Source organism: Pseudopodoces humilis, chromosome 2 (assembly GCF_049639895.1).
Source record: "Pseudopodoces humilis isolate 2021_Gansu_Grassland_sample_001 chromosome 2, ASM4963989v1, whole genome shotgun sequence".
NCBI classification, from domain to species: Eukaryota; Metazoa; Chordata; class Aves; order Passeriformes; family Paridae; genus Pseudopodoces; species Pseudopodoces humilis.
This window is the reverse complement of record NC_142201.1, coordinates 64,882,687-65,009,300: the sequence shown is the minus strand read 5'-3', so window position 1 is coordinate 65,009,300 and position 126,614 is coordinate 64,882,687. Positions and strand designations below refer to the sequence as shown.

The 126,614-nt window shown below is 38.6% G+C and overlaps 3 protein-coding genes across 16 annotated transcripts; 1 reads left to right on the top strand and 2 right to left on the bottom strand.

Moving 5' to 3' along the window:
• Window positions 1-9,852: 9,852 nt before the first annotated feature.
• ALG5 (ALG5 dolichyl-phosphate beta-glucosyltransferase) lies at window positions 9,853-30,012 on the bottom strand. The gene is made up of 10 exons (XM_005516318.3): window positions 29,896-30,012; window positions 28,722-28,863; window positions 27,821-27,867; window positions 27,086-27,154; window positions 25,971-26,063; window positions 24,282-24,395; window positions 22,933-22,992; window positions 20,167-20,318; window positions 12,284-12,369; window positions 9,853-11,103 (listed from the first exon to the last, which is right to left on the bottom strand). Exons 2-10 carry the CDS (start codon window positions 28,828-28,830, stop codon window positions 10,991-10,993), a joined length of 843 nt encoding a protein of 280 aa, XP_005516375.2. The 5' UTR covers window positions 28,831-28,863; window positions 29,896-30,012; the 3' UTR covers window positions 9,853-10,990.
• A 163-nt stretch (window positions 30,013-30,175) lies between these two features.
• On the top strand, window positions 30,176-39,398 carry EXOSC8 (exosome component 8). The gene is made up of 11 exons (XM_005516320.2): window positions 30,176-30,234; window positions 31,964-32,000; window positions 33,012-33,075; window positions 33,623-33,696; window positions 34,268-34,313; window positions 35,316-35,421; window positions 35,505-35,550; window positions 35,816-35,912; window positions 36,962-37,082; window positions 38,669-38,775; window positions 39,184-39,398. Exons 1-11 carry the CDS (start codon window positions 30,218-30,220, stop codon window positions 39,297-39,299), a joined length of 831 nt encoding a protein of 276 aa, XP_005516377.1. The 5' UTR covers window positions 30,176-30,217; the 3' UTR covers window positions 39,300-39,398.
• On the bottom strand, window positions 39,325-69,384 carry SUPT20H (SPT20 homolog, SAGA complex component). Of its 14 annotated transcripts, XM_088052128.1 has the most exons (25): window positions 69,274-69,384; window positions 68,481-68,575; window positions 66,486-66,521; window positions 65,310-65,368; window positions 65,160-65,226; window positions 63,674-63,803; window positions 62,958-63,061; window positions 62,340-62,456; window positions 62,154-62,207; window positions 61,809-61,948; window positions 60,388-60,544; window positions 60,245-60,301; window positions 58,595-58,666; window positions 57,443-57,600; window positions 55,265-55,297; window positions 53,226-53,337; window positions 50,955-51,063; window positions 50,490-50,648; window positions 48,432-48,744; window positions 47,247-47,401; window positions 44,930-44,985; window positions 43,531-43,644; window positions 41,341-41,446; window positions 40,694-40,815; window positions 39,325-39,851 (listed from the first exon to the last, which is right to left on the bottom strand). In XM_088052128.1, exons 2-25 carry the CDS (start codon window positions 68,496-68,498, stop codon window positions 39,714-39,716), a joined length of 2,586 nt encoding a protein of 861 aa, XP_087908254.1. In that variant the 5' UTR covers window positions 68,499-68,575; window positions 69,274-69,384; the 3' UTR covers window positions 39,325-39,713. The 14 variants fall into 14 exon arrangements, with proteins under 14 accessions (XP_087908254.1, XP_014104605.2, XP_087908247.1 ...); XM_014249130.2 differs by lacking the exon at window positions 40,694-40,815; XM_088052121.1 differs by lacking the exon at window positions 40,694-40,815 and having other exon boundaries at window positions 39,325-39,848.
• Window positions 69,385-126,614: the final 57,230 nt, after the last annotated feature.

Sequence of the window (126,614 nt, the reverse complement as noted above, 5' to 3'; positions counted from 1 at the left end):
TTGAATTACAGAGATGATGTATAGTACATGATGCATATACTGTTGTCATTTCATGATGTCTCTTCATCTCTTTCCATGCTCCAGACCATATTCCAGAAAAAATTCATAATTCCTTTCACAGAAACATCTGTCCAACTGTAAATGTAAATGTAAAATGGACCCTTTTTTTTTTTGTTGTTTTGTGGCTTCCATCACAAGACTTAAAGGCACCATATTTTACAATCTAACACATTTAGATTCAGTGAAACTCTGTGTTACTGCACACTAATGTAATAATGAGAAATGTAATTAAAGTCACTGCTATAATAACATCTTATTGGAATGCACAATGAAGATAAACTTGCTTGTTCCAGAGACTGAGGGCTTATTGCATAGGAAGCAGTTTGTTCTTTGATCTACAACCAGTATCTCTGTTAACTAGAGGGGTGAGGAAGGGCTCAGTATATATTGCCACTTTTTCCTTTGGCTGCCAAAGGGAGGATAATTAAAATAAAGGGGGCTTCAGGATCAAAGAAATGGAAAAAGTTACGCTGCCTAGTCAACAGGCTGAGGGAAAAAGTTTTTAAAAAGATCTTCATTAGTAAATATTTAGAAGGCACAGATGCTGAATAAACACCTCATTTAGCTACAGAGTTCAGCAGAACAATTACTGTATGAAAAAAAAATCAAAAGACTCAAAAGAAAAATAAAACTAGGTTGGTGGCTAGTATGTAAACTGTATGTAGAAATACCACAACTATGCACAAGGTATCAGGCTTTCTTCATAAAGAACGAGAAATCACTCTGACTCACATCTCCATATTGTGTACACAAATGAGACTGGATGGCAACTGAAAGCCTCAGAGAAAGCTCAGAAGTCAATCCCTGGGAACTGGGTGAGATAGTTTCAGCAAACTGGCCCTTGGCACTGTGTATCTCAAACTGGGATGTCTCACTAGCTCCAGTCTCTTGCAGAGGAGGCACTAACAAGCACAAGGAAAGAGAGAAGAACAGGAGTGATTTCTTTATTCTGCACAAGGCTTGCGAAAGCTGGAGCACATCAACTGTTTATTCCAAATACTTAAACACTCAGTGCAAGGGTCCATGTTTGCAGAGGCCAAGTGGAAATGACTCAGCAGGCTCAAAAGAAAAGGAGCAGGCTGTCCTGTTGTAATTCACATAATTAAAATATTCTGCCTAAATGCATTACATCTCCCCACACATATCAAAGGCTTGTGTTTCCTCAAACTCTCCATTCACATTTAGGGAAGCCAGAGTTCTTAAACTCTTATGAGCAAGAAAATATGATGTGGTCTGGGCATCTCTGCCTTGGTGTGCATAAGAAATCACAATACTGTGTAAAATACCAGGTCCCAGGCAAAGATGTCTGATTTTCAATACATACTGCAGCACCACCACTGCTCTGTTACCATTCGCTGTATTAAGGGCCATGTGTCTAATTCAGTTTGTAGATCAGCCTGTATCGACAGGAGCCTGCACGTGCTGCCCACCACCAGTGCTGGAAAACTAGGTTGCAGGTCTTAAGGACTCAGCAAGAATTTATATCCTAGCTGGCATATTTTTAAAGGTTTTTTAGGCTTACTTGGTTTTTGAAGGTTGTGTGGGGAAATCTTGGGAAACAGTGGTCTGCCTAGAGGAATGGCACTTATAATGTGAATGGGCAAAGGCCTGCTGTGCCACTGTTGGCATTTGGATAGGGTTGCCCTTCTCCTCTGTGGCTTTAGATAACATTGATGAAGGGTTCAGCAGCATATGTGAGGTATTTGCTCTCTGACCTGGCAGCCTCCAGGTGATGGAAAATGCAGGTGGAGAGGCAGCAGTTTAGGGAAATAAGGACTCATCTATCCCCATGTGGAAAGAGCAGCAGCTATGGGCTTTGGGTCAGTATTAAAAATGACAATCATTGCAGAGGTGTCCCGAAGGCGAGGAGGAGCCAGCAGTAATGTTCATGTGGGCTGCTTGCACTGGGCCTGACTGGACTGTGGGTGCAGCCTTGTGGGGCTTTGCTAGGAAGAGACATTGACAGGGAAGATGAGGTGCAGACACTTAGTGCTTGTTGTACCCTCTTGTATTATGCCCTGGAGACAAGTGATGTAAATTGAATGATCAAAAGTTTTAGATGAAAAGGTAGTTAAATCAATTTTCCCTTTATAGCCCAGCTGGGCCTACAGGTGGGATGGTTTTAGCTCAAGGATGATAATGTGAAGAGAGTGAGGGTAGGGGCCGGGGTGTGGTGGTGTTACACCCCAGTCTCTGGATGTCAGGTCAGATCTTTTCTTTGGCTTAGGGGGCTGTGCTCTGGCTGGGTATGTGATGGACAGTGTCAGGACTCTTCTGGTGGGGCAGCCACTCCAAAAGCTGGAGCCTGTCACCTGGCCCACATTCTTGGCTGAAGCAACATCTCCCTTCAGGTTTCTTTAATGCAATTCGGTATTTCCAGTGGGTTGGTGCTATTTACTGGAGTATTGTACTGTGTATCTTGTGAAGACAAAACTTAGGACTGACCATTATAAACAACTACCACATAGTTCAGGGGATGAAGAAATGAGCATATTTTAGAAAAATTTTCTTGTTCAGTGTTTTCCCATGATACTCCCAATCTAGTTTTCTCTAGCAGCAGTAACCAATCATTCTGTGGCATTTGGTCTTATGCTACAAAACATCAGTTTCCCAATTAATTTTCCCTCTAAGTGATGCATTGGGGAACAGATCTCATTTCCCCAGCATAGGTGTATAATCCCTTTTTTCACAGCTTTGATGAATTAGAACAGTTTCCTACCTTAGCCCCTCAGCTGAAAGCTGTTGGGCAATAAGAGGAGGTGCTTGCTACTTGTAGGAAAGTGAGCATCAGACCATCATCCGAGGAAGATAGGAAGTAGGGGGTGTGTCACCACAGCAACATAATGACTACAACAAAATGGAGGAGACAGGTTTTGGATCCTGCTTAGCTTAAAGGAATTTAATCTGTGGTACCTCCTTTCTGAAACAGTCACTGAGCTATGGAAAGGTCCAGCATGAGGCCACTGAAATTTATTGGACCACTGTTCAGCAAGGAGTGCTGAGGACACAGACAAAGTGGAGAGGTACACACCCTCCCTTTTAACAGAAAAATGTGTTTGAGAATGGGAAGTCTTGGTTCTTGTCCATGTGCTGGAAACTGCTTCTCAACACTTGCCTGACAAGCAATTGAATAAAATGCCTCTGCAGCACTGGAAACAAGACAGAAGACTCCTTTCCCAAGGGGATATTTAAAATTTTCATTGGAAAAGATTTAAACTTGTCATTCGACATATTTTGTCAGCAATGATTATATTACTCAGTGGCTATTAATCATGGGCCTTACTGTGGCATTCATATTTCAAGTCATTAGCCTTTTATTTTCTGGCAAAAATGTAGTAGATCTGTAAGAGTGACTGTTCCCTGCTGTTGAGAAAGCCATGGCATCATAAAACTTGAGAAGCCTTGCACTAATGTAATCAATCTACTAAATGACAGCCATATTTGAAATACAGTGTGCATGTATAATGCCTCACAACGGAAAGCAAAATACTGGTAGCGCTGCCGTGTTGTGGCTCCTCACCAGCATTTTGGTGAGTTTCTTGTGTGAAACTACTTCCATGCCGCAAACCCTCCTTCTTCTTGAAGGTCTGTTCCCTCAGACTTGGTGGTGCTTATCAAACACCAAATGGTGTGTTGGCCACATAGCATTTGATGTCAGGTTTGCATCCTAGCAAAATGACAACCACATTTTTTTTGTTCATTTTAATTACATTATCTCTCAGATATGAAATGTTTGCCACTGACTTTACAGCCAGTGAATGTTTCCTGTAAGTTTTTTCGCTGTGTTAAGCAAAGACCTGTGAAACCTGACACAATTTATTTTGAAGTTCTTTACGATGATACTCACTACAAAGACAACAGCCATCTTAGCAGCATTGCATACTTTCATTTGTTCTCTTTGAGAATGAAGAATTAATCTCTACAGGACACAGTCCCCTATTTCCTGTACTACTACCCCTGAATGAATAGAAATGCAGATTAAATTGGGGGAAGAATGTTGACAAGACTGCAGCAGCAACATGGAAAGAACCTTTTGTAGAGCTACGAATTTCCTAAGAAACTTTTAAGGTCCTTGTAAATAATTATCTAGGCACAGCTGAGAACATCAGTCTGCATTCCTGCTGAATTTTCCTAACTCTTAAATATCGGACTGAGTGCAGCAGTGGCTTTATGAATGACCATTCTGCAATTTTTTTTCCCCAAACATCAAACATCTTGCTTGATGGAAAAATAAAAGCTCTTGCACATTGCTCGAACTTGTGCAGTGATATTATCCATTAGATTTGCACTTAGCAGCAAAGACAATATTCTCCCCAAAGTAATCACAGTGCATAATAAAGCTTCTTTAAAGTGGGGAGTGTAATTGCCTGCTGTTGACTGCACACCTACAGAACTATAAGACTAATGCTTCCATTGATAGAGGACATCTCAGGAGGACAGGAGCTAAAACCCCAGGATTTTTAGTGCAGCCTTCAGGCAGGGTAATTTGGGTTCCAGGTAATTGACAAAATGACTTCATATTCCCTGTGAATGTTTGCTGTTCACAGCGAGAAGCTTCTATTCCAACATATTAAAATCTTTTGTCCTACCACTGGAAAATTCAGTAGAGGTTTTTTGAGGGTAATTAAATTATCATGCCCATCTTTGAGATTAGGGCTAGACTGATTCACTGTATAATCTTGAGTAAATAAGGAGTAGCCAGGAATAGAAAGAATGCTTCATTATTTTACAACCCAGAGAAATCATTACATGTGGAATTAGATTCCTGTAACCACACAGGCCTGTTCAAGGCACTCCTGAAATTCCTTTGTGATGGGAAAGGGTGCACACGGCAAGATCACTCTTCCCTTACAGATTTCTCCAAAACCTTTCTCCAAAAACTTTTCATGAAGGCAGAGCATCCATGGTTTCAGGGAATGGAGTGGGCCTTACACTGAATTTTCCTTCCTTCAGTCTTCTTAGTTAAGATAAAACCCCATCCTCTTACCTCTGAATGATTGTTCAGGGGTACCTGAGCAGTGACCCTGCATTTGGGACTTTATCATGATCCTCTTCTACTTTCTGGAAAAGGCAATGTCCAGGGTATGAAGTTAGCTCTTCCCTGGTTCTCATGAGGCTTAGGAATGCACTGGCAAGTATGTGAAAGATAAACATCACACATGTAGACAGAATGGTGAGTATACAGTATACTCTGCAGTATTTCTGTAGGAGCTGAGAAATCACAGCATTCCTTATTCTTTGTTTAATACTTAAAGATGAATGGCTCTATTAAGTTGTCTAGCTCTATTTATCCATTTTGGTAAACAGATTTTTCAGTAAATAATTCATTTGATAACTGAATGGAAAAGGTCCAAATTTCTTCTGCCATGGGATTACTATATGCAGATATGAATGTGGGTGCAAGAATTTCAGAGGTGTCATGGAAATTGAGGCAATACATGAAAACATGAGTAGTGCATGCAGAAGTTGCTTAAATCTAATATATTCTTGTGCAGTCAACCATTCTTTTTTCCTAGCTTTCTAGCAAATACTAGAATGTGCTTGCTATCTCCTTTATAATTTTTGTATTTGTCCTTTTTGTAGTCCCCTTGCAGTACTCCTGCAGAAAATGGGCTATTTTTCATTCTGTTCCTGTTGTTATAAAGCATTTTATTGAGAAAATAAATTGTCAAGAATGGTAAAATTAGACATAACATCAGAAAACATTTTTGTGAGACCAGAATTCTACTGTTTGACTGAAAACCAGTAAAGGTTGTTCTAACCTCATGTGTGTTTCATCTTTCATTATCACAAAACCTTCTACCAGGCCAGAACCTAGCCAGGCTTGTAGAACAACCAAAGGGTTGATTGCACAGTTGATTACCACTTCCAAAACATATGACTTGGCTTAAAAACTGGAAGATGACTATAGATATGGTCTTGGTTTTTCGGCAACAAGATATGAAGTTATCAGCTCCGTTGTTGAGACCTTATATGGCAGACCTAGTCAGCCAAAAAGAAATTCCTTGTGGTTTTGACCTTTTTCCTAGTTTGACAGCAGATGATTGAGAGTATGCAGTGGGTAGTTTATGACAGCCTGTGCAACTAAGGCTGTAGTGTGGCTACAGTGTGAAGCCTGTTCTTGACATAATTAGCTAAACCTACTCTACAAAGATAGGAAGATAAGAATTAGTCCCACATGTGGAAGGGTGCTTTCCAGAGACTAGGCAAAGTGCATTTGCCAAAACTGTTTTCAGAACTCCATGATTCTTCAACATCCTGTGGTTCAAGTACCTCTTGTGATCTCCAGCCAAAAGCCGACACTCAATATTTCCCTTTGTTTTGTAATGGGATCTTTATACAGCTCCAGAATAGCCCCAGATGAAACACCAAAACATGGCAAAAACCAGATGGGAATGCCAGAGTTCATGTCACCTCATTCTTCAAGAATATTACATAGAATGTGCCAGCAACAAAGGCTTGGATTCAGTCTAGATATTGAAGTTTATTCTGCTAAATCAACAAATTGATGAAAATCTGATGGAGGAAAGTGATCTTGATAGCAGAGCATGAAGAACCAAGCATGAAGAACATATGCACCTGAGAGGGGAGTCAAGGTCACGTAGGTAAGAAGGATCACCTGTTGCTAAGCCATTTTGGAAGGATGTTTTTTTTTCGGTTTGCAGCTGCTTCTTGAAGACCGAAGGGTGTTCTGGCACTTGGAAGACTAAGCCCAGCATGTGGGACTGGAGAGGTTTTGTTTGTTCCTTTTTTACACCAGGGAAATATCTAATTATGCAGCCAGGGCAGTTGAACAGATCCATGAACGAAAAGTTAAGTAGATTAGAAAACATCGAGGGAATGGAAACTAGTTAGCCCTTTCTTTTCTGATGGATCTCTTAAATGAAATCATATTCTAGTACACCCCTCTCAGCTATGATCTCACAGCTATTACTAATGCTTGGTCATATGAAAATATAATTTCCTTCCCAGTAAGAAACAAAGGTTTGTCTATAGCTTCTCCCCTGAGCCTTGACGACCCCTTGGGCTTGTATGCTCAAGACTCCCTTATGTGCTGTTGGATAACGCAATAGGCACAGCTTGGTAGCAGCCCATTCTTAACCTCTGGATCTCTATCCCAAAGAGGTAGATAACTTATGGTCCAGCTGGCAGGGAGCAGCCTCCAGCAGTGCTGGAACACTACTTAAATTTGTGCCCCTTGAGCTACTACAGACATGCCACTGCATCCCTAAGAAACACACACGGATCATAAATAAGGTTAGATGTTATTTTAAGTAATAAACACTAAGATACAGAAATTTCATTGCAGCCTTCTGTCTTTGCCTGTATCTTCATTTCAACTATTTTTAGTTTGCAGTCAGCATTATGACTGTGAACTCCAGGAACACTTGGACAATAGGTACATAAATAATTATGGATAGGTCTCCAGAGCATTAAACATTAGCAGAGAATTCAAGTTAAATACTGGCTGGTACTATTCCATGGCTTGAAATACAAGCTGTACTTATACATATTGCTGTAATTTTATTTCCCATGGTGAAAATGTAACCTGGATATTGGTGGTGGTCGAAGGGTCTACACAGAAGCTTTGAGAATTGCAAATTGATGTATTACTGAACAGAATTCTGCAGAACGAGCTGGTGCCATCTTCTATATTTGTCTGTTTATACTTCACAGCAGTGAACTCTGAGTACTTTACACGGACTAAAATGGATTAAACCTCTATGATTACTCATAAGAGTAATCATCCTGCCTTGTGATAATGCTGCAGTGTTGCTGAAACCTGTTAGAGATATTAGCTGCTAGAGCTGTCACAGAAAACATACTGCACATCTACAGACATGCCTGAGAGTAAAAAGAAAGATTTTTGCTGTTTTTCCAATTGATATTTAAAATGTGAGTTAAAAAATAGCTTTTAAGGATAAAAGCTAAGTGAGTATCAAGAGATACTGCATGGCTATAGCTTTGGGTTGTGATAAAAATAGTAACAGTACAGAAAACTTGTGTAAACTACTGAACATTTTCTAGTAACTTGATTTTTTTTTTTTTTGCATGTGATTTTCAAAGAGGACTTTTAAATATTGCCTTCTGACAAAATCTCTTGTGAAGTATTAGTGAAGTGGTGCAGAAAAGTCAGGTTTTTATACAGAGATATAAATTTATTTTTTTTTTAAATGAAATCTATTTTTATAAAAGCACTGCCTATTCAGACATTGATGCTGGTAAGAATGTTGCAGATTTAGCATGCAGATCTTGTCTATTGTTTTTATTTTCTTTTCACAGTCTGTGAGAATGTTTTGTTTTGAATCAAATAAAAAAACGCTGGGTCAGGACAGTGAGTAATATAGAAGACTTTCACCTCCTGCAGGTCACCACTGCAAATACAAGGCTAGGAAGAAATAGTAAAAGTTAAGACCCCACTGAAATACAAATAAATGTATGTCTGCAACTCTACAAAGAGAAGCATGAGGACAAGTTAGGCAGAACATGGGTCTGAATGACAGCCTTGGTGATCAGGGAGGTTCTTTGTTTATATCAGAGCCACTTAGTTCTCTATACAATCTCTGCAATTAAGCAGGCCTGCATCAAATGTGAATCAATCAGCTTTTTTCCTACGAGGAATGACTGAAACATTCTCCTCAAACCTCCCATTTCATGTTGTATCACTTTGTAAAATCAAGTGGGATCTCTGGAATATGGCAGGAGCCAGAGCCAGATCTTGTTGGAGCTCAGTAATTCAAGGTCTCATTTTGAGAGGGCAAGAACACCTGAGCTCTTGTATATGCTTAAAAAAAGAGGAATTTTAATTTATTTTTCCTGCCCCTGGAAAGTGTACTAGCCTTCAGGTGAGAAGTCAGTCTACAAACTTGTGTTAAATTCACAACTAGAAAAGGGGAAGCTCTCCTTTTGCTGCTGCACCCTCTGCCTGCTGGACCATGCAGGGAGTCATTTTAGATGACTGAAATGGTAGAAAACTATCACTATCTCAGAAGAAAGAAAAAAAAAGAAAGTAAAGAATGTAGAAGATGGCATCCTGCCATTTTAGTGAGCTGAACTGGCTGGAGGGAGACTCTAAGCAGCCTCAGAACAGGTGTAGAGAGGCAGTAGGAATACTCCTCTTTATGGCTCTGTGCAATTAAACAAGTACGTCTACTTCTGAAATGGAACCCAGAAGAATCTTTCCCTAGCTCTGGGATTGCTGTGCAAAAAATGATGTGTGCTAGGCCTGAAGGAACACACAGGAGAGCAGAGCAAACATCTAAACCCAAGTGTGAGTCTAAAACAAGCATGTGTGTGATGAGTCCTGGTCTCCTGTTACTGCCTGTGTGTCTTGTATTTCATAATCTGCAAATAACTGCATAGGAGCTGAGTATGCTACCCAGAAGACTTCTGACTGCTACATGAGTGACAGAAGGCAAAGCTAACCATCTTTCTCAGCTGAAGTAAACCTTCCATTTCACTCTGGCTTTCAGTCTCAGCCCCAAATAATTTTCCTTTTCTATTTCTCCCCATTCTCCTTCCATCCCAGTTGAATCATTCTTTTATTCCAGTTCAGCTTTTATCCCCACTGCAAGGGAATGCATCAGGCTACATCTATAGAAGTAACCATTGTAGGTCCCTTCCAACTCAGAATGTTCTCTGATTCCGTGAATCCACACTATAGCAGGTGTCCTGAAGAGCTGATATTTTATTCTAGTAATGGCAATGAGGAGTTGTGATTGATTCTGCGGAACTGACAGACATGGATCTGGACAAGGTAAGAGAATAAAGCCTATGAAGTCAGACTGAATGTATTTTTTGAGAATTTATTCCAGCACTTTATAGAAAACTGAGGTAACCCTAACAGAAGCAAAACTTAAGTCAGTATTACAGAAAGAGTAAGAAAAATCACCAGTGAATTCACATGTGAAAGTACAACCATACACTGTTCATTCTTTAAAGCTCTTCAAATTTGTACATATTACAGAAAGACAGACTGGCTTAGTTTGTTGGCAATTCACAGCTGCTTTGAAAGCACAAATGAAACTGTTACTGTACTGTAATGCAGTGTGACATTAGTATGAAGGAGTCAAGACCCCTCCCTCTGTCTCTGATCTCATTTGAAGCATGACAACATCAGACTGGCATTACTAATGCACAGGTCCCCAGTGTACACTGGGTCTCACTTTTGCATGCTCTAAGCTTTCCATACCCTTTTCACTACAGATCTGTAACTGTCAAGGACTCCCAGCCTTGAGCATACCGTAGTATGTATGAGCAAAACACATTTAAGAAAGACATCTTAAAATTAAATGTGCTTTCTCTTGGACCTTCTAGAGTTTGGAAAAAATCTGCAGTTTGATCTCAGGAAAACTATTTCAGCTTCAGACAAAACATTTGGAATGTCAAGGGACTTCTGGAAGTCCTGAGAATGACTTTATGAACATTACTGTTATAACTCAATAAAATCCATTAATGTTTCCCATAACAGTGAATCTAAACATGCATCAATGTAAACCATGAATGATAATTCCAAGTTGCAATACGGCCTAAGTTTCCAGATATAACAGAAACAGAAATGGCTGTGGTCATTCACAACAGGACATCGCACAATGTAGAACAGAGTGCCTCTTTTTAATATGCAGGAGATTCCAGATGTATGATGTGACAAAGGCAGATATATTTATTTGAATGAATTTATAAGACATGTTAAAGCTACTATTTAATAAAATAAAAACCTGATTACCACATAAGAAAATTTTTGGAAATGCTTTCTTTTTTCAAAATGTAGAAATTCTCTGCTGACAATCTTATACAACACATGCTGCAAAAATGAAACATACAAGAGGAGCAATGAAGAATTACCTCAGCTTTCACCACCACTTCACTTGATTGAAACTGTTCTTGTGTTCCATTAAGCATAATAATATATTTGGAAAATGTAAATAACCTAATTACATTTTTTTGCTCCAAGCTTCCAGGCACCAGTCATATATCGCAGTCGTATAAAAAGAAGATCCCTGCCCATCTGCAGCCAGCTCCAAAAGGGAACTAACTTAGAACCTGTGATTAATGAAGAAGAAAATCAGAACGACATTGTTAGAAAAAAACCAACCACCGGCAAGATGCACATTTAAGCAGTCACGAACCTCTGCATTGTCAGGACACTCAGCCCCACAACCTAGATCTTAATATTAATAAAAAGTTTATATTTTGAAAGCAATCGTTTTACAGTAATTACATTATGCCATAGGTGGGACACTCTAGTTTGCAAGCGTCCCATGCATGTGACAAGATGTGCAGTGCTCTCTGTGACAAGGCTTTGTTCAAGTAAACAGGAACCTAAGCACCAATAATTAAGCAAATGATTTATCTAGAAGCTTTGGAGAAGACCACCACCAGCTTGTCTTACAACTATAATCTGAAGATGCCAATCTTCAGACAAGGCAAGGAACCCACACCACAAAATCAAGCCTTCTACCATCTCTGCTAATATTTGTGTTAGGTAGGTGCAATGTACACATGGATCTGCATTGAAAGGAAACATTTCTAGTAAAGCTGGCTCAGGACATTCTCTACTTAACACCTTCCATCATTACTACAGTTTATTATAATTTCCGAGGTTCAGGGGTTGTGCTGAGATTAAAAAAAAGATAAAAAAACATGAAAAGAGCAAAAAAATAGAGGAACTGCATTTGATGTGGGGGGTGGGGAGAAGTGAGCAAAAGCAAGCAGCACCTCTTGAGCTGGCTCACCTAAGAAATATGCATGGAGCTATACTTCCCAGTAACTCAGTGGCAGAGACCTCCCTACAGGTCTGAAACAATATCACATCTTGAGATGGTGCTCTAAAGGAAGCCTTATTAGCTGAGAATTTTGGAAGGCAAGATGCAGTGAAATGGAGTTGAATCACTAAGTGATCATGGTCAGACTCCCCTCACAGTGTTCTACAATTGCACTAATTTATTAACACATCACAGCAAGAGGACATGCCAAAGTAGTGTTTTGTCCTAGCAGTGTAATTCCTTACTTTTTCATCCTGAGTTTCTCTGCCATGCTACCCTTTCACCTACTCTTTCTGTTCCAAGCCATGGCAGTAGGCTAGCAAGGACATGAAGTTCAAAGTTTGTACAGAAAGAGGGCTGTGTGCTATCAAAACCGGCTAAATAGGGCAATAACCTTGGATCTGTTGCTCTGGATTGACATGTCAGGAATCTTATAAGAACATGAACTATCTCCCTACCTTCTATTTCAGTCCAGTTGACAGCAACTTCTGCTATAGGTATTTTCAAGCGCTGGGCTATGTAAAGAAGTTCCACATCAAACGCCCTGAAAAAGAACAGGAAATACCAAAAATAATCATACTCCCAGAAGAAAGACACTGGAAATGTTAATTAAATGACTATTCAGTTATGCAGTTGATGGCAGTGCTCTATGGGTGGGAAACTGACATGGATGGGAAATTAACACATGGATGGGAAATTAATTTTTCTGACTAAACATCTCAGAACACAGCCAAAATATGGACAATAACAATACTTCACTGTGTCCTGTTTTTGAAGGCACAGATCACTCTGTGTTCAGCCCACTGCTTGCTTTTTATTCTGTCACAGTCACAACTTAGATTTTTGAAGACCATGAAGACCAAGCAGTCAAATGTACAGTGTCACTCCACATCTCTAGTAGTTTCATCAAAGAGGACATCTACCTGCTGCGGCTTTATGCTGATCTGATGGGTGCTCCTTTTACTTTCTCAGTCAAGGAACTCAAGGCGGCAGCATAGAAGTGAGAAATTATTTATGTTACCGTGCACAACAGAATACAAACAGCAGTTTAGTGACCACTTAATGCCCAACACAAAATCCTCCTGAGACTTGTCTTTTTGTTGGCTCAATTTTTTGCAGGTTGTATGGCAAAATGAATTGGGGCAGTGATCCTGCTCTGTGAGGTGCTCCTTCCTGCTCACTTTGTCCAGAATACACCTTAATCCTCTCAGTTCTCTGCACAGAGAATTGTCTGTGTGTTTCATTCCTGTAAATGCATTCTCAAGTGGGCCTTCTGGCTCTGAAACACCGGACTTTTGATATTCAACAACTAGTTTGGCAGCTTTTAATGCTCATTTAGAAATCAGCATATGAAACTGCCAGTAGCTACTATTAGCTACTTAAACACAAATCACAGTTATGAAGATTCTGGTGATTTGCCTTAAATTCTCATTGCTAAGTCCAAGACAATTTTATTTTTAAATGAAAGAAAATCTTTTGCCACTGAAGTAAATGTATGCAGTTATAAAAAATAAAATTATTCATTCATGCTTAAAGGGTTGGTGGGTTGAATTCATGTCTTCCGTAATTCCATTCAACACTAGATAAAAGATGGATAGAAAGGAACAGACAGGGTGATCAAGAGCAGGAAGAAGACACACTTTAGCAGGTTGCTTGCCAAGTTCAGATGTTATTTCCTTCTACTTCAAGCCACCTTCCCCTTTCAAGCAGTGCATTTCTGTAAAACTATTAATAAATGCAACAACAACAGCAGTCCACTTTGAAAAGTGCATGTAGGCGTGACACACACAGGTAGGCTCCCACTGAAGTACAGACCACAGCAGGCTGGCTTGCTGGTGAAATCACAGGCACACACACGCACAGACCTGAACTCGCGCTCTCTGTGTACATGACAGGAGAGCCAGGACAGCATTCAAACAAGCAAAGGCAGCACAGACAGATGTTATCTACAGAGACTACAGCTATTGTGTATAGGGAGTTCAGAGCTACTCTGCAAATCTGATTTTGATTAGGACACAGGCATTTTCATTGTCACTGAAAAAGTTACAAGAATAAATTATTTTTTTACCTCAGTGACCTAGATCTGCTCCAAGCAGCCTTGTCATTTCACCGCCTTCTTTACATGAGGGTTGAATATTATTTTATTAATCACTCCATGGTCTCTTCTACTGAAGAGGTATTATTTATTTTCAGCTGACATTTTACATTTGTAAGCCAAAAACCCAGTGTATTCACCTTTGAATGTTTATGAACCATGTGTATTAAGACTAAATCTAATTTTGTAATACTTACTACTTAAATGACTAAAAATCTTAAGAGACACAGAATAATTGTCTGATGAATTAGACCGTATGAGCTGCTCTAAAAATATTACATAAACTATTAGCCTAGTGAACTAATACTCATTTGCAGTAATTCCTGTGGACAACTGATTACTGGAATGTCATCACATACATTACAGAACAGCAGCATTAAATAGTTCTGTGAACTACTGGGCTCAAAGTAAGAGATTAAAAGCACAGGAATTAATCAGGTTGAACACTAATATTGTTACATGTGGTTGCCATTTGGATAGCAGTGAACATATCCTGAAATTAAAAAATCAAAACTATTCAAAGCTGAAAGGATAATGACTTTGGTAGAATACCACCAGGTTATTGTTTTTCATCCCTTTTCCCCACTACCTTTCCATATACCAGAATGGTTGGTCAGGGAATATGGACTGCAGTGTGCTCAATACACTGACAGCAGTACAGCCATACTACAGACCACCAGATCCAGATGGTACAGGAGGCCCATACAGAAGCTCCCACAGCCAGGATTAAGTTTGGATTAAGGGTGTGTTAGATGGAGCCTACCCTAAAGGAGACCAAAGCCACACCAGTGGATGAGCTGTTAAATGCAATTCATGTGATTTGCCACAAAACCAATTGTGAGCAGTTAACCTGACAGAACCACTGTGAAGTATTCACACCATGTACTTCATTCTGCTGCCTCTTGGGAGGGGGACACACAGCTCAGAATACCCAAATTTGGCTCCAGCCTGAAAGAATTCGGGTCCCAATCTAAGTACCTAGAGTTAGCTAGCCAAAAATCTATGGTGTGAACAATTTCCCCATCTATTTCTAATAGTGGCTCCATGATGTGCTAATTACCACAAACATGTAATGTAAAGTAAAGAAAAAATTCTCCATGTGGTTGTGTTTCGGTTAAGTTAATTTAAGACAATGCTGGCTAAAATTCATTTGAAAACCAATTTGATAGGTGTTTAATTGAATTCAATCTTTTTAAACTGAATCCTTAAAATGCTTGAGCATCCTTAAAAAATATTCTCTATTTTAAAATTGCAGTAGGACTCTTTCTTTTTCTGGTCCAATATGATGTGTCCCAAAAAACAAAATCAGGCCTTTAGTTATAATGTTTTAACTGGAATTTACAAGTTTTGTACATCCAAGATACGTTTTTTCCAGTAAACTCTTTAAGGCAAAGAAAATGGCCAATGGTCAAAGAGATCTAACAGTGAAACAGGATGCCAAGTGGGCTAGACTGCCAGAACTGCCCTAGCTGAACTTGGGCTTTTGAAATTCCAAGTCAGCCAAGAGCAGGACTTGTTACAAGACAAAACAGACACAGTTAAACAGTAAAAATAATTTTGTGTTGACTAGACACTCATAAACAATTCTACTTGCCATGCACAAAACCAGGAAAAAACCAATTCATTCCAATGCTTGTGCTGGTCTACAACGGCACAAAAGTGGGGAAAAATCCCTGTAACAATAGGAATGCTTATTTTTCTGTACTTTTTATATAGCAACTCCTATTTAGAGATTAGTGACAAACTGGAGAAACAGACATTATCTTTTTATATTGATTTTTCCCAGTTTTAAATGTGAAACAGCATGCCTTGTTCAGTGCACAAGGTGATTTTTATAGATAAAAGTAATAGCAACAATTTGATCTCTTCATTGATCTGCTGGCTTGTACAATGCCATCATAAATTGACACTTCACAAAAATATGTCAATCAAACCAGGACTGGAACTACATTTTGAATTTCCCCTCCTTTTATCATAAAGGTAGAACTGTAATTGCTGTGTCTAGTTTTCCTAGGGATAGACATTTTTTGGCTGGAAGAAAATTTATCTTTTTTTTTTGTTGTCAGAAGAAATCAATGATCAAATTTAGGATAGGAAAACTCGGCCAGCAAGTCCATTTAATTTTCCAGTATTTCTCCTGTGCATCAAAATTTAACACAAACAGTTACATTTTTCAGGCCAAGACTGTAGATGCAGAATTAGACCTTCTTTTGTAGCCCGAAGTGAGTAATTTCAACTGTCTCTGTTATGTTTTTATAATATCTCTTTTAATTTTAAGTTTTAAATTAAAAATCTGCTCCATCCATTTCTGAAAAACAGATTAGCTGTATAATCAAATTCAGAATCTAAAATACAAAGCATATGCTCTCTGTTCAAAAGGTTGCTTTCATTTCAAACTAATGTCAAAACTTTGCTATTTAGAAAGTAAATTTCAAGAATGTTTCATTTATATCCATATATACACAGCCAAAGGATAGTTAAACAAAAAAGACAATGAGAACACTCACCAAAAAAAGCCGGTTTAGGATGCAAGCATTATTACTTAGTCCTGAATATATAAACAGTTTGTAGAACCTATTAATTTTCAAATGCCTTCTAAAATTTAGGGTTAGATTAAAAAAATATTCTAGGAAATATCTCGGTCTCTCTTTAAAAAGTGTTATGTGATCCTTATTGCCATGATGATAAAACTGTATTTTTGCTTGTATGCTTCAGTTTCAAGATTTCCCAAATATAAGCATCTATAAATCAAATTCAGCACAGCAAGAAGAAAAAGTCTGTTTCTAGTATTTTTAATATTAAGGAGGTGATATTCATATAAATGTCCACTGGAACGGAAAAAGCATGGGGAAAGCATAAAGAAGTCAGGGTCTAAGCAGGTGGGAATTATTATATAGTTGATTTCATAGAAATTTTACATTAGCTTCATGAGTAAACATGTTATGCATCAATTTTAATCCGTTTTTTATAAGCATTCACCCAGCACTGTAGTACCCCCACCAATCCAAGCCTGACTAAGCTTGGGCACACAGGACAGATGATTTGGTTGGTGCAGAAGCCCGGTGTCCATTCCCTTTAGCAGCTCCCCACGTGCTCCCTTGCAGCAGCTGGGGAGCCCTCGGCAGGCTCAAGGACCGGGGTACTGCACTCAGACGGCTTTTATCCCGTTCAATCCAGCACTCTCCTCCCTATTCCCAGAACATCTGAGCACTGACCACACAGAACCGAGCACTTCAAGTACCTAACAGATCTGCACCCCACTTGTGGGATTTTAAGATTCAAAGAGAATCAAATAATTTCCTTGGAAGTCAAGTAGCCCCAGTGCAGTGACACAGAAGCAGAAATAAATCCAGATTTCAGAAATAAATCCAGATTTCAGAGCCTCTTATCCAGTACCAAGATAGTGGTTTCTCTGCTACCCCTTGCTGATGGTTTCAGTATGAACGAGTTGCTTTGTAACCCAGCTGGGGACTCCACGTTGTTCCAGATCAGCAGAAGTACAATGCCGAGTACTATTTCTTACCCTTCTGTCTCCATACTCATGATATGTACAGAACCTCTATGGCACAATGTTTAACCAGTTTGTATTTTCCTTTTTACAGATGTTATGCAATGCAAAGATATCAGGGGCCAGATTTGCCTAAAATAATTCCAGCATTGAGCTGTTTCAGATTCTTACACAATTATATACAATGAAATTTAATGCCATGGGATGAATGATGTCCCTATATAATTTCCAATTGCAATTATCCCAGCTGTTTGTACAACACTGACATTTCACTTAGGACTATCATTTCCCTGAATGTATGCACTCTCCCCACATACTTATACCACCCCATCTCCCAGTTTATTTCCAGATCTTATGAATTTTAACTGGGAAAGGGACAATACTTGATTTGTGCACTGACATGCTATCTTCCAGGTACACATGCTAAATGACTAGCTGTGGAGCAGAAAAGTACCTTTTGAGACCTTACTTAGGGTTTTTTTCTTCAGCACTGGCAATAATCTGAGTTTCTCTCCTCTAAGAGGGTCTAATTTTCCACAAACCTTGCCAAAGCTTTTGATCTTGAAATTTCTGCTTTTCTGTCTGATTTGGTTTAAATTAGCCAACAAATATAAAAAAGAAAGTGGGTAAACACAGAGACTGTTGTTTGACAGATGAGCATAAAACCAGACAATACACTGCCGGTTTGAGCAGAATTAAACCCAATTTTAAAACACCCAAAAAACCTATAGCTGTTTTAGGCAAATTTGTGACTTGGAATTATCTGAGGAAGAGCTTTTTTCTTGAAAGAATTTGAGTTGTTCTTTTCTTGACACACAAAACAAGCATTCTTCATCACTTCACCGGTACATTTCAGATAAATAAGAAAACACACAGGGGATTAGTTTATGGATTACTGTAGATAAAAGAACAAGAATAGCAGGCTCATTTTCTGGTGGCACATACAAGGCACAAGGAACTAAGACATAAAGATCTGGTATGTTCCATACCAATGATATAATTACTATAAAATGTTAGTAATATCCCTTTTTCATTGCTTCTGTTCCTGGATAATGGGGTACAACACAATTGTTTTTACTCTTTCATTCCTTCGGTACTAGATAATTGAAGTGGCAGAACAAAGCTTGTTTTTATCTAGAAAACACTTTATATAACCCATAAGTCCAATTAGAAAAAAATCCTTCAGTTTAAAAAATAATAAAATTTAAGATTGCATTTTTACAGCTGAAATTGATTGTCCTCATTTATTTCTTTCAGTTTTCTTCTTGAAGTGCTCAGTTTATAATGTGAAGTTATATAAGGCAATTTTGAGATACTCCTGGGCCTTTCATATGAGTTTAACCACGTATTTAGAAAATCCCTGTATGGGAAATTTACAGAGCTTTACAGATCAAGACTGGGTTTGGAGGTAGCAGCACAAATCATACTTGTGGCTCAGCTATAGTCTCCTTTAGGGCAGTAAGCAAACCACTCGGGTGGGAATTTTCTGACTGTTGACTGCTCAGTTATAGATTCAGTGCAACAATAGCTCTACATTCCACACGAGATGCATGTGCCCAAACACAAACTTTGCAACTGCAGTCTGGAGGGGCAGTATTAGCTTTCAAAGCTCAGCCTAAAACTGTGCACATTTGAATAGACTAGGACTGTAGGATTGCACACATTTGTGTATGGGAACACTGTTCAGCAGTTCTGCTCCCTTTCAAGCAAGTGGAGGCCCATGAGAGATTTTCTTGAATTAAGACAATACTTTGAAGAGGTTTGATTATACCTAACTAAACTATCCTTTTCAGCAAAAATTGTGGCATAGAAAATTTACAGAAATTATGGTATTTGTGTGAAAACAGTGCTTCAGTCATAGTAGTCATGGCTGTATCATGCACATATAGGAACTGTTCTAGCTAAATTACAACTGAAGGAGCTCTGAAGTAATTAAAATACAACACATAACTTTCTATTGTCTTAAATTAATGATATCTGTCAGTGGTCCTCATATAAAATAATTCATCAAGAAAATAAGTAAAGAATAATATTTGCTTTCACTTCAGAGTCTCCAGCAATTACAAACATCTTATCAGATACTGATTTTACATAAAATACTTTGGCTAAGCTGTACTGAATTGTAATGTGTAAAAAATAACACATAAGATAAGAGTTTTGAATATGATTAGTAACTCTTAACTTTCCTTATCATAATAACACCTTCCCTCCATTTCTTACTCTGCTGTAAAAGGAGAGATGACTCTCAGGAACTGGGAGTGAAATACAGCACCATGAAAAATTGTTTGTTTGAAATTTCTTCTGGAAGTAAGGAAAGAAGTTATTGGGATTTTCAGTTTGAGGCCTTTTTTCTTTTTTTCCTCTCCTCTTCCCTAATCAATTACCATTTCCTCTGACAATGCAAAACCAAAATATCCTACATAGGATTATGTACATCTTTTGAGAAAAGAGAATAAAATTTAATAAATAATAAAATTAAACAGCCAACTATTTTCCTAAAATGTATCTCAATAGGAACATAGAATTTCTAGCAATTACCAGGATACTTTAACATAAGCAATCAAAGCTGCCATGCAGGCAATACTATAATTGGTTAAACTGAGCAGCTGGGGTTTATACACAGATATCACATGCTTCATCACAGCTGCAATACTAAAACTGCTTTTTCAAACCCATGTTTAGTGATAAAGAAACACCACCATCAAAAAAAAAAAAAAAAAGAAAAATTAAAAATTTACCAGCGTTCTATGTGAAGGTTGGAGAAAGTCTGCAAGGCAGCTTCTCTGGTTAGCAGTTTAAATCCGCACTGTGTGTCCCGGATCTCTTTGACACAGAGAAACCACACCAGGAAGTGGAACCCATACATGAGGAGAGTTCGAAAGTAAGAGCGCTGTGGATAAAAGGCAAGAAATTAGGTGGATTTATTTGAATGATGAGTGAAGTGCTTGAAGAGAGCTGTCTTACAGGACAGTAACTCTGTTTTCTGATAGTTTTCAAAGTTTGTAAACTGGTTGTATTTTGCACTGGAATGAAAACAGAACTTACCAATTGTTACAGTCAAACAAAATTTTGGCTGAAAGGGAAAGATTTTGATCTAGGGAAAGACTTGCCAGTCGTGTATAGGCTAGGATAAGAGAAATCCAAGCTCCTTTTTCTCCTCTCTCCAGTTCAGAGCAGTTTTTCACTCTGGATTAAGTAAGCAGGAACCTGCACCTGGATTTCGAATAATTAGTGCAACAGCCATAGTATCTTCCACATGATTCTTCGGAAGTATACAATGGACCAAGTGAAAACCAGGTCTAAAGTAAAGACTGCTGTGCAAGATATTTCATTTTATATTTCCAGCAATGTTTTAGTCATCTGTTTTGTTCTTCGGCTTTCACAGATATATTTTATATTCCTGAAAAATGTACACAGCCTTCTCTTTGGTTACACTTGTATTCTTGACACAATAATTATACAGATAGGTTTGCCCATGGACGCCAGAAGCTGGAGTCTGGATTTGCAGAGGTCCCACTTAGTCTTTTATTCAAGACAGTTCCTAAAGAACTAGCACTGTGATCCAAAAATTGCTTCTGAACTCACTGCTGTTCTCAAGCTAAATTTAAGTGATTATATCTATGACTGAAAGCCATTTATCATGTAAAATCTTTAGGAGCCAATGATTCAACTGCTAAGTAGTTCCGGCTGATAAGAGATGCCTTTAAATCCAACAATTTAGAATGTCACTTGAAAAATAGAGAAGATGTTTGGCTTATTATGCATTAGCCTTTGGCTTAAGGAAAACCAAATTCATAGCTTGTGCCTTTTGAAAAGTGCTTCTGCCCCAGCTTAATGGTGGATCTGGTGTGGCTTCTTTAGCTCTGTGACCAAGAACACTAGGCGCCCACCAGAGCCAGAAGGGAAGCACTGGGAGGCTGCATGATTGTCAGTGAAACTGCAATTACTTCACAAAGAGGAGTTCCTGGGTTATACTTACCACTCCTAGGAGTATTTATGCAAGTCTAGTATAGATTCATTAAAGGACATTAACAACGCTGGAGGCAGAGCAGAAGTCTTCATGTATTGAGACTGAACACAAGGGTGAAATTCAATACAGCTGCTTATCACAGCTTCATTCTACTGTTTTAGGTGCCAATAAGTCCAGAGAGAAACTGCAACTTTTTTATACCTATTGCACTATACAACAGTCTTGTTCCACTATAGTAAAGGTAGTCTTTCTATTCCAGTCTAGGGACAACTTGGCGATGAAATGAAATGGGCTACACATTTCAAGCAAACCAGTACTACCTTACCAGTTTCCTCTATTAAAAATTCAGAAATATGGGAAAAGCAGGAAGCAAAGGATGGACATGTCCTAAAAACTGTACTTTTGTATTAAAAGATTAAAGTCCTGTTCCAGTTCCTCTCCCTAATGTAGCAAGACCTTCAAGAAATATGAATGCACTGAAAAAAGTCTGTCCACATTCAGTATTTGACCATGCAATGAAACGTTTTTTCTGGGTTCCACTTTATCAGCTACATAATCTCCCTGTAGTAGTGCCTAGTTTCTGATAATGATTAAGGTTTTTTCTTCATTTCTTTTTTCTTTTTTTGTGAGGATGCTAATAGATATGCAGCAATATTTGCAAGAACTCAACCACTCCAATACTATCTCATAAACCAGAAGTTCTACCAGAAAGATCTACCAGTGGCTGAACATTACCAGTGTAACTTCTTTTGAACTTCTGTAACTATTTTAGTAGTTGTGTATATATTTTAGAATAATTTCAAGTACTAAACATCAGTATAAACAAAGCTTACTCTTGAGAACATTTACCATGATGAGAACATCCAATGACAGTAAAAAATGAGCCCAGCAATGTGTCTGTTGCAATACAAGTTCCATGCCTGTGCTTTGTCAATTGTCTGCCACGAGAGAAAATCAGATGCAAGATAAGGCCATGTGTCTGTGCATCAATGTTCATTACTCAAGAGTCACACATAGAACAGCACTGCCTGTGTGTTCAAAACGCAAAAACTTTTACTATGAGTAATACAGAAGACTTAAACCACTTTCCCATGAATAGAGGTACTCTTCAAACAACTGGCTGCTAATTATCCCTAACTCATTTTAAACAGGTTTCAAGATCTGCAGGCCAAGTTCTTGCACTGGAAGGAAATTAATAATAATGAACTCGTCAGCTGCTTTCCACTCCAGCCCCAGTACTGGTTACTAGCTACCAATTCTGCCAGGGTTTAGAAGCTCTGCTTGTGAAATATTATCAACTATAAAACTTAAATCCATAAACTGGAACACTAACTGAAATGACTTCAAAGTGCCTGAAATCTAGGACACATCCTTTGTATGTGATGGATGACATCCTCCATGTATGACAAGCTTTTCCTTATTTTTAGGTTCCATTCTTTTACAAATATTCATTATCTAATTGTAAAACCTGTAGAGCCGTAACAAATAATGGAAATATTTGGTTATTAGTACACAGCAGGAAATGGAAACAAACCTTTGCTATTGAGTCCTTCTCCAGATGAGCTCTAGAACCACAGGAAATAGCCATCCCATTCTGTACAGGAATATAAATTAAAGAGTTATTACTTAAATGACTATTATTTGAATCAGTGGAATCTTGTGTTCAGAACCATAAAATAAAAAAACTTCAAAGCAGTACACTTTTCTGCTTCCTGTAGCTGCACTTCTACTGTTAGGTTTTAAGCCTAAATCAGTCTTCTACAATTATGAGAAAATCTGAAGTTTATTATGATTTGCATATGGTGCATGCAAATTGCCTCAATTTATTCAGGTCTGGTTTAGCTTTACATTGTTTACTTTATGCATACAGCAAATGTGTTTAGCAGCAAAGATAAGTATGCAGTATTCCTAGGAACTGAATGTTATAATGTACGTTTCCCTTAAATATTGCCCAATGGAAGCAATAGCAGAATAAAGCATTTGTTGCACTGGTGTATCTCCAAATGAATAAAATGCCATGGGGTCAGCCAAAAATATAATCTCAAATTAAATCAACACGATCAAAATAAAAGGTTTAACACTATTCTCACACTACTACTTCTCACATAAAATCTCTCAAATCTACTCTATTTGGGGCCAACGCTGGAGAATCAGCAGCTGCTGCCACCCTGGTAGGGAAGAGTGTTGCGGTCACATGCTGCCCGTTGTGTCCTCTGCTTGTGGCTCTTGTACTTGCAGACCGAGACCCCTTCCACAGGTACATCCCCTGCAGTTCTGTCTGGAAGGCTGCACTTCTCTTCTGGCACTCTGGGAAACCAGCTACAAGTACCTCAATCCTCTGCTTTTTAGCAGAAAATAAACCTCAGTTCTTTCAAGTCATTCCCAAAACAGAATGACTGTGCAGGGAGGTGTTCTTGTTCCACGGGTTCTTGGATTTTTGTTTACAGTAAAAGTTCTTCCAAATACTATCATTAAACTAAGAACCCTGATAAAACAAAACCTGTATAAAAGAGGGTGAAATAAAGATGCACCCTTAAAGGTATACAGGATGACACCAGATAAAATGAAAAAACAGAACAGTTAACAAAGGAAACTAACTAGCCATCACATGGTACTTATACAGAACACAACAACTTCAAACAATTTGAAGGAAGGATAAACTGTAATGCCCTGAAGTAGGCACAATGGATGCAAAGAAGGTAAGAACTCAGTGAAAGCTCCTGATAGCCCATTCTTGAGGCTTCTAGCCTTATTCTTAGGTCTTCAGATTTACAATACATATTCAACTGGATCTCAAAAAATTTGAAGAGAACTACAAAATTCTATCTTGTGTATTAACATATGCATGTGGATTGAAGTAAAAGCATGAGAATTTATACTCACAGGCCATGGCCGGAGATTCTTTAGACCTTCTTCTACTTTTTCAATATCTGCAAATTTTGTAGCTCCATCTGCATCAGCCATAAGAATATTTTTTCCCCGAGAACTAAAGACACCCTGCAATGAAAATAGTCAATAAAAAAATCAACACCTTTGAAATCAATTATTTGTCATAAGCTAGGTACAAGACACTCCAAAAACCTTGTAATAACAAGACAGTGATATCCCAGATTACACATAACAGGTGAGTCTTAATATTCTGCTACTAAGAGTAATTTGCTTATTTATATGGTAATAACATCTACAGACTTCACACTCTGAGTGTCCACAGTGACAGACAATGCATGAACATGAAAGGCTAACAATCCTTCTCAAGAAAACCTAAATCTAAAAGTCAACAAGTTGCTACAGTCACCTCTAGAGGGGGGCATGAAGAAGCAGTGATTAGCAGTTGCCACTGCACTGGATGGCTTTTCTTTGTCATGTGAGCTATGGAAAGGAGGATGCAGTGAGAGTTTTTCCTAACATTGTTTCAAGAAAATTCAAGAGTTATTTCTCAAAACTAATTTAAGGTTAAGTCTCAAGTCACAGTATCACTGCAAAACATTTGTGATGCACAGGTTTCATAGCTTATTTTGCCATATGCTTGGTTAGAAAAAATTTGTAATTTTTGAAGGGGTCCAGACAGGAAAACAATTAGCAGTGGGTGTAACAAAAGTACTGTTGCAACCAAGCATGTGTGCATATGGAAAAGCCCGTCAAGGAAGAAGCTGTACACACATCCACTCTACACGATGCATTGCAAAAGTGTATCACAGAAAATTGTTCTCCTTCTCTTGGAATAACTTCAAAATTGTATCTCTTACAACAGTTCCATATGTTCTAATATAATGTTCTCTCCATTTCCTATAGTTATATATATATACACATATATATAGTATTTTTATTTTTCATAAAAAATAAATTGACAGATTAAAGATAGAGCTGAAAATACAGATAAAGACATATCACTGACAATCCATAGATTACATCACCCTTTTTCAGAAAAGCAGGGTGTCATTCATCATAGGAATACGATGTTCCTCCTAAATGTTTAACAGCTATTTCATTTTTAGAACATGCTCATTTTATGATAATATCTATGTGAAAGCATGAATTGTGCTGTTTTGACTATGGAGTGTGGGTGATAGCAGTGGGCTTCAGTAAACATAAACTTTGCTGGATGAGTTCTTGTTTCTCAGCCATGTTAAAAACCACAACCATGACCTGGAGAGCAAAGTTTGTCAGTCTGGATCTATTTTGTCTACAAAAGCTTAACTTTAATTTGTAACAGTTTTGAGGGTTTTTTTGGCTTTTTTTTTTTTTTTTTTTTTTGTTGGCTTTCATAAATGCAAGCCTATTTCTAAGTAGAACTAACATGAATATGGAATTCAAGTAATTTTTTCCACTATGAATTCTCAGATTAAAAAAAATGTCTTTCATACCGATCTTTCTGGAAAGACAGCACTGCTACCAAGATTTAAAATAAACTTATTTTGAAAAAAACTTTTGCTTTAATTTATAGAATCTGCACTCAGTTTTGTCATATTTTGTGAATGCATTAAATTCAAAATGTCAATCAGCACAGATCTATCTTCTGCACATTTCGGCACAGGTAGCTCAAATAGAAAAGGAGATGAAAGTATTAATTACCGTCCTGACTGCTCCCCCTTTCCCTCGATTTTTTTCCAAAGATATCACTCGCACTTTGTCACTTCCATATTTTTTGCAGTACTCCTTTGCAACCTGACAGATACACAAAAAAACCAGCATAAAACAAATCCACGAACCAAGGGAGAAGTGTACATTTGCTCACCCCTCAAAAGAAAATAAATTAATAGCACAGAGCTATAACCACTTCAGTCAGCACAAATACATTGCCAGTGTTTGCTGGAGTCTGTTTGGGAAAATAAAAAACAGTTCACAGTCAAAACACAAAGACTGAAGAAACTACATAATGTTCAATAAGAACAGGAGACTTCCCTAAGCAATGTCAACCCCCTTCCTCCCACCTCCAAAAAACTCAATCCTAATTTAATTTATATCATACTACTACAGACCTTTTCTATTAACACCTATAGTTAATAAAATAAATACAATTTTCTATGACAGCCACCTGTTGAAAGAGATGGTACATTCAGCAGTCAAAAACATACAGCAGAAATCCTTAAAGTGATATGCATTTTAGTGTCTACCTCAAACATCTTCCAAGCAGTAGGAAAAAATCCCCACAAGCTGGCTATCCTTCTTTGCCAGTGACATACATCAAAGTGGAAGCAGAAGAACTATTTTCAAAATACTACTACTGGCATGTGGATTTTTAAATGAACAACCCACAAAGGGTGTGGGAAAGAACTGTATCAGCTATTCTGTCAATCAAATATGAATGACGTGTTTTAGAAGACTTTTTTGCTTCCTCAAATTCATATTCACATCATCACTATGCACATGTGGAGTACTCAATGTGAAATTTATTGAAGTTAGGATTAGAGTTCTTAGAATCTAAGCTGCAGGAGAATGGTTGTCACAGTTGCCAATGAAGAAATCTAGAATCTGAAAAAGAATTTTGTATGTATTCATGTGCATATGTGCCATCCACGATGCATATAGGACAATGAGAGAAAGCATTCAGAAATGTGAACTTCAGCTGTCAACTGCTTCAAGTACCAAAATATAAATGCAAAACACTATTTTATTCCACAAATATATAAAAAACCAAACAAAATTCCATGCCTCTGATTGCTTGGGAAAACATTTCTTCTTCTTACCTTTGCTGTTTGATCTTTACTACCATCATTAACCACTACCACTTCATAAGTGAATGAAGGATCTTGTTTCTTGAAAATAAAAACAGAAATAATGTATTTCATCCAATTTCTTAAATAGGCAGTAGGTCTTTCAAACATCATTATTCTTTTCTCCCTAGCAGTCATTCATAGTTGCCAACAGACACTAATATGATGCAGTAAATTTGTTAAGACAGCATAATTAAAGAATTTTGCCATATTTGATGCAGGTATCATTACATTGGCTTGTCATGCTACCAGAACTGAAAAATCAATTTAATTGTAGAAGATGGAAGCTAAGAAAAACATCACTTTTAAGAAAATCCAAACAAAACAAAATCCACAAACTTTCACAATGAGCTTCTTACCCAGAGAACAAATCCTAATGAAGAACAGATGCTTATGAAACTTGTTGGAACAAACCAGGACTTAGTTTAGAAAGTGAAATGCATGGTTAATCCTTAGCTCTGGCTTGGACAGATTTCATGCATATGAAGATTTTTTTCATCCTATAGTAGGATATTAAATTTTTACTTAATTTAAAAATCTTTTCTGGCACTCAATCTAAAAATAACTGATAAGAGACAGAAGCATTATTTCTAAGTGGCTAAATACTACTGTTTTAATGTACACTAACATAACAAAGTGACTAAATCACCAACTTGTTATACATAATACGCAGAAAAATAATGAATTTTGAATGCAAAAAGAAAATACCTGTCTTTTTTCTAGATAATCCAAAGCTTCATCCATCATAAGTGGTACTAGAGAAAAGGTGGAGGAGGTCAGGTTAGTAGATTATAACATCAAAAGCACCTGCACAAACAAACTAAAAACAGCCACAAAGCAAGGCTGAGCAAATCAACTATTTCATACAACACTTCGTTCAGTAAACAAGCTCAGCAGCTGCAACTCTAAGTGCTGCCCTTTCTGAATGCAGAAAGAACACTGAAGAAAATCACAACAAAAAGGATAAAACAAAAAGGATAAAACCATTTTCTTCTCAGGAATCAACTTTTCACTTTGAAAAATGTAATTCTCTACACAACATTAAAGAAAAAAAAAAATCATTCTTTATGACTGACCTTGTAAACCAGCACTGACTTTATCTACTAAGGCAAGCTGTCAGCTTGTGTACTGCCACATCACCTTTAGAGCTTGATTATTTCTATCACATCTAAAAGCCTTCACTCAGCATCAGGTACTCCTATCTACGGCCAAGTCAAACACAAACCTGTGAGATCATCCCTTTTTCTGCTTGTCCGAATCTGCTGTTGGTGTTTAAAGAGTAGGAAGCCCTCAAATCAATTTTAGAAGTATTTTACTGCTTCTTGCTTTGCAACATTTGCAAGGGCAATGAACAGCCATTCTTCTGGGGTTCATTAAAATTAAGACAATTCTTACAAGTGCCCCATGCTATTTTTAGCAGTAGAAATAAAGTTACACAATGCCTTAATTTTGAAATTCAATGTACTTGGACTGTTTTCTGGAAACTGTGTCCAAAATCTGATACATAATCTGGCCCACCAGAATCTAATGCTAATCCAACTGACCTCTGCATTATTACAGTAACAACTGATAGATCTCCTTCTTTTCCTCAAAACAAGAAAAATCTTACACCGGTTTTCCTCATTGTATGAAGGCACAACGACAGAGAGTTCTCTTGTAGGAGGATCATGTATATTTGGTGCAGATCCCCTCCTGCATTGAGCATCTTCGTGTGGCATTGTTTTGGCAGTTACATGAGCGATTACACAAATCTGTGATGAAAAAGAATTGAAAACACATTGTCATTGTCACACTATTAGAAGTTTACCTAGCTGTTAAACTTGCTACCAGGGACAACCAAGTATATTCCAGTAATGAGGTGGGTCACTGTTGTGGAATTTCACACAGGACCAAAACCCTCTCGTGCCATTTGGTTGCTCCCACTCTGACCATTGTCATTGGCTTGCTGCTGTTTTTAACTGCAAAGCATGCAGCTGCCTCCAAAGTCGTGGTCCAAGCCCCTTCCCCAAGTAACCCTGGGCACACAAGCAGGTGCCACCTCTGATCCCCCATTAAGCCACTGAAATCAATGGCAAGACTCATGACCAGCCCAGCCGCATATGCTTGCAAAACTGAGGCTCTGACTGCTTTATGCATGGCTGAAGAAAAGCGGTAGAAGTTGGTTTCTGGAGCACTTTTACTTGGTGACGCCACACACAGAATCACTTAGCTTGAAAAAGACCTCTAAGATCACCGATGCCCCAACAAACACCACCGTATCAATCAGACCGCAGCTCTGAGTGCCACGTCCAGTCTTTTCCTTGAACACCTCCAGGGACGGGGCCTCCGCCACCTGCCTGGGCAGGATGCATACGTGGCACTGCGGACAGGCAGCAGAATTTTGCTTTCCAGGGGGTCGAATTTAATATAGCGGGACATTTTGGATACGCAGAAAAGCAGCGACTTCCCAAGTAGTTAACGCGAAGGCGTTACCAGGACATTTCCCAAGGCGTCCTGTAAGGCTGAAATGCTCCGTCTTGGTCCCCTTTGCCAGGCACGGCACCCCACGCCTTGCCGAAACACGTTCCCCACACAACCCCCCGCACAAGCGCAGCCCTGCCGGCTTCTGCCGCCCACCTCGGGCCGGCCCTGCCGCCTGCGGGGCGCGGAGGGACCGCGGGACCCCCGGGCAGGGCCGGGACCCCGGGCAGCGCCCCTGCCCCGCACCGGGGGGCGGGCACAGAGCGGCCTCCCGCACCGCCCCCGCCTCAGAGCCCCCCGGGCCCGCCGTGCGCGGCTCTCACCAGGACGAGGAGGAAGGCGGCGAGGGCCGCCAGCGCCAGCGCGGCTGCGGGCAGGGACAGGGGCAGGGACGGCAGCGGCGGCAGCGCCCTCGCCCGCGGCAGCCGCGGGGCCCCGGCGCGCCGCGACAGCGCCGCGGGAGCGGCCGCGCCGCCAGCCGGGTGCCGCCGGGTGCCGCCGGCGCCCCCCGGCGGTCAGAGCCCGGCAGCGCCGCCGCCGCGACTGCCGCGACTGCCGCCCCCACCGCCGCCGGTCCGCCCGCGGAGGCCGCCGGGGGGGCGGGCCGCCAGGGGGCGCCACAACCGGAGAGGAGACGGCACCGCCATGGCGGCGGCGTTCAAGTAAGTGCTGGGCCCGGCGGCCGCGGTTCCGCCGGTGCCGTCCACCGGCTCCCGCCCGCGCTCCCACCGGTCCGGCCCCACCGCCCCGGCCGCGGCCCCACCGCCCCTGCCCGCACGGGGACCCTTGCGGGCTTTGTCCGGTTACCGCCGCGGCGGCGCGCGCGGAGAGCGGGCTCGGCGCGTCTCGTCGGGATGGAGTTGGGGCTGCGGAGGCTGTGGAGCCCCGACGTGTGAGGGAAAGGCAGAGCGAGTGGGGTTTGGCCAGCCGGGAAAAGGCCCCGCCAAAAGCGGAACTCAATGAGGCCCGGAGCTACCTGGTAGCAGAGTAGCAGAGTACTGCGGGTTGGATCCTTAGCGATCAGCGAGCCCAGCTCCTGGCCCTGTGCAGGACACCTCCGGGACTGACACCATGTGCCTGAGAGCGTTATCCAAGCACTGCTTGGACTCCGGCAGTTTTGGTGCTGTGACCTCTGCCCTGGCGAAGTTCCAGTTCAAGTGCCCAATCACCCTCTAGGTGATAAATCTTTTCCTACTCTCCAACCTAAACCTCCCCTTACACAGCTTGTAGCATTATAAGGAAGTTAAAACTGTCGGGAATTCAATGACTTGCCATTTATAACTACTCGTTTCAGAATAGCAAAATAGTTGGGTCAGAGGGGATCGTCTCAGATGACCCAGTTCCAGTCCCTTTGCCGTGGGCAGGGACACCTTCCGCTGGACCGGGTTGCTCAGAGCCCCGTCCAGCCTGGCCTTTAACACTTCCAGGCATGGGGCATCCACAGCCTCTCTGGGCAGTCTGTCCCAGCATCCTTGATGCTAATGTGTCTATGGCTTAAAAGCGTCAAACAAGCTTTAGCAAGTGCTGTTTCATGAACTGGAAGACAACAGACCTTGTATTGGGTTTATAATCCAGTAGTACAGGACCAACACATGTGGAGCCAACAGTTCATGCTGGCCATTAGATGTTACAGATGCCTCTGTATGTTAGTTTGCATTTGGAAAACTTGCCTATTCCATTTATCTTTTTTCCACCCCTGCCCCAGAAGTACTGTTTTAACAAATCTGTGAATGCTTTGTTTAAATATTTGCAACATTTTTATAAAAGTGTTTTTTTTTTCTTTTTAATTTTAATGATTGATCCCTAATTAAAATACTAATATACAAATACTGTTACTAGTGTACAATTAATAATAAGCATTATTTATTTCTCATCCGAAGCCCTGCATGAAGCACATTTTGTAATTTTGTATTTTCTCAAAGATTCTAAGAAAAATAGAATAATTTAAAATTTTTATACAATTTCCTGCATCTGAATGCAGTCCTTGAACTAACAGATATTTCACACATTCTAGCAAAATTTTCCTTTTTGCATTCCTTGAAAGGCATTCTACACCCTTCTGTCACTAAACACTTCTTTTGATTTAAAGCTGATAGGATTATTGAAGTGAAAGCTAGCAGTTTTTGTTAAGTGTATACACAGACAGGTTCCTTGTATGGAAGAAGCATTTTGGAACTGAATTTAGGAAAACATGGGTTTTTTTTTTTAGATTAATTTAGAGTTTCCTCTTTGTTCTGTAGCTGTATTACTAAGCAGCTTTGTCAGGTATCTTGACTCCCAGATTATTTATTATTGTGGGTTTGTGCTTGGTGATCTTTTTTTTTTTTTTCTTTTGCTGTGTCTTGCCTACTCAGGAACTTGCATTTGAACTTCTCTTTCTATTTGTTCTAGAACTGTGGAACCATTGGAATATTACAGGAGGTTTTTGGTGAGTGAAACATGAGATGCCTGTACAGATTATTCGTAGTGAATTTTTACTTGCTTGCTTCTGCTCTTCTAACTGGTCTGTATGGAAATCTGAAACTATGGAAATGGAAAATGAAAAAAAAAACAAAAAATGTCTGAGCAGGCGAAAAACATTTGTGCTCTTCAGAACATGTTTTTCTTTCCATCTGTGGTGTTGATGCTGTTCATCTTGATAGGTAAATGCTTCTGTTGGTCTTGAAAGGAGTTCAGGTTAAATTTGACCACGATGGTGATGTAGGTTTTTATCTAGTACAAAATTATGTCAAAACAGGCTTTTAGATGCTACAAAAATTAATAATAGAAATTATTGAACCTAACCATGTAGACTGTAACTGTGGAGGAAAAACTCTGACTTCTGTTACCTTAAATGAGTTCATCTATTACTGAAGTTGTATTGACTTAGAAATGGGCCCAGTATTATTGCAGTTTTGGTTCTCATAATTGAACCAAAAGTGTTTGCTTTTAAAAAGCTTGAAACTGTGGTAACAATTCAGATCTAAAATGATGGAATATTGTTTCAGTTTCTAACAGAAGGGTTATGTGTTTTACAGGTTCTGACTGATGGTATTTGAATGTTGGGTTTTCTTTGGGTGCAGGGTTTTTCTTTTGTTTCTTTAGTTCACTTATTTTAAGAGCTCCACTAAACAGTGCAGACAAGTAGAAACTCTCATTTTAAGTTACCAGTGCGTGTTCATTCTTGGATGATATTCTGAATCTAGCCTCCTTTTGTATCTACCCTTGAGACAATCAGTTGTTATATTGTCTAAATAAATTTAAATTTGTTTTAAAAATCAGGGGTTTTCTTTTTTAACCAGAAACTGTGTATCAGTTGATGAAAAGCCAGCTAGAGTGTGACTGAGTTTTCCCCAGAATTTTTGAGAATATTATTTTTTATGAACTTCTGTAGCAAAAATATTATTGTGTTACTTGATAAAGTATGTTTCCTAATTTGAAGTTTTTAATTTTTCTTTAGAAAGAGAACTGTAGGCCTGATGGAAGAGAGTTAGGTGAATTTCGGACAACCACTGTCAACATAGGCAAGTGCTTATGTGGAATAATAATAATGGGGGAGGTATTATTAATACCAGGTTATAGTGGTGACCTTAATGACTTGCTAATGGGTTTTCTTGGTTCTTCCATTTGGAAAGCAGGAAGAGGAAGGATTTTTCTTTACAGTTCCAACAAGCATGAATGAGAATGCATGGTACAATAATATCCTTGAGCATTGTTTTCAGTGCTGTTCCTGGGCTAATGTGCACAGTGTAATTAGTCAGTTCTGCTCCTGTATGTGCAGCACAATTTAGGTGCCCTCACAAGTTTGCAGATGACACCAAACTGGGAGTGGCTGATGTGCCAGAAGTTTGTGCTGCGATCCAGAGGGGCCTCAGCAGGTTGGAGAACCTCAACTATTCTGTGTGATTGACTGTTTAATACAGAGATTCTGTCCCAGTCTGGATTTGAGACTTTGCTTATCCTGTGTTTAGTATAAAATGATGGAAAGTAAACACTTTGTGAAGGTTGGATGTTATTTAATGCCCTTTGAAGGGAAAATAGATTTTATTGAGCAGTACTTTTTCTCTTCAGGTTCAATTACAACTGCAGATGGTTCTGCCCTGGTGAAGTTAGGAAATACCACAGTGATTTGTGGAGTAAAAGCGGTATGGTTGGTTTTTATCTTTGTTTATCTGTTAGCTGACTTTGTGCATTTGGGTTTAGAATTAATTGGCTGTGGAGTTACAATAATGTGCCAGTCAGAAGCAATTACAGTCTTTCATCTGAGTTACCACCAGGCCTGAAAGTTAATATATAATGTGATTGTATAATCCTACCTGTATAGTCTGAGGGCCCACCATTTTTGTGATGCCCATCGTGTATGGGGAAAGATGTGTACAAAACTAAAGTCCCTGTAATTCCTAGATAAAAGCTCTCTAATAGAAAAGTTCCTGAACATCGATCAGTAAGTGCACTGGGGATGAGCTGGCTGGACTACTGAATGCCTTGTAGCCTCAACTCTCCTGCTGGCCTGCCGTGACCTACAAGACAAATGACTGCTCATCCCTTTACTGAGTTCTTTCATAGGAAATTTACAGAGAAGGACTGATTAAAAATGGCTTTTATAAATCTCATTGTAATGATAACTTGGGAAAAAACAACCATTTGTACATAGAACAGCTGTAAAATACTTTGTACAAAATTCTGGTCTTCGTTTTCTCCTTTCTGTTTCTCCAGGAGCTTGCTGCACCTGCAGTGGATTCTGCTAATAAGGGATATATTGGTAAATGTTTTAGTATGGATCTTACTCAGGTTTTGTATTGCTTCAGCTAAAAGGTTGTGAAAATTGTGTTGTGAAGATTTCTTAAAAGAATTAATTTGGATCAAATTTTATAGCATTCCTTCAAGTTAATTTCAAAATTGACATCTAGGCATCTAGAATTCCCTTTGCTCTGCTTGTGAGTTTCCCATATACAGCTGCCTCTTTATTGCTGATTCTAGGCTGGGCATGGAAGGAAACCTGCAGCAGTGTGTATATTAAGAGGGAGAAGGTAGTCTATAAAAGTGGCATGCAAGGTTGTGCAAAGGCATGTTAACTGCTATTTCAAAGTCTCAGTAGGCAAAAAATGTAGCTCTTAAAAACAGTGAAATAAAAACTGTTTATTTCTCAGAGATCTGGAAGTCCCAGTGGTACCTCCTCACTCCTGTTTGGAGTTTCTTTGGAAATAAAGTAGTTTTGTGGAACTGAGAGCTTAGATGAAATCCCCCTTTTCTAAGGCATCTCCCAAGTATCTTGTTTTCAGTGAGCTTGACTATGCTTAGGTTTTTTTATGAATATTTATTCATGTTTTTACTTCAAGTCTAAAGCCTCAGGTTTTAATGGGTGAAGAAAAGCAGACAGCATACCAGTAAAGTCAGGCAGTGGCATGGAAATGCTGCTGTTTCTTGATCTGCTGAAAAGTGCTTAACACTTAAAGAAGAATTTGCATGGGTCATGATAGCCAGACAAAGATTATAAACAGAGAGTGGTAGCTAGGAGTACATGCTTTTCCATGGAATATATTGTTTCTGGGTACAGGGAGTACTACAAGTTCTTTGATACAAACTCATGCACAACTTCATTTTTGAGGGGAGAATTAAGAAGGCTTGACTGAAAAATTCTCGGTCTTGCCTTTCATTAGAAGTATATAAAATGGTATTTAGAGCATCTGTTATTTATTTTTTTATTTTTGATTACCCATTGCCTGCTTTCTTTGGTTTATGACTAATGATTCTTGCTACCTAGTTCCAAATGTAGAGCTGCCATCCCTCTGTGCAGAGAGGTTTCGCTCTGGACCACCTGGTGAAGAGGCTCAAGCAGCGAGCCAGTTCATTGCAGATGTGATTGAAAAGTAAGAACCATCTTAGTGCTGTGAAAATACTAGCAACTGCAAGACAGTTTTCTATTTCCTTGCTTACTCTCATTTTATTTTAGTTCCCAGATGATAGTGAAAGAAGATCTGTGTATTGCCAATGGCAAGGTAAGTTGTATCTCAGAATGAAGAAGATAGTAACAAGATCACAGTAGCTGTACACGAGTACAAATACAAAAGGTATTTAAGATTAATAGGGGGTTTTAGTGTTGTTTTTGCTTTTAAGTCTTCGTAGCTTAGTTTACATCCTAAGTGCAAAAATCAAATGATAGAAATAAGTATCTGTATTTAGTGTGTCAAGAATTTTCTTATATATTGCACATCAGTTGCTTAGCTGATGTAATAACTCACACATGCAAACCTTTTTTGATAGCTTGCTTGGGTGTTATACTGTGATATCATATGTCTGGACTATGATGGAAACCTTCTGGATGCCAGTGTCTTTGCTTTGTTGGCAGCATTAAAAAATGGTAAGTCTTCCTTAGAGTAAGAGACGTTCTGATTAGTGTTGCTTGGAGAAATGCATTAGTTTAGAATCCAGATAAGTAGGTAACTGATTAATGGGATTGTTTGTTTCCTGTCATATGAATGCATTTACAAGGTGGAAATAATGGTGGGATGCCATAGGTGTGTAACACCTGAAAAATAGGGTCTTTTTGTACACTTATTGCTTTCTTAAAAGACTAATGTGTTCTTTGGTGTCAGATACCTGAGTCTTTCAGCAGTGGCCATGAACGAGTTTAACATCTATATCAGGGTATTACTTGGATACTGTATTTTGGATAATGTAGGCAGGATGAGCTGTTGGAGGCTTGGCTTACACAAGTACATTGTCACAACAGAATATTCCTTTCCTAGCTTAATGCATTATGTGTTTCCTAGCTTAATGCATTATAGTTTGTGAAAAAATGTGTGGACTGAGTGTTCGCAGGTGTGTGGCTTATAGATGCATGAAGGCAGCAGTTTAAAGGGAAGCTTTATGGCAAGGCCTCCCTTTCTAACTGTGAATGGCCAGCCTTGGAATTCCCCTAGCTACTTTGCTCTTGTCCTCCTTGTCACCAGCAATGTATGGGTTGTCACAGCAAGAGTTAGATGAAGGTCAGGTTGCACTGTTTCTACAGATATATAAAATTCATGATATGAGGCTATAGTCCCAATTCTTCCTATGTCCAGTAGACTTGGGGAAAAAGTACTTTTGGTTAAATATGAGTCTAAAGTATTTTAATTGTGTGGCATTTTGGAAGTAGAAAGTATTTCTGTGTGAGGAGAAAAGCTTCTGTACCTTGAGTACAAAAATCAAATACTTCCTTGAAAGGGTAGTTCTAAGTTAAATACTTTACACAAATTGAAGAATTTTTTTTGTAGAGAGTACCATTAACGTAGGTAAAACTTTATCCTGATTGTTTTTCAGTGGGTTAAAAGAACAGCTTAAATATTTTAGTAGTTGTCAACATCTCTAGGCCTGCTAAACCCAGCCAATGTTTAATATTAGACCATTGTAATTTTTTCATCTCTTCAGTGCAATTGCCATTGGTTACGATAAATGAAGAAACTGGTTTATCAGAAGTTAATTTAAAACAGAAGAATCCTTTGATTATCAGAAAGCATCCGGTTGCCACATCATTTGCTGTATTCGATGAGTAAGTTCTAAAAGGTTTTGTACTTTATGGAAACAACAGTGTCTGTAAAACAAATGAAAGACAAAGAATGCCACCAGTGATGTTTCTGTACTTCTGCCAGGGACCAGCGTGGAGCCTCAGGCAATGCTGCTCCACCCATCTTAAATCCACAGCCTCTCTCATTGAAGGGGCCTCTAGTTCTGTGATGTAATGAGTGCACACAGCAAAGTGCAGTCTGTACTCTGCAGCTTTTTCCTGTGACTTACAGCAGAAACAGTTCCCAGCCTAAAGACAAGCTCAGAAGTACAGGGATGGGTACTGGTTTAGGTTTTGAAGTATCTTTAAGATGAAAACCAGTGCAATTAATGTTTTAGAAGCCTGTGTAAATAAGTGATAGAAAAGATGGATTTTTGAACAGATTTTGAAATGTGTATTCACAGAAATGATTAGTAGGGCCTTTCATCCACATAACAAATGGGGTGGGGAGAGCAATAATCTCAAAAGTTGACCAGGTGATTACCAAAATGCATCAGAACAGGACATTATTGGTACTTTACAGTGCCTCTGCTTAATTGCTTTAATACCATTTCTGCTGGGTCTGCAGTTTGCTGTACACTGAACATTTGGGTAACATACTAGGCAGATAGTTGTCAGTAGGGTATTACAAACAATCACACATACTTACACATAGACCAGAAAGCTGCCTGGGGAAAAAGGCTTTCCATGAGTGTCTGTTGGGCTTTGTTTCCTTCCCTGAAACCAACTATTGCATCAAACAAACAAGTTACTTAAGTTCCTAAAACTAAGAGTTGAGGGAGTGTGTGCCTGTGTTGTGTGGTTTGCTTTTTTTTTTTTTTTTTTTTTAATTCTGGTTTATTAATTTTTCTAGAGCTGTTGATACAGCCTTTCAATGAAATGCTTTACATACTCTGGCTTCCAGAGACATTTTTCTTCTGCATAAAAGGCCTTCTTGAATAAATGGAATTGGTAGGTTGCTGGTTAGCGTGGCCATGGCTGAGGAGCACTGGTGCAGAGCTGCTCCTGTGGCACTGACCTGTACATCAACAGCCATGCATTGAACTTCTCATATGATGTATGACAGCCAGAATAAGCTGCTTCAAGAAACCCACTATATCTGTTTTTGAACTGTTCCCAGTCTGATGTTAGAGTTCACTGAAAACAAATTGAGAACTGCTTTGGTGAACTTACCATTGGAAATGAGTTTTGCTTTAAAGTGTTTGGTAGAAATTAGCGCAGCCTCCACCTAAAACCTATGTCAGTCTTTGGTGTAACTACAAAATAATGACTGATATATTTCATACTGCATGCTGCAAATGGCAATTTAGTGGTATTTTCCTGCAATACATCACTGTCACAAATTTATGAAATGGCTTTTATGCCTGTTTTCCACAGTCATAAACACATAATTATGTGGAATCTCATTTTTGGTTTTTTTTCTTTCTTTTTAAATTGGTGCGTTTTACAGATAAGCTTGAGTACTAAATCCATCTGCAAGTATTTTTTAAGAGTACAGTAAAAATTGTATTTTGCAATAACATGAATGGAGCAATATAAACCAATGTATCTGCATGCATTTCTTTCACAAGCACGTTACTCATTGTTGATCCAACTGCTGAAGAAGAAGATTTAGCAACTGGAACAGTAACCATTGTGACTGATGAAGAAGGCAGACTGTGTTCTGTCCATAAACCAGGTACTTGTAAATTTACTACAAAGAAACCTATGAAGATGATGATGTTAGGTCAAGAAAAGATTATGTACCTGCTTTGCTTTGTGAGGTGTGGGTACTTTATGGTAACAGAGTGTCTGCTTGAATAGTCGTTAAATTAGCTGCTCTTGAAAGGAGTTTTAAGATGGTGGCATGACTAAAGTTCAAAATGAGATCACAGCAGAGGACAAATTCTGGGCTTGTCTCCTGTTACAGCTCTTGTTTGTTTCCATTATCTTTGCTTGAAGCTAGGGCTGGGAAAGGTGTATGCCCCCCAGGTGAAAGGTGCTGGTAATGACAATTATTGTGTTAATGCTCGCATTTGGGAATCACAGTTAGATACATGTAACCAAAGTATAAATAGAAAATCAAATTGTTCCCTTCAATGTTTAGGTGGAAGTCCTCTTACAGGAGCCAAGCTTCAGGACTGTATCACCAGAGCAATTACAAGACACAAAGAAGTAAAGAAGCTGATAGACAAAGTAATAAAAAGTATAACACCCAAGTGAACAAAAAGAGAGCTCTTTCCAAAAATGGATTTGTAAAAATTGTATTTGTTACAGTGTTCACAAACCTTTTATACTAAATAAACAAATATCAATACTACATTTACAAAGTTCATTTTTTCTAAAATGTTTTTCACCCTTATTCTATGTACAATATTGTTGAGTGGTAAAAAATACAAGATAAAACATTCTGTTAAAAAATTAAGTGACTTGAGGAAACCAGATCCTAGAGTTTTCTAGATGAAATTTCTAAGTTCTGTAAGGTTGGCTTCCAAAATCAGTTCATTTATTTTAGTGTAATGTCAAAAGTTCTTTTTCCCACCAGTAATATAAAACACTAATTTAATTTTAAGCCTTTTCCTTAATAATCTGAAAAAAACCCAAACCCTTTAAATTTTTTTTGGGGGGAGGCAAGTCTCATGATTTTGGAGGGGCTGGTGTGCCTCTCTTCCGTTTACTTTTTGAGTGGCTGCCTGAATGCTGTTGATGATGCAGGTGAGCTGCTTGTGCTGCTGCCGCTGCCATAGCCATTTGATGCTGCAAGAATCGCAACTGCTGCCATGGAGGAGAAGGGAGAAAAAGCTTGTCAGTGTTGACTATAAAGCTTTCACATCAGGAAGAATGAAGGGGTGGGGAGAGAGAAAAAATGAGGAAGCACTGGGTTAACAAAAGGAACACACCATGTACTGGAGTAATAGGTACAGTCAAGCAGCACCAGTGGCACAGAAGCCTGCTGAGGGCACAAGCTAACATTTTACATGTGAATGTGCACAGCTTTGTTTCTTTGCCTTTTCCCTTCATTGCAGTAACTGCAGTAACTCAGCAACTTCACTGAGTGTTTAGGTTACACAGTACCTTTTTTAATTTGGTGTCTTCTCAGTGTATGCATCGTATGAATTTTCTGTATGTATTACGAAGAGGAGACTGTGTGCTAAAAAAATGCTAAAATATTTTCATGAAGCATCTGAATGGTAAAGGAATGCTTCGCAAAACTCTTGCTGCCACGTACTGACTGCAGCAGTGCTACATTTGAACTTCCAGGTGCTTACATCCATGCCATTTTGAAATCTTGGCACCTGGTATATATAGTATTTAGGTATGTGCCACAAGCACCCCTTGAATGTTTGCGAATCAGGAAGGTGGAGGGCTTAAACAAATAAAAATAAATTCAGTGCTCCAAGCTGAGAGAACCACAGATTTCAGGTCTTGCATGATGGTTTGCCAAATACATGTTGGTTGTGTTGTTTTGTTTTTTTTTTTTCCCTTCAATTTGTGAGACCTTAACTGCATTAGTTAAAAAGAGAGCCCAAAAGGGCAAATCTTTGATTTTGGAGCCAAGAATTGTATTTTTAATTTAATTTTTTTTAAACACAGTCAGAGTGAAGTTGCTGGATTACTTGTATCTGTTGCTGCTGCAAGGCTTGTTGTTGCTGCTGTTGCAAGGCAGAAGAGAGCTGGAGTCTCTGCTGAGGAAGGCTTTGCCCAGGTCTGTTCACAGCAGAGCCAAGCTGAGACAACACTGAGAAAGGAGAAGGGGAAAGCAGGCAGGTCAAAGAGGTCAGGTTGAGTTGGTCAGGGGAGGAAGACATAGGAATACAATGTAACAGGAAAGGGGGATCAATAGAATTAGTTTCAGAGTCAAATTGAGAACAGTGCAGAATAAAGTATACATGATATACATACTCTGTTAGTTAGAACATAATTAGATAATGAAGTGCTTGTGGAGATACAAAGGTTTCTCACACTGGATATTAAGCACACAGTTAAAGAAACATTCCTTAATGAAGTCTGGCATTATGTTCCCTTCATTTTAAGTGTAACTTGTTTTATTTGTGATGCTATCAATTGATGGCACTTAACTGCCCAACAAAGCAGAGAAGTGCATGCTTTAGGAGTCAAGTATTTCTCAGAGAATTCATGTCCTGATAATAAACAGTAAATCATTCCAATCTAACATAAGACTTCCTTAAGACCAAACTTCATTTCAGTGTGAATTTACCAACAAAAACACTTAGCTACAAAAAGAAGCTCAGCAAGCACATACCTGTGGCTTGAGGTTGCATAAAATTCCCTACTCCAGTCAGGTTAATTACAGCAGCTTGTTGGGCAGATAATGCCTGATCTTGATTGGATGGACCCTGGTCAGACCCCTAGCAAAAATGAAAAGCTTGATCCTTATTACCAAACTTCTGTTACCAGTGAATAAGCAAATAAAGCCAGTGTGAAGGCAAACTTCTTAAGTGCCATTTAAAAACATTTAATGCTCATCCAGTGCGTGTAGATGCAGGCTATGATGTAGTCACTAACAGATACCGAATACCCCAGAACAGCTTTGTTTTGGCAGAAATGGTATTGTTCCTGTTACCCAGCACAAGTCCCACACTGTAGTTGTCTGTTTTCTGCAGTCTACCAGAGATTGCACTTCATGGTTGTAATCATACGACAATTTCCTGTCCCATTCCCAGCCCCAAAGTCTTCAGGGGACCCCGAGATATCCATGTGCAAAGGTCCTAATCAAAGTGTGCAAAGCCTGACATATTTCCATGTTCATATTGTACCACACACTCCTTAATTCATAAAAATACAGACCCCACTTTTAAAATTATATTTTCAGAACAGAGTAATTTTCACAGTAATCACTTTAATGGAATTAGTAGAGTCTTAGTGTCACCTGAAGTCAAAGGGTGGTGAATGATGATCTCTTCTATAACTTAAATTATGCATTGATTTATAACACGGGGAAATAAAGCATTATATGCACAATTTGAGAAAACTGCATGGATTATCAGTCAGAAAAAAGCTGGTGCTGTCCAGGAGTTGTAATGCTTCTTTAGCATTACATTATAATGGCACTAAGATCTAGGAAAACCAGACCAAAAGATTGCACATCACCTCTACGATGGCTAAGAATCATAGAACCACCATGTGGGGAAAATCCCCAAGTATGCGAGAGAATGCCTGTTTACGTTATATTGGTAGCACAGAAAATTATTGTTATTTTTGGACCTATGTTTTTTCACTAAGCACTATGAGCACATACATTCCTGTCCTTATGAAAGCCAAGGAATCTAGTGTTCATAACAGCTCATTTTAGCCCCTCCTCTATAATGCAACGTATGAGAGAAGTTCCTTTGGACAATTTAACCAATGCAGAGATGGATTTTCTCCAGAAGAACTTTCTGCCACAAGAAGGACTTTGCCTACATCAGCCTTTTTGTAAATGCCCTTGATGTTAAATATCTAGAAAATAAAGCCCAGTACAAGGTCCCATGATTTTTTTTTTAAGTAGTACAACTACTAATTGACATTCAGAGATATAGATGCTGTGTACAAATTGGAAAGTTTCCTATAAAACCATTAAACTGACCCACCATCCAGAACAAGGCCTATGGCACAGGAGGCTATATACCATAAAAAATTTGAAAGAGGCATCTTATTTATGAACAGTTTACAATATCACAGGTGAAATTATAACGAACTTGAGTATCCAGTAGAAAGTATTTGGTGAAGGCTTGCATGTCTGGGAAGATGAGCACAAAAGCAGAGCAGCTGGTTTTCTCAAACTGCTGCATCAATGTTGGTTAGGATTTTTAAGTATTAACCTGGTACCCTCTACCTTAGGATGTTTAAGGTGCAACTGACCACTCAAAACTTGTCATTTTGAGGATGGATCGGTCTCTATCAAGACTTTGGACTTTGTCAGTGATTAAAGCTTTAACACTAATTACAGGCAGCAGTACAGCAAATGTCTTATGATTACAGCTTTAAAAACGAATGATATTTCCTTTGGTGCAAGGAAAATTCTGCTGAACTAGAGCAGTGAGGGTTGTAAGCCGACTCACAGCAGTGTCAGTAACAAGTTTTGGTTACTCTAATAACTCTGCATTTTTTCCCTGTTCATCTGATATATCTGTTAGTTATAAAAACAGCACTAAGCTGATTTCACACCATTCATACAGTGGGGCTGGCTGCCTTCATGACAGAGTTCGACAATGCTCAGCCACTTGTTTTGTTACAGCCTTTCTATACAGGATATAAATAAATAAGTATAACCCAACTCCAGCCATAGCAACAGAGCCACTGCAGTCTGCTGTTTGACAAAGTTTAGGAGGAAGACTTTCCTACCCCTCTGCTTCAGATTTATTGGGTAATGGCTCATTTACTTGTGGAGATGGGGAGAATAGGAGAAGCTGTTTCATCCACACACCCCAGACTGAGGGCTATTAGCACACACCTCTTCTCCCTGTTGCTGAGGTCTACAGGTTGTAGGCTGCTGAGATTGTTGCTGTGGAGAAAACTGTGACAGCTGCTGCTGGGGTGTGTTAAAAATAAGTGAACCACGTGGAAGCTGTTGAAGATTAAAAACAAAAAGCATAATTCAATCAAACTGCTGAGTTTTCTACTGTTCTAGGATGAGCATGGTATTGATCGTGATATACTTCTTAGAGGCTTGATTTTTGTTTTGTAATGGCTTTAAAATTAGTTTACAATTGATGCTGTTTGTGAAAAAGGCTCATGCTTTGAAAACAAACTTGCATGAACTTATAGAAAGATATTTCCATAGGAAAATACATTTTAATTATTTTAATTAAAATGGCAGATACTATACTGATATTGGAAAGATGAATGCCAGTCTTCAACAGCATTGTATATAAATTTCCACTTTCAGAATATTCCACTGAATTTTAACAGATAGTGAAATGGCCTTGATTCCTCTCCCTTGCCTTAGCTTTAATTGCATGTATTTCAGCTGAATTGTTCTTGGTTTATATGAGTGGCAGAGCAAGTTTGAAAGGATGTCCTTCAACACGGAATCACTGAAATATTTAATTCTATAGAAGAGCTCTACTCAGGCATAACTGCCTCCTGTGCCTACCCTTTTCCATGTTTCTGGAGTATACAGGAGTGGGAAGAGGAAGTAGCAAAGCTGGTAGTAATTTTTTGAAGCGTGGGGCAACCTATGTGGAACACTGAAGCTGCAATTCTGCACCTGCATCTGCACCTGGCAGCTGACTTCAAGGTCTGGGAACTCCATTCCACAAACAATCCCTGTTCTGCTTTTAAATGCAACTCTGACATCATAAACATCTGCACATGTTTGTATTTTTATGCTTAGTGTAAAGAAAGCATTTACAGACCTTCTAAAATCCCTATCTTACATGAACTTCCACTTCCATTATCAAAAATTCTTTAAAACTATTACTGCACCTATCTGTGCGTGCTGAGCTTGGCTTTTAGGCATTCTACATGTAACCTCTGAGTGATTCTACTACACTGTTTTGTACAGTATAATTGTAACTTTAGTATAAAGAATGATCTGCAATGAAACCTTAGGCAAATCCTGAAAATTTGTATTGTTTTTTAATCTTTTGAATCCAAATGTCAGCATCTTTATATTGTTACTGAGAATTATCTCTTTTTTTCTGAGCTAGAAATATAACTTCTACCTGGTATCTCTATGGAAGTAGTCTGTTCCCTTATTCTGAGCCTTTTAAATATGAAATTAAGATTTGTAGTAAATGGTCTGGCCAACTGGCTCCAAAGATCTGTGTGGGGCAGTGCAGTAAGCAGCACTAAGTAGGTCTCTACAGAAAGATAAGAAATTATTATTGTGTTCCAAGTATATCAATTACCTGTAGAAGATTTAAGGGCCGAAGATTTGATGTATTTTTCAAACCAAATGGGCTGCCTGTTAAAGAAAACATCTTTTTATTAGTAGTGTGTCTTTCATCAGTTGTATTTGTGTTTTGCAGTATACCTTTCCATTGGGACTATTTCTAAACATCTGGAAGTTGGAAAACTGGCAAGCATAAATTGTGTGTGAACTTAATATTAAGTGTATAATAACACAAGTATAATACAAGTGTAATAGTGACAAGTGCAAATTAAGTGTAAACTTAATACAATGCTGCATTTTCCATAATACAGTTTATAGTTATTCAGACTCCAAGTGCACAAGAACTGACTAAGTGGAAAGCAATCTTGTATCACTACGTAACACTGTGACCTGTAACCTGCTCATGCATTTACATAAAGGTGATTGTGGAGAACACCACAGCAGTTAGTTTTCAGTGATCCTTCTTCTGCCTTTATAAAGTTTGTACAGTAAATCCAAAAAAGTCCAAGGGCTCAATTAAGTAAAACAGTCTTATCAATCTTTAACAGAAAACAGTCCCACCACAAATCTGAGCAATGCTCCAGTAAGACAGCAGCTATCAAACAGAAGCCCTGGAGGTCTGGCACAGACCTAGCTCAGCTCACTACTCGCATCTGTTGTGTGGGTGACAGCACAGCATGTACAAATCTGTGACAACACAGAGGTTGACAGTGCTTGAAAGGACAGAAGTAGACTAAAAGCGATCCTCGTGAATTGAAGAAATGGTCCAAAGCTCAGTAACACTGAATTAAAAAAAGACAAATGACTAAGTACGAAATTTTAACTATCTTTGTGTCTATACAGCAAGAAAGGACATGACAAGTTACAGTAGGTCACAAACATATCCAAATCATCCATATCACAAACTACAGAGCACACAAAAGAAAAGAACCTCTTCACACAGTTTACATTTATAAAATTCACTGTCACAAGATGCTGTAGAGATTCCAAAAATACACATGGTTTCAAAAACCAATTAGATAAATCCACAGACTAGAAATCTATCACAGGATATTAAGCACAAAGATCCATGTGGATAGTCTTCAGCTGAGAAAGTCTCAAAGCTGTAGATTGCCAGAAGAGGTACAGTTGTAGACAAGGGAAATTTCACAGTTTTGCCTCATCTCAAATGCTCTCCTCAGTATCCTCTAATGGCAACTGTCAGAGACAGAATATAGACTGGATGGATTTTTGGCCTAAACCAGTAAAGCCATTCTTATCTTAAGGTAATGCTGTTGCAAAAAATACAGATAAAAAATAAGCAGACCTCACTTGGGGAAATGTTAACAGGAATGTTGTGAAAGAGATGAGATGCATTTATTCTGCTGTGCTCCACAGTGGTAAATCAGCCAAGCTCAAGCTTGTGTCCCGTTTTGGTTATCACATTTTAAGAAGGATGTAAGCAAATTGGACAGTCTAGAAAAGAGTGACAGGATTATGAAAGGTTTGAAAAATACGACCTATCAGAAAGAGAAGACAAATGCGGGACATGACAGCATGTTTGATACTTAGAAGGTAAAGAGAAAGAGTGAACAACTATTTTTCACGTCTGAAAGGTATAGGAGAAAAAAAAATTGCAATTCAGGAGATGCACTGTAATTAGAAGGAAACATTTTGCATGGATAATGAACCACTCCAATCAGGTACTGAGGAAGACTGGAATCTTCTTTAGTGAAGGTATTTAAAAACAGTTTAGATAAACATTGCTTCAGTATGGCTTAGACAGGTTTGACTCTTAGTGTAAGGGATGGATATCTTGAAGTCTACTGTTTTCATTCTATAACCATATGTTAAGACTTTTTTTCTTTATATATTCAGAAAAAAATAAATGGATAATTTAAATTGTGCTTTTAAGATTCATATTGTTGCATTTGAAGGCAATAGGGGACTACTTAATTGTTGTACAAGAGTAAAGTAGTACCAGGGCCAGAATAAAATGCCCCACACATTTAAAAAGTGAGGCCTCTTTCTAAGTTCAATCATGCCTTTTTTCTGGCAGTCATCATTATCAAAACTGCATTTGAATTTGGAGTTTCTCTCAAACTTCTTAGTGAGCACACCAAACAACCCAGGTTTTGACTGTGTATTCCCAGCCTAGCTCACCAAAAAAACAGCTTAAAATAATCTCCAATACAGCCTACACCTTGAATACAAAAACATGTATGTTGTTGATGAGCACCTGCCATTAAATACAAAACCTCTTCACACAATGGCCACTTCAGTCCATTTTTCTCACAAAATGTTTTCACACTGTCCCTGTCTGAAGGGTGGCTTTTCCACTCAGTCACACTGACCTGCTTGAGAGGCAGATTGCATTGCAGCGGGCAGCGCACTTGGTACCAGACCTCCTGGGGGTAAAATGCCACTCAGATTTATACCTGCAGGGGCTATGGCACCAGTGTTGCACCCCAACATAGGGTTTGAACCACTCATCAGTGACTGTGCTCCACTGTAGAAGAGGAAAGACAACACATGAAACCCAAGTGGCACAAGTAAATCTGAATAACTAAATTGTTGCCCTCTGTCTCATGGCAAATAAATCAGTTGCTTGCTGTAAATTATGGGACTATGGCTAAAGCACCAATGCAGCTTAAAAAAAATCATTTTGCCTAGAGTATAACATCTATTTCATTATTATGAGCATATACTGGTTTTTTTCTTCTTTGATATCAACTGATAAAAATAAACCACAAGTGGTCCTTTCATTCTAGAAATACTAAAAGGTCAACAATCTTCAAATGGGTTGTATTATTATAAAAGTAACAGGTTTGCATTTTCTTTTTACCCTATAAAAAAGAGTCCAATTTATCAACAGTGACCAACTGCTGAACACTTTAGATGGATAATTTGAATGTCTGATACCTGCATTGAAGCACATTGTGTCTTACACTGACCATTGTAATTACAGAATTTTCCTCAGTCTAAAAAGCAGTTATACCATACAATGTTATGTTCATATTATACCATACAATCTATTCTTGACAGTACTTATTATTTTCTTTAAATCAGAAAATGAGTTTTAAGAATCAAAGAGTACTTCACCTCAATGCTTTTTTAAATTGATCGAAACAAATCTGTTCTCATTTTTCATTTATACTGATCTGCATATGATATTCTACCTTCTCTGTGATTAATAAAAAAAAGTTTCCAGACTTGCAGAGCAAAACCTCAGAAATCACTTAAGTTGAGATAAAGCCTTAAGGAATGGGCCTATATGACTCCAAAAAGATGAAAGCAATAAAAGCCTTTCTTAGCAGATCTTTTCAATAATGTGATAGTAGGTGACTTCTATTTGAGAAATACAAATAGTTTCTAGTGGCTCTTCAGTTTGTAATTATAAAGTGAGTGATCTCTTTTGTATTGTAGATCCTGAAAAATATTTACTCTAATGGATGGTGGACAGTCCTGGTCCACACCCCCTCCCACCAACCAACCAACCCCCGTGGCAAATTAAGAAACCATCATAATGAAAGACTTACCACACAGAGCCCACTACATTGATGAAGTTAAGTCCTGCAGGGTTTGCCATGACCTGGGTGGAGGTTGTTCCTGTAGTAATGGACGTTACCATGGTGGAAAGAGGAATGGTCATTACAGGCAGTGCCTGGCTCAGAGACATTTGCTGCTGAGCAAATGGGGTTAACAAAGTGGGCTGAGGGGTGAAGCCTGAATCTTGGGAAGTAGGGGTGGCAGAAGGGGTAATAGGAGTAGAACTCTGAGCATCAGGAGGGTGTGGGGTCGATGAAGGGGTGTTGGTTGGAGTAGGAGTAGATGGTTTAGGAGTTCCAGACCCTGCTCATTGAGAAAAATAAAAAGTGCTAGTTTGTTATAAGAGGCCAGTCCTTTTTGTATAATCAGGTTAATGGAATCTTACTTAGCACTGACAATTTCTTCCGTTTTTTAGACTGCAAGTGTTAATTTCTACATGACAAGTGTTGCAGCACACACTCATTGTTAAGGATGCAGTATAATCACAAAGAAAATCCATTCTCCATGCTTCATTCCTTGTGGCATACACCAATTTCTATTTTCCATTAAGGCTATAATCTATCATACATTAAGTCATAATTTTATTCAGGAATACTTAAAATAATATCTTAGTGACCATTTTAACCTAATTAATGCTTGTCCTAAACTGTTAAACAATCAGTATCCATGTACTGCCTGCACAATAGGCTGTGTCAAAAACATATCATAGAAAACAAGAGAGTCAGCAAGATCATGTACAATTTCAGTAATCAATGGGCTGATCTAAATTTCATCAGATAGTCAAATTGCCATTTTCCAAGTATCAACCAAATAAAAAGCAACTATTAATATATTTAAGAACCAGAGGATAATACTGCATCTCTAAAAGCTACTGTGTAATTCCCTCTGTTTAAATGTAGCACATACAGTTGTATTTGTTGTGGATGCAGTAGGCGAAGTCTATCAATAAAAAAAGAAAACAAAACAAAACCCCAAAAAAGCTTGAGCTGGTTTTTTTTGATTTTTTTTTTCCCTAGCTTTCATGTCCTGCAGAAAGAAAGGAAATAAATATGAATGGTGACCAGAGCCTTAAAGTAACAACTGTGTGCAGCAGATTTACACAATTCATATTACTAACATAAAACCAGACTCACTATTTTGGAAGAAAACTTTTCTAAGTTTTCTTTTTTATCTTGTGCAAAACAAGAAGGCAGAAAAGTTACACCTTTTGAGCTACCCAGATTTTAAATTATTTAATGCAAAAAGTGTATTATAATATCATGCAGGATACTGGAATGTGCAGTATACAATTATTCATAAAAAAGCTGAGAAGCTGCAGCTATGAATTCCTCTTTGTACAGATCTGTTCACGAAATGGCTCAAGACGCATACATGTTTAAGAAAATGTTTATGATCTACAGCTATGATTACAATGATCCTGTCAGTGTTAACAAAAATACTTTAACTAGGATGTCACTTCTGACTGAAATTTGCATTTTAACACCTGAGAATACGGTGCTATCATCAGCAGCATCACCACCACACTTGCAATCAGCAATGATTTGTAAAACAGTGTAGGAGTGTTTTTAAAAAATGATCTTATCGTTTATTGTATCATCACCTTGGGACTGATCAGATTATATACATACATAGATACACAACTGCACCAGTTCCTATAACATTTAAAAAACCAGATGCTTAAATTATGTAAAGGCAAATTGATCTAACATACTGTTTTCACACTGGAGGAAAAAAATCTACACTTTGGAATTTTATCTCATCACATCATCTACCAGCCTTTCATATATGAGGAGATCATGCTAATTGCACAAAATGTATTAAAACGTATACACAGAGGGTGCATACATATATATACAGAAAACGAACACAGTTACAATAAACATAAAATACATACAGTGAACAAGAGACCTGCCTAAAGCTGCACAACTTATACAATTTAGGGTACACTGTACACTTAAGTTTCATCATTCCACAGGTTAAGAAGTTTATCTCAGGAAGCATTTATGCAAAAGCCTAAGATTTAATGGAGAATTTAGGTCGTGACTCACTTTGTGAAGAGCTCGCAGGAGACAAGGCAGCTGGAGAGAGCATGCTAACTTGATTAAGATCCATAGATTGTTTCCGAGAAAGACCAGGAGGCTTAGAAGGAGGGGGTGGAGTTGGGGATTTTAGATGGCCACTTGACTGTTGAGAACTAAAAATATTACCTGAAAAAACATCATTAAAATACATTACTATTCTGTATCATTAAAATGCAATACTATCAAAATACATTACTATACATTATCTATATATATTCTAAAATACATTACTATTTATGTTAACATGAATATTAGGATATAATTTTGTGAACAATATAATCAGAAATTTAAGAAAACCCCAAAAAAACCCATGCTCTTCTCACACATAAGATGCTGGTATTCTTTTGTTAAATCTTTACTAAAGGGATATCCTGTCATTTTACAACAGGCAGAACATGTTCAAATGAGATGTTTGAGTCCAAAAATAATTACCTGAAGAGCTACTTCCTGAACTTGAAGGTAATTTGATAGGAGGAGGTCGGTGTTTTACACCTTTCCCCAGTACTGAAGACTGAACAGAGCCTGATACACTTTCTGGCTGCTGGGAGGAAAGAGAAATTAACACAACCACAGCAATGATGAGAGCTTTCATACAATTGACAGAAAAGACAGTTCAATTGATTTGTATTAAGGCTTCTCAGAACTGCGACAAAATTCCTTTTAGACATTTCAGATGCTTATGTATTTATTTAAAAAAAAAAAACTATGATGAATTCTCTTTAGATAAAGTCTTTTACCAGCAAGAAGCAGCACCAAAGTGCTACTACAAATTTAAACTGAACAGAGAAATAAGTAAAATAAAGAGTTTCACTTTTCTCCATAATTCTGGATTTTTTTGTAGTAATTTTTTCAAACAGAAAAGTGACAAACACACTTGAAATAATAAAACTTTCAAGTTTTACTTGAAAAAATACGTAATTCCATTCATTTATTCTGTATATACCTGCCATTTTTAACCAAGACAGACTTAAAGAACAGAATCAGAATTCTTCATCCTGGGAGCAGGATTTCAAATAAATTCAGGAAAATCCTGAATGAAATCAAGATGCATTTCCCCACTGGCTTCAGTGGGACCAGAATTCTTATTCATATTCTTAGAGGGAAGATACAGGCTTTTTGTTTATTCTTATATCCTAATTATCAGGTTTTCTGAACATATATCTACTTCACCTCGAGTCTGTAGTTCTCAACACAACACACCCTAAATCCATAATTCCAATAGCTGACACTGTCAAAAGACTCAACAGTGAAACACATTCACAGTTACAGTCTATGTGTTTTTACCTTATAGCAGATATCCATAAATGTAAGTATAGTTTAAACAAACAAATGTACAGTTTGCAAACTGCTGAAAGTAGGAAATGAGGCTGGCAATATATGAATGGAATATTTCAATACTGGAGCCTCAATTAAATGTGCATGAGCTAAGAAATCAGAGCATTGTGCAGAATCACCCTTTTCGGTGAGCTTAACTTCCACTGATTCTCAGTAATAAGAGACAGTCCCTCTACATGTTTCTAATTGCTTGCTTATGAAAAAGAATCTTATGAGGAAAATTCTGAGGACTGCCTTTCTGTTCTACTAAAATCTGCTTTCTTGATTTATAAAATAAAGACCAATGCTCCATTCCAACAGTGACTAGATCATTGAATACAGTAACCTGAGTAACTGTGGCCCAGCTTTTGGTGGGGGCTTGGACAGGCAGACAAGTTGACTTTGGCAAGTACCCTTCCACCCCATTTATTATATGATTTTAATATATATATACACACATGCATGTACATGTTTGTACATGTGCACACATACACAGAAACATTCATACTCCTTTCTGCAACTGCTGGCCTTGGAATGCTGCTGGTCTGCCTGGCACCAGGAACTATATCCTTCAAAAAACATTGCTGGAGTTTTTAAGTAGGCATTCAGGGGAAAGATGTCACAAAGGAAACACCCCAGGGGATACAAATCTCATTTACTAGCTGGAGCATAACATACAGCTCACAGCTAACATACTGACTCTGACCTAACAAAGCCAGAAGCAGCAAGTAAAACACAAGGCAGTGCCAACAGGCAGGAAATTTGGGAATTCAAGAATTTATACTGGAAATGCAGAAATGTGTGTGCATGTAAACATACACAATTTAAGGTTGTTAGGGTTTGTGTTTTGGAAGATTTTTTGGTAGTTTTTTTTGTATGTTTGAGAGGTCTTTTGCCTTTGGCTTTTTGTTTCTTTTGTTTGTATTGTTTTTTTGTTTGCGTTTATTTTCAGTTTTCCTCTTCAAATTGAAGAGAAATAATTTGAGTTTCTAAAGGTAAAAGAAGTTCAGCTACTCCAACTGCTTCTGTGTTTACTGACCTGCAATACAAGACACACAGCTGCATTTTACTATACTGTTCTATGAAAGGTTCACCTGAACAGGGGAAAATACTAGAACAAAACTTTGGAGCTAAGTACATAATACACAGCCAACCCCCACCCCTCAAAACTGTTAAAAGACGACATTGGAACATTGAAAACATAAATGCTTCCCACTAACTTTTCCAATATATCATTCACATTGAATGATCATGACCATAATGCACTTAAATATTCATACAGGATGACATTTTTAGGTTATTTTACTGTTAAATGTGGATAGCAGAAAAAATTCTAATAATTTAATAATTAAGCACAAACAAAAGAAATGTGTAGCTTGATAAACTCACTTCCATTTCCTTCCCTGGAGAAAGATGACTGACTGATCCACTTGAATTATGAAACATTTTCACAGTACATTTAGCTTCATTTTGTACTAACTCCTGGTACTGGTTCACCACCCTGAAACAAACAATAAGGACATAAAAAGGTTAACAACTTTGAACTTCCAAAGTAGATACTTATAAACACATAACTGTATAGTTATAGTCATATATTTTAAATATTATGTAAGCATATCTCTATATAAAATAGAGATGCACATACATAAAACATATTTATGCCTTTTTGTGTCTTTCTACGTTATATTCCTGGGCTCTTAGATTTATTCCATTTTAACTTTCAATCTTTTTTTTTCTAATGCAAAATACAGTGTGAGAAACACTCTATTGGAGGAATATGGAAAACAATAGAACAGTTCCATTCCCAAAAGCAACTGCAGATCTTTGGAATGTCAGTCAATGGGTATCCCATTTCCCCTTTTTTACAGAGGTCCAGAATCTTTTATAAAAAAAGGTGTCTTTTCTGGTTATGCTGCCTGTGAAACAGTCAACCCTCCATCAGCTTGAGGTCTATTTCAGAGGAGGAGTCTAAATGAAAGGGCTGAACAATCTCTCCTCTGTGAGCATTATGACAGACATTTGATAAAGCATCAGGCAAACCAGTTTACAATTCTGTTCTATCAAACTGAGTCAAATACTACATCTCTACTAATCGAAGACAACCAAGTTGAGGGAATACTGTTTCACAAACATGAGAGGAATATACAGAATGACCTTGAAATATAAAGTTGAAGTGCTGTGGTCACTTACACTCTGGCAGACTGGACCTCAGTGAAAACATGCTAGAATATTTCCATTACCTCACACCAAAATGTGATGAAATACTCTTTATTTTAATACAGCCCTGCTTCTGTCATATTCTGTTACCTGACTAATACAGACACAAGAAAGGGCTGTGACACACATGGCAAAGGAAAGGGGGAAGTGCACTTATTTTAGCAATTAGATTTCAGACTGACTTAAAAATCGCTGGAATCAGGGTAGTAAAATGCCATCTACTCTAAAAGGTGGTCCTGCACTCCTCTACTGTTTCTTCTTGTTGTTGTCCCCGAAACCCTGTTCCTTATTCTGATGAAAGGACTTGTGACCACTGCAACCCAGTGACAAACATCAACAGGCAATCAATCCCAGTTAAAACCAAGCTCTTGTAATATTGTTGTTTTACTTTTCAGCCAGCCAATCTCCCCAGTTCAGCTTACAGAACAAGCAGCAAAAGTATCAGCGCAAAGGAGGCAGGAGAGAATATAAGCAAAAAGTTTCTTGATCAAAATTACCTATTTAAAAAAAATAATATTATTATTATTTTTATTATATTATTAACGCTTTTGATCAAATCAAAGACTCATTTCCCTGCCAGGCACATAAGGGTGTGTGGGGATAAGAGCTATGGCATGTACATCAGCCAGAGGCACAAAAACACATCTGGCTCTGACAGAGGTTGCTTTTTAAAGGTTCTGTGCTTATATGCACAGGCAATCTAACATGATGTATGCTGACAAACACTTAAAACCCACTTATTTTGCTGCCTCAGTTTTCCCTGAATTACTACTCCTACTCAATCTACAACTAAAATATACTGAAAAACTGTTTTATTACTTGCTTCCCTGGGAAAGCTGAATCAAGACATGCACAAAACACAAAACTAAGATGTATAAATCTTAAACCCTAGATTACACTTCAAATGACAAGTTCAAATGAATAATTTCCATGACTGTTAACTTACCATACCAAATGTCAGGATGAAATTATTGCTAAGTGCTCTCAGAGTTCAGGTGTACTCATGTATTTGATGTCCTCTATTTTTCCTTGCTTGTTAAATACAGAAACTACACACTACTCCTTGTAATGATGACTAATTCATCTTAATTTTCCTCCTTTGTTCTGCATCTGCTTCCATAACCATAACACTGGCAGTCATAGCTGCCAAAAAGGAACAAAATTTATTATATATCATCAAGCCAAATAGCTGTAAAACTGTATTAATTTACCTTTCAGCATCAGTCTTCGAACCAATAAGGAACCTAAAATGTAAAGTACATTTTCAGTCATGAATTAGACTAAAGGAACGCATTTTTATAATCACAAGGCTTCAAACAAATGGCAGTGCTGTGTTTTTTTCACACCTGCTCAAAATACAAATGATAATGTATCCATTCAATGGACTGAGTATCATTCAGCATTTGAAATACACACTTGACTTCCTAACTATATAGACAATATACACACGTGATCTAATATGGTCTCCTTTAACACTAAATTACCTACAAAGCAATAGGCAGAATATAGAAGCTTTGGATTTTATATTTAAAAAAACGAAGTGAATAACTGATATAAAATTATTCACATAAAAAGTACTAAGGAAAAGATGTATAAATCAACATCATACCAGTACACTCAGACTGAAATACAAGTGTGCTGAGGGGAGGTCAAAAACAGCCCTATGCATAATATTGTAACAAACACTGAGTTTCCACTGTTTGATTTCATTTATTCCAGTTCCCCATGATTTTCCAGACCTCCTAAGTAAGTACCTCTCTTTTGCTTAACACTTATGACTTGCAAACTTACTACTATGTTTTTTAAAATTTACAGAGGTTGCTCTTTCTCCAGCGCCAAAAAAAAAAATAATTTTACTGAACAACAAAAGTGTTTACTTCACCTTTCATTTCATATGACAGTTTGCCAAGGACGAGTTATCCAAGCTTTGATGAACTTTAATTGTTAGTGTCTTAGCAATGATTTCCAAAACCTTCCACGCATCTCATTAATTCAATTCATTTAAGTTCATTTAATTCCCAGCTTATTACACAACTCTAAGCCAGTACTATTCCAGGAAGACCAGTACTAAGTATGTGTGCTGGTTTTGGCTGGGGTAGAGTCAATTTTCTCCACGGTAGCTGACACAGGGGTGTTTTGGATTTGTGCTAAAAACAGTGTTGGTAATACACGGGTGTTTAGCTATTCCTAAGCAGTACCAACAAAGATTTCTCACAAGCAAAAGGGCTGGGGGTGTACAAGAAGCGGAGAAGTGACACTGCAAGGACAGCTCACCCAAGTGACCAAAGGAAGGGATATTCCATACCATCCAGCACCACGCTCAGCATATAAAGACAAAGTAACAAGGAAGAGAGGACTGGGGGAAGCATTTAGAGAGAAAGCATTTGTCTTTCCCAGTAACCATCAGGTGTGATGGGGCGCTGCCCTCCTGGAGACAGGCAAAAACACCTGCTTACTCATGGGAAGTGGTGAATGAATTCCTTGTTTCGCTTTGCTTGCATGTGTGGGTTTTCCTTGACCTATTAAACTGTCCTTATCCCAAACCCACATGGTTCCTCACTTTTACCCTTGCTATTTTTTCCCCCATCCCTCCAGGGAGGCCGGAGAAGGAGGGAGTGAGTGCTTGCCAGCTGGGGTTAAACAACAGTATGGAAAGAAACAGTAAATAGCTCAAGTGTAGGGATAAAATATTCTTAACACTCAAGATGTTTTAAGACTTTCATAAAGAATAAGAGAATGATTACATACTAGAAGATAAAAATAACTTAAGTTAGCAGAACTAAAAGGTTTGCTCAGTCTCACTGCTCCTTGCCTTACTGAAATTCATAGGCTCTACTCTGCTGCATGGGTTCTTCTACACAAATAATCTGGTATATATAACAAAAAAAGCTGAGAACAGAGAATCTTTGTAGAACCACAGCCAAAACCAGCATATTCCAAACAATTCAAACTTATGAAGCTTCTTAGAGGCTCATGTTTTTCTTCATTTATTTAGTTCAACTGGATCTAAGAGTAAACAGAATATAGTCACATCTTACGCTTTCATAGCTTCAGGCAAATTTTGAGAACAATCAAAATTCCGAGTATCATCAAAAAAGAGTGCAACAACATCTCATAGTGTTTCCACAATTTTCATGATTGGATTTGCTGGTGGTCTTATTTTCCCCTCAATGTATCTTTAATGTAAAAGAATGTACTAATTTAACATAATAGCACATTTGAAATATGATGGTTGCTTGTACACAATTTGGTTCGGTGTTTTTTTGGTTAAAACATTTTAAATCAGACTTCTAGCTCTGGAGTATTTTTGTGACTGAAAATGATAAATAATGTTTGTTTTCCTCCACCTATTGATCACAGCATAATTTAAAAAGGAACATGTAACTTACTGTGATGGAGTTAAAAGGTTGTCATTTTCCTCATCACCTTTGAGTGTCTGAATTTTACCATAGTACAAGGGATTGCCAAGAGACTGAAAAATGGTCAGTTTTGTTTTTTGAAGCTGATTACCAACTTCACATTCAAACACATAATCATCCTTCATTTCCTAAAAAGACAGAATGACCTAGTAAGTCTTGAAAAAGTCTTAGGCAAAACAGCAAGTAAAGCAGACCAGCTCTATATACATTACCGAGTAAGAAACATTCTGTAAGTAACTCTAAAAGTAATCACTCTATAGGAAGGGGTGCATTATCTACAATGAAAGCGATTCCAGAAGTTACATTAACAGGATGAGAGGAAAAGTATTTATCATCCCTTAAAAATACAAAGATATTGCAAACCCCAAACAATCATGTTAGACATGGAAATGTAGACTGGGTAAACACATATAGAAACAGTTTTATATGAATTATAACAATGCAAAAAACGTTGAGAGTAAAATGTTGGGGGTGAACATGTAGTTCTATGGGAAAGTATTTTTTCTAACAGGCAACTACAAAGATATCATTATATATGCTGTTAATAAAGATGTACCTTGCCTCTTAAATAATAAAAAAATTAATCAATTATGTGATTTAATCACATAACTAATCAAGGAATTAATTATTATTAAGGTAAATTAATAAATTATTATATTAAATCACTACTTCTCATGAAATCACATAGCTTGTGCCAAAAATCTTAAGGCTCAATTTAAACATTGCAGAAAGTTTTTTTGTAAGACGCATTTAATATTAATCTAATTCAAAATTTAACATTTTGATTTCAATAAAGCTCTTTTTCATCAGCCTTTGAGTGTCTGAGTAAAGAAAGAAATTTGTTGTGCAGAGTTCTGTTCCATGTAAATTATGATCCTTTCTTTAGTACAAGCTGCTTATTCTTGTATTTCTGGAAAATCTGAGGAAATCAGACTGATCACATGCTTGCTTTACTGTATGAAATTACAAGTATCTCTGGTCCTCTTCCTATGTCTCTGTAACACATGGAAGATTAATTAAATTGGAGGAGGGAAGATTACTCCACATTACATTGATTTTGTTGAAATAAGAGGCAGGTTAACTAGAGACAGTGAAGTTTGGCCAAAGGTCTGTATTACTCACGTGAGCTGGCCAGACAGTTGGTTGTGAGTCATCAGACTTGATAGACTTTTCCACTTTGGCATATTTTTCCACCTTAAAGAAAACAGAGAGATCAGAAAAGAAATAATCCCCTATGTTTCTTCAACGAAACTTAACTGAGGAACCTTCAGAACTTTACATTTATAGTGTTATACCTTATTTGCTATGTTCAACTTAACAGAATGAAACATGGTTTTAGACTACAGATTGAAATCATTGCCTGCAATATGGAATGGTTAAGTAATTTCACAGTAACAGTAATTCCTAAAGCCTCTGATTCAGTCAGGTACAACACAGTTGAAGTGAAAAGAGAGGCTTGTTTTGTAGAAAGTTACACTGTCATTTCTTGCATAATTTGTGTTCTTGCCAGCCCTACAATGTCCAAAGCTACAGTCTTGTCTAGTCTAGTCTTTTAAAAAAATCTCAGTATCCTAGAGAAAACCTGGGGGTCCTGGGTGGTGGCAAGTCAAATATGAGTCAGCAGTGCCCTAGCAGCCAGGAAGTCCAGGAGTGTCTGGGGGGCAGAGGGCACAGCATGGCCAGCCAGGCAAGGGAGGGGACTGTCCTGCTCTGCTCTGCACTGGGGCAGCCTCACCTCAAGTGCTGGGGGCAGGTTTGGGTGCCACAATATAAGAATATAAAAGCCACTAGAGAGTGCTCAAAGGAGAGCCACGAGGATGGCCTTGAGGATGGGCCTTAAGGAGAAGTCATATGAGGAATGGCTGAGGTCACTTGGTCTGTTCAGCCTGGAGAAGACTGAGGGGAGATCTCACTGCAGTTACAACTTCCTCAGGAGGGGAAGGAGAGGGTCAGGCACTGACCTCTTCCCTGTGGTGACCTGTGACAGGGCCTTAGTGGCCTGAAGCTGTGTCATTGGAAGCTCAGGTTTGGTATCAGGAAAAGGTTCTTCACCCAGAGGGTGGCTGGGAGCTGTTCCAGCTCCCCAGGGAACTGGTCACAGCACCAAGCCTGACAGAGTGCAAGAAGCATTTGGATAAGACACACAGTATGATTTTGGAGGTTGACCTGTCCTGCAGGACTAGGAGTTGGACTTGATGATCCTTGTAGGTCCCTTGCAACTCAGGATATTCTATGAGTCCCTTCTGTACATTAATAGTATGTATTTTGGCAGTTCCAGAAACTAAGAATATGAACATCCCTAAGAGAAAAATGCACACAGAGTGAACAAAAGAACTCTCAACTAGAATTTTCTGTATAAAATGTAAAACTTTTTCAAAATATTAATGTCCCATAGTATAACATATCAAAAGACAGGAATTTCTACCATGATGAAAAGTGACTAGTTTTCAGACAATCTACAAACCTCATTTGCTTTTCTGGTTTTCATACTATCAGACAACTTCAAATAGACATGTGCAGTTGAGCCCACAGAAAAACAATACTAACAATTGGTTTGTACTGATTACTTCATCCAAACTATTCTGTTACAACTGCAATATATTACAGTGGTAATATATACAAATATCTTATGGTACAGAAAAGTAATTGTAAATATTAAAGACACTCCCATTTTTTAAGGTCATTCTTTGATACTGGTTACTTCTTAGACACTTCTTCATACAATACAATTTCTAATAATTGCTCATTATATGTAACAATTGGTGGTCTTACATCTACTTCAGAAGGAGCAGTCAAGTAGCAAGGGTTCTGCTTCCACATATCTACGCACTGGAAGATGAAAAAGCAGGATTAATATATTAATTCCTTTAATTCAATAGTTAGAAGTTTATTACATTACTTTTCAGAACACTTACATTTCCAGCTTTTGAAATTTTGAGGTCATACTGCTGGGCTGCTTTCCTCTCCTTCCTCTTCTGTAAGTAGTCAAGTAGTCTGAGCTGAGGTGGAGTTGAGTAGTGAGCTACTTCTTGCTGTCTGTTCAGAGAGGACCTTGAGTACCTTTTGAAGCACCTATGGCAAAATGACACCTAAGCTTGTAAAAACATCAACATCAAATTTTCTACTGCCCTTGTACAAAAATAAAAATATGCAGGGAACTGCTACTTATATGAAGACTAACAGGTTTTTAAATACTATTTTAAAATTGCTTTCCTGGATTACACTGTACAACTCTAAATCATGATCTCATATTTATAAAATACACCAGTGTTCTGTTCATCTGTTTCAGCACTGAGAATGGGGATACTATGTAAATGCTTAATTTAAGTACATCATCAAAATGAGTAATGAAGAAGTTGCCAAGCTTAAAATATTTATGTATTATCATTATTTCAGTTCCATCAAATGATCTTTGTCCTACTTATGTAACTATAAAGTTACATAACACAGTAACTACCCTCTAGTCTTTGTTTCATGGCAAACTCATAGGTTCAGTAATGCTGTTCTGGACATTCATTTAATCCCTTTTCCTATTTTTCTAGTGGCATATCTGCTGACCACCAAGCTTTAATTTCAATGACAGCTTGATCAAATTCATTATTTATATTTTTTTGGAAACAACTGCTGGTTTGGCACTAGCATAGTATTTCCATGCATATTTAGTTTTTACTATTTCAGTAATTGTGACAGACCATTAATACATTTCCTTTTTACAGGGTGAATGCAATTTATGTGGTAGAACAAACATACTGAACAAATGTTTCAAGCTTCTGTGGAAATAAAAAAGGGCCCAACCATGCATAAAAGTGAAATAATTTCAACATTTTGTACATAGTGCATACCAGATTATTTTAAATTTTTCCAAGATTCTTATACACTTACACTTCTGTTTAGCCTGAATGTAAAACATACAAATAAGTCTTTTCATTTGCCCATTCAGGATTAAACTTATCCTTGACTTAAGCTTTTAACAAATTGGAGACCAATATGCAACATATTGTTTATATATTTTGCATTACTGAGCTGCCATCTGACTCTGATTACACAAAACCTATGCAAAATAATCCCCAAATCCAAACTGCAATATAACTGATTATGTTAAGAAAATATAAATACATTTTCCTTTGACATACAAAAATAAGCATACTACAGTATCTACTAGTAACTGAAATATAATGCAATATTGAGCACTTAAAAACACAATACAATTTCTTGACTGTTTCTCACACTTTCTCCTATTTAAGTAGGCATTACATACGAGGAGCTAAATTTTCACATAAAGTATTAATTATATTTTTCTTCATGCTTCATACTGAAGCTTCATACTGAAAACTACCGTTTCATGGGGCGAGTGTTCATCTTCTGCTTGTTGTACAGGAGTCTGTTTGTAGTGCAGGTCACTGCTATTGAAGGATCAAGACACAAAGGCTCTGCTGTAGCCAAAATAAGTTGGCTCTCAAGTAGGAGTTTGTCCTCCTGTAATATACACAGCTATTAATAAATATAAAAATATGAAAACTTTTACAGTAGTCAAGTTCCTATATACCCATGCATGTAGACATTATCTGAGAAAAAAAAAAGAAAAAGAAATTACTAAACAAATAAAAATTGTTAATAAATTTTCATTTTGTTGTGTATTTATGACATTACTTTAAAATTTTTAAATAACCTCTAACCCTACCTGTGTCCATTTGTGGTTGTCACTTGTTATAGAATGCACATCACAAATTAAAGTCTGAGGAAAAAGACATAATGGTAATTAGCTTTCAACTGAATAACAGTATTTCTTAATAAATATTCAGTAACAGTGCATATACAGTTTAGGAACTACTGTAACACTGAGAAATTACTTAAGGCTCCTCTTTACCTGCATTGTAGGTCGCAAAAGAATGTGCTTGCTTTGGTATGTTGGAGATTTCATGTTACCAGACTGCCTATAGTCGCGTATTTCTGCTATGACACATCCACAATGGAAAATATTAACCTGGTTGAAAGAAAAACACCAGCTTTTGAATAAACAAAATCTTCCCCTGCTTCTATAAAGGAGTTTGTTATATAACATATAAAATTCAGTGAAACTAGGAATAAAGGTCACGACGAAGTTTTTCAGACCAGCAGTCTTTCCTATGTACGTAGACATGTTTGTCCTAAACATACCTAAAATACAAGCTTCAAATGCAGTGTCCTCATATGCCAGCAGTGCAGCTGTAAGAAATTCCCATGCCAAACATTCCATAATGACAAAGAACAAATGAAATTTTGCTAGAGCAGAGTTCAAGATGTTTCACAGCCTTAATCATAGCAATCTCTCTTATCTCCTTCTCCTCAGTAGTATTTTTTTTTTCCTACATATCAATAAAATATTTATTTGGGGCATTAAATACAAGTGGCTTGTGCTTACAACCATTTATGTGAAGCATTCAAAAAAATCAAGGTCTATCTGGGTACAATACATAAGTTATTTTTAAAAACAAAAATTTCAAACCTGAGATTTTTCCAAAAGATCAACCAAAATAGGTGGTAGCTCCTCTGCATCCAAGTATTCAAGCAGCTCTCCTTCCTCATAAGGCAGACGAATGGTCTCAGAATCTGAATTTAAATAAAACACATTACCTTTGTGTTTCAAGTTTAAACATAAAGAAATGTAAAACAAACTTGCCACAGGAAAAAGCAGATTTGGCAGAAACCTATCCACACATACCATTTTTTTTCCATACTGTTAATTTTTACATCCATTTCTGTTCTCAGAGTTTTAGTAAGTTTAGAGTTTGCTATCACTGTGCTAGCTTTTGTTCCCAGGCAACATAATGCATGCTTTTACTGCACATGACAGTACAAATGGCATGAAAATGCACCAAACTGGAACACAATGCCTCTAGACAGATCTAGACACTGGAAGCAGTGAAAGAAACAATCTGACAGAAGGAACGTGAAGTGAGAGAAACTCGGATATGCAACTCCAGAAACTAAGGGGAAATAAGAGACTGGAAGGCCATCAAAAAGACTCCTATCCACAGATTTCATCTGTAGATAAACAGCTCAGAGCTTTATATAAATTTTTAGTTCAAGTTCAGTTGGCTATTCTCCCACCCCCCACCAGAATTATATTGGAAGTGAAACAGTTAAATGTAAACAACAACACATTCTGAAAATTTATATAGTATTCTGAGTATTTTTAAAAATTCAAGGGAAAAGTATTACCTGAACCATTTTTTCCCCTGAGCATCAGTGAATAACCCTCGTTTCCTGGATAGAGGTTTACCACCAGACATGACAAAGTCTCCTGCATAACCAGCTTCTCAAGTAAGTTCACATTTCGCCTCAGCTTCTGCTTTAAAAGTAAACATTGCTCATGAACATAATACTATGAAATAACTAGCAGAAATAATAACAATTGCTAGAATATGATTTAATGACAAATTATATATCTAAACATGCCCAGTTAAATGTAATTGTATTGTATTCAGCAGAGTAAACATACTATGTATTATCACAAGTATTACATTATGGTATATTATAATGTTAATATTATAATAATTACATTATTCTTACAGATACAGATTTTTGTAAAAAATTCCACTCACTTATATTAAAAACCCTCGAAGTCAACAGACAACAGAGTTATAAAAATAACCTTATGCTAAAATGTTGTAAATCTATAGTGCACCATTATTTGTATAATTTCTACAAACATCATCAATACACTAGAACTTGTTTGATAACAACAACAAAATATTTAGTACTTTCAGATATTCCTAACAGAAGAAGGCATTTCTCTCCAGGATTAAAATAATGAATTGGAGCATTTGGAAGCTTTATTAATTGCATTTTCTTGTCTTTATTTGCTGAAATCTGATCCAGCAGCTGCAGACACTATGGCCTTATTTAAATGTAAAACTATCTTTTTGATGTATAACAGATTTTTATAATTACTTAGAGTGTTTCAGAGACCACATAAACATCCTACATATTCAAGCATTTGAAAACCCCTTAGAACTTAAGACAATGAATTCTAAGCCTCAGATAATTTTACAGCCCCTGGTTGGAGGCCATATTTCATCTCTGAATACCAGCTCTGGGTACAACCATTAATTGGGAGTTAACCCAAGTGCTCATTTGTCTTCTCATTCATTTTACTTCCTTGAAAGCAGCAATACAGAAGATTCCGCACCTTTTTCTTCTTGTTCAACATTCAGAGTTTAGCAAAATAATTTGTGCCTTTTATACCTCATATTTAGAACTGATATGCCTGCTTGAGCCTCTTTGCTAGTACTATGAAAATTTTTCACAGAACTTCTTAGTTTATCAGCAACTGGAGAAATAAATCTGAATTTACAACAAAATTACAGGGTCTGAAAAATGATCCACATTTTTCCCACGGCAGCCATGCTAAACAATTGACTGTGAAACAGTGATAATGACAGCAATGCACAAGGCATTGACACTGGCCCTGAACTTGAACACAAATGCCCTTCGGTGACACACGATTAAAACAGAATGAACAGCTCACTCAAGCCAGTCTAAGCCTTATTATTCACGTTATATAGTCTTATCTTTAGGTAACTACCAAAATAATAGAGGTTTATACTGCATTTAACAATGAAATTAAGTGGAATTAAAAACAAAGCATTTTCTCAATCTGCCTGTTTAGACAGAAATTAAAAGCTTCTCAGCAATTTCCACTTACCTTTATCTCAGGCTCTTTTTCACATTCTTCAATATATAAATCATAAAGTTTTTGAAATACAGATTTTCTGAAATTAAAAAGACTCAACATGTAACTAAAATTAAATCAAAGAAATGATATTAAAAACCAAAATACTGAAACTCTCAATACCTTCCACTGGATAAATATTTTCTTTTGGGAGGTCTCTGACGGGCACTTTCAATGATATACTAAAAGAGAAAAGTAAACAAAAACCCAGCATATATTACAAAGAAATTTAATTCTAGTTACCACACAACTAGAGATCATTACTAGACAGTGTTCCATGTATACAGAAAGTAATTAACAGTTATGGTACATGACTGTTCCAAAAGTGCACTAAATGCAATCTGGCTTATGTTACAGTCATCAACAAGAACACAGCTCAATTTAGCTGTCAAAGACAGCACTTCATGGCTATGGCATCAGTTCCGTGCAAGGTCCTCATTCTACAGTCAAGTCTTGTAATTACAGTAGTAACTAACACTACAACACTACTGTACTTAGTTACCTATACTGAAATTTAGGTGGTTAAACATGCTAAGGTACAACCAAGTTTATGCACACTAGCTTGACAACATTTACAAATCAAGTACTCTGCAGCATGGTAATTTCAGGAAGTTTTCCCCTTGCCTTTTGCATTTACATTATTTTTCTCTATAGAGCTGTGCATTATAAATACAATTAATGTACATTAAACATTCAAATTAAAAAAGAATATGAGAGATAGCATCCTCCAGTAAATGTGATTTATATTCTAACAAGGTTTTTCCAAATCTCTATTGTTTAAAGTATTTCAATCAACAGCTTTATTCTGAATTTATGTGAAGAGAGGTTCTTCCACAAGAACAAATATTTTCCTGTAACAGGGTTCAAGGTAACTCTTACATCAGATGATAGCATCAAAAAACATGAATGTGAAGGCACTTGCCTCTTCATTCTCACTGGGCTATCCTTAAAAACACAAATAGGATTTTACCGTATATTTCTGCCAGGTGTCTCTGTAGAGCCCTGCTTATTTCACAGCACACAGATTTGCTGGTTTAAAAGGGGAAAGCTCAAGTCTTGCAGTCTATCACCCTCACACCTGATGATGCTCTCAGCACAATGGGTAGGAGACAAAAACATGACAGCAATTTCAGTGAGAGTTCTGCAAACCCAAGTGTTACGTATATAGATGGTTACACACATACATATTTACATAATGTGATTTTCTACTGCTTTTCAGGAGAAATAAAAAACAGCTGTTGTATTTTTATAGCTCTGAGACCAATAAATTATGTGCAAACAAGTAATTTAGCTGCTTACCTCAGCACGATCCAATGCCAGTTCTAAAGCTTGTTGCTACAAGAATGACAAAGAGTTTTTTAGAAATTACACGATTTTTTTAACGTGCTCATACATTAAAAACACCCTGACAACCCATTCATACTGCTATGAATTTATAATTAGAAGATGGGCTCAAAAATTCTTTGGTACATACTAAACTTAGCTAAAGTCTCATGTAATGGCATCACAAGGCTTGGCTAAATTATGAAACCCTGGAACAATGAAAGGCAAATAGAATGAAAAGTAGGAATGGAAATTACACCTAATAAAAGCAGTAACAAATACTAACCAAAACAATTAGAGATGACAACTAGAAAACCTGATCTCCTTTGTTAAGCTGATCACAAACTCAACAGAAAGTATAGGCCAAAATATCCCTGAACAGATGTCCAGGAAGAAAACATTTCATCTTTTAGATACCAGTGCCCAAGTATTGGTAGTTATTTGGCACAAAATGGAAACAAAGATCTTGTGCTCAGAAAATTACTTCAGCACATGGTACAATTTAAGGAGTGTTCCCTATGATATACTGTTAGGTGGCTAAGAAACAAAACCAGCTTCCACTACAGACTTCCTCCAAGGCAGGGTAAAAGTCTGCCCAACCCTATGAAACACAGCAAAATCTGCAAAAGCTTCTCAATATCCCGCAGCATGGTATACTCAATACCATTTATTTTAATGAATTTAGCTCCTTTGGAATGCCTTTTACTTCAGTACACCTGTAGTTGATATACCTTTATTTCAAAAAGAGCCCACAGCTTCACAGATCAGAATTATGAGCTCTTGGACTAAAATCTGACAAGTATTTCAGACCAGAATAAACAAGCACCAGAGTAAAAAAAAACCAAGAAAGTCTTCCTTGGCTCCTAATGTTCCTTCTCTGACACTCCCTTAAGTTCTGACCTCCTTTGTGCAGGAATAATGTGCAGCTGCTAAATGAACCAAACAATGAAACTGATTTGGAGCAGTGAGGAAAAAGAGGACACTATTAAGAACCAAAGTGTTGTAGGAGAATGCCATGAGCTTGATTCATCTCCAGTTAAGTCCAGAGAAGCAATGCATTCACTTCAGTGGCAGCTGGATAAAGTCCTTAGGAATGCACTTGTGACAAGCTCTAATATTCATTGAAGCTCAGGAACATTTGTAATAGGTACCTCCTCCCAAATACACATTTGTCCTATTCCCTCAGTTTAAACCATCCCTATCAGCTGCTTTTAAAGTCAAAAGTCAAACACCTCTACTCAAGCCTCAAGGAACAGAAGACACGAGTCAAGTCCAATCCAAGGTAGCAACAGTTATTACACAGGTAATATTTTATTAGAATAGAAAGTGAAGAAAACCATACTATACAAAAACAAAAGAACAACAAAGAAATATACAACAAAACCACTCATATAACGTACCTAAAACAAAATTTCTTACCTGTTCATGAAAATCCCCCCACCTATTTACTGTGCTATTGCATGGTAGAACCTGCCACAACAGAACATTTTAATTCTCAAGTGTCTAGGTGTTTTTATGAAAATGTCAAATACTGATGCTTTCTATATAAGTGGATATATCTAGTAGATACACCTACAATAACTGTGTCTAGGTACGATTTCAAACATTCAGTTCACTGTTTTAATATTAGGTAAAAATCCGTGGCAATATTAGCATCTGTAAATACAAGACTACTACGTAGAAGCAGGATTTATATGCACCCAACTTCCTGCCAGCACTCCTGACTGAAAACACACCACTAGCTTGATATGGCAACTCCTGTGCTGCACTGGCCAGTGAGTAAGTGTTTAGAAGTATTCACAAACTACGAAGGAAGACACTCTTAAAAAAGGAAATGTAAGAATTCAGCAGTGACAAGCAAAACAACTTTTTTAAAAGAAAATTATAATTATTAATGGCTAGAATGACAGCTAGAAGACTAGAGCAAAAAGATCTGAAAATTCTAAACTTAAGATCTAAATCCTAACTTACCATTGTAGTTGAAGCCATGTGGCCAAATGGCAAAAGTACTTAAGGAGTTTCGTGTCGCAGGCAAAGAATCATATTTGATGGTCACACTTGGGGTACTGAAAACAAAAAATTCAAGGAGAAAAAAAACACCACTGAGAAGCTAAACGAGTATTTTATTTAAATACAACATTTTTGATGGGTAGTTGTACTTAAATCTCATTTGCATAGCTTTCTTTCCTCCAATAGCAGGAACAAGTGCTCCATTCGCTGCTGGTGCGGAGGTTCTCACTCCAGTGACTACTACCACTTTTCACAATCATTTTACATTAGTTTAATTCAATAGTAAAGCAATTGCATGTAAATGTACTTATGTGCAAATGCACAAATGGACACTTTTCTCTATTTCAGCAGTCTACCTATACTACCCCTAATGTCACATCCTCAGATGCACAGGAGGCTAAAACATTTAAGGAAAAGCAGAGCGTTTAGCATACCCCATCAGCTCTTTTGTTTTGCTTTCGAGAAGGTGTTATTCCATAGCCAACACCTCCACTAGCGGTGTCTTCTAGCATTGTTTAGTTTAAAAATTACTCACAGCAAGCTGTCAATCAAGAAATGAAAAAAAAATTGCTGCCACCGCCTCCGCGGACCCGCCGGGGCGGAGAGCGAGCGGCGCCCGGCCGGGCCGGCCCAAGCCAAGGGCGCAGGCCGGGTCCCGGTCCCCGCCTCCCGCCCTGCCCGGCCCGGCCTCGGCCCCGTCCCGCCGCCCCCTGCCCGGCTGTGGAGCCCCCCCGTGCCCACCGAGCGCCGGTACCTGGCGGCCTCTCCCGCGGAGCCCCCGGCACAGCGGCCCCGCCGCGGCGCCCCGGCCGCTTCCGCCCCGGCGCTTCCGAGCCGCGCCCGGAAGGGGCGGGCAGGCCGCTGTGGAGAGCGGCTGGGCGGCGGAGGGCGGGGAGCGGCTGCCGGCACCGCCGTGGAGACGGGAGAGAGGTGCCCGAGGGAGACGGATAGGGGCCGAGGAATTCAGGGGTTTGGTGGTAGTAAAGAGCCTGGACTGCGCTGCAAGTCTCAGCTTTAATGCCCTTGTGAAGATCAGGATAGGTTTCTGTGTGTGTCAGGGATGCTGTGAGCATATTTGCAGGGGTTTGGAATGTCCATCTCTGGCCCTGCACAGGACCGTCCCCAAGAGTCACAGCATGTGCGTGAGAGCAGTGTCCAAACACTTCTTAAGCTCTTTCAAGCTGGAGGCTGTAATCACTTCCCTGGGGAGCCTATGGAGCCTATGGAGCATCCATTCTCAAGCTCTCCCAGGCACATCTACACCACACACTGTACATATGTCCCTGGGCACAGCACTTTTGTGACCTGCAGTATGTTTTTCCCAGTCCTTTCTAGAACTTCTTGCTGAGCCATAATTTATTTGTTCACAGCAATGAGCAAACGTGATCCAGCAGCCTGTCCTATAGGAAAAACCACACCTAACACCATCCTTCGATGCCTTTGTTAACCTGGTGGTGCTGACACATCCTAGAAAGAGATGACTTGAAAACTTCAGAAAATGTAGACACTGGGAGCTCCAGGTAACTCTGGACAGAGTGAAGTGCTTCTTGTAGGACTACCCAGGTACTCTGTCTTGGTGCTGACCCTGTTTTGGTTTCAGCACTGTATTCTTAGTAGCCCTTCTGTGTCTCACAGCATAGCCAAAACGTTGGGAATCAATTACAAGGGTAGTTTATTGATTTTTTAGGAGTCCATGCTTTTCCTGAACAGCAGAGAAAAGATGACCAGAATCCTGTCCTGGAGCAGGAGGAGGTGGCAGTTCTTCCGTGACTCATCTAGGCACTAAATTGGTGCATGGTCCAACAGTTTGGCAGCTGCATTTGATCCAACATTGAAGCTCCTTTGAGGATGCAGTTGTGCCCTTTTACCTAATTACCTTTTAAAATTTACCTTTTACCTTTAACCTAAATTTTTCAAAATTTCTGTGCTATATTCCTGGGAGTACCAGAGTTCTGTAGACATACTGATACACCAGTCCCAGTCCAAAATTACAAAGCTGTTTTTAATTTTCCTGTTCTCTTTCAAAATTAAATGGCTTACAGGCCTATGAATCTGAGATTTATATGCTGAGGCTGAGGAAGTGATTCAAGAATGGTCCCTCTCATTTGAGTACAAACATTAAAAAGAAATGACAGCATGCTGTGAGTAGAAAGTGCTTCATTCAAGTGATTCAGACTGTGGGCATGTGGATGAAACTTAGGGCAAACAGCTGTGAACTCCTGAATTCTAAAACAGTTATGACTTTCTGTGTGGGCAGTTATAAATCCCTGTGGTAAAATTTCCTACCCTGGTTATGTACATCTGTGTTCAGGATTTAAATGCTTTGCAGACATGAAGAAACCCCACAGCTTCCATTTACTTTTAAAGTCAGATACACCTTGTCAGGTATAACCATCCATTATTTTGTAGGCAGGTGTTTGACTGCTATTTAAACTTGACTGTTTAAATAGAATTTTAGAGGACTTGCAAATGTAGCAGGGAACTTGAGGGAGATCTGTGTTCTTCAGGTGGAGACGTTACACCTGTTTTAGCCTCCTGCTGGTCAACCAAGTCACTCCCTTGGGACTTGGATACACTGAAAAGTTCCTCTGACTATGGGGGCATTAACACATAGAAACGCCTAGAATGAGTCTCCATCTCATACTGAGCTTTTCTGCAAGTTCATACCTCAGTTTTGAGATGCTTGGTAGAGACACCTTAAAAACAGCCTTGATTTTCTTAATTTTCTGACTTACACTTTGTGACATAAGCATGTTTAATTCTATTCCTTCTTTATTGCTCCCCACTTGTTTGAACTCAACAGCTCCTATTAGACAGCAAAAACCGTTCAGTAAGAGATGAAGTGGGTAAAGGCTTGCTTGTACTTCTGTACGCAGAAATGTGGCTGTCTGAGAATGAATTCAGGAGCTAACAATCCTTTTCAGGATAGCAAATAAAACAAGGAAATTTAATAGAGATGGAAAGTCTGAAACATTGCGAGCCACAGAGAGTAAGCCAGAGGCTGAGGTTACTAGGTCTGATTTTTTGATGCAGTTTTTTCTGTTTCCTTGAGAAAGGCAGGGAGATTGAAGTATGAACTGAAGACATGAACAGTGGTCAGAGTAGATGGTCTGGAGGCAGGCAAGGCCACATTAGCTTGGGCCTGAGGAGGTTATGCAACCCAGGCTGTACTTTATATAGGAAGGCTGTTCTGGCTCATCCTTTTCTTACCATGGGCTTACATGGAAACCATTATGAGAATGCCAAAGCATTCTTATAATAATTAATGTCTCATGATGCTAGGTCAGTCTGTTGTTTGCATTTGGATTTGTGATAGAGGTGTCATATTCTTTCCAAGAGCCAAGGAACCTGTGGTTGGAGGAGTTTGGCACTGAAGGCATTTTAAGGAGAATTTAGGACAATACAGATACAGCCAAAAAAATTTAAGTATGAGTCTATGATGCCAAGTTTACCTAGCTTGCTGACATATAAAGGGAGGCTTAACAATTAAGCCATTATATTTAGAGTGTTTCTGGGAAGAGAATTTTGTCCAGGATCAGTTGATCCAACAAGATCAATCAAAGCAGTCAACTAAACAGTGAGGTTGCCATGGCAAACCATAGTGGAACAATATAACAATAATTGTCTAATTAAGACAATGATGTCTGAATGCAAGAATCACAGTGTAAAAAGTTAAGGGCAGCCTCAGCATCCCTAGAATTTTTTTGTCAAATTATTTTTATTTGGCAAAGTACAATATGTGTGCATTGATTATGAACAAAATTAATGTAGATATTGAATTAATAAATCTGCAATAGAAATAGGATGTTTTATTCTCCTTAAAAGATGAAAAATCACATATTTTATTGAGTGACTTCTGTAATGAATAAGCAAAAAAATGTACTATTTCTACATAATTAGTTTTTGGATAGACTGTTCTGACTGAGTAGTTCAGACTTCATAAGTAACAGATTTGTTGGCCTTCTCTTGCAGAACTCAGAATCTGGAAAACGTCTGCATATTTGCATTTTTAACTTTTACAGATGATGCGAAAGCGCAGCACATTTGTCACTCTTTGGAAGAGGTACCTTTATTTTATTATTATTATTATTATTATTATTATTATTATTATTATTATCATCATCATCATCATCATCATCATCATTATTATCATCATCATCATCATTATCATTATCATTACTATTGTTATTCCCATAGTGACACCCTTGTTATGTTCTGTCAGTCTAGTTTGGTCTGATTCCCAGCAAATCAGAACAACATTATATTCATTCACGTAGGTACATAATGTGATGAAGAGAATCAGCTGTATGAATGCTTTCATGAGACTTCTGTGCTGGAGACTGTAGGACATGTAGGAAGGAGCACAGCAGAGTATCTTGGCTATCCTGTTAAGGCTGTCCATGAATCTTTTACCCTGTGCCAGGAATTTGAAAGAGGCAGACCATATTCCCATCACTTTGTGTCTTTCTTTGACCTTCTAGATGAATTTAATGTTGTCTCTTGCCTATTTTCTGCAGTCTTTATGTGGAAGCCTCCCATACTTAATTGGAAAATCATTTCAGTAATCTTTACAGAGCTCTGAATTTAATTTTCACTGTGGAATAAAAATAACAGGAAACCTAAGATCCTAAGGTCTTTGCGTATATGGAATGTATCCTGCAAGTGTTAAATTTTTACTGAATGTAATAGAGGTTTATAAGCCTTTGCAGCAATCAGGTCTTAATCTATTTTTTAGATTATAGAAAAATTGGAATGTACTTATCCCTAACCTGTCTTGTTTTTCTGAATCCAATCATAAACTGTATCTCTTGGTCTGAAGGTAAGTTAGCAAAAAAAGATAAGTCAAGCAAACTTTGTAGCTAACTAAGAGGTTAATAATGGGCTTTACCTAATACAGAACTCCCAATGGGAATGAGCAGTCATCTGCTGAGAATCAAAACACCTCATCAATCAGATGGATGTTGGCGTAAGTCAAACACAGTACTGCTGTTAGCCTGTGATTAATTTTTATCTGTTTAATAAAACAGCTATTCCTTGGCTGATTGCATGGCTTTGCTGGAACTTCTACATTTTCCAGTTTAAAGGATACTGTTTATGAATCTGAACTAGCATGTTATCGTGCCTGCAATATTGTTTCACTGAACCCACTAGAGGTCAGGGCTGTACTGCTAAGGTAAATGGTTAAAAATTAGCTAGGGACAACTCTCTTAAGAGATTGCCAGAAGTGAGTTTTGTGAGCGACTTCTAAATTATGGAAATTTAGATTATGTTACATAATTCAGCTAATATTAAATAATCGATTGTATTTACTACTGCTGAAGTAGGTCAGTTTGGCAGGTCCATGGTTATTACAAAATTATAGAGCAGTGACAAAAAATATCTAATCTGTTTTTAAGTTTTATATCTCTATATTTCTATTAAATTGCTGTTGCAGTTTTAGTTCCAGCTTTGTGATTACATTTTTACACTGGTTATCTGAGTGTCTACTTAAAGAAGATCAGAGACAGGTATAAGGAATTTTTCTTAGCTCCATAGAACAAGGGTTAATTCAAGTCCCATAACCTTCTCAGCAACATTTTAAAGGAAAGGGTTACAGTACTAATTTTGGTTTGTTAATAATTGGTTTGTTATCCAAAGCAGGGGCAAGGTCTTTGACATTACATTTCACACATAGTCCTGGGACTTCTGTACTTGCTGGTAGTAGGAACGGATTTAAACTTGTCATGAATGACTAAAATGCAGCCATGGTCAGTACTTTGTTCATATTTTATTCTGCTCTTTAGTAGTGTTCCTTTTGTAAAATCCATGCATGCTAAAGCAAAGAGAGCCACAAGGCTCATGGCAAACCTATAGGAAAGCTTAACACTCTGGCTACGTCAGTGTAGTCAGAGCCGCGGGAAGGCAGATGAGGCGATTCATATTGTTTCTGTGTAAAAAAGAAAACATTTTTTTTTCTCCTGTATTGACTGTATGCCTTGTGACAAGAACAGGCAACCTGAAGAGATAAGAAATTAGTATTCATCCAGACTGCTAGCGATGCTCATTTCTTTGCCATTGTTTATTATATCAACATCTAAAATTTCTGAGACACCTCTCTCAAGTGACCAAGCTTTAAACACACAGCACTCATTTCTCATTTTGATGTCTGCATGTATTATGGATGTGTGCCTGCAGGCAGAGGTGAGAACAGCAGCACCAGCTCCTTGGTGTGCCCGTGGCATTGCAGAGGGATGTGCGCCTGTCTGTGGAGCAGGTGTGCTCCGAGTGAGTGCTGGGGGTGCTGCAGGAAGGGCTGGAGCTGCAATAGAGGCACACACAGTGAGATTGTGCTCCTGGCTTGCCAGCATTCTACTAGCCCAGTAGCCATGTTGCCTGACCAGTAGTCAACAAATCCCAGATCAGGTTGACATGTGACATCTGCCGTGTGTGGCTCTGGAGTAGTGAAGTGCAAAACCACAGATGGAAGGGACTGTAGGAGAGCCAGAAGATTCAACATTAAACTGAGAGCAAGATGTTTGAAAGGTCTGATAGTGTATATCATTTTTCAGAGGGTGAGACCTCCCTCCTTCCTTAAATCTTTGAAAAAGTCAGTAATTTAAAATTTCACATATGCAGTTGTGGTTTTATCCAGAATAACTAAGATTCTTTCCATCATAATTAGCTTAATTATTCTTTTGAAATCTCACACTTATGGAATTTGATTGAATTTGAGCAATGGAAGTTGTTATGTTTCTGAGCAGGTCTGATATCAGTATTTGCAAGAGAATGCAATGTGATGGGTTTGTGAATTTCTTAATACTCCCTAGCAAAGGAAATCCTTTTGGCTGTGTGCTGGGATTTGTTTTCAACTTGTCTTAGTGAACCAAAATTAAGAAAAGCAATGTGGACTCTTCTAAATTTTTCACTATATTGTAAGATGGCGCAGAACAAACTTACCTATCTCTGTCAGTAGGAAGGGTGATACATGTTGTGATTATTTGTTACTGTAGACTTTACTGAACTTTTGCTGTAGCACACTGACAGTTCAGGATAATTTAATGTGGTTTTTTTGCCAAGCCCAGCTAAGCCACCCCATGTCACAGTGTGAACAAACTGTGGTGTTGAAGCCTCAGTTGTTTAAGCCTTTGACTCTCACATTTTACTTTTCCCATGATTCTGTCTTTCAGGACACTCAATTTAAGAAGATTTTCTTGTTCAGTGCATCTCTGTCATACTACTTATGTCAAAAGTAATAATCAGTTGCAATAATCCTTATTGCAATTGGCCTTGGCCAGGAACTGCAGGCCTCAATAACACTTTGTTTCATTGCTGAGTCCCAAGACAAGGCCTGGGTTGTGTGTTTTGTGGATCCTTTGCTGACAAATAATTTTGTCTCCAACCAAGAAGGCAAGCCTGAGAAAGCATGGAAGGCTGTCTGATACAGATAAAATAATAAAAAATCAAAGCAGTTGGAGCTTCAGGAGTATGAGGATCCAGAGGCAGCATGTTAAGACACAGAGGGTTCATCAGCTGCCCATGTGAGAGCATCTGTGGGTCTGAAGTTACTCAGTGTGTGTGTCCTATTGGACATGCAGAGAGGTGTGTGGGCCACTTCCAAGCTCTGGTAGATGGATCCCATGCACAAGTCTCTGCCATCCAACTGGCATCTGGCCAAGGTCACTCTGTTTTGTGAGGTGGTGATTTTACCAGCCTGCATGCACACCATGCTGCGTCCGCTTGCTGAAGGGGCAGAGCAAGTGAGTGCTTTGGCATTTTTGTAGTGGAAATATACAGTAATTATGTTAGGCAGAGCTATGTACCTATGGATATTTCACGAGCGCCAACACGATGATTGGGAAATCATATACACTGCACTGTTGAAATTGTTTTAAACAGCAGTGTTGTTAATCATAACAGTTCCCAGATTTCTCTGCAGCAGGATCATTGCACAGGAATTCCTTTGAAGGTAAAGCCATAGTAAGATAATTAAGGCAACATAAGTCCTTGCTCTCAAAAGACAATCAAAGATTAGATCCACATTTATCAGTCCTTTCTCTGGGGCTTTTCCTCATTGTCTTCCATATTCTTTCTCCCTATCTAGTTTGAAGAACCTTTTCTTAAATATGAAAATGGCCCAATTTGAATGGAGCTAACAAAAAGAACTCCCATTTTCTCGATTCTTCCCTCATGCTGTCTTATGCTAGAAACATACATTTTTCTGAATATCCTAGAGCTGTGGGGAGGGGATTCCCTGGGACAGCAGGAACAGCATCTTTAAACACCCAAGAAAGGAATGGACTTAAATGCTATCATACAAATCTTTGCTAATCACTCTAATCATTGTACAATGATGGAAAGAGTGACACTTCAATCTCCCTTATGGAGAGATTGGTACACTGCATGTGCTCTGAACATACCTGAAGAATTGAGCTCTTAAGGTAATAGGCCTGGGCCTGGAGGAACACTTTACCTGGTTTATTATGCATAAAATAGGTACTGAGTTTTCAGAGTGATCAGGAGCACATTTCTTCTGACAAGTCCCAGGCACAGCATTCTAGGTGTCAGGTGAGCTTTGGTATCAGAAACTTAGCCAGCCGCAGAATTTCTCTACAGACTGAGCAGATACCAAATGGCGATTTTGCTGAGCTATACTTTCAGTTAGCATGCCTGAAATGGCAGTTGGGGCTCCTCTGCTGTGAGACATTTAAAGGAAGTCTGGGTTAAGCTATTTAATACTAGTTTTAACTGTAGTAAAATTGGTAACTGATAAATGCAATAGCTGAAAGCAGGGCCCTTCATTTTTTTTCCCTCAAGCCCAGAAAAAATGTCATTGTGTTGTAATTATCTTTGTGTGCCTCAAAGTCAATATGCCTCTGTTTTAAGTCAATTTGAAATGGTCTTCAGTATAAATAATAGTCTTTTTTATGAATAAGTAGTTCTGAAAAGAAGTCAGATTAAATATTGCTAAACTGACAGACCATGGAAAAAATCACATGGTAAGAAGGCCAAGTATCCTTATGATGTAACTTTGTCTTATATATCAGGTCATAATTTTGGTTGAGAATATATGTTTCTTTCCAGCTGTTGGCAGCCTCTGCTTTTCATCTTTATGACCTTCAAGTGTGTCTGTTAAGGAGAACGTTGACTCAAAGCTGTTTTCTTCTAGTTGCTTTCCAGATAGAATCACTCTATCTCCTTTTTGTTTAGAGAATCCAGAAAGCTGTTGTTTGAGAATTTGCTTGCTTTTTTTTTTTTTCTTTTAATTTTCTTTCTTTCATGTGTTATTACATGTTTACATGTGCTGTAAATGACAAATCCAAAACTTTGATCTGATTCTGAAATCTAAAGTCTTTAGGATTTTCTTACATGAGCATGGCCAATTTATTCCATATGTTACTGAAAAGTTGGCTTGTAAATTCTGTTTATGTGTTAAAAATAAATGTCTTATCAAAACTAGCAGCTGCTCCTCATGATTTTAAGGATGCTTTATCTATGGATTTCATTTCATTTTTGGAAGAATGTGTAGGAAGGTAGGCCTACTGAAGGGACTGACCAGCTCAAAACCTGTGGCTTTCAAAAAATCACAGTGCACTTTTCACTAACCTGAGTCCCTCCAAAATCAGAGATCTCTTTTGTTTTATCTTTATTTTGTTTAGCTGAAAGTGTTAATACTATGCCCAGGACAAACTTCTGCCTCAGAAACAACATACTTTTTGACTTTGCAGGTTACACATGTTTGCATATTCTCAAGTCAATGGTACTTCTAGTTATTGTGTAAACTCTTGGTGTGTCAAGGCCTATTTTTTGGTGCTACTGGCTTTTTGTATTAATAATACCACATTTGGTATGGGAAATAAAGTGTGTCATGGCTTCTGGTGTGTGTGAGGGCAAGGAAAGGACATGTCTTACTTTGGACTTGTCATTGTACAGCTGTGGAAAAGTGGACTTGGTACTTGAGGGCATCCTATTTGTTTCTATTTCTTTCTATATATTTGTAATCTCTAAAGAACTCCAGACAGGCTATGCTATTTCTGGTTTAAATTCCAATATATATAAGGAGGTATCATTCAGGTATGTGTATCTTCAAGAACTTAAGATGGGAGTCATGTCCAGACTGCAATCACCTAAGCTTCTGCATCTCAAAAGAAGTTTCCACATTCATGTGAGGCGCCTCAGATGCCAATATAATAAAGAGATCAGTACAGGGAGCAGAATGGGATTCAATTACATTAATTCAGCTCAACATTCTCAAAAGATTATTCAGCTGATCACCTGTAGGTGTCTCTTTTAGGATAAACTGGATAAGTTGATTATATAGGTGGGAAGAAGATTTTGTTTCCTATGCATGTGAATTTAATGCCCTTTTTGGTGGTGGGGTACATTCCAGCTGCTTCACATTTTTACCCTTGAGTCCTGTGACATAGCTGTCAGCTCTTCACAGGTGTTCTGGATTGTTCATGACACTGGAAATCTCTAAGTTCACTGAATTCCACCCTAGCTCTGGTGACATCAAAATTTTATCTTCAAAGTCTGACACTGATTCAAGCCTTTGTCCTTTACTGTGCTGCTAATCATGTCTCTCTTAATCTACCTTAGATTTTTGTCTCATGCCCAAGTGTTGGACACTGGTCCTGCATTTAAATTTTAAACTTTATGTCATATAAGTAATATAAGTTTTAAGTTCATAGCATTAATCAGTATTAAACACAGTATTAATCAGACAGTTAAAACATAATGATAATTTTTTAAATTAGAATTTTGAAACAAAATTGTATATCTCTACATTGTCTTTACAAAAGACCTTCTGAATAGTAATAATGTACTTTTTCAAGTATTGCTGTATTTCAGTTATATGGGAAGTAATTCTTAGTTGCAGTTTTGGGATCCTTCAGAATTAATGTAATTGGTGTAATTGTTATTTTCTTTCATTAAGAGTTTTACAACAAATTTAATGATGTGGGTTATAAATACTAGATGTTCTTTCTCTTGACTTTATAACCTTGTCTTTTAAGCATCTCAGATATTATTCTGATGTAGATGACAGCTCTCCAGTTCTGCAGATGCTATGAACAGGCTTAATTAAAAAACCTTACTCTTCTATTCTGAATGGCTAGACAAAAAAATCACATTTTGAAGTTGATCCAGCTGTAATCTGGAGAAGTTTCTGGCATTGCCTTTTGCTATTTCTGTCTGAAACTAATGCCTTCTACAATAACTACCTTGTATATCATTTCAGACAGCTACCTCTTTCAAATGCACCATTTTCCCTACTATATATCAAAAAGTAGATAACATTTCATGACAATAAATGAGTAAGAATTCATAGTAAGGAATAAATAGAAATGCATCAAATGGAGTTTTTCCAGGTATTAGAGTTGCCTTCCTGAACTTCAGAGACTTACAAAGAGTGGTCAGAGTATATGTGGCTTCTATAAAGAAGAGACAACTTTAGGTTCAGATTTTATTGTAACATTTTGCTGAAGATTTAGTTCAGTACTGAACTACTACTCAAATAATGCCACAGTCTAAGATGTAAATGTAGTCAGGAAGATTCCTGACACAGCAGGAAGACTGAAGAAACACTACACTCGTGGTCACGAGAAGTAAAGGTTTATTCACTAGCTCTGAGAGTTTACATCTGTACACCCCTCACCTTCCAGTGCTTTCCTGTCCTGCTGGGCCATAAGGCGCCCAGCAAGCTTCTCTATCACTCTCTCTCCATCAAAAGCATGGGGGAAGAAAATGTAATGAAAAGCTTGTAGGTGGGCTAAGGAGAGAAGGGTCACTTTTCAACTGCCATCATGGGCAAAACAGACTTGGCAAAATTAATTTAATTTATTATTTGCCAGTAATGATAAATAAGAATTAATCTTAAACTGCCTTCCCCCAACCCCTCCCTTCTTCCTGGGCTCAGCTTCACCATGCATCATCTCCTTCTACCCTCATCAGCACAGGGGGATGGGAATGGGGGTTGTGATCAGTTCATCACATGTTGTCTCTGCCATTCCTAATTCCCTGGTCTCTTCCCATGTTCCAGTGTGGGATTCTAAAACATAGGCTACTGTCCTTAATGACCTTCTCCAATGCGAGTCCTTCCCATGGGCTGCAATTCTTCACAAACTTGCTCCACCATGTGTTCCTTCCACAGGGTGGAAGAGTCGTTTAGGAATGGACTACTTCAGTGTGGGTGCCTCATGGGCTCCCAAATCCTGCCAGAAAACTTGCGTCAGTGTGGTCTCTTCTCCACAGACTGCAGCTCCTGCCAGGAGCCTGCACCTGTGTGGGATGTCCATGAGCTGCAGCTTTGTTTGGGGCACACCTATCTGCTCCAGCACAGGGCCTGCCACAGGCTGCAGGTGGGTATCTGATCCATTGTGATCCTCAGGGCTTCAGGGAGCAACCTGGCTCACCATGGTCTGCATCATGGGCTGTGGGGGAACCTTTGCTCTGGTACCTGGAGCACCTCCTCCCTCTGCTTCTCCAGAGTCCGTGGTGTCTGCAGACTTGTTCCCCTCATGTTTTCTCACTCCTCTCTCCCAGATGCTGCTGTGCAGCATTTTCCACCCTTTCTTAAATATGTTATCACGGAGATATTACCTGTGTCTCTGATGGGCTCAGCTTTGGCCAGTGGGGGATCTGAACCACCCATCATGAAGGGTGGAAGTGGCTTAGTCCAATGGGGGAGCAGCTTCTGTTGTCTTCTCACAGAAGACAGAAGTCTGCTCTCCAGATATCAGCAAGCCATCATCACTTAGGCAGCAGGTTTCTCTTGTGAATCCAAAGCATTTTTTCACACAGATGCTTTTTATTTTTTGGTATATCACACTTTATTTCCAGATTTCTTCATATTTTCATTAATTTGGTACCCTATTAGTTTTATCATTATTAATTATTACAATGACTATATGAGACAAATGTTATCTAACATTAATACTTCTTTCACAGTTTGGGCTTTCTTAGCCAAATTTTTCCTTCTGCCTTCAATATCGCACATTCTTCCTTACATACATTTTCCACCTAGCTCTGATATTCCTAGTCCTGTGTGACAAACATTTTATGCAGAGGGGACTATTTTTATTAGCCAAAATATTCTATTTTTATAGCTCAGCAGTGCTGAAATGAACTCACTGAAATACAAAGTAAAAGAAATACAATTCCTGCAAAAAAATTATGGCACATAAAATACATAATTAAATTGGCCAGTAAGCTTCACCTCTTAATTATATTGCTTCAGAGTTGTTCTAATTATCCAAAGAACAAAACAGCTGAAAATGTATCCAGCAAGACATAATTGTTTCATATTTCCTGTTACGATTTTAGAAAAAATCCCACTCTTCAATCAGTCTCGCTTTGAGAAAAAGAGCAACCTCTGTAAATGTGGAGAAATTACCCAAGTGCTCAAATGGAAACCTCAAAATGGCATGGAAGGGTGTGAGAAGTTTCAGTAAAAAAACAGATTATGTCATTCCCTCCTTATGTATCTGATTTGTCACTGATAGATTTTCCTTTTCTGCAGTCATCCCATGCCCCCAGCATGGTGCAAATAACACGTGGTTTGCATAGCAGATATAGTAGATATTCTTTGGACAGATTAATGTTAAAACCACATAGCTTGGAATATAGTCTAGCTAAGGTTTCCAGCTGGAGTATCCTTGCAAACCCAGCAAGAGTTGAACTAAGTGGTTTAGGGTTTTTTCCACAACTACTCTTTCCTTGTTTCTTTTCCTCTTAGAATGAATTAGAGTAACATTTAACATTTGTTCTATATTCTTTATTTTTTCCCCCTCTTCTTGTAAGTTTATAGCCTCTTCATTGGAAAGAAATACAAAATGGCAAAAAAGAAAAAGAAGGAAAACATGTCCACATAGGGGGGAAAGCTTCTGAACTTTACTTACTGATTTGTATTCAGTGATATAAAGAGGAAAAGGCATTTTCAGTCATTAATTTTTGCTCTTTCTGAATACCTTTTGGCAGAGAGGTTGGGTAAGAGAACGACTATACAATCTCTCATTATATGAACAGAGAAAAAAGGGTATTTCAGTAATGGTGGTCTAGATACATACTCTGGCTCAGCATGTCTCTGGACAGGAAATTGTATGAAATGAAGAAAATATTATTAAAAGAATATATCTCCACACTTCCATTTTTCTTCTCTTAAACCAAGGGTTAGAGGGCACTGTACAATCAAAATAACCTCTTTTTCTAGCTGGAAAGGCAGCTCTTATGTTCTTAAGTTCCAATATTTTCCTTATTTATTTGAGAATGTTACATGCTAACACTTCCACTTTTCAAATCCACATAGATTGCCATATGAATAAAGGGTTCTTGATCATTTTAGATCTTCTGTTTTGAGAGTCAGATGTTTCAGAGCCCATCATATGACATCTCTCTCCTGGAGAGATGCACAACAGTCAGTAAAGTCTGTCTCTGACTCAGATTCTGTCTATGTCCTACATATTTCCTGCTGAGTCACTGTATGACTTTCTCACTTACTTTTAGTGTTTTCATTTTTGAGTGGGAAATTATTTTGGCTGAAGGTCATACTTTTCTGTATTTCTATGTATTATTTACAACGAAACTTGATGTGAAAAGCTGGGAAAAACAGGCATGGGGTGATCATAATAAAGTATTTTTTGAATGGAACAGGTCATTAATTTAAAAATGGAAAGTGTAAACTAGTTTTCTTTCCATTGACTAGCTGCATCTTGTTATAGCAGCTGGAAGCAAGCAACCAGGAAGTCAACCTGCATATTTTCATGCGGACAGAGGGGATCTCCATGCTCACCACAGTGATTTACAGACAATAAAATGAGCTGTTAGTTCTGTACTTGCAATTCTACTGCTCCCATATCACCAAGACTACCTGCAAGAAATCTGAAAACCTGAAGAGTGAAGCAGGTGTAGTTGAGATGAAGAACTTTATATAAAAACTATGGATTATACTTAGAAAAAAAAAGTTTCTCTTGGTGGTCTTCCTCTTTTTTCCACCTTCTTTGCAGCTGCACATCTAAAATAATCTGCTGCCATAACTCAGCTACATTAAATGGGGAAATGAAATCTGTCTGGATAAAATTCTAAGAACAGTTTTAAACTTATAAGCAATTTATAGCAGTTATAAATTTCTAACATCTTAATGTTCATGTGGATTACTCAGCATATATTTGCATCTTTAGCATAATAGTTAGAGTCTAATAATTAATAAAAATTAAATATGTTTAAAACTGGGGCCAAATTTTCAGGTGGTCTTCTGTGGCAAGAGAAATATTATGGGCTTACAGAACAACGCATCATTCCCTCTTCCTTTCCTTTCCAGGCTTTCCACTACATTACCTAGATTCTTCTAGTAATTTTTTCAGTTTTTCTTCATTCAAGTAAAAGTTTTAGCAAATGAAAAGGTTTTGTATACATAGTAAAGCATTTAAAAATTGTGACTTAATATGTGGTGGCATGTTACCGAAAATCCTCTGTCCTGCAGCCTTCCTGCAGGCCTTTTCCTGTATGCACTACTTCAGGCTATCTAGGTAGCTCTGAACTGTCTCAGTCTCTCAGGTCCCTGCACTTTAAGAGCCTTAAATTATCATTGCTACTTTGGCTTTGAGGCAGAAGAAAACAGAGGTAGGGAAGCCGTCTGCATGGAGGTGATGTAGCAATGTTTGCTTTGTCACTAAGTATGCTGGAGACACCAAGCTCCATAGTTGATTACAAAGGTTGAGAACACAACCAAATACTGTAATGAATTGGTGATTTGAGTATTCAGAAAGTTATTGCATAGCTTCTTCAGCTTTCTTCACTTATGTGAATGCAAATGTTTGTATTTCTGGCAGATGGGTGTTAACATTTCTGGCAGGATTGTTTTAAGCTCACTTTTTGCCTGCTTTTGGAACAAGAACGAACTGGATAGAAAGTTTTAAAAACTTGGAGATGCTTAGTTTTCCATGTCCCCTGGATTAGGCTGTGCATGTGTAACAGATTTGCACATGTGCCTCTGGCACTTCTCAGGGACTTCTGGACATGGAACAGTCAGTGGGTGACTGCTTGGAGCAGTAGGATGACAGGGTATTGCTGTGTAACACTTCAGGCAAAGTCTGAGAAGTAGCCTGAATAGCCACAGTCTGTTTCTTGTTTGAGTCATAGCCCGAGAGGTTCCAACATCAGCTATGTTCCTTTAATGCAGTCTGTGAATCTAGGCAGCTGTTTCTCGTGATTGTTTCCTAGTACTTCTTTTATAGTATTTTATTTTTTGTGCCACAGTGATTCAGTTATGGGAGAAGCTTAACAAGATTCACTGGCACCATCATCTCTTTTCTGTGTTTACTAGAATGAAGTAATTGACATATGGGAGCATTTATGGGATTGTGTCAGACAAGCTAGACTGAAAGCAACAGACAGATGTCCAGTGAGTTGAATATGCAAATCTTGAATGTAAATGATGAATTAGATTAATGAATAGATGAAAAATGACCATATTAAAAATGACTGGGGTCTGATCTCATTCCTTCTGGGAGAGTTTTTGTGTATCACATTATTATCACAAAGACAGCATGTTTCTGTTTTAGTGTTATTCTGGATAATTGGCACATTCTTTGCTATTATCATGCTATGTTTGCATATGTTTTTCTGTGCCTAAGTGGAACTTCTCAGTATGTACTTTCTCATTATTTCTCATTCACATTCACTTTTATCTGGACATAGCACTAGGTAGTTACGCAGGTCTTGATTCAAACTCTCAGAAAGTTTAAAATTCTAACAATTGATGTAAAGGTCAGACGATCAAAGTAACAAAAATAATATTCTACCTTTCTTGCATGTATTTTCATCGCTGGGAACTGTGTGCAGACACACAAGACTGTATTTTGAACCACTAGAGATTGTAGGGTTTGCTGGGACACAGCTGAACTGATCAGATTTAATATGAAATGCATTTAATTACAACAGAAGAGATTAATTTCTTTCTAGGAGACAGCCTAGTATGAGCTATTTTTTTAAACATTCTCTAAGCCAGTGGAGAAAAGTAGACTGAGGTCATGGCCAGAGGCCCTTTTTAAGTGCCAGCATGCCTCTGGCTCCATTCATCCCATTGCTCCTTCTGTGTCTCTTAGCAGCTGCTGGAATAATCAAAATCAGGTTCCAATGTACTGTCTGTTTCCCTGGAGGGATGCAGGAGCATGGGGAATGTGGAAACCTTGCTTTTGGTGACAGTTCAGGTTTCTGTTGCATAAAAATGCCCATTTAACCACAGTTAACAATGCCTGTAGTGAGCTGTACTGCTTGCAGTGGGAGCCCAGACAAATAAGTTACTTAGTTACTTAGGAAGGAAGATAAATACTGGTCTAAGTCTACTAAACATTTACAGTCAACAAAAAGTGAAGTGTTTACTTGACAGGCTGTGTGAGGGTGTGGTGCGATAAGCCTTTTCTGCATTTCATTCTTTACAGCTACTTTATAAAATGTGAAATAAGAAAACAAAGAAATGGTGAAACAAATTAAAGATGAGCATGCACTTGTAAATATTGATGTAACTGCTTATTGTCACAGAAATGCAGAGTATTTGATTGAAAGTGATTTCTGGAAGTTGACTGGGCCAATATCCCTGCTTAAGCACCCAAAGCCAGTTGCTCAGGACTGAGCCCAGTTGGGCTTTGAGTATCTCCAAGGATGGGGACTTCACAAGCTCCCTGGGCCAGGCATACCAGTGCTTGGCCATCCTCACAACAAGAAAAGATGTTTCCTGATGTTCAGATGACACCTCTGTGTTATTGCCCATTTTCTGATGTCCTTTCACTGGGCACCACTGAAGAGGCCAGTTCTGTCCTCTTTAAACATTCCCTTCAGATCTTTATATACATGGATAAGATCCACCTGAGTCTTCTTACCTAAACAGTCCCAGCTCTCTCAACCTCTCTTCATAGGGGAGATGCTCCAATTCCTGCATCATCTTTGTGGCCATTTATTGCACTCTCTACAGTATGTCCATGTCTTTGTTGCATTCACAAGCCCAGAACAACTCTGCAGGAGCAGCCTCACCAGTGTCACAGGGGCAGGATCACCCCTCTTGACCTGCTGGCAGTGCTGTGCCTAATGCAGTCCAGGTTAACCTTGGCTTCTTTGCAGCAAGGGCACATTGCTGGCTCGTGTTCAACTTGGTGTTTACCAGAACACCCAGGTCATTTTCTGTCAAGCTGCTTTTCACCTGGTATATGTGGGTGCTTTTCCCATACACTTCTGCCTAATGTTGTTCATCCCCATGTGTAGGACTTTGCACTTCATCTTGTTGAACAAAGAAAATACTAAAATGATTTAGAAAGGAAAAAAAAATCTCTTAAACTGTTGTAACAACAGGGGCATTCCTTCTTGAGGTACAGGGCTTTCTTTACCCGGTCAGGTTTTCTCCGACTGGTCTTGTTTATTTTTTCTGTGGGGTTTTTGTTAAGTTTTTTGAGGAAAAAGGCAATAAAGCATTGAGTTGAAGAATGTAGTTAAAGTATTCTGTGGTCAACCCTGAGATGTCACTCTGAAAATCTGGGTTCAGAATATTGCTTCCAACCACTGTGGGTCTGCAAGAAAACCACTTTCCCTCACATCCTCATGAGTATATTCTGCCTTAAGCATCAACTCGTGTAAAAGAGGAGAAAATGAGGTTAATGCCTTCACTCTCCTTTCACCCCTCTCATGTGAGGGCAGCTGAACTTGCTATTTATCAGCTAATGAAGTGGCAATTGCAGTTCCATGATTTAACGTTAAGTTTGCTTGCTTTTATCTCCTTGCATTCCACAGTCTTTACTGGAGCAGTTTGGAGGGTGATTTGTAATTGGTTTAGTACGTTTTATTTCCTTCCACTGAAGACAAGGTAGACTTTTGGGGTGGAAGTTTCATCAACAGCCCTGTTTTGTTGTGTCTCCATTCAGGAATCTGAGCACTTTAATCCCAAATTAGCTCTACAGAGTAAGGGTTCTGACTCAGTACATTTTAGTGTGTCATTTGCCATAAGAGTCCCTCTATGTCACCTGAGACTTCCAATCACTATGACAACACAAACCACAGCAAACTGGTGAACATCTGAAAGAGATTATGAAAAGGCAATATGTAGCTGGGTAGTTTTTTAAGAGATTTCATTAACCTATTTTCAGAACAAGCAGAAGTGCAGGGCTTGGGAGTGTCCCTGCTCTGTGAAGCTGAGTCATGTATGAGTACTTTCACTGTCACTGAGGTGAGTTTATGCCCCAATGATGGGATGTCTTCCAAATGCTCAACTTCCACTTGTGAATGAGGTGGAATTGATGTGCTTTTGAATATGGCCCACTGTAGACAATGTCATCTGGTTTTGGCCATTCCTAAAAGACCCACTGGGAGGTGCTGATCTACCTTTGTGGGAAGAGTGTTGCTAAAGAGGCAGAGAATAGAGGTGCATATATGTGTATTGAGCATTGGGAGCTACTTTCCAGGTGTAGGCATCAATCTGGGCAGGTGATTTGATTTATGCACTTCCCTTTCCAGCTTGCTTTCATCGTGTGAGCAGAGGTTGTATACATGCTGTGATCTGTTTTTTTTCTGACATTATACCAGTATGTTCTAGTGTTTGAAGTGTTTATTTTCTCAGCAGAGAAGAAAATACTAGTTTTGTAAAAATTTAACAGACATTTGTAGCATGTAATTAGTATTAAATTCCAAGTCTTTCCAGGTTAAATATGCTGTAACTAAGAAATACGTGTGGCTCACAGAGATAATACTTTTACTTTATTATGATAGACAAGTGAAGTATGCTGAAAAATATTTATTTGTGGGTACAGTGAGGTTTGAGGCCTTCCTAGACATTTAAAAATTAATGTGAGTCATCTTTACTGTGTATTTGTTTCCTTGCATGAGGAAATCTAATCAATGCTGAAATAATTGCTTATTTGTGGTGGTAAGATGTCAGTCTGACTAAATGACTAATTCAGGCAATAAAGGTCCTATGGGGAAGGTGGGAGTGAACTACTTACATGAAAATTGGTCATTGTTTGTTAAATGTCAGAATCAATCCAAATTCCAATTCCTATGAACAGAAGCCCACATTTTCCAGTAAAACATGAAGCTCTGACTAAGATGTTTGATTCCTAATTGTGAAGTTATGGTCTCACTCCTTTGGTATTACAGAAACTTCTTTGGGGCCTACCCAGACAAGGGCAGTGAATCCAAAATCAGTTAACCTTTTACTAAGGCATACTACCACTGCTTAAGACATTTAAAACACCATTAAGATACTCTATTAGAAAGCCTTAGAAAATATCCAGAGAGAATCTGCAATAGTAAAATTTTATATTCCTTTAAGATCCTTTACTAACTCATTTAGGTAAGTATTTAACAATATTTTATTGTGTAGAGCAATTGAAATAAGGGGAAACAGAGAACCTATTTTGTGCTAGAATCTGAGTAAGTCTTCAAGTGGTTGCTCACATTTCACCCTCTTTGGAAATGAGGGCATGTATGTGAGTCTCAGTGAATGGGTTTAGGTATCTTGTCTAGAGGTCAGAGATAGTAAGAAGCAAAAGATTTGATGTCGTGTCCCATACTTCAGGCATAGGCATCACTATGAACTTTGATTTATGTGCTCCCTTTTCCAGTTTGCTTTCATTGTGTGAACAAAGGCTGTAAATATGCTGTGATCTGCTTTTTCTAACAGTCTATCAGTATGTGCTTCTGTTTGAAGGATTTATGTTTATTTTCTCAGCAGAGAAGGAAATAATAGTTTTATATAAATTTAAGGGAATTTGTAGCAAGTAATTTGTCTCTTTTATCTCTGCTATATTCTGTGTACTTCATGTAAAGTTTTAGCTTTATTATGAAGAACTTCCCTATTTTTTTGCATATCTATATGCATTCTATATATGGGTGTTTGTGTGATGAATAGAGAGTATTACTTATATCACTAGGACAGCTACTTCCAGCTCAGCATACTCTATCTCATTTGCATGCAAAATTCCTTTTGAGAACTTTTTTCCTAGTTTATGTACTCTGAACTAATGAGAGTTACAAGTTAAATTCTGTTAATGACCAGTTTTCCAACAGAAAATCTCCACCCCTAAATTTAGGAACTCTTTCCGTTATTTCAAATACCCAGGAGCTGTACATTGTCCACTAAGTCTAACCTGAAAAATATAGTCTGTAGCTTCTTAAATTGTACCTGGTTCAGAATTAAGGCAAGAATTCATGGAGGATGATTTCAGTTTCCACAAGCATAAAGAATTTGTAAAGGGAGAAGCAGGGTAAAAGGCAGACAAGCAATAAAAGTCAAATAAAAATGCTTAAGATGTTTGCAAACTTGACAGTTATTGGCTTGGAATGATCATGAGTTGTGCCAGGGACAAATATAAAACAAGTTCATTGCTTGCATACGAATCTTTAAAGGCTATGTGTTAAGTTAACATGCTACTGATAATTTATCACATTTTATGTCTAGACATCCAAGCTAATGTGAATAGGAATACATTAATGTGATTTTTCCCTCTGGTAATTTTCCCCCTACAACCATGCTCTTTTTCTGCTTCAGTGTTGCTAAGAATAATAATGGAAACTTTCTGTTGAAAAAGACAGACACACTGACCTCCCCAGCCCCTTTCACAATGTAATGTGGAATATGGAGCTTTGGGCCTTGCAATGACATGTTTCAATTAGAATGTAGTAATTTCTTCCTTACATAGAATAGGTGATGCACTGCTTACATCTAAGGACTTATCCTTGAGGGGCTTAGAATGTTTAGGTCTTGTTTTACATCTGCTGTATATGGGTTACCAGATAAGAAAGACAATTCTCCCAGTCATACTCTAGATTATTGCACTTATGTAGAACTATTCACTTAGAAAAAGTTTTTAATCAGGAGGAAGATTCTTGAATTCATGGTAATTTAGTTACTCTAGCAAGTGGTTTTCCATTAACATTGTATAAAAACTCCTTTAAAGACTCTTTAATTTATTAAGGTGCCCCTTCCCTAAAGATTAAAGACTGACAAGACTGGGAATTGTCTTAAAAACACTATGGAAACATATCTAATTTATATAGCCATCTGACAACCTTTATAAGGTTCGTTTTTTATTTTTTATCCTTTGTTCTTCAGAAGATTTATAGAGTATCTGCCTAAATACCATTTACATGTCTGTGTAATATTTGCTTATATTTTACCCCATCATCCATTTGGCACATAGAATTGTTTCCATCTTATTGTCATTAAAATTAGGACAAATTTTCCTAACAATGAGCAATGTATAGTTGCTCATACTTATCTGTCAGGTCACTTAGAAGCTTTCAACAGTACTGATGATGAGATGTCTTACCTTAAGGAGAAGTAATATCCAGGTTAGCTTACTGAAACAATTCCTTCAGGACTGTATCTTCTGAGTAGTGAAAGAGGCTTGTATCTCCAACACAGTGTCTTTTTGACATTTTCAGGCCAGTCAGGGTGCAGTGGTTGCTGGGCTGCTCTGCAAGGATCATAGAGACTGTATTAAAGGGTAGAGACCCTTGGATAGGTCTCCTGTCACACAGTGCCCAAACAGGAGGAGCAGAGCAGGTCTAGGGGGTTGTCAGGGCAGTGAATGACCCTCATTTATAGACCAGGTTGTGGTGACAGACTTGGTCTGAAGCCACGCTAGGAAGGCAAGGCAGGAGGTGGGCACAGCAGAAGGCCAGGCACAGACATCCCTGAGTGCTGCTCTGACAAGGACTGTGGGCCAGGTTTCCAGCCAAAAGCAGATCTCAAGCTGGGACAAGGTCCCCAGAAGGGCATCTCCTGGATCTTTCTCACACAGCTCTTTACCAGCAGCTGCACCCAAGGTTCAGCCACACTGTGCCAGAACTGATCATAAGCACCCAAAGCCAAAGTGTTGGCGGCAGGAAGAGTCTGCAGAACCTGTTGATGCACTCAGCAGGTTCAAGCTGAGGAGAAATAAGTCTAACTGGGGTAATTCGATAACGATCTGCAAAAGACTTTTAAAGAGAAGGTGAACAAAGGATGATTCTTAAAAACTTGGAACAATTTCAATCATGAGTTTGGTTTTTTTTTTCTTTTAAAGAGAGTTGCTGATAAACTGAAGATTAACAAAAGGAAATATCTTCTACATAATGATTTGCTATATCATGAAAAACTTGTGGCAGCAGAAGTCTAATTCAGAAGTAAGCAGAAATACTTAATCTTTGTGGAATATAGATGACAAGTAAATTTCATACTCAGGATGGTTCAGGGATACCTGAAACCTTCTTAAAAAAGAGATCTCACCTCAAAACAGTGACCTCTAAATTCAGATGTGAGTCCACCACAGGTGTAATATGTCTTTTGTCCCTGTTTGAATTTTCTCCAGCTCTCATATTGCTGTGTTGGCAACTCACAGTCTCCTAATACCTATGTGCCATCATAGTGTCTCTCCTGCTCCTTTTATGCTAGAAAGGTGGAATAAGTCTGAGAACCAGATGGAAAATGTTTACTTGTCTCTAGGTTCAACCTAAGCTCATAGCCATAGTGTCAGACTTGGTCTGGGGAAGCAAATAGGAACCCATTTCCTATATGTTACCCAATATGGGGATATGACATGTGGGCATTCACATCACATGCTAAGTCTTGTGTTGCTGCAAAAATGGAATTCTACTCATTGTAGATGCTGCCCTTTACTCATCTCTCACCATGTTTAAGCTGGGCAATGATACTCAATCACTTTGGGTGTGAGTAAAAGTGATGCTGGATGCTTTGCTCTTCTTGCATGTGGAGCTGAATATGAAAAACTGGTGTGCCTTAACTTTGCTGTTTTACAGAGATATTAGTAGGTATTTATGGACTTACTGAATGAAAGCAAAAAAAAAGAAGTGTGTATTTCACATTACATGCACATTAGTTGTGGTAAAGTGGGAAAAAATATTATTGCTGAGTCAGAGTTATGGCTGTTGGAAGAGCTAAGAAAAAGCTATGGATGAAAATCAAGCTAGAGGTGATAAACTACTTCTGCACCCACGGTCCATTCCGCAAATATTTTAGCTAGCCTTTAAAAAAACAAACAAAGATGGCATTTCACTTCCTTCATTTATGTAACTCTGAGGGACTTGTTGGGGTTTCTGGAAATGTGTTGGAGGTTTTAATGTAGGCTCTCTGGGCTCCAGCTGCCTTTCTTTAGGCACATGGGTCATCCACAGCTTCTTGTCACACCTGCCAGCTCTGTGTCTTCAATACTGTGAGTCACTGAAAAATGACTCTAGGTACCAGAGTCCAGACAACTGAATCAGCTTGTCTTGCTTTTTTCCTGCATCTCAGAAATTAGATTTTTTTAACCTGGACCCTGGCCACATCAGATGTCCTCAAAATCCTGGCCTCTCAGTCCTGCATCTTCAGCAGCTGGTGGAGGCTGCATGGAAGCTGTCCAGGGTAGGCTTGTGGATTTCCTTTGCGAGAAAAAACAGGACGTGGGAGGATGAGGTGTGTAGGCGCGGAACACACCCACTAGGATGAGAAGCTGGGACATCTGGGCCCAAGAACTGGGATGTGTACCTATCTGGGGGGACTGGATATGGTCTAGACTCTGTCTAGACATGATCTAACAAAAAGTACTAGATTTTGGCTATGGGGAGCTTGAAAAGTTCCCAGGTTAAGCAGGAGGGATGCTGAATCCCTCATCCAGCTGCTTTAGGACAAATTAATAATGGAAAATTCTCAAGTCTGGTAGCTTTCACAGCTCTGCTGGTGATCTGGCAGTCTTACCACTACTAGAGGTAGGTAGCTTTGAACTGGATTTGTGGACATGAAATGAACTCTTATTTGTCATATAATGTTTAATTGCTGAATTTGATAAGAAAACTATAGCTCTAAAAATATTGTCGGAAAAAAGTTTTTTGTACACTTAGCAAAAGAACATGCTCATGCACATATCCTATGTGCATATATCATGAACACTCCTATTCAGAAAGACATTTTTCAAAATAAAAATATTCCTCCGCAGACTTCCCAACCCACCAATTCCTGTTTATGTTCAATTTTCAGATGATGTAATTCAACTTCCTAGTGAGCAGAAGTTGGGCTGAAAAAGAGAAAACTTTTTTTGCAATTCAACAAATCTCTTTTAGATCCTGTGACTCCTACAGACAGAATATCAGGCTCTTCATTCATTTATACATATATAAATCACAGGACTGTTGAAGAATGTATTGATAGATGTAACTATTCTTTAGGAAACCAGGGAAAAAGTTCCAGAGTTTACTGGAATACCAGAAGATTATCATGTATGCCCTTAAATATTAGGAAATCTTATCTTTGTCATTAAGTATTGTACTCAATGACATCCTTGATGACTCTTCAGTGACCAACATTGGTAAATAGGTCTGGATGTGCTGTGGGAAAAACACTCTAAGTTAAATCTTCTGTGCATCTCTTCTCTGAAAGTACATGCATCTTCAATCAAACATTCAAGCAGAGCATCTCTTGTTGATAGGAAGAGTTTTATAACTCTTTCTCAACAAGATAGTTGATGGCTTCCAAGAAAAAGACGTTACTATGATATTTATGCACCAATCTACAGAGAGAAACCTGTGACTGGAAAGATGAAGAAAAGTGGGGTAACCTGATCCAGAGTTCTGTTGCTGACTTTCAGGAAGGTTTCCATACTTACTATGTCCCAGCTGAGTGTCCTTATTGCTAGCCTCTAATCACAGTTCCCTGTAGCTGCTCTCCTTCTGGTCTGATGACTCCTGCATGCCTGATCACACAGCACATAAATCACCTCTCCTGAGTGACCTGCTATCCTGAATCCCAGGGCTGTCTTGTGCAAGATGTGGATTTGAACCTCTTCTGACTGAAGGAAGCCAGTTCATTGACAGTGCTCTTGCAACTTCGTGGACGGTAGGAGATGTGGCCAGGAAGTCCCTAGTCCTTCAGGGAAAAGAGAGGTAGCTGATCCAAAATGGATCTAGGTATCAGTTTCTCTGACTATAGAACAAAGAAATAGGAAAGGAACAAAGAAATAGGAAAGGATGTCCCTTCGGATGTTTTCAGATACTGTTGCTTCTCTCCCTGATGTTCCAACATAACTGGGGGTTAATTTTAGGAGGTCTAACTTATATCCCAGAGGCAACCACTGAACATAAGAAAGCTGGGTGCACAAGATGGACAATGAAGGTGTACATTGTGAATTACACATAAGATTGATATGGGTCTTTAAAAGAAACTCTTTCCAAATTATTGTCTTTAATGGGATACATGCAGACCAGAATGTCTGAAAATTTGCCCAATTTTCCCTGTTTCATTTGAGCTGAGAAACTCTTTCTATTTCAGCTTGTCTTTGCATTTGCAATGGTATATTGAACCCATTTTACAGCCTGAAACCTAATGCAGAAATATTAGGCTAATGTATTTTTCTTTTTTTCTGTTCCCTTTTAATTTATTTAGTTACCATTTTGTATAGGCTCTTTTCAGATCATGGTAGATTTTGAAAGACTGGATTTAGTTGGTGGTGGTACCAAAGGAAATATTTGATTTAATAATTTTTGGTCACAAAACCACTTCCTTTACTGTGATATCTAAACTTCATTAGATTTTTCAGCAAAATCACTTGCTTTAGCACTGTTTCCCTTTGAAATTTTTCACATTCAAACCCTCTAGATAATGTGAGCTATTTGCCTGAAGACATCAAAGGTCTGATAATGAGTGATAGATCTGTGGTACTATCTTTATCAATGACTTGTGATTACAGTTGAATTTGTGAATGAATTGACAGAGAACCTTGCCATCCTTCCAATCCAGTCTGGACTGTTCAATGCAATGAAGCTGAGTATTCATTTTTTCCTTAAAAAAGCATCCCAAAAAATACTCCAGAAATATTTTTGCAGCTTCATATGTGTATGTTTTCACATGTAATGATAGAACAAGGGATGATGGCTTTAAACTGAGAGGGTATGCTCTGATTAGATATTAGGAAGAAATCATCTGCTATGGGATTGATGAGACGCAGGTGGCCCAAAGAAGTAGTGGTTTCGCCAGTCCTTGGAAAAGTTCAAGGCCAGGTTGGATGGGGCCCTGAGCAATCTGGCCATTGGAAGGTGTCCCTGCCCATGGCAGAGGGTTTGGAACTAGATCAGAGCTCTATCCAACCTGGACTAAAGTAGCTTCTCTCAGGAATTTTTAATTGCACTTTCCCTTCTTCCATAAACCTTTGCCAATTCCAAGAGTGAATTTTCCCTCTGAGGCAAACTGTGATGCGAAATCCCTGAGCACCTCATCCAGGCAGCAAGCAGAGAAGCTGCCAAGGGCCTCAGTTGTCATCCCATAATGAGCATTTGCTTAACCTACATGTTATTTAAACACTTGTTAAGGACAGCTTATCCAGGAACATGGTCCTTTGACCTTCCCATCTGGGACTGGAAGCAGGGAGTTCAGTGTCAGGGCTGATCCAGGGTGGGAGCTCCCTGCAGAGGTGCGGCTTGCTTTGTGCAGACTTTCTGCAGCAGAATGAGGGAAAAGGCTGCTTTTTTTTGCTCTGTTTCACAACTACTCACAGACTTTGGAAAGGTTGCACATTAAAAAATATTAGAATATCCAAGCTCTGATGTATTGATTCTTGGAAATCACTGAAATACTTCGTTTCTGGGTTTTTGGGATTTTTTTGTCAGGAAGGCAAGTGTTTATGGCAGCCTGAAATTTTTCTTTATGGAACCTCACCTGTTCTCATAGCATCTAATCCAAGAACCAAAAAAAGTGATTGGAAAATGCTACTAGAGTTTTGTCAGGCTTCTGACTGGGCCCTTTACCCTGAGCTGTCAGTGTTTCAACACAACATCACTGATTGGGTTTGGTACTGGCAGCCCACACAGAAGTGGTCACAGAAATGAAACCTAACCCCAGTTGTAGGTCTGAAATCCCTGTGCTACACAACTTTGGGCAGGGGGTAAAGCAAAGGACCCCCTTCACAATAGGTAGAGATGTCCACAATAGGTAGAGATAATCCAGAGGTGTCCTGAGGATGCACAGGTCTGTCTGTGAGCAGGGCTGTGAGCATCACTGTCTACACTGAAAGGCTGAGGTAGAGGGACCAGAACTCCATAACTACATCCATGGGCACAGGGAGATCGGCCCTGATGTATTAAATTTGTGGCACACAGACTTCAAAATCAGATTTTTCCCTGTCACATTTTTCCAAAAGTAGTTGGTTTAAGTAAACTTATATCTTTTACTCTGATATCTGATTTCACTAGCTACATGTGATAAATACTTATTCTAGAGGCAGCTTCACAAGTCTGTCTGTAGAACAGTAAATGTAATAATCTGCCTGATTTTTAATATGTAACAATTAAGTAAAAACTGTAAAAAATTGCTCTTATTTATGATCATATTATGATCATCTTGCTCACTTGCCAAAACAAGTCTGGGGGTTTTGTTTGGTTGCTTTAATTTTTAAATAGTATAATATGGCAATTCTTGCTCTTGCTAATTACATTCTGAAATTGCTGTTATGATAAAAATCCCAATCTAACAAACCCAACCCAATCACCCCAGTGTTTTACCAAGTACCTTATGCATTGGGTTGTCAAGACTGAATGTGTTTCCCTCCCTTCATTGCATTCATTTGAAAAGGACAAGTCAGCACAAGGTGGTGCTAAATAGCACACCATTAATCTTTTTCTAATATACAGCCCTGAAGGGAGCTTTGGGAAAAGGCAGTTAAAGGATTTTATTTTAATTGCCTGATAAAAAATTTTTCTTTTTTTATTCGTTAATTTATTTACTTGTCTGTCATGACTGGGAGACTTTTCCCAGTAAAGCCTGCCTACTTTGGCTGTCAAGGATGTCTCCTGTGAGAGGTGTGGGCCCCCAGTCTTTGGATAAATGCAGTAATGTCATTTTAAGCTTTCCTTACAGGAAAGTGTAGCCATTATCTTCTTATTTTTGAGTGGATGGTGGTATTTTTCACCTCTGTTCCAGTGCTATTTGGGTTTTGTGAGTAGTTTCTGAGAAAATCTGTACAGCGTGTGTGCTGTGGGCTTAAGTTACAGGGTTCTGTATTTCATTTGGACAATTTGCTAAGGAGAGGTTGAAAATGCAAAATGGGTGGAGAAAACTTGAATGGCTGAGCAGATTCTGGACTGGCAGCTCCAGAGAGGATGGGTGCCCCTTCACCTAAGAGCCGCTCTGTTCTGTGTGCTGCTGCTCTGCCAGAAGAGGGGAGGGATGCCGTGTTTGACAGGCTGCTGATCTCTGCTTTGTCTGCAAGCAGAAGCACTAACTAGATATTTTGTTGTCTTGACACTAAAATGAGAAATGCTCCTGAGCTGCTGAAACTGAAAGGGATGGACATCTTTTAAAGACTCTCTATTTAAGGGGAAGGCAAAATGAAAAAATCTCTCTAAAAAAACCCCCAAAACAAATTTTGTTTATGCTAGTAAACACAAATCAGCTTGAGTCAACTAGCCAGAGTATTGAACTTGCTGATGCTTTGTTTCTCCAAGAATTTCGACTCTACAGATATTTGGCAGCACTTTGACATTGTGTTTGCACCTTAGAGACTTTCTTTCATGTCTTTTGCCCTTTAAAACATAGGTTATAGATGGGAAAGGTCTCTAGGAAAGCCTGGAACATTATTTCTTTTGCAAAACAACATAAGTTTGAGAGGGGTCCTATTTCTTTCCTATCATCTAAATCCCATTGTCAGAGAGAGCTTCCTAAGGAACTAGGGTAGCAGTTATTAGGCTTCCTAGAGAGGTGGTCAATACCCCAAGCCTGTCAGTGTTTAAGAGGAATTTGGAAAATGTCCTTAATAACATGCTCTGACTTGTGGTCAGGCAGGTGGAGAAGGACAATTGTTGTAGGTCCATCCCAATTGAAATATTCCATTCCATATAACTTTCTCTCTTAATTTGTTTGAACTAATGAGTGAGAGGAGGTTGGTTCTATTCTCTCTTATACGGACATATATATTAGTTAATATATACTAATATAATATTATTACCAGAATTGAGGTTTGAAATCCAGGCTGAATAGCTCCCTAGTTCTTATAACCTAATTTTCCACGAATGACACCAGATTTCTAAAACACATTTGTAGCTGTAGTAACACATTTTCTGTTAGAAGCAAAGTGCAAATCAAGACTTGTTCCTCCTGCATGCCATTGACACTCCATTTCATTAAAAGACATTAATTTGATCGAGAATTAGTGCTTTATTTATTGACTCTTTACCAGTCAGGCTTGACAATGCTGTTGTATGTTAGTATTCTAAATCATGTTTTATAACTATTCTTAGGCATTTTCATCAGAAGATGAATCTGGACAACTCATCAGGATCTGAAATGTCCAAATTTATGGTGAAGTTCTTTAGGTGATTGTGGTATGAGCTGTTGGAACAAAATTTGGCAGGCATCAAGAGATTAGACATATTTATATAGTGGGAATATTGAATTAGTTTTGGATAAGTACCTGGATTTCAGAGTATAGTTCAGCAACCGTCTGGAGTAAGCAAGACATTCTTTCTTCAGATAGGTTATCCCACAAGTTTTTACTGGATAGATGGATCAGAAGGCTGCTCTGATATGGCAATCCTTGCTTTGTGTGTTTTAAGCATCAAGTGCAGAAAAGACCTGGAAAGACAAAGTGGCATTTCCAAGGGTGAGCTCTGATACTCCTCATCTGTGATTTTAGTTTCAGCCAGGAGTCTGAGTGGCAGCACACATAAAAGCTGAGAGTGATCTTTTCATGGCCAAAGGAAGTAATTTGAAAATAAAGTGGGGTGGGATGTTTGTTTGTTTGTTTTGTTGTTATTATGGTGGTATTGATTTTTTGGTCTTTTTCCTTGTGAAGAACATGAATTCATATACTAATAATCTTCCTTTTTTTTATGATCTGTCCAGTTTTTCAGATGTGAGTCTGTGGATTCTGTAGCTTTGCAAATCCTGGGCTCGTGACTTTTTGTTTGCCCTCCATCTCTTACCTCAGTTTATTTATCACCCATTTTGACCATTAGTAGTAAATTGCTTTCTTGTTCACGTAAATCTCAGATAGGCAAAGAGATCAGTATATCTCTGTGTCCATTCAGCACCAAATAATTAACTTGGTTAATTGGTTAACTTGGTTGGAAAGTAGGTACATTTCCATTCAGGAGGGCAGGAGGGAACACGTGAGACACCAGCCCAGTTCCTTGGTTAGAGGGCATGTTTCTAGGAGCTGTTTTATAAGGCAGCTTTGCAGTTGCTGAAAGCAAGTAAAAAGAATAGACAAATCAAAACCCCAGAAAACCAACAGCTTTATAGATAACAATTCTCCAGCTATCAGAAGAGGCTCAACAGAGAAAAAGCAGATGGTGAAGTAGAAATCAAAGTATTTGCTGATCTTATTGCTCCTGTCGATACTATTGCACTGCTAGTTGCTTGTGCCAGTGGGAGAGAGAAATTTGTATTGCTGAACACCACAGCAGGGTGAAAAGCTTCAGAAGTGCTCTGTGTAAATTGAGAATGAGTTTACTTTTTGAGTTAATTTGCTCCCTAACCTGGTCCTTCAAATTGACTAGTGAGAGATTTTGCTTGATGTTGTAACTATTCTCATTTAGCACAGCTGAGTCGTTAGTCTCTTTCCTCTGTTTTATGTCTTGCAATTATAGGTCTGCATACAAAGGTGTGAGCCTTTGGCATCTACATTGCCCCAAGTGATTAAAGTGCTGAAAGAGGAGACATTTTCCTCATTTTGTAATAACACTGCCTTAGATGAGTGCTATAAATCACTTGGTCCTTATGCTGATTTTCCTTTGGCCTTCTGGTGTTGTCCCTCCTGCAGTCTGGAATGAATGCTGCTACGAAGCACAGTTTGTTTCTGGGAAAATCATGTTGGCATTTGCAGCTTGAGCTCCTCTGGAGGATACAGCCTATTCATGCACAGAGAAGCCTAGTGCTTTCCTTGCTGGAAAACTGTCAGTACTCTCTGGAGTGTTAGCTTAAGTTACAAGTGACCACATCTTTCAGGCTTCCAGCCTCTTATTCCACTAGGATATAAGATTTTGACATTTTGATTGTTTGTTTAATGAAAGCATTCTCTTACCTATAGCTCAGTTGTTCTGATATTTAAAAAAGAGAAGAAAAGATATATTTTGGAAAGCAGAGATCTTGACTATATAGGAACATTGTTCTCCATCCAACAGCGAGACGCCAAGCAATTAGAAAGAAGAGTTGCATTGGCCTTCACACTGTGTTACAGTGAGCAAAATATGACCACATATTAAATATAAATTGTGCCCATAATCTTTGATTCATATCTGAATTTGAACAACTTCCACTATTAGAAGTACTTACAGCTGAGTCTTGGGTTCAGTATAGGGTAAAGGATGGGTCGCTTGTGCATGTGGCTTGCAAATGGGCTTTGGTTTGGGTCCATTTCCTCAAGATGGACATGGCCCTTTGCATATGATTGTTCTGGCATACTGCTGCTCTGCAGTGTGCTTTGGTGTCCATTGGATCTTGGGAGGCACAGCTCAGTTCTGTGTGAGCTGGGCTGCAGACACTGCTCTGCTGAGTGCTCTCCTCCGAGATCTCAGAGGAGAAATGGGCTGAGTTCTTGCAGACTGAACTCATAACAACTGGTGCAGCTATGTGTTGTGGACCTCTCACTGGAGTCTCCAGGGTCAGCTGACAGCAAGAGAAACCCTTGGAAGCACGAGGTCTTCATGAGCCACAGGGACGGGTGTGGTGCAATGAGTAACGGTATGTAATGCATGTGCAAGGGGCCTCTGGAAAATACCTGAGAGCACCAGAGATAACAGCAGGAACTCTGTATTTATCTCTGAGCTGGAAAGAATTGCTCATTCAGTTCACTATCCGGTCCTAGCAGAGCCAACATCTGAGATATATTCAAGGTCAGACAGATAGCTAACCTGCCTTTCTGAAAGTTCTTCCTCCTCCTGGCTGTTTCATTAGTTTGTGAGCTAAGGTAAGAATAATATATATCTTTAACCTTTCCAAAAAGAGCTTTGGGTGTTCTTATTATCTGTATGAATGTCTAATTCTACTTTTATTGCTGGCCAGTACTTGAATGTATCACCCAGCAATGACTCACACGGCATAATGCTATGTCATGTAGAAGGCACCTCTGTAAAATGTTTCTTTTCTGTTTCACTGCTTGTGGTTTTATTTTCTCCTTGTTTATGGAAGACTTGTTTGCATGAGACTTCTTTCAAAACTTATCTCTCAGAAGGAGACCAGTTTCACACAAAGATCCAGATTCTCATTCTACAACTATGCTTAGAAGCACTAACATTATATGAGAAATGGCACACAGTCTACAAACACGTGCTTTATGGATTTCTGTTACAGCTGCAGGAAGAAGAAAAAAATACAGGGAGTTGCTACAAGTGCCTTTAAATAATTCATGTTCTGTTGATTTGGGAAAAATCTCAGATTTTTTTAAAATTTTCACTGAGTTTTTAGGCTAAGAGAAAGTTTTTTACTTTTTAATGCAAAGGAAGCTGTAGTAGGCTTTGAACCTGACAGTTTTGGAAAGTAGTTGGGAAGCTGATACTCCTTTTCTGTAGCTACTGGACATTGCTCATGGGCTCAGGTATTCCATCCTATTGGTCATGCCTCTGTCCTCCTGGGCTCCATGGTGGTGTGTATGAGTGTGTTAACCAAGAAAATTCACAAGAAATGTCACAAGAAAAGTGTGTTAACCAGGAAAACACACAAGAACAGTTGAGCAAGACAGTGGTTTCTATTTTTCATCAGATGAATGGCTTTTTTCTGTTTTGTTTTTCATACAAAATATTTCTATGACACTTTAAGGAAGATTGCATTCTTCCAGTTCCTCAAAAATCCCTTCAAATTACTCTCCTTCTGCCTGGTAGCACTCATCTTCACAGGAGCTTCAGCTTTGTTGGTTAGCAAAGAGGCTGGTACACACAAAGGAGCCTACTCAAGTTTCCTGAACTCAATAGAAAGTTTCTTCATTTACAATAGCAGATTCTGGACATGATTGTCTGATGGGCTTTCAGAATGGAAGAAAATGTTTTTCAAGAGTTTGTTAAAATGTTATATTAAGACTAACTTAGGTTGCAGCAGTGTGAAAGTGAAAATGTCCCTGAGGTAAGGTCATGAAAGGGCTCGCATGTCTAACAGAGTAGATTGAACTAACAGGTTATATTGGCAGATACTGTTCCTAGCAGAATAAATACTATGGAAAACTGTGAAACTGCTTCCAAAGTTTTATGTGCCGTTTTGAACTTCTCTCTTTAATTTATTATAGAAATAATATACTTAAGTGAAACTCACCTGATTTAGCCCAGCTGGGGATGGGGTCTACTATATACTGTTGGTGAAAAGCAGGAACACATTTGAGGACATTTGGCAAAAGTTTTCAAGATATTTTCATTGCAAGTGTGCACAAATGTCTGTGCCTGAAGAAAGTAAGCAAATAACCTTTATCCATGTCACTTATTTATTTAATGTGTATTTAATAACTGCATATTTAATGCGTGATGTTTCCTACATACAAACCCAAAAACAATGTGAAGGATTTCTGTTGAACTTAAAAGTGAACTTCAGGCTTTTCTGCTTATAGTGCCTTTGAATGATTTTTAACTCTTTTCTGACAGTACAAGTACAAGCTGACTGGAGGATACTATTACGCTGGAGCACTGTGAAATGAGGAAAGAAAAAGGTTCACCAATACTGTCAAAACTCGGAAGGTTTCTGTAGCAGTTGAATGAGTGTGAATTTAGTTCACTGAGTTGAAACTAAAGGCTGGGTGGGTTTTGTGCTGACAGTATTTGAAGGGCATATTGGCAGTATGGTGCATTTCCACCTCACGCTTTACACATTTACTAACTGGAAATCAATATGGATGATTTCCATTATGAATTCATATGGAACCATAATTGAAAGCACATGATTTCAAATCACTCTAATACTTCAATTATGTCTTCATGAAGAATATAATCTATTCTTTCTGCTCTCAGTATTACACTATACAGGAGTATTAATACTTGCTCCAGTGCTATGAAAATACAGACAAGTCCCTGTATGTAATGGGATATTTCTTTTCTATCCTCCAACAGCCTTCTCTTTCCATGCCTCAGGAGCCCTAACTCTGAAATTTTCTTTCTGTACGTTTTCATATCTTCCAGTGAGCACGGATTCCTACCACAATATCCTCCCAAATTAATTCCCAACACATTGTCCTCCCAAATTCTTTCCCTTCATAGTATGTCATTCACTGCTGAATGCCACAACTGTACCTGAGCTGTTCAGCAAGCTGCCATACCAGGTGGATAGAAAAAGGAGTTGCTAGGAAGGGGATGGGTTTGTTCTACAAGTTGAATATTGACCTGCAATAGTCTGTTAGTTTAGACAGAGCAAGGAACATCCTTTCTTTACATCACACAAACCCCTCATTTTTTTAGTGTGCCATGACAAACTCAGTATAAAATACAAGAAGTCGTGAGAATGGCTTGAATGGGTCTCAAGGACACAACAGCCAAAGACATATAAAAAGGAAAGAATTTGTAGACAATTGAATTTAAGGTGTGAGTGAGTGAGTTGCCCAATAGTGAGTTTTATGTAAATATCAAAATCTTTAAGTGAAACTAAATGGCTTTACTTTTACATCCTTGCATCTTTTTTTGTTTAAAATAATAATAACACTCCTGGTAGCAATGAAATAATCTAACTCCACTATATGAAATGTAATGTGATTTATGATTTATTCTTCTGGCTGCCTTCTATAGACAGCTTTGCCTAAATTCTGTAGAGCTGAAGGCAGTCAATAGTGGCATGAAGCCATGGAACATTAGTTAATGTAGCAAAACAGAAATGCAGGAGTTATTGTAAGTCCTGAAAATCTTGGAGAAAAAGGAAAGTAGCTGAAGAGAAAAGCTGAAATAGCAGCTATAATAACTTGATAAGCCTAATATGAAATAATGTGTGGATTGGCCTGATCAACAGCAGGAAGGGGAGCTCTGTAAGTCTGGCCACACACACAGCTGTGATTCATGATCCATAATTATGTGTACATGAAAGGATTTCAGGAAGAGTTGGTAAATTGAAACTGTGCGGGTCCTCCTGGCACAGATCACCTGATCAGCCACGAAAATGCCAGGGAAAGACCTCCTCTATTTTCCCTAGTCTCACATCTTTGTTTTGGCATTTCAAAATCAATCGCTAATAGAGGGCTCTCATAATTATCATATTTCCCTGATATTTCCTGGAGTGACCCTCTTTTAGGTTTTGGCTTTTATCAAAACTACTACCATCTCTTTTCTCCCACCACAGGAAGAAGTGCGGTTCCACCACCTTTATCCCCTGGAATTATTTAAAAACAGGCTGCCTCGGAAAACATCTGGCTATGTTTTTGCATGCTGTTTATCAAACTTGCATACTATTAGGCAAATACAGAATTATGAGTAAGCCATACCACAAAATGAGCAAAATAATCACGCATGTAGAGTGAAAAAAGAAACAAATGAAAACGTATTTCATTGGAAACTCAATTTTTCATCGAAAAATTATATAGAAGTACGTTTGGCTTTCTATGCATGCCCATGTGCTCAGCATAGGTTTGATTTAGGGAGAGAAGAGAGGGAGAATGGACAACACAGGCCCTCTTTTACCTCTGCTGCTCTGATGATCTCAGTTTCAGTGATTGAGTAATTCCTAATTTGTACAGATGGCAGATGTAGGCTCTGGGGTTCTCTGGTTTATCAGTTTCCAAGAACTGGCTTAAGAAACCTTTTTTAAAAGTTCAAAGAGCAATGTTTTGAAACTATCTCTGCGATACATTGCATTCTAAAGGAAATAATTTCAATGTCCTTTGAGGTTTGGTGCTCAGTTCTTTTTCATTCTGGATGAATTACAGTGTAGGAAGGCAAAAAAGGAAGGTGTTAGTATTTAATCCTACTCCTATTTAAAAAAAGTGGTTTCAAAGGGATCAAAGTTTCTTTTCATGCTCTACTGAAATATAATTAAAAGATAATCCTCCCTTGTTGTTGACTCTGTGATTATGGATGCATTATGGACAGTCATACCGCAAACAGTGCTGCTGTCACTGAAAGTCCTGATGTGAACACAATATGGGCTCCTAGGTGTTTACATACTTTCAGAGCAGTACAGGGTCTGTCCTGCTTCCTGGTTATGACAGCTGGTTCCAATTTTTGAAGTGTTCACTGTTTCCAATGAGCAGTACATTGCATTAACTAGGTACATCATGTCTCCAGATAGCTGAGGACCTGCCAAACTGTGAGACACATTCACTACTCAGACTTTCTATCATGGGTAGTAATTTCTCACTAGATGTTGTGAAATTTGGTGAAAATAGATGAAGTTAGAGCCATAGGTGAATTTTTGTAGTTTTTGAGGAGACTTGGCTTTTAATTGACTTTTCCTTTTTATATTGCAGACTGTATTAAATGAAGGCATGATGAATGCACAGGTTACAAAACATTTGGTAGTGAAAGGTCTATCCAGTCTTCACTTCAAGAGGTTTCTTTTTGGCTTGCTTTGCTTGGTTTAGTTTCTTTCTCTGTCATTTATATTCACATCCGTTATGTTGAAGAATATTCCCGCTGTCCACCGAAGCACATCAGACCTGGAATTAAAGTGTGCTCTCTGCAGTTTCCTTTGGCTGAAATCAGACCTAGAGCTAGATACAACTTCTCTGTAGCATCCTTCCAGTTAGAGCACAAACAGCACATGTCATTGCTGGCTGCTGAGTAGAGGCAAAGAGAGAATAGTTCACACCCACACTCATCTCTTGGATGACCTTGCAGCTCTTGCTGGGAGAATGTATCCAAGTTTCTTATCACCACATGGAGAGCTGGAAGGAGAACAGGAAGAGAAGCATCTGTTTCTCTCCCTAGCCTTAGAGCACTGGCTCTAGGGTTAGGGGCACAGCTAGAGAGCTTGAGAGCTTATTAGTACTTCCAAATGTTTAATTTCCAAGTCTTACAGCTAATGGCCCATCCATGTCCCATCCTTTGCTACTTATAGAAAAAGACGGGCTTGAATAAATTCTCTGTAATAACATGGGATTTGGGAAGAGGGGAAAGAGGTAGCTAGAGAAAACTTGTTATCCCAATTAATGTGTCATTAGGCAGACTACTAGCTTTAATATTGCCCTAGTAATGTTTGGGATGAAAATTTATTACTTCCTATCATTTACTGATCACATCTGAGGCCCAGTTAGCATAGACCTCCTCACCTGGGGAAGTAATAGCTCTATCGTTGCTGTTTCCTGAGGAGAGCTATTTTAACCCCTCCTAAATCATTAACTGTGCAGCTCTCTGGCACAGGGCATGTCCCGTCTTGGCTCCTTAATGTGAGTATTCAACAGTTTTTATATTCAACTTAGGTTTTTTACAAGTTTTAAGGTCCTCTGAAGTTTTTCCCTTTTCAGTCAAGCACTCAGGCAGAATGACACTATTCCTACTTCTTTATAAGAATCTCAAGACTGCACAAATTTTATTTTCAATCTTAGGTGTTCCTCACGTAGCCCTATTTTTTGCTACTTCACTGCATTGAAATACTATAGAGATGTGTTAATTGACATTTTTTTCTAATGAGAAACAGCCTAACTTTTCTTAAAAGAATTCTGCCAACTGTCTTGTACATATGCTGGCTTTAATTCACAATCAGATGAAAAATAGAATGCATTTTTAATGCTAATTTATTAGATGTATGAGTTTATACTTTTGTATACTTTTGTGAGAATATGTATGCTTTTGATGCATTTGTTTCACAGAGCAGCCACATCACTTTCATATCTTACACACCACTTCAGATTTTCATCTGAGCAATGCTGCTCTCAAGTAATGGTTTCTGATCCACAGAATGTGGGCAATGAGCCCAACATTACTCATGGTACATTTATTCCTATAGGTTTTTATTTCTTTAACATGACGTGAGATCAGAGTGGCATGTGTCCTCTGAAAGCAGCACAGACACTCTTAGTCATACTTTTATATACTTCTCTTAGTTTACATATACTTTCCTATCTGCTCTGGAATATTGATTATATTTTCCAGGGAAACTTTTTAACTGCTCAGATACAGTCTAAAGAAAGAGTATACCTTAAAAGATATTCTACACAAGAAGATCACTTATGTGCCTCTTGTTATTCACCTCTTTGATTCATCAGAAAAAAAATTCCTATAACAAAAAAAAATAATAATAAAAAAAAAATAAAACATTTATTTCTTTAGTTGAAAACACTTAGAAAAAAAACATTCATGTCTTTATATATATTAAGGTTTATGGTCTATACTATCTTATATATTTATAAATTTTATTTCCTACTGCGATCATGGGTGAATGAGAACCCTATGGTGTCATTTGATTGACTGCAATTTCTGGAAAAATTGCCTTATTTAACTTTGTTTAATGCTTGCTTTTCCTCTAGTCATTACCTGGTACTATTCTATGCTATATGTATATCTATATCCATATCTATCTATATCATATATATATATACTTATAGCTATCTACATCTATCTATCTATCTATCAGCTGTGACTTTTTTAGCATTAAGAAAGAAAGATTTTCCACTTTTTTCTTGTGTTTCTGCTGTCATCTTTGTCTGTGTTACTCTCATCATGATGACATTGTCAAATTCTTGCAAGCAGTGTAATCAGTTGTTATTATTCCTTCTGTTTTTGCAGAGTCTGGTGCTATTTGTCATAGTATGCAGGGTTTTTTTCTACTTTGTTGGGATTTTTTTTCTGAACTGTGTGTATTTTTCTGTCTCAAGTCTCTTTCGTTGTAGCATGCTGGATTATTTGTCACAGACTCATGAAGTAGTCCACCATAAAACACCTTTCATTAACAATGGAGGAGGTTGAGAGGGGATGTCATCAATGTCCATAAGTACCTGAAGGGAGGATATCAAGAGGATGGAGCCAGATTCTTCTTGGTGGTGCCAAACAACAGGACAAGAGGCAACAGGCAGAAACTGATGGACAGAAAATTTCACCTGAACATGAGGAAGAACTCCTTTACGGTGTGGGTGACCATGCACTGAAAAAGATTGTCCAGAGAGGGTGTGGAGTCTCCCTCACTTGAGATACTCAAGAAGTACCTGGATACAATCCTGTGCCTTGTGCTCTAGGATGGCCCTGCTTGAGCAGGGAGCTTGGACCAGATGTCTCACTGTGGTATCTTCCAACCTGACCCATTATGTATTTCTGTGATTCTGTGATTCTGTGGTTCTGTGTCTCTCTCTTAGGTTAGCATCTCTAATTTGTTTGCCTGGTTGTCAGGTGTAGAGATTTTCCTTTCCCAGTTGTTATTTGTACAGATGACAAGTGTCCAGAATGGGCAGTGAGACGTGTTCAGTATTCATTTTTAGTGAGAGAATTTGTTTTTTTTATTTTTACCTCTAGAACCATAGGCCATTTCCAAATCCCAGGGGGCCTGGAAGAGGCTGGTCTCAGGTCTACCTTCTGACTGTCTCTGACCCCACAACACAGTGACATCCAAGAGGCACAGCAGTGCAGGTCAACTGGCTTTAGCTGGACCACCTTACAGGTACAGTTTTTCTACACACACCAGGAAAACAGCAAACACAACATGTTTCTGCCTGTATGACTGTTTACATATTTTTTCCCTAGTCCAATTTAAGCTTTTTTTGACTGTTTCAGGTATTTTCTAGCAATAGTGTATGTGAAGTCTTTCTGGAACTGACTCTGATGAAGCTTGACTCTTCCTTCCTCCTGACCTCCTTTTGACTTTTTCAGCTATGATGAATGAGTCAGGGTCTGAAGGTGGTGATCCAGACACAGCCTTTTCTTGTGTTGCTGCCAGAGGGTGTTTTCAAAAGGAGAACCACAACCACCATCCTTTAGGAGTTTCCTTCTTGTCTTCCTTTTCCTTTCTTTAATAATGTTCAAATATTACAACATAAAAGACTGCCATATATCAGAGCTTGCTTTGTTGCTTGCCAGCATTCAGGCAACAGATTATGATAAATTATAGAGAAATAAGCCTCTTAGAAAGCTAGAAAAGATCTGCCCTTTGCTGTTGTGTCCTGATGTGTGCAAACTATCTGTTACACACCTCTTAAAGGGTTCAGAAGATTAATGTTCTAAAATAGGTCTACGCAGAAATAAAATTGTGATTATATCCTGTTGGCTAAAAAGTGTGACTAAAAAGTCCTCAGAGCTTTCCCTCAGCTGATGGAAATAAAGGGTTACCAAAAAACAGAGAGAGAAAATAAGTGTTTCTTTGGGTCATGTGCTCACCATCAAGAGGGGAAGGAGACAGAAACTCCAAAGCAAACCTTGCAGGTTTTGTAATCATCTTCCTGACCCTTCAGCTAGAGGCACTTAACATGTGCTGGGATAGATGGCTGTAAAACCAGGAAAAAAAATAAGTGAAAGAATTTTTTAAAAATTGCCCTATCTTATTCCCTGGAGGACTTCCTGATTTTGTGGAGTTGTCTGTACAACCTCCAGTAGTACTTGAAAGTATGTCAAAGCCAATAAAGCTTTAGTATTTCAGCTAAACCCCAGATTTTTGAGTGAAAAACTGAGAATTCAGGGATTATTTCCATCTGCACCTGCTAAAGATTTTAACATGATGCTGAGGAAGGCAGAAAAAGGCATCATTTTCTTTAGCTGCCACAACCTAAACCTGCTCATCTGAGCTTCTTGAGCCCTTAGGCTCCTCTCTCGTCTCTGCATTCACAGTTCATTGAGGTAGTTACATGTGAACTTCAGTCCTCCTTCTCCCTGTTCCTCCTCTCCTCTCTGTGGGTCAGAGCCAGAAGGGCTGCTGAAATTATGTGAAAGATTTTTATACATGAATGAGGAGAAATGAACTAGGAAAAAAGTCTTCTTCCTTAAGTACTGAAGATAAGAGTCTTTCATGATGTGGTCATGGGAAAAGTCGAGGCAGTCCAAGAGAATGTGAATTTGTGGGTGGTAAGAAAAGATTGTATGATACAATCTGCCTAACTTGTGTTACAAGATTGTGCTCACTTTTTGGCACATAGAAAAGCAGTCATAAGTACCCACACTGAGTATTAATTGATGTAGAGAGGTAGATAATGTTGAAAACTTCCATAGTATACTTCCTTTCTTTATTAACTTTAATAAAGAAACCTATTTAAAATGATGCTTTACAGAGTCTGAGTGACTTTCTTACCAGGATGATAGTGGACCAACACTTCCTGGTGTAAGAACAGTGCCCCTTAGGAACAAAAAAATGACAGGTGCTTAAAACAATGGACTGTGTCTGAGGAATAAAGATTAATCCAGATTTCGTCTTCCCTATCATAGAAAACATTTTGTTCTGATTGAGACAGAGCACTGCAACAGAGCCCTTGATCTATTATAATCAGCAAGGTTAAAAATGTTTGATCAAAGGGCCCACTTTTGCTATAAAATTCACATAAGGTAAATCAGCTCCTGATATGGAGAAAAAGCAGTCCGAGCATTGTTTGCCTGGCTCTTTTCTGTGCGTCCTTGGTTGCATGAAAACATGGCTATAAGTCACAGTTTCTCTCCCACTGTCATCCTCTGCTCACAAAGGGCACTCAGCAGTTTGCTGTTAATGCTGACTTCCAGAGCATTTATACTTAAGTAACAAAATTACTGGAAGAGTTAAGGGAGGAAATTCAGCAGCTTGTTTCCACAGCTGTGATTCAAAACCTCAAAGACATTCATACCCAATGAATGAGGCTGCTGCAGACCAGCACTCTTTTCGTATCCTGTCTGCATTCTACAACCTATCATTAGTTTTATTGTTTTTTTAGTCAGAGGTCAGCTGTATCCCTCTCCCATTTGCACTATGGAGGGAAACACTTTGTGAATTTTCCCAACAGTATGAGATTTCATCTTGTGCTATGCAATTTGTGTAACTATTTCGAAAGTCTCAGTTTTACTCTCTTATTTTATTTCTCGTATTTCCTCTTTGTCAGGATTATTCCTCTGTGGGCAGCTACTGGATAGTTTTCTTTCTAAATCTGGTCCTATGTAATAGATGGGGTGCTTTTTCTCTTTTAAAGTATCTGCAACTGGTATATTGCTGCTCTATATGGCTGTGTTGTGTTGTATTTCAACAAACTAGGGAAATGGGCCTGAAAGGATGTACTCTTATCTGTAAATAGTACTTAGGGGAACATTTGTCTTCAGCACATGATTAGTCCCACCAAAGCCGTCTCTGTGTGTGTAATTACTTTATTAGGTCCTTGTAGCAATAGTACCATTTCTCTGATATTATGGCAAATGAGTACTAATGAAAAATTGTGCTGAATTAATCATATTTACCATCCCCTAAGGGCTGGAAATAAGTTTCTCATTTTTGGAAACATACTTCCAAGGAGATGTTAGGTAAATTATTAATATTTTTGGAAGCTGGAGATCAGTTTTAAGTATTGGTAACAAGTGGGAGTGAAACCTTTGATAGTTCTTCCAGATTTGTCATGCTATGAGTAATCTCCACTTTCACAGAGTAAGAAAGATTTCCTTAGAAATTACAGTTGCTCAGAGGATGTTTTCTTTTGAGCTATTGTAATTAGTTCTGTGGAAATAGCATTTGCGTCTGTTAATTTGGAAAGTTTTGTAACAGAGCACTAAGCAGCAGATATCTGCTTACTGCTTCTTGTTTAGTGGTTCTGTGCATAAAACCATGAGTAAAGAGAATGCATTTGCCATGCATGATGAGTAAAGGCAGCAGTTGTGACAGAATGTACTTTAATATTTAGGAATGTCTTCAATAGTGGAGAGGATCAATTGTGAGATATCTCTTATCTATCTTGAGGCATGTGAACCCACTTTTTCATAGTCTGCTCTGCATTCTTCCCCATATCTTACAAAAGGGCTGGCTAATATAGGTAGGGATTTATGAGAGTGGTGTTTATATCTTCTTGTTTTCAGCTATGAAATGTAGAAAGCAGGTGATGTCTCAGCATGCTGTGGGAAAGCAGGCTGGAGGTGCGTGGGACAGGGTTATCCTCCTGAGTAAGCCAAACAGATATTTCAAGGTCAAGTTGTGCAACCACAGGATGCTGGACAGAAGGTTCACAGTGCCAGGGGTCAGTCAGGAAAGAGCTGTCAGAGTAGAATGCTTTCTGTTTCTGGATTCTGTTCTGGGATGAGGAGGGAAGATAAGATGACATGATCTCACTAGCTGCCAGCCAGGTCATGGCAATGACAAGGCAGGCTTCTGGGTCCCAGTGTGAAACACTATTCAGGAACACTGGTGGGGAACGACACCTTCGGTGTACAGCTGTATGGAGTCATAGCTACAGAAAAATCCATGCAAGGGTTTGCTGAGGTTGTGTGCATGGGAGAAATAAAGGATAACCTGACTAGAGTTTCTACCCTTAAAGAATGTGCTTAAGTTTCAGGCTGCAGAGCTGCCTCCTGTAGAAGAGAAGACGATGCCACCATCACTCCCATGAGTCTGGTGCTACACTGTGTGCATGCTGGAGCTCACCTGCACATGTCAGGTATAACCCACTTGTCCTGTAAATCACCTACTGCTGGATGTCCTGGAGACACAGCACGAGTATGGTCAGGGTACTGGCCTCCCTCTTCAATGTCCTGTGTGGAGATCCCTGGGAAAAGGGATATTATCATTATCACTATCAATAATAATGCAGGATAATATTTTATTATTTATAATATACAATTATATTATATATATAATATAATAATAGTAATATAAAACCATTGCTTCATTGAGGGAGGCAATTTCTCATGACAGTTGTTGATTTGAAATTATTTGATAGGGATTGCCTCTTGGTGGTATTTCTGAGGATGAAAAGGATTCTTTTTTATTGTGGGCCTTGATAGTTCTCTATTGTCAAGTGGTGTTAAGGCCAATGTAAGACAAACAAGTGGTTTTTTTTCCCTTTGGGAAGGATTTCTATTTCTTTACAGGTTCAGTCTTTTTCCACTTCCTAATGGTTATATTGTAGAAATTTTGAGTGGGACATAAATTTATTCCCCCACATCTCCACCAAGAAACTAAATAAGAAAATACAGGAAAATAAAATCTCAGGTGTGTAGCTCGGTGTTTTCATGGCTTTTTTTCTCCTGTTGGCTTGAACTGTATTAATTCTGTTGTTTTCAGGGGCTTTTGTGCTTACAGGGCTTGAAGGTGATAAATCATGAGAAAGCATAAGTTGTATCTTTTGGCTCACAGACAGGCTGATTCATGGTTGTGGCATGGAGTAGGTCAGGTCTTTCCCAACAAAACATAAACTGCCCATTACTGCAAGCCATAAATTTAATAAAAATCTTGGATACCTCAGGTGTGGCCCTGTACTCTAGCTGTCTAATGACCAGTATGCAACAAATACCACCCTTTAAAAAGCTTTTTCTCATGGGAACGGGATCTTAAAATCTGGGATGTATAGTATTCATATAATAATAAGAATAAGGAATGGTAATTTCTTGTTCTGATGGTGAGATTACTCTTATTCCTGTGAGGGCATCCTTTCCCAAGATGTATCAGTTCTTCTTGGTGCTGGAGCTGGGGAAGTTGGATGCTTGTCTTATCAGTGTGAGTACTTTCTTTCTGCCACACATGCTGACCTTCCTCAGTTTGGATCCCAGACACCTCTGGGTCCCTCTCACTGTACGGAAGTGATGCTGAAAGCATAATTTCATGATGAAGGAGTATAGACCAAGGAGGAAGTTGGAGAAATATGTTTTTAAGCTGCCCAGTATGGTTTGGAGTAGACAACATGAGGGATAAAAATAATCCATGAGTGCTGGAAGAAGAATCACTATAAGCTTCTATACACATTCTATAAAGTATAAAGAAGTTCATGATGTTCTCAGCATGACCTTGTTTTACAAATCTCTGGAGGATGGATTATGGCTATTCAAGAGAGATAAAAAAAAGTACATGGTGCTTTTTCCAAGAACTACTAGACCCTGGGGCCAAAGGCTGAATCACATCAACTTTCCTGTCCATTCATTTTCATGCTGTAAGAAAGTCATGTGGTTCTCTGGCCCAACACTACCAGTACCAGTAGCCACATGACTGGGTGGATGAAATCTGTATCTATGTTACCATCTTACTGTTCATCCTTATTGCCACTCTTTGTTGTTGTTTTTTGTTTTTTTTTTTCTTTACAACAGCTTTAGAAAAATTTAGATCTTCATTGCTTGGGAAAACAAGCTCACTTTTTAGCCTTCTACCACCTCTTTCACTACTGATCTTTTGGCTCTGGAAGTCTTGAATTTCTTAATATTATTGAATATTTTCCCTCTGAAATAAATTGACTGCGTCTACTGGTTGAATACATAGGCTGGCATTGGATAGAGCAGCTTGGAAATAAAGTATATGGGAGACCTATGAAGAGGCCTGCACGGTCAAAAAGCTCACGTAGCTGTGTATGTGGCCAGCTTTGGAACTGTTGCCAGCTTTGCTGGCAGATGTGATAACACAGAGGTAACTGGACTGAAGACATGCAAATTGTCACTTTGAGCAAAGGTGAAACCTGGAAAGAAACCATTGATTTGTTTTTAGAGTATTGCCCAAGTCTCCAATACTCTTCTTTTGTTCTCCACTGTACTAAGTCCAGGACTAAATCCTGTCAGAGAATAAACTCAAGGGTCTCCTTCACAGTCCACAGGGTGCGCACAAGGGCTTAACAAAAGGCTTTGCTAAAATAATGCATGTCCTATGCCTCTGCTGAATACTGGCCAACACTGAGAAGACTTAAACTTCCTGATAACCTTGATGTTCATCAGAGATCTGTTTATCTGGTCCCTATGGCTTTGGAATCAGTGTTCGTGCCTATCCCTTCAGCTTGTCTTCTAATTCAAGCCCTGCCCTGCCTTTCTCTGCTGTGGCCCAGTGACCAAGTTGACCCATTAGACATAGCCTGCACATGCTTTGGTCTGAGCAAGGTGTTATGCTCATGGCATTGCCTGATGTGTCTGACATGCTCATGGCCTGGCAGGGCCATGTCACATTGTCACATCTCTGTGCTCTTCCCAGTGTGTGAGCATCACCAGATCAGGGTCTCACAAAGTGCAGCCTCACCTGGTCTTAACTTCAGGGCCTTCAAACCTGTGTTTTCCACCTTCCATAGCTGTACTGAAACCAGAAATCTCTGGGCTCTCCTTGGTGAGCAGAGGTAAACAGAAGTGCACAGATTTGTGGCATCTTGGTTGGAGCACTGAACTAGGAAGGAGGTTAACTTTTGGACTTCTAAGCCTACACATTTTACCTTTTAATCACTTCCTGTAAAATGCCCTTTAGAGTTGGGGAGGAAAGGAGCAAAGCTCAGGACTCTCTTTTTCCCTCTGCCCAGTAAAGTAGCAGACAACAAGTCTAGCTCCATTGATAGGCTTAATAACTTTTTATTCCTATAACTTTACAAAAAACAAAGTATTTTCTCTGTAAAATTTCCCAGATTACTTGTCAGTGTTAATCCAAATGAGTTTTGAAAGAAGTTGTATATTGTATTTCAGGTATTTTTTTACCCAATTTGTACATAAAAATAATCAGTATAATTATTTAGAAGTGCTGAGAAATGTTATAACTAGACAAAATTTAGCTCTTGGCCACTTTGTGGCAGAGGAAATAACCCAAATAGTTGGACTACACTGCCTTGCTGGCTTCTTGTAGGAAAAAGCTTTTCCTGGGTTCACTAACAGTATTTCTGTTCTGAACGTGTACAACACTTGGCATTTTTTGCTCAACATTTCTGTGTTAGAAGATACTCACTAGCCTCTTTGTGTTCTGCCTGAAGACTGCAGAGTTTGCATCCAGCAGGCATTTCTTGATGGCCAGACACAGAGACTCCAAAAATCAGTTAATATTTGGGTCAGATTCTGATCTTTGCTCTGCTGATGTGAACTGGGAATAACTCTCTGATCCAGAGTCTAAGTCTAAGATCCAGACTTGCACTTTCAGTGACAGAAGGTTTCTTGGGCTGGATTTCTGGTTGAGACAAATGGGTGTGCCTTTCTTGGACATGAGGAGCTACAGAGTTTGATGTAAATGATGTTATGAATTTACTGAATATGCTGCTTATCCATTAGTATGTCTTAAAACCATGAAGTGGTGTGTTTGGGTTTTTTAAATTTGATTTGAAAGTCACAGCTGTGGAGTAATTTCCACTGTGTTTAAAGCTGCCACTGAGCAGCTTTTAATTTACTGTCTGTAATGTGGCTGGCTGAGTAGCCAAGGAAACACAAAGCTCCAGATGGGATGAAAGATCCTCTTGAGAAAAGAAGAAAGGAACCTGCTCTGAGATCTGTACTTCTTCAAGAAATGTGTTTTACATCCTTCTCTATGTGTAAGACATATTAGCCCAAGGAAAGAGAGCTGTGCACTTGGAGGGCTTTTTTGCCTGTCTGACATTAAGCAAGTCAATCAGAACTTGATTTTCAAACAGACGCTTCATACTTCTTGTGGTTACTAGGTTCAACAGGTACAAGTAGTCCAGTGATCCTTGCTATCCATCAAGTATTCTCCACCATGTCGATGTGAAAGGAGACCTTTCCTGGCTACCAGTCGTCATGAAGGAGTGAATCATTTGCATCAGTTAGCACCTGCTGCCAAAGGAGGTGCAACAGGATTAACAGAGAAGAACCAGCTCTAGGAGCAGCAGATTACTAAATTACTCTGTTTTTGAGATATTTTTCATAATTGCAAATAATTTCAAAACATTTATAAATTCTGTCTCTGTATCTCTAAGGACTTCACTGAACATTTGAGAAGCAAATATCAGTATGAGAAATGGTTTCCTAAGTCTAAGGACATGCAAGTTTTTCCTCAAATCATTAGCAGTGCAGTCATTGACCATTTAAACCTTAGGGATTTTTTAGTATCCAGGACCACTACTCCATTGAGGCACACAGAAATTCTATGGCAATCCTAGAGCTACCAGCCTTCATTATGACAGCTTACACTGGTCATGTCAGGCAGGTTGATTTAGTAGAGTTCACTACACTCATACAAGACAAAACTACATGAAAAAATGGCTTTATTGCGTGAGAAATTCTCTGATGGGTTTGGCTCAAAGAATTATATTAAAGGGGTTCACAGAATCATAGGATGAACTAGGTTGGAAATGACCTTTAAGATCATCTAGTCCAACCTATGACCTAACATAATACCTCCTCATCAACTAAACCAGGGTTCTGTGTGCCACGTCCAGAGTTTTTTTTCAACACGTCCAGGGATGGTGACTCCACCACCTCCCTGGGCAGATGACTCCAGTGCCCAATCACTCTTTGAAGAAATTTTGTCTAATGTCTAACCTAAACTTCCCTTGGCACAGCTTAAGACTGCATCCTCTCATTCTGTCAGTGGCTGCCTGGGAGAAGAGACTTTCATTCAGCCCTTTGTTACTTGATGTGCAAGCACCTCATTCAATACAGTAAGGAGGCATAGATCAGTGATCACTGATCATTACTTTTCTACCAACATCCTAGTTATTAATATATTCTCCATTCATGGTAGCAATGCTTAAAATTTTGCAAGTGTAGATTTATTTTTTTTTTTTTTTTCGTGTGTATGTCTAAGTGTGTGTGATATAAGAAGAAAACCTCAGGTCTCACTAACTGTTGAGGTATTTAGTGACCTTCTCAACAACTCAAGGCTTGTAATAAACATAAATACTTTAAGCAATGTGGTTTATCATACACCTTAGAACTACTGATTTCAGTGATGGCTCTTGTTCTCCTTGGTATAAGAATCCATTTTATTCACTAACTTTTTAATGGGACTTAGTAGATAGAAATCAGACTATTACTTTTTTTTTTTTTTTTTCTCCAGGGGAGGCATTTTCCCTTTATTATAACTTTCAGTGCTTCAATATAAAGGTAGATATTATAGTCATGCATTCAACACTGGTCTCTGACAGACCACTGCATTAGAAAAATCTGTAACAGTGGAAAGACAGTTGCTACCTCCCTAAGTTAAATAAAAATAAAATCAAGGAAGGAAAGAAAATTTTGCAGTACATTTGCTATTCAATTGCTGTTGAAGTGGGTATCAACTTGTAAGCTTCATGAGGAGGTATGTGCTAACTGAGTTTTCATCTGATTTACTGCAGCAGTGACTTCTCCCAGGCTTTTATGATTTATTTCTTGAAATCTTATTGTTTTGGAAAAAACAATTTTAGGAATCACCTCAGTTATTTCATTTTTTTTCACTGTGAGTATCAGTGCATAGAAGCCAAGATAAGAAATAAGGATCAGGGGATTAAAAGGAAAACTGATGTTAAGAATGGAGAAATAATTTTAAAATTCTTAAGACTGATTAATCCCGGTTGCCTACAACTCAGTCTCAACTGACCATTTAAATTGACCTCAAGGATTTTCTAATCCTTTTTCAAGTTATTCTGGTTTCTGTCCAACTTCAGTCTGAGAGGACAAGGAAAGAACAGCAATGTCTTCTTTGTCTCAAAAAGGCAGCATACCAGTAATTATTTTCTTCCTTATCTTTCTATATGAAGTCTATCCCATATGTGCTGCAAGTTTAATAACTACACGGGAACTTTTGCTTTTGCATTATAGAATCATAAAGTAATTTGAAGGAACCTTTAAAAGTCACCTAATGTAACCCACCTGCAATGAGCAAGGACATTTTCAACTAGATCAGGTTGCTCAGACTTCCTTCTAACTTGGCCTTAAACACTTCCTGTGCCTGGCACAACTGAGTTTTTAGTTACTTTTGAGGGCTAATGCTACATTTTCAGGTCCAACACTAAACCTGGGTAGCACTGCTACTGCACTTCAGCCCAGAATGAATGAGGAATAAGGGAAGCTGAAGGCTGTAACCAAAAAGGAATTTCTTTAGGTTAGCTTGTGACTAAAGCACATTGACTAATAAATAATTCTTGAGTCTAAAAGCTTGCGAGGCATGCTGATACTGCACGTTCATTTTTTTTTCTCATTATATTGAAAAAGGTAGATATACAGATATATCTGAAGATATATAAAGATACAATTCTGTTACAAAGATACAAGGGTCTTATTAAGATACAAATCCCATTTCTTTACTTTTAAAGCATAAGTATTTAGGATCACCAGATGTGAAGTTATTTTTTCAAACCATCTCTGAAGGGTAAGAATAACACAGTAGGTGTTGATACCTATCTACCAGCTGAGGCACAAAGTGGCTCAGTCAGTTGCTACAAGGATAAGAGCTGGCCAAAGAATCACTGCTCCAAGTAAAATGTACAGTCGTCATCACAGTGAATGCTTATAATCTTCACTAAAAAAGGCAAGAGAATTATAAACCATCTTCCAGGTGAAACTTAGTTACATATGGAAAAACTCAGTGAGCTCAAGCAGACTTTTCAGTCAGAGAACGTATCAATGAGCAGACATCTGAAATGATTGGTGAAGTGGAAGAAAAATCCTTCCATCAATAAAGCTGAGAAGAGGTATCACACAGAGATATCCAGAGGTTGGGGTTTTTTAATATTTATTTTTAAAAGTACTTTGGAAATATCTACTTAAGAAGCCAGGCCAATGAAGTATTACTGAACTGAGATTTCACTGGAAAATGAAACAGAATCAGTGCCTCAGAGTCCTTGCCAAGTGAAGAATGGAAATTGTGGAGTATAGGTCTGACAAGGAGCAGAGGTACTGGAGGAGACCAAAGGGTTGTGTCTGGAAGCTTTGCACAATGACATCTGACATCTGAGGCTTAGACTGCAGCAGTGTGTGCCAACTGCTGCTGGAAGCTGGGAACAAGAAATAATGAGACACCTCATGTCTGGCACACTCTTACACTGCTGGAGAGGAGCTTTGCACATGAACTATTAGGAGGGGTGACCAGGCTGCTGGAGCTGCAGTTGTAACAATTCAGTTGCTTGGGACATTGGTGGAGGTAAATGCAGACACAAGCAAAGCAAAAGGATGGGCTGTGAACAAGTGAACCATCTCTGAGGACAGGAACATCAAAGTATATCAGGTAAAGATTAGAAAAAATATGGGTGGAAATTTGACATCTGCAATCTCCCTGCATCATGACCATAACTCCTGGAAAGACAATGGCAACATGACAGCCACAGTATGTGGCTTTGTCTTATGGCTTTATAGGCTTTGTCTTATATGTACTGCTTTGTCCTGGGTTTCCCTAGGCCCTGTCTGGTGAGTCTAAGAGTTAAAGAGCTAAAGTGCTAGACTGCCATTCATGGCATCTAAAAGAGTGCAGGGGCTGCACTGCTTTAGTTGCAGCCTGCAAAACTGTGTTTTTATAACCTTCTGACTTCCCCATCTGAGCAGCCTCTAACTCCCAGAGGTGGCATGTGGAAAAGGTACAGCAGAGAGAAGTGAAGTATACCTTCAAATTCTCAAATTTTTTTTTCTTGAAGTCCAGAAATCCCATAATGGGGTTTCTCATTTTCAAAATCCTTCAGGGAAAATTATTGATCTGGCTTGCTGAGGGACTGCCTGTACAGGAGTGCGGCCAGGGAAAAGCAAGCCAGACGTACCTGACAGGTCTTGTTGAAATGGGACTGTTTAAACAAGACTGTGATAAACAAGCAAACTCCACTAAAAAAATATCTTGGAAACCTCCCAGGGGAAAACACCCATTAGTGACACCAGATCAAAATCATCCAGACCCCTCTCAATCATCAGCAATAAATTCAGTTTGCTGAAGCATAGAGAACATGAAGTTGTTAAGGAATATTTATGAGATGCAGTCTATGGAAAATGCTTTGCAAAGCAGGAGTGTGTGATTGTATAAGGCCCCAATTCTCGTAAGATATTTCCTTTTGCCAAAACATGTCAATGGATGCATGTATTTATGTAATCCTCTCTTTTACCTGAAGAATATACCTGCTTACTGCTAATTAAATCAGTTTGGGCTTTTGTGGGAGCTTACTGATGCAGGTTCTGGGGTCAAGATTCCATGAGCATTTAGTCATGATCAAGTTCTTTGATAAAGTGCAGTTATGCTCTGCTATCTTTTGGATATTGAACAAGCTAGGGAAATGCCAGTGCTTCTTTGTGAGAGAAATGCTTCTCATTGCACTACTGGTGACAGTATAGCAAAATAACTTATCAAAAAGAGGTCACTGTATGTGACATATAAATGAATATGTATGAAAAACCTATCTATCTATCTATCTATCTATCTATCTATATATCTATCTATCTAGATATAAACAAAAGGAAATGCAAGACAGGCACCATCAAAAAGCTAGGACTGAAAAAATGTGCAGTATCAGCTAGACTGTTAAAGAAGTGCATGGAAGAGGGAGATTTTTTGGGTGGTGTAGGTATCTCAGATTATCAAATCTTAGAATCATTTAGGTTGGAAAAGATCTCTAAGATCACCATCAGTTGCAATCATTAACCCTGCACTGTTACACACTTACCACTAAACTGTGTCTTCAGGTACCACATCCACACGTTTTTTTAAACACAACCTAGGCAAAACATACTCTGGACATCTCAGTCCAAAGTCTGACCACTCTTTCAGAAAACAAGTTCTTCCTTGTAGCCAATCTAAACCTCTCCAGCACAACTTGAGGCCACTTCCTCTCATTCTATCACTTTTTACTTGGGAAAAGAGACTGAACCCATCTCACTACACCCTCCTTTCAGGCAGTTGCAGAGGGTGATAAGGTTTCACCCTGAGCTTCCTTTTCCCCAAGCTAAACAACTCCAGTTCCCTCAGGCACTCCTCATAGAACTTGTGCTCTAGACTCCAAGTCCTTCTCCACAGAGCTACTTTCCAGCAGGTACTAGAGGTTATTCCTCCCCAGGTACAGGAGCCTGCATTTACCCTTGCTGAATTTCAGAAGGTTCTTCTCTGCCTGCCTCTCCAACCTGTCAAGACCCCTCTGAAGAGTCCTGCAGCCCTCTGAGGTATCAGTCACTCCTCTCAGTTTTGTGTTCTCAGTGAACTTGCTGAGGAGGAAATGTGCTGAATTCCTGTCAACTGGGACCTGTCCAGTTAGCCAGAACTGCTGGTAAATGATTGAAAGTAGCTCTGTGAGCACTTTCATCAGCTCCCTCAGTACTCTTTTGTGGATCCCATCCATCCCCATAGACTTGTGTGTGTCTAGGTGGCATAGAAGATCAAAAACCATTTCCCCTTGAATTCTGGGGACTTCATTTTTCTGTGTCCCTGTCTTTTAGCTCAGGGGGCTGGGTACCCCATGAACAACTGGTCTCATTCTTAAAGACATGCAAATAACCTCAGTCTTTTCACCATCATTTGTTACTATGTCTCCCCTTGTATCCAGTAAAGGATGGAGATTTTCCTTATTTCTACTTTTGTTGATAATTTTATTGTATTTATAGAAACATTTTTTGTTGTTTTCTACTGCAGTAGACAGATTAAGTTCTAGTTGGGTTTTGGCCCTTCTAATTTTCTTCCTGTATAACACCACAAATATTTTTTAGTCTTCCTGAGAGGTCTGTCCGACCTGTTATTGAATCTTTCAGATTTTTATCTTTACTTCTTGAAGAATATCCAGACTTCCTGGATATTTTTGCCCTTCAGGACACTGTTAACCAAGCTCCTAAACAGGCCAAAATCTGACCTATGGAAGTCCTAGTTGTCAGTTCTGCCAGTCTCTCTCCTGACTTCTCTAAGTGTAAATTCTGTCATTTAATGATTACTGTTTCCAAGACAGCCTCTAACCATCACAACTCCCACAAGTTCTTCTCTGTTCTCCAGAAACACGTCCTGTGGGACACCTCCCCTGTTTGGCTCACTGACCAGCTGTGTCAAGAATTTGTCTTGACACTCTCTCCAGGAACCTCCTGGTCTGTTTCCTCTGTATTTCCAGCAGACTGGTAAGCAGAAGTTCCTTAGAAGAAGGGCTAGTGATTGTGCAACTTTTCTCAGCTGCTTACAGCATATTCCTTCTGCCTCTTCACCCTGCTTGGGGTGGGCTATAACAGACACCCACCAGGATATTCGCCTCATTGGCCTTTCCTGGAATCTTACCCATAAACATTCAACCCTATTGTCACAATCATTAAGCATCAGACAATCAAGACATTCCCTAAGCTACAGGACTACAACACCACCCATAATTCCTTGCCTATCCCTTCTGAGGAGTTTGTTGCCATCCATTGCAGTGCTCCAGTTGTTTAAGTCGTCCCACAATGGCAACTGTGTCATGGTTTTCCTGCTGCACAGTGGCTCCCAGCTTCTCCTGTTTGTAGCCCATGTAGCTGTGTGCATTGGTACAGATGTACTTCAGTTTGGTTATTGATCCTACCACATTTTTGGACAGGGAAATTGGTGTACTCAGTTTGGTTATTGACCCTACCCATTTTTGAACAGGGAAGCCCAAATTCCTGTGTGACCATTCTCAGGTGCTTCTGTGGTTTCTATCACATTGAAAGCCCTTGTGTCTTTGTTGCCAGAAGGATCTCCATCCCTTACCTCCACAGACCAAAGGACCTGACTACATACCATCCCTCAAATATTGGTGTGCTGCCCACAGGCTTATTTCTAGCAAGGCTTGTTTTATCCTTTTGTCCTCTCAAATTCAATGAGCTCCTTATTCCCTTCACACTGCCAGAATCTTCTCTTCTGGATTTTCCTGAGAACATCAACTCTTAACTTTTATCCTCCACTTGCACTTGAGTTAAGTATTTAAAGTCACCTAAACTAGTTAAAAAACACATCTCCCACAGCCTCCATACTGTTTTTATTTCTGAATAAAACAGGGGTTGTGTAGAATTAGAACCTGAAAGAAACACCTTTGAGAAGAAATATGTAAATCTGAAAAAAGTCAGAAAATTCCCATAATCAGAGCCTAATAGTAAATGGGTGCAAAGACCTCAAATCTTGTAGCAACTCCAACGTTGAAAAAGCAAAAATAAAGGGTATACAGGTATACTGCAGAATTTTCTAATAATCACCATTACTGAAAATGGAAAGCTTTAGAAGCTTATATTGAATCTTGCAAAGCAAAGGGCAAAGATACAATGCTATGAACAGTTAAAGTCTGTTAGTATCATAACAATATCATAATCTGAGAACACAACCACTGCTGGCAGTTAGGCTGTAAGAGGGTGCCAGCACAAGTCCTGACTCGTCTGTAATGAATGATTTGGAGCTGTCTTGCAGCCGTGAGTCATCGTGCTAGGAGCTGCACAAACATGGCTGACGCGGCGTGTGGTGGGTGAGCAGGTCCTGGAGGGAGGGAAGGAGATGAGCACTCAGTTCTGCACGTGAGCAGGCAGTGCAGGTGCTGCTGAGGGAGCAGGAACCACCTTAATCCTGCCTGGGGTGAGCCCTTATTCGCTGTGGTGTGACTGAGCGATAGCAGCTGTCCCAAAGCACTGGTAGTGTGTGCCGGGATCTGTCCCTGAAAAATGCTTTGTTTGTCTTTTCATCGCACCCTGGTGAACTTCAGATCCTAGAGAATTCTGTTGGCTAAAGTTTGCATGGTCATATTATTGTGATAGTTATAAGGGAAGAAGCATCTATTGCATTCTCTGTCTTTTTTTCCAGAGAAGGATTGGCCTATCAAACAACATGCATGTGGTATACTGTGGTATGTGTTACTAATAGTTTTTCACGTTTCTGTGTGATACCCTATTTTTTTTGCTGAGGGAGTGGCCAGAGCTCATTTTCTTCATGTTTTTAAGAAAAAAATATTAGCCATAGTCAAATCACTAAGTGTTGAGGTCATTTGACTTCATACATGGTATGAAGATGGCTGGATATTGTGACTCCCTCATAAGAGATTTACAATATCTCTTCTTAATTATTTATTATGTAGGAGATAAAATAGTGTTTCCCCTCCATTAGCACTTAGTGAGCATCTCTGCAATGTCTTTGGTTTTCTTCTTCATCTCTACCCCATCCCAAGCATAAGTGCATCCCGGTCCTCCATGCTGTCTTGAGGATTTTCCATCTTTTTCCACATCTGTCTCTCCTTCAGCTCCCACCACAACCCAACCATTATATCCATCACCTCTTTTTCCCATTGCTTATCCTGGCATCACCAGGAAAGCTTAACAGTGCCAAATGTGATTTCTAGTATCACTAGGGGGTGCTTCACACTGGCGTGCATGCACACACACGTGCTCTGTCTGCTCTCTTGCAGTGGTGGAGGTGGGCTCCCACAGCTTTAGGACAGTTGCACAGCAAGCCCAATTTTTACAAAGCTCTTAGGAAATGAGAGACAAGAGTGCTGTTAGATAATGCTGGTCTCAACCTAGAAGAAATGAAATTATATGCTGAAATAAGGTAACAAGAACTTCTTAATGTTCAGAGGCTGTAGCCGGCACATAGTTACATTGCTCCACATGTTTTTGTTTAACAGTGTGTTACTGGAAACATGGAGAAAGCTGCATGACCTTGCTTTTGAAAGAACTGATGTGTGATGAGATGGAACTGAGAAATTATAACAAATGCAATAGAACAACCCTTTATGCTGCTCAGATACAGTCTGTGTCTGCCTCTGTCTTCATCTGTATCTTTGTTGCTTCAGGAATTGTCCTACAGTAAGAAACATCATTAGGAAAACTGTTACTGCTCAAAACCAGTTTGGTTTTACTCACTGAGTAGGAACAGCTTGTGAATCACTTTCAGCTTTTGCCTGCTAAATTTCCAGGTGTCACAAGCTGGTGTTCAATGTTTCTTCCTAGGATTCCACTTTCTTCTGATAACCCCAGGAATAAGCAACTGGATAATTTTTTAACTCAAGACAGTTCTGACTGGCCAATGCCAATCATCCAAATTCCCCATTAGTTCTTGGCATACAGTGATGAAAGGCACATTATTTCTTTCCTATAAAAGTTTGGATTTCTGGTCATTTTCTTGCAATACCATCTTTTCAGACATCTTTTATTGTGTGTCTTGCTTCTTCTAGTCAAGTGTCTGTTCATCTTTGCATTACAAATGTCTTCACTAAATTACCTAGTGAAAAAATGTCAGCAGTATTATGTTGGGTTTTTACAGTTTTCTCACTATATTCCTTGGTTTGAATTTTTTTTTACTGTGTGCACAACACCTTAAATAAAAAGACAACATGGACAGACTAGATATTTTATCTATGTGGCTTCAAGTCTACTATGCAAATTCTTCTAACTGGCCATTTTTTAGTATTGAATGACTTTCCTCGGTAATTGTACGAGGATAATTTTACTAAAAGCCAAACTGATCTGAGTTGGGAGGAGAGGGCTAAAACCAGAAGATTTGGTGAAGGGGCAATAGTTTCACTCAAACTGACCGTTCAGCTGGGAATG

What these genes read in the sequence shown, in the direction of transcription:
- ALG5 (XM_005516318.3), bottom strand. Translation starts at nt 28,830, where the DNA reads ATGCCACACGAAGATGCTCAATGCAGGAGGGGATCTGCACCAAATATA. An exon ending in ATACAATGAGGAAAACCGGT is followed by an intron (nt 27,868 to 28,721) that starts GTAAGATTTTTC and finishes CCTTTTCTCTAG; the next exon opens with TACCACTTATGATGGATGAA. An exon ending in AGAAGGACTCAATAGCAAAG is followed by an intron (nt 20,319 to 22,932) that starts GTTTGTTTCCAT and finishes TTTTATCCACAG; the next exon opens with CGCTCTTACTTTCGAACTCT.
- EXOSC8 (XM_005516320.2), top strand. An exon ending in TGATTTGTGGAGTAAAAGCG is followed by an intron (nt 33,697 to 34,267) that starts GTATGGTTGGTT and finishes CTGTTTCTCCAG; the next exon opens with GAGCTTGCTGCACCTGCAGT. An exon ending in TGTGTATTGCCAATGGCAAG is followed by an intron (nt 35,551 to 35,815) that starts GTAAGTTGTATC and finishes CTTTTTTGATAG; the next exon opens with CTTGCTTGGGTGTTATACTG.
- SUPT20H (XM_088052128.1), bottom strand. An exon ending in AAATATTTATCCAGTGGAAG is followed by an intron (nt 65,227 to 65,309) that starts GTATTGAGAGTT and finishes TTTTAATTTCAG; the next exon opens with AAAATCTGTATTTCAAAAAC. An exon ending in AAAAAGAGCCTGAGATAAAG is followed by an intron (nt 63,804 to 65,159) that starts GTAAGTGGAAAT and finishes TTACTTTTAAAG; the next exon opens with CAGAAGCTGAGGCGAAATGT.